This window comes from Zymoseptoria tritici, chromosome 16 (assembly GCF_000219625.1).
Source record: "Zymoseptoria tritici IPO323 chromosome 16, whole genome shotgun sequence".
Lineage (NCBI taxonomy): Eukaryota > Fungi > Ascomycota > Dothideomycetes > Mycosphaerellales > Mycosphaerellaceae > Zymoseptoria > Zymoseptoria tritici.
Genome location: NC_018203.1, coordinates 369,392 through 499,640, shown reverse-complemented (window position 1 = coordinate 499,640; position 130,249 = coordinate 369,392). Strand labels below are relative to the sequence as shown.

The 130,249-nt window shown below is 51.1% G+C and overlaps 25 protein-coding genes across 25 annotated transcripts; 16 read left to right on the top strand and 9 right to left on the bottom strand.

The window, feature by feature from the left end:
• Positions 1-7,301: 7,301 nt before the first annotated feature.
• MYCGRDRAFT_111761 (uncharacterized protein) lies at positions 7,302-8,110 on the top strand (the record flags this gene model as incomplete). The annotated part of the gene is made up of 2 exons (XM_003847213.1): positions 7,302-7,517; positions 7,767-8,110. 2 exons carry the CDS (start codon positions 7,302-7,304, stop codon positions 8,058-8,060), a joined length of 510 nt encoding a protein of 169 aa, XP_003847261.1.
• Positions 8,111-11,716: 3,606 nt separating this feature from the next.
• MYCGRDRAFT_97768 (uncharacterized protein) lies at positions 11,717-13,525 on the bottom strand (the record flags this gene model as incomplete). Its single annotated transcript, XM_003847202.1, has 1 exon — positions 11,717-13,525. The coding sequence occupies one exon, from the start codon at positions 13,523-13,525 to the stop codon at positions 11,717-11,719; it is 1,809 nt and encodes a 602-aa protein (XP_003847250.1).
• A 1,071-nt stretch (positions 13,526-14,596) lies between these two features.
• On the bottom strand, positions 14,597-15,107 carry MYCGRDRAFT_106637 (uncharacterized protein; the record flags this gene model as incomplete). The annotated part of the gene is made up of 1 exon (XM_003847201.1): positions 14,597-15,107. The coding sequence occupies one exon, from the start codon at positions 14,980-14,982 to the stop codon at positions 14,794-14,796; it is 189 nt and encodes a 62-aa protein (XP_003847249.1).
• A 1,301-nt stretch (positions 15,108-16,408) lies between these two features.
• MYCGRDRAFT_97767 (uncharacterized protein) lies at positions 16,409-17,907 on the top strand (the record flags this gene model as incomplete). The annotated part of the gene is made up of 3 exons (XM_003847214.1): positions 16,409-16,497; positions 16,883-17,322; positions 17,672-17,907. 3 exons carry the CDS (start codon positions 16,409-16,411, stop codon positions 17,905-17,907), a joined length of 765 nt encoding a protein of 254 aa, XP_003847262.1.
• A 3,549-nt stretch (positions 17,908-21,456) lies between these two features.
• Positions 21,457-22,940, bottom strand: MYCGRDRAFT_97766 (uncharacterized protein; the record flags this gene model as incomplete). Its single annotated transcript, XM_003847200.1, has 4 exons — positions 21,457-21,954; positions 22,082-22,087; positions 22,374-22,539; positions 22,894-22,940. The coding sequence occupies 4 exons, from the start codon at positions 22,938-22,940 to the stop codon at positions 21,457-21,459; spliced, it is 717 nt and encodes a 238-aa protein (XP_003847248.1).
• A 1,881-nt stretch (positions 22,941-24,821) lies between these two features.
• MYCGRDRAFT_97765 (uncharacterized protein) lies at positions 24,822-25,737 on the top strand (the record flags this gene model as incomplete). The annotated part of the gene is made up of 2 exons (XM_003847215.1): positions 24,822-25,064; positions 25,465-25,737. 2 exons carry the CDS (start codon positions 24,822-24,824, stop codon positions 25,735-25,737), a joined length of 516 nt encoding a protein of 171 aa, XP_003847263.1.
• A 1,649-nt stretch (positions 25,738-27,386) lies between these two features.
• MYCGRDRAFT_97764 (uncharacterized protein) lies at positions 27,387-31,065 on the top strand (the record flags this gene model as incomplete). Its single annotated transcript, XM_003847216.1, has 2 exons — positions 27,387-27,527; positions 27,577-31,065. The coding sequence occupies 2 exons, from the start codon at positions 27,387-27,389 to the stop codon at positions 31,063-31,065; spliced, it is 3,630 nt and encodes a 1,209-aa protein (XP_003847264.1).
• A 6,800-nt stretch (positions 31,066-37,865) lies between these two features.
• On the top strand, positions 37,866-38,578 carry MYCGRDRAFT_106635 (uncharacterized protein; the record flags this gene model as incomplete). The annotated part of the gene is made up of 1 exon (XM_003847217.1): positions 37,866-38,578. The coding sequence occupies one exon, from the start codon at positions 37,916-37,918 to the stop codon at positions 38,318-38,320; it is 405 nt and encodes a 134-aa protein (XP_003847265.1).
• A 12,366-nt stretch (positions 38,579-50,944) lies between these two features.
• On the top strand, positions 50,945-51,469 carry MYCGRDRAFT_97763 (uncharacterized protein; the record flags this gene model as incomplete). Its single annotated transcript, XM_003847218.1, has 2 exons — positions 50,945-50,979; positions 51,034-51,469. The coding sequence occupies 2 exons, from the start codon at positions 50,945-50,947 to the stop codon at positions 51,467-51,469; spliced, it is 471 nt and encodes a 156-aa protein (XP_003847266.1).
• Positions 51,470-54,137: 2,668 nt separating this feature from the next.
• MYCGRDRAFT_97762 (uncharacterized protein) lies at positions 54,138-54,755 on the bottom strand (the record flags this gene model as incomplete). The annotated part of the gene is made up of 2 exons (XM_003847199.1): positions 54,138-54,451; positions 54,527-54,755. The coding sequence occupies 2 exons, from the start codon at positions 54,753-54,755 to the stop codon at positions 54,138-54,140; spliced, it is 543 nt and encodes a 180-aa protein (XP_003847247.1).
• A 6,720-nt stretch (positions 54,756-61,475) lies between these two features.
• On the bottom strand, positions 61,476-62,132 carry MYCGRDRAFT_97761 (uncharacterized protein; the record flags this gene model as incomplete). The annotated part of the gene is made up of 2 exons (XM_003847198.1): positions 61,476-61,847; positions 62,112-62,132. The coding sequence occupies 2 exons, from the start codon at positions 62,130-62,132 to the stop codon at positions 61,476-61,478; spliced, it is 393 nt and encodes a 130-aa protein (XP_003847246.1).
• A 19,833-nt stretch (positions 62,133-81,965) lies between these two features.
• MYCGRDRAFT_51705 (uncharacterized protein) lies at positions 81,966-82,139 on the bottom strand (the record flags this gene model as incomplete). The annotated part of the gene is made up of 1 exon (XM_003847197.1): positions 81,966-82,139. A coding segment is annotated over one exon (174 nt), but the record flags the coding sequence as incomplete, so codon positions are not given.
• A 9,028-nt stretch (positions 82,140-91,167) lies between these two features.
• On the top strand, positions 91,168-93,381 carry MYCGRDRAFT_111760 (uncharacterized protein; the record flags this gene model as incomplete). The annotated part of the gene is made up of 7 exons (XM_003847219.1): positions 91,168-91,220; positions 91,268-91,418; positions 91,471-91,565; positions 91,725-91,808; positions 92,347-92,653; positions 92,708-92,904; positions 92,961-93,381. The coding sequence occupies 7 exons, from the start codon at positions 91,168-91,170 to the stop codon at positions 93,379-93,381; spliced, it is 1,308 nt and encodes a 435-aa protein (XP_003847267.1).
• Positions 93,382-94,801: 1,420 nt separating this feature from the next.
• On the top strand, positions 94,802-96,198 carry MYCGRDRAFT_97759 (uncharacterized protein; the record flags this gene model as incomplete). Its single annotated transcript, XM_003847220.1, has 2 exons — positions 94,802-95,031; positions 95,118-96,198. 2 exons carry the CDS (start codon positions 94,802-94,804, stop codon positions 96,196-96,198), a joined length of 1,311 nt encoding a protein of 436 aa, XP_003847268.1.
• Positions 96,199-96,227: 29 nt separating this feature from the next.
• MYCGRDRAFT_106633 (uncharacterized protein) lies at positions 96,228-97,500 on the top strand (the record flags this gene model as incomplete). Its single annotated transcript, XM_003847221.1, has 2 exons — positions 96,228-96,729; positions 96,809-97,500. 2 exons carry the CDS (start codon positions 96,709-96,711, stop codon positions 97,208-97,210), a joined length of 423 nt encoding a protein of 140 aa, XP_003847269.1.
• A 976-nt stretch (positions 97,501-98,476) lies between these two features.
• MYCGRDRAFT_106631 (uncharacterized protein) lies at positions 98,477-99,295 on the top strand (the record flags this gene model as incomplete). Its single annotated transcript, XM_003847222.1, has 1 exon — positions 98,477-99,295. A coding segment is annotated over one exon (342 nt), but the record flags the coding sequence as incomplete, so codon positions are not given.
• A 103-nt stretch (positions 99,296-99,398) lies between these two features.
• On the top strand, positions 99,399-101,911 carry MYCGRDRAFT_97757 (uncharacterized protein; the record flags this gene model as incomplete). Its single annotated transcript, XM_003847223.1, has 7 exons — positions 99,399-99,410; positions 99,597-99,684; positions 99,810-99,865; positions 100,055-100,228; positions 100,280-100,840; positions 100,931-101,207; positions 101,646-101,911. The coding sequence occupies 7 exons, from the start codon at positions 99,399-99,401 to the stop codon at positions 101,909-101,911; spliced, it is 1,434 nt and encodes a 477-aa protein (XP_003847271.1).
• A 612-nt stretch (positions 101,912-102,523) lies between these two features.
• Positions 102,524-103,320, top strand: MYCGRDRAFT_83159 (uncharacterized protein; the record flags this gene model as incomplete). The annotated part of the gene is made up of 1 exon (XM_003847224.1): positions 102,524-103,320. A coding segment is annotated over one exon (200 nt), but the record flags the coding sequence as incomplete, so codon positions are not given.
• Positions 103,321-104,913: 1,593 nt separating this feature from the next.
• On the top strand, positions 104,914-105,882 carry MYCGRDRAFT_97756 (uncharacterized protein; the record flags this gene model as incomplete). Its single annotated transcript, XM_003847225.1, has 2 exons — positions 104,914-104,940; positions 105,598-105,882. 2 exons carry the CDS (start codon positions 104,914-104,916, stop codon positions 105,880-105,882), a joined length of 312 nt encoding a protein of 103 aa, XP_003847273.1.
• A 1,869-nt stretch (positions 105,883-107,751) lies between these two features.
• On the bottom strand, positions 107,752-108,279 carry MYCGRDRAFT_97755 (uncharacterized protein; the record flags this gene model as incomplete). The annotated part of the gene is made up of 2 exons (XM_003847196.1): positions 107,752-107,820; positions 107,905-108,279. The coding sequence occupies 2 exons, from the start codon at positions 108,277-108,279 to the stop codon at positions 107,752-107,754; spliced, it is 444 nt and encodes a 147-aa protein (XP_003847244.1).
• A 4,040-nt stretch (positions 108,280-112,319) lies between these two features.
• MYCGRDRAFT_111757 (uncharacterized protein) lies at positions 112,320-113,768 on the bottom strand (the record flags this gene model as incomplete). Its single annotated transcript, XM_003847195.1, has 4 exons — positions 112,320-112,695; positions 112,859-112,909; positions 112,963-113,227; positions 113,326-113,768. The coding sequence occupies 4 exons, from the start codon at positions 113,411-113,413 to the stop codon at positions 112,320-112,322; spliced, it is 780 nt and encodes a 259-aa protein (XP_003847243.1).
• A 770-nt stretch (positions 113,769-114,538) lies between these two features.
• Positions 114,539-116,793, top strand: MYCGRDRAFT_97753 (uncharacterized protein; the record flags this gene model as incomplete). The annotated part of the gene is made up of 3 exons (XM_003847226.1): positions 114,539-114,726; positions 114,860-116,235; positions 116,561-116,793. 3 exons carry the CDS (start codon positions 114,539-114,541, stop codon positions 116,791-116,793), a joined length of 1,797 nt encoding a protein of 598 aa, XP_003847274.1.
• A 1,480-nt stretch (positions 116,794-118,273) lies between these two features.
• On the top strand, positions 118,274-118,888 carry MYCGRDRAFT_97752 (uncharacterized protein; the record flags this gene model as incomplete). The annotated part of the gene is made up of 1 exon (XM_003847227.1): positions 118,274-118,888. One exon carries the CDS (start codon positions 118,274-118,276, stop codon positions 118,886-118,888), a length of 615 nt encoding a protein of 204 aa, XP_003847275.1.
• A 5,405-nt stretch (positions 118,889-124,293) lies between these two features.
• Positions 124,294-125,356, bottom strand: MYCGRDRAFT_97751 (uncharacterized protein; the record flags this gene model as incomplete). Its single annotated transcript, XM_003847194.1, has 3 exons — positions 124,294-124,625; positions 124,748-125,032; positions 125,287-125,356. The coding sequence occupies 3 exons, from the start codon at positions 125,354-125,356 to the stop codon at positions 124,294-124,296; spliced, it is 687 nt and encodes a 228-aa protein (XP_003847242.1).
• A 2,548-nt stretch (positions 125,357-127,904) lies between these two features.
• MYCGRDRAFT_97750 (uncharacterized protein) lies at positions 127,905-128,207 on the top strand (the record flags this gene model as incomplete). Its single annotated transcript, XM_003847228.1, has 1 exon — positions 127,905-128,207. One exon carries the CDS (start codon positions 127,905-127,907, stop codon positions 128,205-128,207), a length of 303 nt encoding a protein of 100 aa, XP_003847276.1.
• Positions 128,208-130,249: the final 2,042 nt, after the last annotated feature.

Sequence of the window (130,249 nt, the reverse complement as noted above, 5' to 3'; positions counted from 1 at the left end):
AGCAGAGTCCGTGTTCAAGATCTGCGTGAGATGATACTCCGCCTTGCATCTTCTTGGTGTGTGCGAAGCATGGTTCGAAACATGTCGGCCTCGCTGACCTCGTCTGGGTGCGCGAGTTCTCCTTTCGCTGAGCCTCGCTGTTCACATGCCCCTGATCCGGGCCACGAATGTCGTTGTTATGCCTGGTAGGATTTCCTCGTCTACCTCGTCTTCCTCGTTCACCTCCTCTCCCTCCAGTCCACCTAGTCTTGCCTCTTGGGGATTGTCCTCGTCTTTCTCGCACTGGTATTCTGCTTCGTTCTCGACGCCAAGCCCGACTCCGAAGCTCTAGCGTTCGCCCTTCGTTCAGATCCTGCCACCGCTTCTTTTGCATCCGGTCTTGTCCATATCTCCCATCCACGGACGGTGTGCTGCTTGTACGCTCCAGTCGTCCTCGCCTTCTTCACATTTCTAAGCTTCAGCGCTGTTTTGCAGGACCCGGCAGCCTTCAAGGGCTCCCGCGCCTCGTCCATGAGCGTGCGGGGGCACACTTTCTTCCAACACAGCGCATGTATGTCGACCGGTGAATACCGACCGATACATCGACTTGGGGAGTATGTTAAGTGGGGTTTCGAGCCTGGCTTCATCGTTGCATAAGCTTCTCCAGCTTTCTAGCATTCGTACCGGTGAGCCTCGCGTGCAGCGCGCTATAGCCAGCAGACTGTAATGTGTCTTCTGTAACAGGCTCTTCGCACCACCAGACTTCACCTGCACCTGCATAGGAAATCTTTCATTAGCTTTGACGCCACCTTGTGGACGACCAGGACCAGCGTCCAGGACAACATCAACGTCGAGTGAGCATGACAGGCGTGTGCGCAGCGTCGATGAGGAGACCGGCGGCCTCGAGGGAGATGGAAGTGCTTCCACGACTTCTATGCATCTTAGACGGCAACCCGTGTCTGGGAGGCATCTCGTGCTCGAACCTTCCAGAAATCCAGGTGATGAGGTGGCAACACCGCTAGAATGAGTTGGCTCTCTCAAACTTGAATAAGTGGTGAGTGGTATTAAGGTTCGATGTTACCTGGGAAAACGTTTTGATATGTCTGTATATCACCACTCTGAATGGAGAGAGCCAAGTTCCGCTGTACTGTCCTCAACGCCGCGAGGCTCGGTATTGACGAAGCACGCCCAGATTCGTCGATCCTATGAAGGTTCAGCTGGCTTATTAGCAACAAGGATGGACTCCGACGAAGAAGCTGGAGACGGGCAGAGGATGAGGGCTCATTAGGCTCTGGTCATGGGATTCGACGATGGCGCTGGTGGCATGCGATGTGCAAGAAGAGGTGGCTGAGGGTGAGATTATGCTGCCGCGGTTTTCGTCGAACAACGGTGTGCCCCACCGACTAAAGCGCTTGACGGTCAAGAACGAGGGCGCCCCGGATCCACCGCCATACCTCTTCCCAGCGGCGACGCCACTAGAAATCACGATCTGGAGGAGCCAATCCACAAGGCGGTGTTGAACATCGAGATGTTCAAGCTGAGATATGGCAATCTTACGCCGGATCAGAGGAGGAATCCCGAGCTTACCTTACCACCAAAGCACCGCGCCATCAACCCTCAGCCGCCGCTTCCGCAGACCTCCGCAGTCTATCTGGCTGATCCTCAGACGACCGGCACGCCGCAGTCCACTCATCCTCAGACAACTCCGGCTCAGGCTAAGACCTCCACAGTCCCTCTAGCTCAGCCACCGGAGATTTCCACACCAGCACGTAAAGCCGCCGCGATGCGTGTCCTGCCGGCGGTTACTCCAGAGCCCCCAGCACACGCGAAGTTTGCGGGTATCCGCTTGCCGAATTTGCAACCTATCCTCAGCCCACCGATGCTGGCGCAGTACTCTCTACGAACCACGCCACTTGATAACTCTGCAGGCTGTCAAAACGGCGACGCGATGGAGAGACAAAACGACCCTCGAATGCCTCACTTCCAGGTGAAGCAAAGCCTCCCACACCGAAATTTGTACTGCACAGGCTCTGCTTGGCTTGGAGGCGTCCGACGCGACAACCATATTGCGCGAATCAGCTCCAGCGATCTCGGCTCCTACGATACCCATACTCGCCATTAAGCTAATGTGCCTAGAGAAGCGAGGTACAAGAGTTGGGTGCGTGCGGTAGCGGCATCTTGTAAGTGTAACGGAAGCCGAGACCTTGGATCTCGAAGGATTGTGCGGACTTGTTCTTTGCGATTTCGCAGTTCCGTCGGATGAATCTTCGTTTTACTTCTTCGACGGCCGTGGTTGGTTTCTCTTTGAGCGCTCTCGATTTCGTGCGCATGTCGTGTGGTCCGGCTCGCCAGCCATTTTGTGTAAGTCAACTCCAGCGATCTCGGCTTCAAGCTTCTGCATTGGGCTCAGAAGACGCCCGTGGCCGTGCTTAAGCTGATGTGCCCGGGAGGACCGGCTCCTGAGCTGATGTGTCCACGGGAGCGGAGCTGGAGGCGTCCGTAGTTATGGTAGCGGCATTGTGAAGCTTCTAAGTAAGGCAACCTGAAACTCGATCATTGTGCTAGCAGCAGTAGTGCGCTTGAGGTCGCCCATCTTTATAAGAAGGGACATGTCGTCGGAAGACTTGACTGGTTCGTCGGTCAGATTCCACGCGTACACGCCGTCGGATTCGTATTCGCGGAGTTTGAGGTAGCTCGGACTCCGTCGGAGAATAGTCCGAAGCGAAATCACCTCTTTGACGTGCTCATTAAGGATACCAAGGTAGAAGATGTGAACCTCGTAGGTCATACTGCCGTTTTGTTCCGACTGGATTCGTTGGAAGAAATCTTGACATGTGCGAGGAATGGAACCAGGCTCGCCCGGTGTGGCCATATACCGTCGTTCCTGTGCTCTTTATATTGGGTACATCGGTTCACCTCCTGCACTGACGCCAATTTGGCAGGATCCTGTGACGTTAGCGGGAAACCAGAATCGAAGGCAGTGACGGTGCCGCCGAGCTTGTTGAGTGTGGTCGTGAGATATGGACAGGATGCGAGGGAGCATCTGGGACTGCTGTGTCTAGTGCAGCGAGGCTGCATTATGCAGGCTTCAACTCGCTGTAGATGTCAGATACGTCCCACCGCACAGTGTAGAACGAAATTGACTCACAGCTTTCAAGGAGTAGGTATCTGAACGATGTTAGGAGTTTGCTTCTGCGTGACAACGATCCTGCTCGGTGACATCGGCGCGATAGGTATATTCTGTGGCGGCCATGTCATTGGAGGTTAAAGAGAGACCGCAGTTGATCGTGGAGTATGCATGCTCTCGACGGCCTCCTTAATCACCAATATGGCGTTGGGTCAAATAGTCACCCTGCAAAATGCGTGTTGGTAACCGCCAAGTGGCCTTAACAGGATCGGTCGAGCTTTAAGAGAGGCGAGGACTGGGAGCTTTTGGGCTGCTTATGTAAAACGGTGCCACGAGTGCCAGTCGCTGCTGTAGTTCGTCAAGGCAAGGACTGTACGGTCATCAGTGCAGGACAGGGAAGTATGAGGGAAATGGAGGCATGAGCCGAAGTTATAGTACGAGATCGGCAGGCGCAAAGCATCGGTCATCCTTCCAAATTCGTGTTCAGACACTGTTGCCTTGAATACACCGCGGAGGGATTGGCAGTCGAGCGTCTTGGCTCTGAAGGAGGTTTCACGGAATATGGAAGTAGTAGACCAAGTCGTGGGACAACCCGATGGGCATTGCTGACGTGTGAGGCGCAAGTTCTCCTGGCCGGCGCCGAACTGGGCAATTGAGCTTCCAGTGGATGGCCGCAGATACCGGAGTCGTAGCGCACGGGATAGCGGATTAAACGAAGGCATGCTTTTGATGTCGATGCCCAGGATTTTCGAGGCGGTCTTTGCCTTGCTGGCAGCAATGAAACTGGGCCTGACCTAGTACTGCAGGCGAGCGCGCAGGTTTGCGGGCGCTATTTACAGTAGACAGCATGAATCGGGAACTGCTCGGAACTGGCGAGGCGAACTTGGATCATGCGCTGCCGGATGCCAGCGAGCTACTGGTGGACGGGTTCATCCTTGTGGTCATATGCTCCTCGAATCTGGTCGTAAAGATTCGCTCCTTAATGTCCGTCTCTTAAAGCTGTGTGGCATGAAATTTGGTCCTATAGGAGCCCACCGCAGAGACCAGTAGCCTTGTACAATCCACGGTGCGTGAGGTAGCCCAATATCTCTCTCTCTCTCCTGCCGGGGTTCGTTGAAGAAGGCGTTGAAGCTAGTGAATATAGTCTCGCGCGCTCTCTTCTGTCCTTATCGTATGCTCTTCACTCGGACTCTGCGCTGATTTGTCCAACTTCTTGCAGCGTTGCTACCGTATTCGGCATCTTCATAATCTTGAATGATGCATATTCCTGCCGTGGTCGACGAACAGAGTGGTTGTTTCTCGAGGGTGATGTCACACATCCAGCTGGCCAGAATTCCGATGGTAAGGTCGAAGTTTATGCATAGCGATCCGTATACCTCAAGTTCTGAGGCTAACAATGCGGTAAGACTACGATTGCTTGTATGCAGAGGCGGAGGTCTGGGTGATTGCGAAGGTGCCGCTCGTGAAGACGTGGCTCTACAGCCCATCGCACCATCTCATTGTGGAAATGTCATTTGGAAAATGTCATTTCGAAAATGTCATTTCGAAAATGTCATTTCGAAAATGTCATTCCGCGCCAGTATTGTCTCTCGGCTCTACATACCCTTAGACTCGAGGACGGAGTGCTGATGTCACAGCCACGCAAAGGTCTAGCCGCCTCGCCATTTGCAAAAGCGTCTGAAGTGTCTGATGCAGGATGATACAGACAGTGTCGAACTCGAAGCTGTGGCCAGTGAGGTGTTGGCCATATAAACAGAAGTAGGGAGTAAAAGCATGCGATCCGTGTCAATTTGTGGTGGCTGGCGTTTTTCCACTCGTCGCACAAAGCGCCGACTGCGTGCTGGCCATTTCTGGCGATGCCAACCCCGACGAAGAGCAGCAATTTGATAGATATCGAAAGGCTGTGTCTCTGGGTGTGAGGGAAGCTCCATCGATAGTCTCTGCCGCCGTTTTCTGTACGTCCGAGTATTGGAGTGCAGTCGAAGACGAGCGGTCGGATGATACGCTCAACTTCATCGTCCCGGGCAGCCCCGGCTTCTCCGTCGTTCATATCTTCCAACTCCTCTCGGCACCGTGCTGATGGACTCATCGGAAGAAAGCCAGTTGTTCGCCTGATCCTATTCCGGGCGAGATCTGAGGGCTTCCGCCGGCGGGTGGTGGGATGCCCTGCGGATGATCTTCCCATTGCTGTGAACTTTGGGAGGATCGAAGACAAAGAAGGCATGGAGGAGCTTCCGCGCTGTCTTGTCCATCGAGCATATGGCCTCGTGGCCGAACTCGTGGAGCAAGCCGTGGACAGGACAGCGTCACGTCGGAGTCGGAGTTTGGGGAAAGCTCGGGGTAGTATTCATGGCGAGTATAAGGGTCGATACTTGGGTAGAGGAGAGCATAGCGGGCAATCAACTCCGGACGGTCATGGAGGCCGCCTGGGCGCAAGAGAAAGCTTTCTTCCGTTTCGCTGCGTTCCGGAATTCGTCCTCTTCGACATGAGACCAGAAAGTCGTTTTGTCGTGTTGTCGTTTGCAAATGACGTTTTGTTATTTTGTCGTTTTGTCGTTTGCAAATGACGTTTTGTCGTTTTGTCATTTTGTCATTTTGTCATTTTGTCGTTTTGTCATTTTGTCGTTTTGTCGTTTTGTCGTTTTGTCGTTTTGAAACGACATCTTTCGCAAGCGTACTGGTCGCGAAGCTCGAGAGGTCCAGGAAGACAGCCAGCATCTAAAGCGTCGAGCATTTATCAAAGTAGGCACCACCGTGCATTGTGGCTCTCCTAAGGCGGTCTGTTCGTCTGCTGCTGGTGCCTATGTCGTTGCTGAGCGCCCGGGATCTGTGAAGATCCTATGTCGATAGCGGCGCCCCTTGAACGGCATCGGTTGGAGGTCGTGGAACGCCTTGTGATCGCTGCGGGACCTGCATACCTCTCCTGTCGCCCTTGAGCCGTGAAATCTTGCTTGCTGCTCCAAGGCAGTCCCGGTTCCGACAGCCTGCTGCTCGATCGGTACGCGAGAGACACCCACCGCTATGTGACGGTCGTAGAAGTAATAGCCTTGTCGAGCTATCGATGGAATCCAGCTCACTCCGTCGGTAATAGCGCAGCATAAGTCTGCACATTCTCTAGTAGCACTGCGGCGGCCTCCGCATCTTCCCCCTCCAATAATTTTAATTCGGCATCGAATCAGTGACCATCTTCTCAATGATCCCAGCCTTGACCAGCTCCTGACTCGGTGAGCGCTAGGAGATCTAAACATTTGGCCGGCTCTGGTCTTGTTCTTAGCAACGGGATAGAACCTCAATCTGATCTTGGAGGAAGTTGCTCCTGCGACGAGACCAGCGGGTCGGTTGTACAGTCAGACATGCGGAACATTGCCGAAACCATTACTCGACGTGCAAGGGAGAAGTTGAGGCAGTGTAGTCGAGATTGGCATGGCGGACATTCCTGCAAATTGCCCGCCATATTGCGCTGAAGGTATTTTGTCAACCATAATGTCATTCAAACAGTCCTTCGTCTGTGCCAATTTTTGTCAGGAAAGACAATTCCATGCCCTCATCATCTCTGTCTCCATCAACGTCCGCGTCTTCATCAACCTCCTCGTCTCTATCACCCTCCGGGTCTCCATTCTCTCCGACCACAGTAGTGCCACTCAGACTGCCCAAGACGGCCCCTCTTTATGTATGACTTGTCCCACTGCTGCTCGCTTGCAAACTCCGTGCTGTTCCTTCTTCGTGATAAGCGATCATCGTCCAGGGTCGGCGGAAAGACCAAGTCGGAGGCGGGAGTGAAGGGAGATCCATGCCTGGAATCTTGGAATTCGTGCGGAGAAGTCATGTCTCGGTATGAAATGATGTAGTGTTTCGGAGTTCGCAATGCATAGTCCAAGGGGGAGGCGGAATACAAGCTTCGACCATTTATATCAGGCAAGATCGAGACGACACTTCGCGCATTCGACTTGATCCGTGTTTGAATCTAGAGATTTCAGATCACTCGCGCGACTCTGACCACTTCTTGAGACCCCAACTTCACTCCAACCTTTGCTACCTCTCCAACGGTCTCTGGCCTGGCCGAGTATCCTCTTTCCTGGTCATGGACACAACACGCCGCGAGCCTTTTGAAGTCGAAAGCTCTGCATTGCTCTCCTCGGATCGTCCGGATTCCCGTCCCAGCGAATGATGAGCCTGTTTATGTCCGTTGCTCGCCATGTCGGTGTTCTCCATGATGCTTGCTCTTTCCGTGTCCAGCTTCTTCTGGTCGTACGCTCAAGCGCGAGGAGCGGCTTTGAAGCCATGCGTCGGCTGGGCTGCAACGAGTGGAGCTGTCGGACGCGATCGACGGCGGACAAGCAGATGTTTCAGGAGAGAGAAGCGTTCGAGGGAGCTGGGTCCTTGCTTTCCAGGTATTGTACAGTCGTTGTGGGTGCGCAGACATGACGACGCACGAGGGAGATCTGAAGCTGTCTTGTAGACGGCGGAGAAGTGGGTGGAGGGTGCGAGTCGATGTGAAGTGGATGGTCGGTCCACGCATCAATCGAGCGGTAAGATCAGCTGCAATAGCGATGTGTCGTCGAATGTTGTATCTTGGCAGCGGGTGTCGAGTGTGAATATTTGTTGGTGGTTGTCAAGCAAATTGGAAGTTGTCGTCTTGAAGTGTCACCTCAGGGTCCAGGAAGAAAGATCATCCATCATTCCCGTCCCTCGACCGCACGTCGACGAAAACGACATTCCTCAAGTCTCTCTCCTCTCGATCGACATAGCCGCCAACATCGAAGACTCGCCGACCGCACCTCCCAACTCCTCCCTACACCCATACGCCCTCAACAACGCATCCACCATGTCGCACGGCGAAGACCGACATCCATACGGCGCTCAAATGTCACACCGCATTCCGCACGAGACGCAAACGCCCATCTACGCTCAGATTCCTGGCGATGCCAACAGCTTCGCTCGGCCACCATTCTGAAGCGGCGGACCAGGATTTTGCTGACCAGCATACGGCCTGCAGATGGATGGCGGATACGGTCAAGCAGAATTTTGCATCCGAGTCCGCCGACACCACCGTATTGCCTCCCAGCCGCCAATGAATCGAGCAGTCAGAGAAGAGAGACCGTTTTCACGCAATTACAATTATTCGTACAGCGCCGAGGCTGAGAGGATGCAATCAGCCACCCGCAAGGCCTGCCTGGAACGAGAGTTTGGAAGCGAGTTGGGCGTGGGCAGGGGGAAGCTGGAAGCAGACATTGAGAAGGAAAAGAAGAAGGGTTTTGATGCGGTTCCACAACAATTGCTATTGAGAAACGCTTCGTACAATATACCGGGCGCGACATGTGAGCCGCAGCAGGTTTCACTCAACCCAGATCCGCCGCAGCAAGAATGTGCTTGACAGAGAGGGACAGGGTTTCTGCGAGAGTAGAAAAAGCATGGACAGAGGGCAACAAGCCGCGGTGAATGCAATGGAAAATGAGATATGGAGAGGATTGTGATAGAAAGGTGAGAAGCATATCTTCACGTTCTCCGAAGCCGGGGGGCAGTGCCGCGGATGAGTTGGCAGCGGGTCGGAAAGTAAGCAGTGCAGATCTGTTGCCAGGGTTCTACAAGGTGATGTGGGCAGAGGTAGCATTAGCTTTGCGACTGTACCTAGCACAGTGACGAAGAATAACAACGTAAGCTTGAAGCTCCTGATCTTCAGTAATTGCGCGGAGGTGTTCATTGCAAGTACGCGGCACTGGGCGAACGCCGTATCACATCGTCAAAGACAATAGTAGGTGTCTCTTTCCGAGTGCTGGCTTTCGTCCTCATTGTCTCGGCCGAGCTCAGCTAACGCCTTTGCTGATGATCACAAAGAGCTCTCGTGTAGTCTTCACTGCCACTCGAGACGGCGACTCCTTTAGACAGCGTCAATGCTGTACAGGCTTGATCTCGTGCGTCTCCTGCACTGTGGCAACTCGGAATGACATTTTCAAACGACATTTTCAAAACGACGTTCCAAAACGACGTTTCAAACCTGAGTCATTGTACCGCTCCCAGCTCGTCCTCTGTTCCCCCTTCCCTCGCACCAGCGAAGATCCGCTTCCTTCCCTCCGCCCTTCCCTTCCTCGCGGGACTCTCCGTCCAAACTCCCAGCTTGGCTCTCAGTCTTCCGACACTGCACGCCGTTGCACGAGTAGGAGGTATCGATTCAAACACACTTGTTGGCCGGCGGATCGTAGGATTTCGATGTCGGTGCTGCGGTGATTGCGGGTGCGGATGAAGAGAGAGCTTCGTGTTTGGTCCAGGTTTGGAGTTGGAGGGCCGGACGGGAATGGTACTGTCGATCGAGTCGGCTGCGGAGTCTGTTTCGAGGAGGATGGTGGATGTGCCGCGTGTTGGTGTTACTTGGGAGATGTGTCGGGTGGGGCGTACGGCTTGGCCACATTCGCTGTCGTTGCTGTCGTTATTGTAGTCTCGGGAGGAAGCTTGTATTGTAGGTAGCCACGGCAGCGATCAAATGCTTTTTGGTGGAGCGACAACGGCTCCGTAGGTTGGATCTTGATAGCAGCTGAAAACCTCTTTACAGAATTCGTTTCGAGCCTCGCAGTAGTAAGGTAAACTGTCGGCGTGCAGAAGACTACGCCAGACGGTCATGAGCTGTGCAGTCGAGGTGCAAGTCGATATGCTCCAAAAAGAGCTGCTGGATGTCGGTAGTCGCTCGTAGACGAGTCCTTTTATTTGACCTTGTGCTTTGCAAGGTCGGTTCTTGAGGTTGTCTCGAGTGCGTTCGTGCACGACGTTAAGGCTCGGAACGGAAGCTTTCGGTAACCTCGCTAATGTGGAATACATGTATGCCTACAGTTGCTGCGCAGGTAGCCAGCAGCATCACTGACAGTGATCATGCCTCTGTGTGTTCGCGGTCGGACGAGGACGGAATTCCAGTGTGGTCGAGCGGTCGTAGAAGAGACTTTTTAAAACGACGTTTCAAAATGACATTTCAAAACGACATTTCAAACAACATTTTCACTTAGCACCTCCTTTCACGGGATTATCCACTCCACCGACTGCCACATCTCAACCGTGAACCAGTCCGTTACCTCCAGCCTTAATCTTAAGCATCGTGGCCAGCATCTCATTCTCGAACTAATCCTGCGCCTCCAACTCCTTGATCTTCGACATCATGGCCGACAGCGCAGGCAGGCCTCACCGGCACCCTCAGACAACGAGCCAGCACATCACTTACTCCCACGCCTTCCGTTCCGCACCGAAAATGCAGTTCACCGGAGTCCGTGCGTGTCCCTCTTATCAAGCTAATACCGGTCGGAACCTCTGCCCAGCCGTTCGTAGGCATGATTAGCGGTGCGGCTTCCGTACTGCGGTTAAGGAGGTCGATGAGTCGAGGAGTCCGCTGAAAGACGCCCGGACGATAAATTGGACAAGCTTGCTCCTGCACACGAGCTTGACTTTGTACATGTCCTGCTGCTTACAGATTTGCTATGCCATCCATTATCGAGCGTTCTCCCTCATCCTTCGCCCCTGACTTGTCGATCCGACGACGCTACTCCTGGTTCATAATGTTGAAAGTATATGAAGATATAACTTGAAGTCCTCCTGCGGCTGCTGGGCGAGCTACTCTTAGTATTGCTGTTGGGTCATGGGTTCGCACTTGATCGCGCCCGGCTCGGTTGAAGGACAGCTTTGCGAAGGATACTGCTGGTTCGTGGTGCTGAGTTCGGAGGGATAGGTCTGGGAAGTGATGTTATTAAAGAGCGAGTAATGGCTAGAGAGCTTGTGGTCAAGCCGATAAGTCTATGAATAAGTAGAATCGTGTCAGTGCGGCTCCCACAGAGATGAAGGGTGAAGTCGAACGTAAAGCGTTGCTCGCGAGCAGGCAGACCTGAAGGCTCCCGAGCATGAGTGCCGCAGTCGAATCAGAACAGGTGGATATCGAGGTGGTAGTTGTGGTGGTGTCGTTTTGATGGAATGTCGTTTTGAAACGACGTTTTCAAAATGTCGTTCCAAAACGACGTTTTCGGGATCGGTAATTACCGACTGTCGTGGAGGGTTGTGGTTAAGCTGATGAGGCTGCTAACCAGTAAAAACATGTCCGTACGGCACCTGTAGGCATGAAGGGTAAAGTCGAATGTGAAGTGTTGCTCATAAGGAGATATCTTCGTGGAGGCTTCCAAGCATAATCGCCAAAGATGAAGGAGTGGAGGTGGAGGCCGATGCATACAATACGAACGAGGAAAGTCCTGCAGTAATGTCGGTAATGTTGGTGGTGTCCAGGAAAAGCGAGGTTGCCAGAGCTGCAAGAGGATCTGCGCTGTAGAATGTTGTGCAGAGCGACAACGCAAAGCGAGACGCCTGACTCCATCGAGATTGGCAGGATTCCTCGGGAATGACGGAATGATGTCCTACAGCATGGCATTCATCGGCAGTGGAGGACTGAGAGGAAGAAATTGGCATGACGCCGCAACTGAGTATCATGAACATCCCATGTGACCACCATCGGTATGCCACGCTATTGAATAGTAGTTTCCGGACCGAACAGCAGTGATGTCCTGGCAGACTTGCTGGCAATCTTCCCATGCCTCATCTCTGCGATTGCCAGCCATACCGTTGTGACCGTCCCATTCCCTGCCTTCGCTATCCATCCAGCCATGCCTGGGCTTCAGCAATCTCCTTCATGAGCGACTGATTGTCCACTCTCATCGCCGTCAACATGCCCTCGAATCCTTGACACAATCTCTCGACGATCTCAACCCTAGTTGCCGCTTCACTGGCTAGGAGTTTGACGACCGGCTCCGCACGCATTCCAAGGGTTGATTGCAGCGAGATTGCAGCGTTGAATCCATCTCGGATATGCTGCACCGCCTTCGTGACTGCAAAGACACTGCCTTCTGTCTTTGCAAAGTCACTGCATGCCGCTGTTCCATTGTTGATGAAAGTTTCCGTCGCATTCTTGCAAGCATTGATCCCGAGACCGTCCATGTCCGGCTTTCGGAGTTTGTCGAGCTCATCTGGCTTGACGGCGTCACCGCGCAGAGGAAGGTCCCAGAGAATTCGGGATACAATAATGCGGGCGGTGGGACAGTCAACGGGTCTTTCATGTGGTACATCTGCCATGTTGAATATCGCTCGCAGAAGCAGAGATTGAGTCGCAGCCAGGTCCGGGTCGGGTATTGGTGGTGGAAATATGAAGGTGCTGAGTTTATGATTTCCCTTCCACTCTTTGCACCAATCTTGTACTGCCTGCTTGACATGGTTTGTGACCGTACCCTCCTGGGAGAGGCACTGGATTGACAAGAGCGATTCCCGCTCAGAGATCGTGCGGATCAAGGCCAAGCTCCATTGGTCTTTGTCGTCATTGGGTAGGCGGACTGGTAAGAGCACGTTCGAGACGCCTTGAGGGTGACGCTGTTCATTGATGAACATCAACCGACCATCCTGGACCGTGCCCGTGGGATGCGTGAACCAAGAAAGTGGCTTCAGCTTGCCGATGATGGCGTCAAGAATGGGCGGGGTGAAGTCTTGATTGTTAGCCAGAGCTTGTTGAGCGGCGCGCGCATCTTCATCTGTCAGTGGTATTTCCATGGCGTGAACGTGGAGGCGGATGGAGTCGGCGGTTTTGAATATCTCGTAAATCTCTGCAGCGGGGTCGCGATTGTTCTGGCGGTCGGTGATGAAGGTGTGGAATTGCTCCAGTGAGGTTTCGTCCGGGTCGGGGTCGTCCTGCGTGGCGGCCGACGATGTCGTCGCTCCTGCACGATGCTGATATTGCCAGAGGATATCGCCTTGCGCACTATCGAATCCGATGTTGTCGTCGTAGGAGCCGTAGTCGTCGTGTCGATACGAAGTTGCAGATGAAAGGTGGTGAAGTGAAGCGGGAGACGACAAGTCCCGTCTGGCTTCGCCGGACCCTCGACCGGTTTCGACGCTCGCGCTGTCACTCCGGTCGTCGCCTTCATCCAAGCTGTCCGATATACTGTCCAGATCATCTTCCTCCGCCGGCTCAGTTCCCTTGCTCTTCAATATCACGAGAGCACCGCTAGCATCTGCAGGTGTGTACAGCCTCTTTCGCGCCGATGATTTGTCACCTCTCCGCTCTTGCGCAGCCTCCTCGATGGCAGCCCGAACCTCCTCGAAATCCTTACCAATCTCCACAGCATTCTGTACCTTGAGCAGTTCCGTGAGAAACCTCTCGCTCTTGTACATGTCTTTGAAGTATCCATACAACATGGTGATGTCGAGTTGCCATTTTCCCAGTTCCAGATTCCGCCGCTTCGTTGATGTGACGTCCGTATTCGTTTGGTCGCCGTCCTCGAGTGCCTTGCGTACTCTGGCAACGTTCTTTTGGATCCATGTTTGGTCATCGTTGTCGAAGCGCCAGGAGAACTGATGGAGGAGCGCGGCAGCCTTGTCAGGTGCTGATTTTCGCTGGCGTTGTCTGACCATGACCGCTCGATCTCGTGGGCGAATGTGAGGCGGGAGATTCGAGGCGCGATCGACGTGGCAGGTGAGGAAAGACTCGATGGACGATAAAGGTGGACGGAAGATGGAGGTTCTGGCGAGATGATGTCTGGCATCAGCTTGCGCTCCTTCCAGTCACGCAGGCAAGCTTCTTACCTTCTCTGAACTCGTACCGAGTACTCAAACAAGTACGACAACAAGCCGCGACATTAGATAGAATGGCCATTGACCACCTCACTGACTATCGACCTCACGTACTTAATGCATCACTGCAACGTCTGCATCGCTCGTCCGTCTGCATCTGTTAGACTAGCACAAGAGTCCGCGCATGTTCATGCCGTCTCAACATCATATTGACGGTCCCGCGGACTGCTTGTCGCTCTCAATCGACTGTGATCCCTTCGAAGGTGGTCAGCATGTTGATGGCTTGAGCCGCAGCGCACTGCATTAGCCCGTTTTCAAACGTCATTTTGAAATGTCATTCCGAAATGACATTCCGAAATGTCATTCCAATACCATGATGTCATTCGACTTAGGCGGATCTTTGCGAGACCGTCTTGTCTTTCCGTTCTGGAGGTCCTTGGACTCGAGGACGGAGTGCTGATGTTGCAGCCACGCATTATTAGACGTTGATGGACATGCTTGGGGAAGCTGTCTGTATTGATGAGACTACTGCTCAGACAGTTGGATGCCTAGCTGTGTGTCTACTTACCGTGTGGTGCGCCTGTACGACCTTGCCTCAGAATCCTCGCCCTCAGTTCATGTTGTGCGGACTCCTCCGACCGCGACTTGCGTAATGAAACCAGGCCACCCGAGCAGGTCACCGCCGCAGACCCGTCACCACCGCAGACCTGTCACCACTGCAGACCGGACACCCTGTGCCTTGTGATGATCAGCATGCTCAACAGAGCGACCACTGTCTCCTTCACTTGCTTATTCCCCTCGATCGATGCGCCGGCGTGCCCAGTGTTTTCATTCCCTCGAGATGTCTTGAAGCTGAACTCCTTGGGCGGGATGTTGCTCGCACCGTTCGTCGGCATGGCTGGATGCCCCACCGCCAATGTGTTCCCCCGCGCCTTGTCTCTTCTTTGGTCCGCTCGTATGTGGTCTCATACCCTCCCCGGATTGTCCAGCTTCATCTTCGCCGCCATCTTTCAGTGTGTGCACCTGCTCGGAAAGCGCAGCAACGTCACGCTTGGTAGCGTTCGACTCGATGGCCTGATAGCGTGGGTCGATTCTAGCGAACTCTGCCTTCAGCCTCTACAGGCGGTCGAGAAGGTTCGGGTACTGCGGCGGAGGCGGGACGAGGATAATGGTCGGCGCAGTGAGTCGCTCGCTCGTGGAGCTGACCGGCTGATAATCGCGTGTCTGCGGTCGAGGGCGGTTGAGCTACATTTCTGCCTCAACGCTGCTTCTCTCAAAAGTAGGCGGGAGATGTGCATCAAGGAGGTCGCAGGGCACGGCTTTGGTGGTTAACGTCGGCATCAGCATTCGCAATCGTCGGAGGTTTCGCAGCTGACGTAGCGGCTTCCATGGTCTTCAGGTGGAGAGCGGTGGCGGTAGGAGGGCAGAGTTAGGAGAGGTGAAGGCGGAGGAGACTATCGGCCTTTTCTTTCCGATCGTCGGCTGCAAGTCTGACTCGGCAGACTTTCTCCTCGGCAAACCTTCTTCGCATCCGTGTGGTCTGACCTTGATGACCCTTCACCTTCTTCCAAGACAAGTTTTCCAGCAACATCCGCGGTCATGATCTAAGCACGAGATCGCAAGAGATTCCCGACAGAACGATCATCCTCCGGACTGCTACAGTGATCCTCCGCTACCGGTTCAGCCTTAATCAGCTCCTCAGCTGCACCGCCCTCGAAACGACCGCCGCGTGGTCGACCGACGGCCTGAAACCCACAGACGATCGCCAATGCCGCTTCCTCCTCTACGTCATGCACGCCCGTGACGGCCATGAATTCCGTGGCCACCACCAGGAAAGCCTTCGTCACGATGAGCGCGGCGTTGGTGGAGGATGACTGAAGCCATGCCATCCCACCGACTTCTCCCAACCCGCTTCTTTGGGCACATCATCTTAACCGCGAGCACGGCTTTCTTCTAAAACGCATTCGAAAGCTTGGAGCCGAGATCGCGAGAGGTCATTCACGCAACAAGGCCATCGTGACCTTCCAAGGACGACCTGGCTACGCTTGCTGAGCAAGTGCGCACGTTGAAAGACGGCGGGAAGAATGAAGCCGAGCAATTCCGACAAGAAGTCATGTCTCAGCTCGCGACTGTCAGCAAAGAGATGGAGGATGTCGCCAAGAAGATCACCACTATCGAAGACAAGGAACAGCGGAACAAGGAGAACTGGGAGCGCGCGAGTGACACTCAGAAATCTCTCCTTAAGCGCATTGAGGATGTCGAGCGCAACCTTCAGGAGTACGCGCGTGCGCTGGAAACGCCGGGCAAAGAGACGGACGCTGGAAGACTTGCTAGACGTGGTGGTGGGCAGCGGCTCTGTGAAGGGAGAAGCTGCAGCGTCCATCGCGATACACCGTTATTGCTTTGCGGTAGTTCCTAGTGCGAGAGGCTCGGATCCATCTCATGTATGCTGCATGCACGTAGCATAGCAGGATAGTCGAAAGGATGGAGATTGTGGATACACACGAATGCGACTTGATTCCCATTCCGGACTTCGCTCGTCATATGTGCTTACAATGAGGTGCACCTCCTTTTGCCGGCTCGATGCTTCTCGAATTCAAATTCTCTCGACGTCTTCGCATCCGAACCTCCGTAGGGAAAGCTGGTTTGCTCCCGTCAGCGAGTGGAGCACAAAAAGGATCGCTTCGTGTTGAGAGGAGCTTGGAAGGCGCTTAGAAGGAGAACATGGAAGACCGCTGGGCAGGTGCGCGTGCTGTGAGACGCCGTACAAGCTCGAGCGCGCGTGGAACTGAGTACGTTGCTGGACGCAAAGAGTAAGCTTGCACAAGCAGTGCCCGGGCGCTGGATGAAGTCGCCCAAGTCATCGCGCAGCTCTGGAGTCGAATCGGACCTAAGGCGAGCAGGTTCAAAGCCTGAACGAGGACAGTCGACTGACTTTTATTTTTATTACCTGTCGCCAACTCGCCATCTCTTGGTGGTGTCGCTTAATGCCTCCTACGAGGAGAGCTTTGGTCTGAACGAAAGCCGTGAAGACTGCAACATCGATCGATGGCCACAGCTTCTGAATTTGGAATGAGCGATATTTGTAAGTGTGCTCGTTCTCTCTCTTCCTTTAAGGCTTCTCCGATCTCTCCAATCCGGAACGTTCAGCGTCGTTGCGATTTCCATCACCACTGGCTTGATAAACTATCTTCACAGCCATCTCTCCGCCCGACGGACGTTCCCTCCGACTGGTCAATTTGGAGTTGATGGGCGCCTTCGCACCGGCTCAGTCCACTTCTGTACCATCATCACCTCCAAGGAAGCCGGCGTGACTGTCCGAAACGGCTACCAAAACTTTGCCAACCTTGGCGACAAGTGTCCGTGTTGGCGTCAGCAAGATTGGGTCGTGCGTGCACATCTGTCGCGACTTTCAGCATCTGGATCAAGCAGTGGCGCATGCTCTCGTGAATTTGGCGGAGCCTCCAAAATGTGGGTGGAACGCGACGCGGTGATTCCTGGTCACCAATACCATACCATGCCATGTCTCGGGCTCGATGCATACTCGGCGATGCATGCTCGGCGTGGGTTCTACGAGACAGACGCATGGGAGACTTCGTGCCTGACAGTGCTCAAAGGAGCAGGGCTACATCATCCAGGTATGTTCTGCAGCATCGAACGCCGCCTGAATGCATTACTAACACATCATAGGACGGGTCCAGCGAGGCATGGAACCAGATACAAGACAAGGACAACTCTCTCATTCACAAGGGCTACCGCGACGACACTGACGGCATCGCCGAGTGGAGCAAGTTCGTAGCGGCTGGACCAACTGACACACGCCTTGCCACGGTTTCTTGGCATTCAGCGTGAGCACTCAATCGAGAGACGAGTCCTGGGCCCGCGACATGAATCATTATCCATCGGAGGACTTGCCGTCTCATCAACGATGATCGCCGCACCAACGATCTCCGAACTGGAACCGCTATTTTGACAGCGCACACACAGAGAGATGGGCTTCGGACCATTTCCAGTTCCCGAGGCAATATCCGCAGACCAAGCCGGTACTCGAAGAGCAGAGCGAGGAAGTTGTATTAAGGAGATGTACGAGGCTGAAGGAAGCTACCTCCGGCACTTGGGACGCGCGAGCCAACAGAAAGCGGAGGAAGAAGAAAGCAACAATTCGCAAGCGCTGCGGCAGCCAGCCAGTTGAGGACACATCGAGAATGGCTGAGAAGATGTGACTTTAAGCGAGCCGTCAGACCGGGAGAATGAGACGGTCCTTTCTTCGATGCCACGGTCGAGGAGCTTGATCTGGTCAGAGTCCGCTTGCATAGGGACTCTAAGGCGTGGGAAAGGATCGCCGTCAGCGTCGAAGTATTGCACCCGGCCGACGGACGAGGTCGTCGATCACGTTTCCGTTTCTTCTGTCCTCTATTGACTCTGCGCTTTGCTCATCTTCTCTCTCTAAAGACTTTTCCCGATCTTTGAATAATTTCCTCTCCACTATACGCACATCTACTTCGCACACCGACCTCCATCAAGCATTATTACCACCTCCCTCCACGTTCCATGCACTTGCATCTGCCCTCACAAGCAGTCTGCATCCCTTCCCTTCAGACTGCATCCGCAAACATCAAACTAATCAACCCAGCACACCTCACCGCCTTGCAACATGTCCCACGCCGCCTGTCAGGCCGGCTGCGCCAACGGCGACAGTTAAGAGCTGAAGAAGGCCAGTGACAAGCAAGTTGCGCGTGCACGACTCCTTCGGTGTATCGCGGTTCGATGTATCGCGGTGTGGTCGAGACGTCGTTTTCAAACGACATTTTGAAAACGTCGTTTTAGAACGACATTCCATCAACGACACTACATCTATACTTATCTTCCTTCCCGACCACGTTATGAAAGCCGCAGCGTCGTACGTTGATACACCGGTCCCATGCCATGCAAGCGAAGAGACTCCGCGACAGTCTCGAAGGTCGGCATCCAGTCGCGGCCCGCGATGCTTTCGGAGGAGAAGTCAGACTTAAGGAGAAGTCTAGGACATCTCAGACTTATCAGCAGGACAAGCACAGGAACGGCAGCAGCGTACAGCGCCCATCATTGAAGCATTCTGGACTTGGAACATTGAATACCAGGGAAGAAACCACGTTCCTCGGTTACCCTCTGCTTGTCCTGAGAGGCAGGTCAGGACAGTTCAACAGGATGTCTTCACATGTAGTGGCAGAGGATACATGCTACCACGAAGAAGAGCAAGATAACATCATGATACTGCCATTGACGACGCTGACGATGATACGTTGGAAGCGGCCCAAGACTTCGAAAATCGCGGGCTGCCATCCCGAAGCACATATCAGGAATTCCCTCGCATGGTCTTTGCGGAGGCGTCCGGGAACCGACGTTCACAGCCAGCGAGTGGAGCAAGGTCAAGGAATTACAATCAGAAAGCTCACCACGCAGGAGGAAACCGATCTCGAGACAGACTCCAGCTTTGCCTCTCAGTGCGAAAGACTGCATACAATGGAACGACTATAGCAACGCAGGATGGCCACGCTCTGGTACATGGAAGGCCATTGTTCTCGATGCGGATCTTTACTCTCGTGGATGCTTGCAACGAGAAGCACTTCAATCTCAGCAACGCACTTGCAGCTGAAGCTGCTGGTTTCTAATGGCGATACCGCATATCATAAGCCATCCCAACGGTACGGCGCTCACTGTGAACGTTCTGTGGGGCAGGCATCGATCATGTGTAAACTTCACAGACTCTCTGATGTCCCTCACGATTGGATTTGCTCTGCCGGCTTCACACAATAGCACACGCATCACGAGCAAATCCGTCGGCGGATGAGGATTCCATTGACACCGCTCCCTCCCATGGACAGCCGAATCTACCTACGTCCTGGAAACGACTTCATTGCTGGCCGGAGGGATCAAATGCATTGCAAGAGAATCATCGACAGCACAGTCGACTGCATCATCTGCCGTGTGCATCGTGTTCTGTGTCCATACGTCGGTCCTTGCCCACCACACGCATTCATCTTCGTGACGGACTGGCATTTCACACCTCCCGCACCGACGGTACCTTCGTAGCTGACCTTCGACACAGGTCACACAGCTCGTTGTACCTTACTGCCCACCTCCGACTCATCCACCTCGGACTCCTCCACGCAAGGCTCGCCCGCCTCGCCGAAGTCCACCGACTTGCCGGCCATATCCACCTCGCCGGAGTACTGTGCCGTCTACCGCCGACTCTTGTCCTGCTTTGGGCTCTCCTACGGCTGCCTTCGCTTTCATTCCTGTTGACTCATCTCCTGCAGTTCGAACCTTGTCACCCGGTACGGTTTCCAACTCGAACACCTGACTCCGGCAGGTAGGTATAAGCCGGTGATGCCCACAAACCACCCGACAGAAAAGTAACAGCGAACATACTCACGCCTCGGTAGCCGCCACCACCGTTCATCGTCTTCTTCTACGACCGGGTGAGCATTCGCCCATTTTCGGAGGGTATCGAGAAGAAATAGATCGTCTTCCAACTACTCTCCGCCGTACGAGACTGCCATGCCTAAGCCGCATGCTACGGCGACGTCGAGTCGTGGAATAGTGTACCTGACAAATGTCGCACCGCAATTCAAACCGGTCTACCTACCTGAAAAGGGCGGACTTCTCCTTCTACTACGATGCTTTTACACGGATAGCACTGTGCCTGACGCGCCGCAACGTCTCCTTGCTGCGAGTGAGGAATCAAGGGAAGGGAATGTGGTGCAGTAGTTATATGGACATTCTCAGTCTTGGTTTGGTCAAGTTGTGGCGCTTGTTCGTCAGCTGCTGATTCGATGTTCCGTCGCCTTCTACAAGTCGCAGTGTACCACATGAAGAATCAGCTCATGACTAGTCGAAGACCGTCGTGACATTGTCCAACACCGGCACCACCAGCGAGCGTGAATATGAAACAAAGAAGACAAGAAGATGGAAGGAGATAAGGTTGTCCCTCCAGCAGGACTTGACCGCAGGAGCACGAACTCTGCAGCATAACCTCGATAGGTCCCCGTGAGCCAGGAGAGCTTGTAACCTGCTGTATTTCCTGGGCCGCCTCCACTATGAGGGAAAGCATCATCGTCGACCTGAACCTTCACGCTCGACTCACGCATCAACCCGAATGACTTCTTCACAACACCGCATATTCTTACTTCGCCATGGCCAATACGTCTGGATTACCCTGCCTCCTTCTCAGTGCGCTCCTTCCGTCCTTGCTTGCGCGGGTAATTTTAAGCACACTCGTAGGATTTCGTAGGCCGGCTTCGCGACGTTTGGCGGAGCAACGACATCTAGAAGTCAGTACATGGAGGAAGCGTTCGATTGATACGAAGAAGCACGACGACTGTCTAGAGGATCACGAGTATAAGCTAGACGACGTTGGAGTGCGGCTCATGTGAGATGAACTCAGCACAATCAATGTGTTGAAGCAATACTGGCATACTCGACCAAATTCCAGGTCATATATCGAAGATCCCAATGTGCACCACGTTTCATCCAGACCTTAAAGCGTCTTCGTCAAACAAGTACCTATCCTTCCATGTTGCCAAACACCCGTATGCTAACCTATTCTACTGGCTCATCCTCCACCTTATTTTGCCCTCACCATCGCTCTACTTAACTACAGCATCCTTAACCAACTACCCCCCTCTCCTCCAGCTCCTCTCTCACTATAACACTATCTTTAACTCCGCAGCCTGCAAACCAGCAAAAGCTCTAATGAACCCCTCAGAACAGCAACACACTCCGTGAGTCTCTTAATCCGTCTTGCGTCCATAACATGGCTTAATCGTGGACAGTCCCTCCGATCCGTCTTCTGCGCTTTTCGGTCCAGATCCACCAAATTCTCTCTCTTGAGATAGTGCTTGGTTAGAGTATGACGTTCCGCGTGGGGGGATGTGGATGAGGGTGGGATTCTGATGCTGATTAAGGAACGATCCCTCAAGGCCGGGAATTGCGTCCAGAGAGCTGTCATCGCGCGCTGCACATTCGTCATCGCATCCTCCAATTCGACCTGCGGACGTGCGTTGTGGGAGTAGTTGACCGCGTCGCCGGAAAAACCGAAGTTCTTTCAAAGTGCCGAGGAGGTGGGTAGAGGAGAACATCCAAGGCGACCGGATTTGAGGGAAGTAAGTGAAAGAGTTGTCCAGGATCAAGACTTCTTGGTAGACTCGGTTTCGCAGCTCCGGGCTGAGATCCATGAATGGGAAACCTGGGATCTCGTCTGCTGTCACCAAGGCTGCGAGGTAGTCATTCTGGGACGACGATGCCACGTCGCGAGCAATCTCGACCAATTCTAGGACGGAGATGAGTGAAATCCAGGGACAGAGGTCTTACAGCTAACGGCGTTAGTGCAGCGGTCGTAGGATTTACCGATCTTACGAGGAGCTATTTTGTAGATATGTAGGATTAGGAAAAGGTAGTATAGGTGCAAGTATTACTTAGTAGTAGTCGGTGTTTGCTGTAGTGTCGAATCCGGTGTTAGCAATAGAGAATAATCGCAATAAAGCCAGTGAACGATGGCAACGCAGCCGGGTTATGTCGTAAGAGGGTCTGATAGAGGTGAAAAGGGCAAAGTCAACGAGATCAGTGGTAGAGATGTATTCAACTCTGCATCTTCGGGTGCTTGCATGCTTTCCAGGACTCAATCAGATACCGTGCATTCACGACGTACCCTGATTTCACCTTCGACTTCAGTTTCGTCCTCTACGCCGCTGTACTTGCTTCCGATGAATACGTCAAACGAGCAGCTAAGCTTCAAGAGCTGGTACTGCCTCCGGTTGAGATCGCTGCTGGCTCGATGTTGGGGTTGGAAGTCATGGAACGTCGGGGTGCGGAGCCTTGAAGGCACACATCTTGTGATACGAAATGCACCCAAGCCGGTGCGCTAGAGCTTGTGTTGAGGAACGAGGCAGGACTTTCTGCTGGCGTCGATTCTTATGGGTGGAGTGAAACTTCGAGCAGCGATCGTCCGACGACCACGATTCCGCCTCTGCGCGACATGAATAATGTCATTTCTCCATGCGATGTGAACAATGTCATTCCTCCATGCGATGTCAAACATGTCATTCCTCCATGCGACATTAACAATGTCATTCTGCAACTTGTCCAAGGTAGTCTGCGCAAGATGCGGTCAGCCAGATGCTACGCCCAACATGTAACGCCCACACATGCACATCGCTTTGTCAACCTACCTTGCCAGCTCCTTCTCGCCCGACAGCGGAGCGATGGAGTCAGTCATTCACATTTCAATCCGGTCCTGCTTGCGTGGTGGAAGTTGGCGGCCGTTCAAACGTGCGCGGCATGTAGTGTAGGTTCTCCTTGTTGCTTTCAGTAGCTCTTGAGGGCTGTCGAAGTTCTCTTTATCGTCATCGTTGGCTCGTTGCCACTTCTTCAGATTGTAGCTCGTCGCCGTCACCGTCCTCCTTCCGTTTACTCTTCCTTGTCATTGCATTCTTGCCACTGCTCCAACTCCCATCACTCTCACACTCCCTTCGCAGTTCCTTGCAATGTATCACACCTACTCTCTCCGATCCGACGACGCTGCCGTAATGGCGGTCTTGCTGCCCGGCCTGGTCCGTCGCGGAGCACTGTCAATTACCTTCGTCAAACAATGTCCAATCCTTCTCCTTTCCATGATGATCCAAGATGGCATCTTGAGGGGTGATCGGTTTCTTCGCTTTGTGACTTCGTCTTCGGCAGGTGGAGGAGTGCTCCATGTTCTTCGAGGTGGTATGGAATTAGGCGTTTGACGTTCTCGTTTTCCAGTCTCTTGCAAGTGAAGTACTTCCTGGCTAGTGTTCGACATCATCGGGTCGAACATCCTCCTCGCCGGGAAGTCAAGCACCAGATAGTCTCCGAATTGGCGTCTAAATCTTTCTTTCATCGTCGATGCTGCCGGCTGAGGAGGAGAAGGGCTCGAGGTCGGAGGCGGCATACAAATCGATGTCGGCGTCTGCTTTTGAGCCTGCGTCAATGTGTGCACATCAGTAGCGACATGAGAATCCTCGTCTTACCTGCAACCAAGACCAAGCACATATTGTCGATACCATGTCTCAGGTCTGAGGTAGTACGAGTTGGACGGCGAGAGGAAGTCTTCACCAAGGTCGTCCAGCCATTGCGCGAGAGCACCATCCGAAGCAGCCCTCGTTGTGTCAAGGCGAGGCTGTCCATCCCTCCGAAGCCACCGCATGGAGTCTTGTCCAGATTTCATCGCGCACCGATAGCAAGATTATCTTAGCTATAAGGCGTTGCACCATCTGAGGACGCGCGTTGTCCGCCATGTGTCGAGACCAGGTAAAGTCGGATCGTCGTCCTGGGAAGAGGTCGGTCAAGGTGGTGTGGTTTGGTAGCCGCGAGGGAGGCATGAGCTGGCGAACCAAGAAGACACATGGCCCAGGCGAGAACTGATACGGTCGTAAAGAGGGAGCAAATCCGCGATGATGTCATGCACGGAACCAGCCCCGCCCGGCTGCGATCTTTCCGACAGCAAGAGCCGAGATGACATTCTGCTCTCGATGCATCTCTCGTCACTGTCCCGACTGCACCACTGATCTCGAACCGTTTAACCCGGCCACTCGTATTCAGCGACCCGGCCAATCCCGTCAAGCTTCCCAGACTTGTCAGCAACGGCGAGCCTGAGTCTTGAAATACTCTACCACTTCTACAACAAGCGCTCGTAATTCGTGTTGGGCCAAGAGACGGACAAGGTCGCAGTGTGAACTGGGCAACGAGCTGAAGGCGCAGAATGTGGAGCTGGCGGAGCAGATCGAGGAGCTGGCTAGAGAGCCGAGAAGCCACTGGACACTTGCTGCTACACCCAGTAGAGCAAAAAGATGGACGTCGCTCAGCCTGACAAGGTTTGCTGGCTAAGATGAAGGGTCAGGTGAAGGCGGGTCAGAGTGACTCGACTCGGCGGCGGAGGAGAGCTTGAAGAGGTCGGCAACAAGCTGAAGGCACAGAATGTAAAGCTGGCCGAGCAGACATCGAGCCGGGCAAGAAGCGGGCCGAAGAGCTTGCACATGTTGCTGCTGCTGTTGCCGACGATTTGTCGCTGCCCGAGCCTCCAGCGGAGCAGACTTCTACAATAGTGGAAGGGAACGATACGAAGAAGGTACCAGACATGGCGAAGATCGAGAGTGGACCCGCTCCAAATGCTTTAAGAGCAACAAGAATCCAAGCTCCTGTCAACTTCAACTTACACGCCTACTGTTCCGCGAGCTCGTCGAGTCTCCGTAGTCGAGACGCAGTCGACATGGAGCGACCACTCAGATCAATCGCCGGCGACGGCGGCAATGACAAGGTCGTGCTGCGGGTGGGACAATTCCAGCAGCGCGGCGTCGAAAACAAGCTTGTGTCGTCCATTGTACAACTCGGGTCGGACTTTTACAATCTATCGAACGCCCAGACAGCAAGCGCCGGTCGAGGCGACCACGGATACCGCAGCAGTTATTGAGGTGATCGCCAAAACAATTCATAAAGCTGCAATCCAGCCGAACATCCGATCTAGATTTTGCCGACACTTTTGATGGAATGTCGGTTTGAAACGACGTTTTTCAAATGCGGCACTCAGGACCATCTACCCTTCCGCGCGGCCGACGTTATCTTCGATCCATGCAAGTCCCTCAGCCCTTCGTCCGTCTTCGAAACGTTGTGGACTTGACTAAGGCCCACGACGACAGCGATGGAGAGCGCTCCGGCCCAGGTGCTACGATTCCGACCCAAACGCGGCGATTCGATCGAATGCGGAGACTTTCGACTCACAGTATCCATCCGTACATGTATGTCGATGCGAACCAAGCGAGCGAACATGTCAATCCACTTCGGCGACACGTCAGAAGGTGGAGAAGCAGGAGACGGGCACGAACAACCTCGCTGATGAGATCGCGGCGTTGAGCGTCAGGCAGACGAGAGAGAAGCCTGGCGAGGATAAGGAGGAGGAGGAGGAGGAGGAGGAGGAGGAGGAGGAGGAGGAGGACGGCACTGTCGATGGCATGATCGTCAAGCTACTGCCTCGCCTGGGGAAAAGAGAGATCTGACCAGGATGACGAGGCGGAGGATGACGGGAAAGAAGAGGAGGATGGCACTGTCGATGGCATGACCGTCAAGCTTGTGCCTCATCAGGTGTAGAGCGGCCTGACCAAGGTGACGAGCTAGGAAGGAGGAGGAAGAGGAGGAGGAGGAGGAGGAGGATGGCACTGTCGATGGCATGATCGCCAAGCTACTACCTCATGAGGTGGAGAGAGGGCTGACGAGGAGGAGGAGGAGGATGAGAAGGAAGAACAAGGGGAGGACGACACTGTCGATGGCGTGGCCGTCAAGCTACAACCTCATCAGGTGGAGAGTGGCCTGACCAGGATGACGAGGAGGAGGAGGAGGATGGCACTGTGGATGGCATGGCCGTCAAGCTACTACCTCGTCAGCTAAGCTGAGGGAAACTCAGTCCATTCTGCGAGACAGCAAGTCCTATTCAGTCTCCATGTTGCTAACCTCCAAGGAAGTATTCGATTATCGAGGTACCATTGATCGGCTCAACATGCAGCGACATCAGGGGTTTGGTATTGACAATGTGCACGCTGACTGGACATACTCTTACAGGATCTACAGGAACATTACGCACTCGTTCTGGATTCCAGACCTTCGATCACAAGACACAAGCCGCACCTGACCACAAGCCATACTTTTAGGCAGTGCACAGCCTGAGCTTCGACATTATCGACAGCTTCGAAATCGATGACTCCAGCTCCCCTCTTCCTTGGACCAACAAGTCCAAAGTATACTTCCGCAAAGCCGATCGCTCCGACGACTCGAAAGCCAACCCCCAATCTCTTTGCAATCTGCGGCAAGCTCGACAAGATCAACTCTTACCCCGCCAAAACCTGCGACCCGGAAGCAGATACTCCCATCCACGAGACCGCTGCTCCTCTCTTCGCTCTCTTCGAAACTGATCCGCAGATGCCGAAGTCTATACAGAACCCTGTAGATGATAAAGCGATTGAAGAAGTCCGGAAACTGAGAGTCACCGACGTCTATTACAAGGTCGATCGATCCAAGGCGGACTCCAGCGCCGACTTCTCCAAAGCAGACCGCTTCGCTCTTGACGCTTGCAGAACGTTATGGTCTTGTCTGCCAGGAGCTTGCAACAGCCTATGAGATTGTAGAAGTCTGTTGGTAAGCTCTGCTTGAGGCTGCTGAAATGGAGTGAAAGAGTCGTGGGAGAGAATGTAGGAGGAGGGTGTCACAGTGTCACAGAGGATGTAGGAAAAAGGCGTTGGGGACATTGCAATGGAGAGGGTTGGCATGCAGGGGAGTCCTTTGATCAGCGCAGTGGGTCGATGAGGATATGCACTCGCGCTGTGAATGAAAGCCGCCCATGCCATATGCAGGAGGAGAAGGCACTGGAGAGGTGTGGAAGCAGAAGCGTAAAGTAGCGCGGTCAGATAGCGATATGCAGAGAAGAATGAGCAAAGTTGTTGGAGTGCAGAGTGATCTTCCCTAACCACCAGTCCATATTTCGTTCCCACTTCCTCGTCCTCCCGTCCTTCTCCAGTTGTACGTACGTGTATGCTGCACGTGGTCAGGCGGCGCGGTCCCGCTGGCTGAACCATTTGCCGGCCCCCAGCCCTTGACGTCGTGCGACCACCAGAGACTCATTCGCCACCATGGCTCTCAGTTCGCATCCACCGACATGACTTACTTCCAAGACGGTATGTCGTGTCGAGCTCAGAACGACGTCGTCGCCATCCTCGGAGGTCTCCAAGTCGTATCTGTCGTCAATCGAGCAAAGACCATGCTGTCCGAGTCCAACCGGAGTCTACCCGAGACTTTGGTCTGTGCCGCCAGAAGGTTTCACGCTTACCTCCTACCCTAGCCTCCAGCCACTTCCCCGCCCTTTCTCACTTCAATTCTCCTCCCGGCCACTTTCAGGCTGGATTACGAATAGCACCTTCGCCGTCCATACCCACCATTGGTACCTCACGCCTTCCACCGCTGGTCTGCGACTGACACAATCTCTATTGCAAGCGTTCAATCCATCGACTATGGCGGACGACCGCTCGATGCTGCCGTCCAACCAGCTGGACCCTCAGCTATTTGTGCCACCTGCAGCGACCACTGGCTCCACGAACACATCGCTAGAATCACAGGCGCACGCATGGCAAAGGACAACGATTCTGAGACTTGCGGGACAATTTCATACCAAGGCCCGCGCTTGCAAAAACGAGACACAGCTCCTCAAGCTATATCGCGAATCCCGCGATGTGATTCTTGCCCTAGAGGGCACGCTTTCGGATGTTGCGGCGACATTCTGGGATATCTTTGGCAGCAAGGTGCCGCTCAACGACAAGGCCGACGAACAGTGGCAGCGATTTGAAACGTTGGCTAAGAGCAACGAGAAAAAGAGAGACAGCAAAGACGTTCCCGCTCAAAGAGTCATGCACGAAGCTGGTGTCATTGCGATCTGGGGTCCGGAGATCTTCAACCACTACGGCTGGCAAGGCTGGCCACTGGTAACGATCCGCAAATTACATCAGTTTGCGAGGATTGTCAAAGACTGGCACGAAGCAGTCCGAGTCTTTAATGCGATGCTGGTACACCGGGAGGAGTCGAGAGCAAACGGCAACAACCAAGCCCTCAAAATTGGGGAGCATCACTCGGCATCCAAAATCAAGGAACAGGAATCACCCATCGACCCATCGGACATCAAAGAGGCATTGCAATGGGCGAAGACAAACTCCGAATCGGCCGAGGCGAAGCAGCAAATCATTGCACGGGCGAGCAACGTCAACGGAACACCGATAGAAGATTGTGATCTGAAAGTGGACAAGTACGGCCTGTTGACGCCGGACCGAGGGAGAAAGCGACCTCCGCGCCGCGATTTGATTGTCAACAAGGCCGTGCCTGCGACTCCCACTCCACTGCCACTGGCATCGAGAGCGAATGCTGTGTTCAAAAAGCAAAACAATGCCGTGCCTGCGACTCCGAGTTCGCTGCCACTAGCATCGAGAGCGAATGCTGCGTCCAAAAAGCAACAGGTACGACGCGGTCATGCGAGAGGAAAGGCTTCCAAATTGGCGGAAGAGAAAGAGCGTGGTGCGGTGGATGAAGAGGTAGAAGAAGAGGAAGAGGTCGATTCGGATGATAAAGATGCAGATGGAGAACCGGATGACGATACGAATGTTTTTGGCAACGATCACACTGCGGCTTCTACGGGGACCGAAAAGCCCATGGACACCTCTACATCAGCGCCCGATCAGCATGGTGAGGATCTCGTGGGAGAAGCAGACGAGGACGAGCCGATGGAAGATTCGACAGCTGCGACGGAGCAGAACAACACCGTGGGAGTAGCAGATGAGAACGTGGCCATGGAGGATTCGACAGCTCCGCCTGAGCAGGAACCGGACGACCAGGCCAGGAACAATCCTGGCAGTCTCGGTATCGCCGGGCGTTCGAAAAGCGGCGGCAGCAATACTGGTGAAGACGATGGTTTGTCGATCACGGGGACCGAGGGGGACGCTGCAGAAATCCTTGTAACCCTGGGGAGAGCCGCCGCCGACGATCAGGTAATGAGGGATGCTGCTGACGGAGACAGCCATGAGATCGAGGGGCGGCGCAGCGGCGAGGAGCGAGACAGTGGGACACCCAAACCAGATGTCCAAGTGCAAGTGCAAGTTGACCGGGTCGGATCTACGAGCTCCGGGCATGACGCCGATCGGGATGGTGGCGACCCGAGGTCGAAAGGCGCGCAAAGCAGTGACGAGAGAATGGCCGATGCTGAAGAAATCAACGACAATGAACAACCTGGCCACGCTCCAAGCACAGCTGACTCTGGCAACGTGGGTCTTGCGGCTGCGCGCAGTTCAACAACCCACACAAACGCAGAACCGTCTCAAGAGATGTCTGGTTCTGATGGGACAACAGATGCACAGGGAGAAAGTGCCTTACCAAGTCGAGGTCAACATCCCGACATCCCAACACCATCGCCAGCAGACATCGATCACATCAACTCGCAACTGAGTAGCGAACAGCAGAGCTCTGCCGGTGCACATGCGCCACCAGGCGCTGACAGCGCTGCTCATGCCGGTATTGCGACAACCAATTCGCTTGAGGTACGGCGGACCCGGATGGCTGCTAGTCGTGCCGTTAATCAAGTCCTCAGCGTGGGCCACGGCGATGGTCAACGTGCAGGTAGCGACATAGCACAGAATTCCGGGGCAAGGCTCAATGGCCAAACAGACTTGGGCTCCAAGCTTCGTCTTCTGATGGAAGCGGACGACTCTCCCTCTGACGTGAGTCAGCTCGTCGACAAGTTGCGCCAGCTTGACGGCTTGGGGCATGTTCGTCCGGCCCAGATACACAATGCATCTGAAGACAAGCCGAAAGCACGCAAGGAGTCGGCAGATGTCTGGCAAACTGCCTGGCTACCCTCCGAGCAATTTTTTGTCCGGGACTTCCTCACGAAACCGATGATCATCAAGCAAAGCTTTCAAGACAGCGCTCTCTACAATCAAAAGAAACTGCTTACGTTGATCACTGAGAGACACCCGAAGCAGACTATCGACGTCCGTCGCAGCGCTACAGGCGTCCCGACCTCTATGACACTTCTCGACTACGCTCAAGCCATGAATTCCTCCAACACTCCACCCGCAGGCGTTGCTCTCAAAGTCGAAAGCATCATCCGAGCTGACGAACCTCTGCTTACTCGACTACCACGTTTCCGCCTGCTGCAAACCCTGGTCGGACGAGCCAAATGCTCTGCGGAAGGGACCTCCTTGCAAGGTCTCACCAACCTTCTTGACTCTCTGAATTTCACCTTGTACAGCCATGCCGGCGTCTTCACCTCCTCGCCCATCGACTCCCTCTTCGGCACCTGGGTCCGCTGCCTCTCCGGCTCCGCAATGTGGATTCTCTCCCCACCATTAAACAAAACCAGCTGGCAGCAATATCTCGCCGGCGAAGCCTCGTGGCCACGCAACGCAGAAGCACGCATCCTCCTCCTTGAGAAAGACGATGTCCTCGTCATTCCTGCCGGTATGCGCATCGCCCGCGCCGTGTTCGTGCCGGAAGCATGTGTCATGGAAGGAGGGAGTTTCTGGGACGAGTGCAGTATTCCCGAAGTGATTGATGGACTGATCTGGACGAAGGAGCATGGAGAGCACAGGAAGCATGCTGTGTTTGCGCAGCTACCGAGGCTGGTGGATGAACTTGAGGCGTGGGTTGAGGAGGGACATTCGGATTTTGGGAAGACTGGGAAGGGACTGGCGGAGTACCGGAAGAGGGTGAGGAATGGTATTAGTGCTTTGAGGAGGGTGTTGGTGGAGGAAGAAGAGAAGGAGAGGAGGGAACGGGAAGGAAGTTTGACGCTTTGATGTGGAGTGGAGAGCAATGGTGCGGATGGTCTGTTGTACGAAAAGTATGAGACGAAAGCGCGGCAACATGGTAATGAACGGGAAGGACAAGGAATACAACGGGTGTGAGATGGGTTGCAACAGCGCCCAGCCTCTAATGATACGCATCTCCTGGCCTGATCCTACCATGTAATGCTCCCTCGTTGTGTTTGTGGCTATCCTCGGCTCCAGTCGCGGCCTGGCGTAACATGCTTCCCGACTCGTGGGATATCGCAGCAATTCTGCATCGGACAACGAGACGCCACAACGCCTGGCACCTCAAGTCATCCACCTTTCATCTCTGCGAGTCCTTAATTACCTCAACTTCACTCGACTCTGTTTGACTGCATATTCGCTCACCTTGTCCGGGACGTTGAGGATTGCACAATTAGCACCAACTGGCCAGGCTGGCTTCTCCGCTTTCCCTCGCGTGGAACACGGCAATACGATCATGTCCCGGAACGAGAGAGTCCGGGCTTCATCTTTCATTCTGTCACCGACAGCCGAATTGCAGCTTCGCAAGGCGAAGGCTCGCTGGCTCATGGAAACGGAGCCCCATCCAGCCGCTTTTTACACTCATCCAGCACCCGTATTCATGCGCAGCATCGTAAGCATTTCGGAACTGGCGAGCTAGCGGCGAGGAATGCATTGGCTTTATCGACCATCGACATCCCGCCGAGCCCAGCAGGTCCGATGCGAGAGAGTGAGCAGATCGACGACCCGATGCAGCAGTGCGGCCGCCTGTGCGGTGGGCTGAACTGGACAGGCATCGTCAGCAGCTGGGTAAGATTATGCAAACGGAAGAGGTATGCCCGTCTCGGCTGAACGGCAACCCTGTGTTCAAAGCTATGTACAACGTTCGATCTGGACCTGCGATCTACGGCGACCATTAGTGGACAAGCGAGCGAGACCATCAACGAATGCGGCCAGAATCACCATGGCCTCGGACATATGCTCCTTCTCCTTTCATTGAGACCTACGTGGGATCTTGCGTATCTGAGGATGCGGCCGAGGGCCTTTTTCTCACCGGCTCCGAATTGGCTGCAATTTCTCAGGCGAACATACCAACGACCACTCGATCTCGCCGGACTGGTCTGCAGATACACTGTGGACACGTCTCTTTGCTCGGCTCTTCAGATATTTCGTTGCTACGTCACTTACACATTACCAGCCGCCATGGCCGTCGACATATGCTACGTAATGGCGAAGTCTCGCATGCAACGATACAAGCGGCGACTGCCAAGGGTGGATGGCATTACATCACTGCCGACAACATGTTCATGATCGTCAGGAGCACGTCTCGGTCCACGGCGCTGCACATTTGCCATGACTATCGTCCAAGGAACAACTTGTTCCGGTGAGAGCATGACTCACCGTGGTACCAGAGTAGAGTCCGCCTATAGAGCGAAAACCCGACAGAGGACCCCGGCGTGGATGCTTTCGCCGATGAGCTACGTGGGAGGACTTCTGGAGCTGTGTCCAATGTGCTAAACTTCCGCTGCATCACGAAAGCCGATCGACTGGTCTTCGCCGAGACTCCGGCTTCCGAGTGCTGGAGGGCCATTGTTGATCATTCAAGAGCGGGCCCGGCGCCCAACAAGGAAGACTTTCCAGATCTTCATCTTGGCAATCTGGATAGCTGCATGAGTCTCAACATCTTTGCCTTCCCTGGAGCATCTCCCTTTGGTCATGTCGACTCGCTTGCCGACACTCGGGCCGGTGCTGCCTCGGTGTTGAAGTCTAAACGATCGTGCACGAAAGCTAAATGTGCGAGGCAGACTGCACCGATATTACGGAAAAGGGAGATAAGTGGGACTCGAAGGTGTCGCTTCGCTACATGCCTGCCGAATTCCATTAACAATTCCTCGTCTTTCCGAACGGCCTGGCAATGTAATCTCAGCTGCAATGTCGGAAAGCCAGCTCGAGCTCGCGCCGAATATCACATGCAAGCCATGCGTCCAACAACCGCACCTCGCTGTTGACCAGCAACACTATGTCCACCTTCGCTACTAGGCGAATCTCGCCGCCGCGATGAAACCTGCCGATCTCAGCCTCGCCCTCTCCTTTCACCAGACTATGACCACGCCGGCGCAAAAGTATGGCTCAACAAATGGTACACTGGGGATGCAGGTCGTCTGGTCGACCTTCGGAAGGGAGACGTGTCGATGCCACCAAGACGCCGCATCATACATACAGTGAGTTAAACCGAGCCGTGGTTGATGGAAGGCAGGATGTTTTGGAATGAGTACGTCACTTCCGAGATACTCAAGTCCTTCCTATGGACTCTCTGGAACCCATTGGCTACAAATGAGAGATGACATGACGGCTACTGGCTATTTTGCAGACGTCCGGCAATTGGGTTGATCAGGACCCTCAGCGCTTTCCTGCTGCTGACTCAATCAAAGATTCGAGCGGAGAGCTCAAAAAGAACGGCTGCTCGCCAAAGTCGTGCGACGGGAAGATGCGAATGGCGTTGCACCACATGGTGTGCTGAGCGTGCCGAGCAATCTACGCCAGACTGCATGAGACTGGACTTCAAGATATGGTGTGGTGGTCGCAGCAAACGTCGTGGTAAATTGTGTGGTTCCTCTTACAAGGTGAAACCGAGCAAAGAATGCATGTTACGAAAATGAGAGCCGTGGCCGCAGGAGACCATTATGGACTTAGGCCGAGCTTATGATACGACAAGTCCGAACAAGACAAACACGACGCGATCCAGGACAAAGAAGACACCACTCAGTACCAGAGCGACTTAAGCTCTAAAGTGGAGGATTTAGAGGAAAACATGTTTGAGGGATTCAAGCAAGGTCTTCTAGCAGAGGGCGCGTAGACCACGCTTGAACCCCGGAAGCACAGCTTGGACACTAAGGCTGCGCTGAAGGAACACGGCGTGAGTACAGCGGCTGCGCTCCTGGACCAAAAGCCGAGTCTTACTACTGCGGTCGAGAATCTTCAACATAAGATGAGCCTCTGGATAATCGCTATGCCAGCGAGTATGATCACCTTCTTGGTTGGTTTAGCTGTGTTGTGGGTGAGGAGTGAGAAGGCGGAACTCGACGAGGAAAAGACAGCATTCAGAGACAAGAAGACCGCACTGGACAACGAGAGGAAGGCAGTTGGCGACGAAAGACGACACCCTGCAACAATAAGCAGGGCCTTAGCACTGCGAAGGTGTTGACAAATTCTTTGGCGACCGTTCCTATCAGGATGTCAACTCTCCACCAACAGTGTCATGCCCACAAAGGATGAGCGAGAGGCGGAAGGAAACGGGCCGATGAGCTTCTCGTGCCTGCAGAGAATGAGCAAGCGGCGGAAGGAAATGCGCTGATCGTGCGGACCATCTCCTTTCGGCTTGTCTGGATTCTGGACGCCATCATCCTCTTTTTGTGCATGGTCATCTTGGCCTGGATCCGCAGGATTGTTCTTGAGGAACCATAATTATCAGCTGATAGGCAACGCTTGTAGAAGCATGGGAACATGATCCTCGAATCCGATATCTCCTTGTTCGCAAACTCCTCTCGATAAGCCTCGTCTGCCAAACCCCCAGTTTCGAGCTTGGAAGCGGAGAAAACAAGCAGCTACACCGCGGCCTTGATCGAAGGAATCTTTCAGCAGGGAAAGGAATCCACCACTCGGGTTGGACACAAGGCCTGGTTTTGGAGTGACAGCAGGAATGCCCGAGTCTTGGGCCAATAGCGGAGTTCTGGTGTTGTAGCATCGAGGCTATCAGAGAAATGCCTCGACAGTGCAGCCATCATGGACCCTGAAGCCTGCTGATGGGCCAGCGAAGCGATCTCCGGCAACACTCTGAAAGCGTTCCAATCCCACCATTTGCCAGACCCTCAACCACCGACCATGACGCCGATCCCCTCTCCATTTTTCACACCAAAGCTAAAAGAATCGCATTCGGACACAGCATCGTTTCGCCGGACTCGAGCTAGCGGCGTGATCTCTCCAGAAGCTCCGGAAACGGTCGAGAAGGCGGAAGAGGACAAGTGCGGAGCAAGAAACGCTCGGGACACCACGAGAGTAAGAGTTTATCGGTTGAGAACGAACGGTGCATCGAGATTTTCTCATCACTCCGAGACGTGTTGCACAAGAGGATTCAGATGGATCGGAACGGAGCCAAGATGGAGGGTTGAGGAAGGATGCCAGAACTGTATCAGAAACGCCATCGACTCTTCACCATACCACTGCGCTGGATCTCTTCTGCGTACCAGCGTGTCTGTGACGAACGGGTCTACAGCTTCGTCTTGCACCTCATTCGCCTTTGCACAGACTGCACGCAGTCCTACTCGCGGACGTCAAAATTCACATCCAGCCCACGACGATGTTCCGAGCAGTGGTCAGAACCAGGTTGTTCCAGCAATCGTATATGCAGTGTTCAGGAATTATCTGTTGCGCCTCACAGAATTCGTGAAAGGTGAGCGGAGTAAGGACTACACACTTGGATCAAACGTGAGACATGAGCGGAGGGGAGGAGTGCGGATAGTTTCGGAGGCAAACTTGTCGTTGGACGTCGCATGCAGGCAGCCTGCTCGTCCTTCCCAGACCCGGGTAACTTCATGACCGCGTCCATGCCAGAGGATTAGGCCACAGAGTCACCTGATGGTATCATGCCCGGACGTTGCGCAGGATCTCCACGGATGATACCTGGTCCAACACAGGGCAGGCTGCTGCACTGGCTGCTTGCAGAGGAATTGCAATCACTGTACTCCCTAGGAGCAGTTCGTCCTGTAACCTTGAGCATGAGACTGCAACACCACAACATTCCGGTCAGGTCGTTCTCTGAGTCCGAGGAGAACGGAGATCTGTGGTCAATTCCATGTCAAGTGCGGCTTAGGGGCGCAGCATGATATTTTCATTAAGCTGCCCCCATCAGCAAGTCTCACTGACGCTCTTTCTACCTGGCGACGTGCAGCCCGGCTAAACCCGTTCGTTGAAGTCAGTTCTATCAATCCGGCAACGCGGGCCAGTATATCCACAGTTGAAGCAGTGTCCATCATGACGCTTTGCAGTTCCAGCCTCGAGATCCACCTCACGCCAAATACCGGATTCTTCCGACCAAGGCCTCCTCCACGAGGGTGATCCATGATCTGCTCCAAGGACTTCCTCGTCTCGCAGGACCGGGACAGCTGAAATGCGGTCCAAAGTTCTGCGTCGGCACTCCAAGATTGATCGTCGTTGCCACACACTCTGCCAGCGCCTGTGCCGCCTCGAGGGCCATAGCGTTGACGGTTCCGAGCGTATCTGGCGCACAACTGAGTTGCGTCATCAGGATGGTCAGCAGCTTCGCAAGTATCCAGCAGCTTTCACTTCTTGACGGATTGAGTGCCGAGAAGAAGCGAGATGCGTTCCGAGTGCGGTACTCAGCCGTGGACAGGTTTGCGATCGAGGTCACTCATCAGTGCGAAACGAATGATACTCTGATCTACAATTGCGCAACTCAATGAGCCGCGTTCAGCTTCTTCAGGACTGCAGGACTGCTCGGGCTGAATCTGCTCCTCGACGCGAGTACCCTGCTGCTCGGTCAGCAAGTCTCGAGAGACTTGAAGCGACCTGTTCTATCATTCGTCCTGGTCTTGGCCTTTCAACACTGAAGCCGTAGCACACAACCCAAGCGGACCAGCAGAGAATTTCCGAGCCGAACGTCGACAAACGAACCCCTTGGCGACGACTCGAACTCGAGCACCATCACAACAAAACAACAAATGCGGGATTTCCCAGGCAAAAAGATTGCTTTTCAATGCCCGACAAATCAGCAAAAACAAACTCTCGAGACAACACGAGTCCAGCAACCCTTTCCAAATCGTTATATTACTACAAGCCCGAGTTCTTACGAAGCGGCCAAATGGGCGGGTTTTCTTGATTGGATGAAGGGGAAATTTGTGGAATATAAACCTTACTTGGAGTTACTGCGTTTGTAGACCGGCATTGGGGATTTGGGCGTGGAGAGTGGTTGTGAGTATCGACACTGTCCCGATGAATGATGGAGTGCTCTGCTCGTCATCTCTTCAGGGAAAGCTCTTGTTGAGGTTTCTTTCTGCAACATTACGCGACATTGACCTCGCCGAAGCGACCAGATGAACGCTCATGAAACCTCTCCTTGTAACAATACTGGCGCCTCACTCTCCCTGCTACTAATCAAGCTGATGGCCTCGGGCCTCGGCGCTGCGCAAGACACCTGATTGCTGGGTCAAATGCCTGGTACTGTCGCAGAGCAAGTATTCCAGGTGGCGTCTGCTTGTACAACGCCCGGAGGCTTTGGCTAGACGATAACAACGGTCCCGATCGGCGAGCGTTGACTGGAAATTATGAATTCAGCACGGAGGAAGACCAGAGGTAGACATCGAAAGTCTTTGGTTAAGCAGCGAGCAACATTTCACGATCCATGTATCATCAAGATCTTGATCGCAAGATGGCAACAGCTTGAATCGAATTTGGGAGAGACTGTCAGAAGCATGGTTCGGCGTATACTGCTGGCCCTGGCAGCAATGCAGCAATAGCGATGTTCCACATGCAGTTGCCACGCTGGACTTCAATCTACCTCGCCATCGATACCGCCGCCGCCCTGAATCTCCCCTCCGCCGCCGACTGATCTCTTCAACTCTGCGCTCGCCGGTTGGACGGGCACACCGCGGCCGCAATTTCTGTCGGCCTGCATTCACCTGAGCGCCGTATTCGACGCTCGTCCATGCACGAAGTCTGCCGGGCCTTGCGCCAAATGGAATGAACAGCAGTAATGAGTTGGAGAGGTTGTCATCATCTCTCGGCCAGCCCACGTGGTTTGCCAGGGGAGGAACTTGCGCTGCACCGAGATCCAGCGCAGAGTATGCATCACAATCAGCCTTCGAACATGGACGACCTGCCGATGGCTCGACAGAAACGCAAGAGGACAAGTCCCGAAAGGCAGAGACTCTCAGAAGCTACGTACAACCGTGATCGACTCCCCGACAAAGCAGCTCGACTTAAGATGGTTAAGGCAATTGCTCTCGGCGATAAGGAAGTCCAGATCTGGTTCCAGAACAGACGGCAAAGCCCCCGCAGGAAATCGAGACCACTTCTCCCACAGGAGATTTCGCAGTCCCTGATGACCCGGGATTCGAACGAAACGCAGCAACAGCGAGTCTGGGCGCCAAAGGACTGGCCCAGTATAGGAGCAGCATCGACGTCGAAAGGTCGCATGACATCTGCCTGGAGTCCTTCAGGCTCTCAAGTGGTGTACTGCCATGAATGATGTTCTCCAGTGGCAGGCGGCCAGAGCTGGCGATCTCACAAGCCCTATCGCTGAACAATGAGAGGCAGTGCTGCCGAGTCCCAATGCAAATCTTCAGACCTGCTATCCCTCGCACATCCTTGCCCAGTCGGTATGCCGATCAAGCCGCATATCTGATTGTCGCCGAGGAGACCTTCTTCTTCATCCAAACCCATGGAGATCCCCGTCAAGAACAGATCACTCACATCTGGTAAAATGCCGACATTGCGGACTTCGCGGCCATGCAACATCAGAAGGTCCGAAGCCAGAGTCGGACCATCTGGAAGCATAGCGAACACGAAATGATCAGGCAGGTCAAGTGCGCATTCTGATATTCGCCCGCGGGAGGTCACCCACCTCGAGCCTGAGCGTGCTCTGCCACTGGTCTGTCTCTGGACGCCGTTACGGATGGAGTTGAAAGAGCCAAGCACAGCTTGATTGTACCCAGTCTTCGCGAGATGCGCGAGTGTCATGAGACGACATACCTTCCGCACAGTCTCGTTTCGTGGCTCACAACGACATACGCTAGCCGTTGCAGTGCGTCATGAATCCGCCACCGAGCTTGCGGATCAACATAGATCTTTCTTCAAGACGAGAGATGCAATCTCACGCCTCCGGGCTTCGATCTCTTCAAATAACAAGTTAGGCGCCGGCCAAGCCGGCTGGTAGAATGGCCAAGATCTCGTCCTTGGACGCTGCTACCCTCCGCTCCCGATATCGAGTCCAAGCGGTCGAGAAACTGGGTTAAGAGGAAGAGGTCGATGGCCAGAGAAGTCTTATGAGAAAGTCAAATAGACGACAGCCCAATTGCTCCGTCGTGCCGCATCGTTGGCTGTAAGCAATACGGCCCTCACGTGGGTGTCTTTCGTCAGCAGAGTATCCACCACAAGAAACAACTCTGCACATGCAGTACTTCGTACTCCTGGGAGGAGGGGCGTCTGCTTTTGCCGCCGCTAGCTTGACCACTGCAGCTGCCGTAATCACAGCTCGTACAACGAAAGGCTCTCCAGTGGATACTTGTTCAACATTGGCGTCTCAGCGCTGGATGACTCTGCTGCCAGCACTATGACGGTGCCTTCCCAATGTCAGATTTCAGATCGACGCTAAACTACGGCTCGGGCGATCAAGACGTATCTGGTCGTGCGGAATCGAATGCCACCGTTTTTCGTATGCTATTTATCCACCATCATGCGCTCAACGTTCACATTAGCAGCCGTTCGCCGAATGTGGCTTTATCAACGATCAACATTGCGATAAAGAGATCAACTGTACTAGCGGGTGAAACAGCATTGGACCCCCAGGAATCAAGTCGCCTGCGCTGACGGAAGGAAGAGCGTCCATATGACATACTGGAGCGAACAGTGAGCAGCAGAAATAGCCAGCTCTACGGAGATACCATCATGAATCTTTGCGGCCCTGCAACCGTCATCAGATATCATGTGCCGCACAGCGAAGCAATACCTATGGGGACGAAGCCAGCTGCTGAGCAACGCCACTGGGTCATGGCATCGCAATGCATGCCCGATACGCCCATCTGCCGAGTCACGAAGAGGCAACTTACCCACAATGGTCCACCCTGAGCGTGGAACCCACCTTGATGTATCTTTGGGTTTAGATCGCAGTCGACCTGGCTTCCAGTAACTGATGTACCTATCCCCAGAACGCATGTCGACTGACCAGCGTGGCTGTGGATGAGTCGTGGAGATAGGTTCTATAGTGCATCATGCTCTCAGCTTGGTCGTCTACAAGTGCCCATCGACGACTCGCGGACGACCTTCCGCTGGACGACCTCAATGGTCAAACGAGCCACCAGAGAAAACTCCTCTCCGATCTCCTCACGTCGGCTTGTATCGGCCTCGTTGCTTGAGCTCGATTTCCACTACTTTGGACACCAGCGTTCTTCGACCAGAAGCTCTGAGGCTTGACTACCGCAGTCGACTCTTCAGCTTGCCAGCGTCGCCGTTTGCGACACTCTCTCCAAGGTGTGGTTCGCTATTAGCGTCGTTGTCGAGGGAATGCTTCCAAGTCGCCGAGCAACATAGGAAGTCGTGCGGACGTCCCGACCGTTGTGCCTGGGTCAAGGACGCACAGGCGGACAGGTCCCACCACAACGCTCGAAGATGCTGTTGCCGAGGATCAACGGAGGAGTCTTTCAAGACTGCGGTGGAGGTTGATTTGATTCGGGAGCCAACTGAGCAGACCCAACAGGAGAAGTCGAACACGGCGCCGACTACTAGCAATCTTCTCTTGCCACCATCGCGGTCAAGGAGTACGACTATCTTAAGAAGATCCTCGGCAAATATCTCCAGGATCATGGACAAGAACGAATGTACGGAGGGTTGCCGATAACGGCAACAATTCTTCCAATCGGTCAGAACGACTCCGCGGAGCAGATGGCTCGAGCCAACATTCAGCAGAGGCAAGCTTCGTCCAGACCGCCGCACACGCCAGCGTGCCACCAAGTCCTTATGATCGAGGTCGCATAGCCGAGACTCGGAGTTGATCATTACCCACCATCGCTTCGGTCAGAGTCCTGACGCTCTGCTCGCTGTTGCCAGTCCTTCGAAGGTTGTCCCTCAGGGATCCGGCCACTGTGAAATTCGTCCTCATTCATTCACACTCACCCCTCAAGTCTTGAACTTATCTCCGGAACTTCGTTACTCCGGAACTCCTACTAAACTGCCTCCTCTCGGCAGTGATTTATATTGTCAAAGCTACCGACTGTGATCACGTCAGCCTCGTCAACGGTGCAGCCGCCGCTGTCACCGAGCACTTGATCTGCATTCCCGGCAGTCGAACTACATCGATCAAGCTTTCACCATTTCCAAAGAGCGACGTTCGGACAGACGTCGACTTCGGCCGAACTGGGATTGCCGGATGGACTTGATCTATGAAAAAGAGGAGGATGATCCTTTCTGGACGATTCCTGCAACTCCCCGTTTTGATCCTAGCCCTCTTCTGCCCCCTCTGCGTCTTTCATACTCTGTAAGGTGGTATTGCAAGGTGATATTGAAGTGCAATCGGGGGGAGGACGGATGAAGAACCTCTCAGTTTGGGATGATGTGTTTGTAACGTTGATGTCTGATTATGATGAAGGGGTTGATTACATCGAGCCAGTGAAGCAGTGGCTGAGCTCTGTCGGAGAAGATGTCGTTGGACATCGGGAAGATTAATGTTCATCAACTTCAGGAGTCTTCTTAGGATATTGGGATTTCGTGCCCGTCAGTTAGTATCAAAACAGCCGTCTGAGAACCACCTGGTACAAAGAAAGACTCGCCTCGCCTCAAGCAGGGGGCAATATACCCAGGCTTCAACCAAGATCTCCGAGCCCGCAGACATTTGTTCTCTCTCTCCCGGGTCGAGATGAACAGAATGGACAACGACCGCAGATGCTGCAAGGTCTCTCAATAGCAGCTGTCAATATCTGTCTCGACATCCCGACCCGCTGCCACGATGTCTAGAAGCAGACCCGACCGGACTTCAGGGATTGTACAGTCTTCTTCCGATCTGCGTCCTGGTCCTGAACGGACGTATCTGGTCTTCTTACGGATGTCCGACTACATGACAACGAAGTACAAGGCTACAGGTGGAGGTGGAAGAGGCGGCGCGACAAGATTGATGATCTGGCCATTTCAACGGTCAGGCAGAATCTCGATGATCCGGCAAGTGCGCTCGCCAATGTGGAGTTCCTGGTCAACGTCTCGAGCTATCCTTTAATGATGGTCTCTTTCCCGATGTATGTTTACTCAACAGTTCCGGTGCTCCAAAGTACGGCTGAAGATGAGGGCAACTTCGAGACGGACTATCCCTCAGATCGTTTGCCACGAGATCGGTAGGACTGAACAGACAAGTCCGATACTGACGCTCGTAGGAATACTGGACCCTATCTTGGCAACAGTTTGGTCTCAGCGGGACCTCTGCTACTCACGTCTAACAGCGAAGGGGACCGCAAGTTGCGGGTCCTCGTTGGAGGCGGCAGCGAAGACGCCAGGGAGTCGAGCATTGGCATACGTCTGGTTCGGGAACGAGGGCTGCATTACCCGGGACTGGTACTGCTGGAGATCTGCCTGATGCTGGAGTGTAGCCTTGTGCTGAGCTTTCTGCTGAGCCTGCACCTGAGCATGACGCTGAGCCTGGATACGTTCCATGGCAAGGCTGCTCGATGACTTACTTCCTGTTCGTGTACGACGATGGTGATGATGTCTTTATGTGTCTTCAATCCGGCCTGATGAGAAAGAGAAGAGTGCCACGCTCGTGTATGATGCGTGGCAATCGGCGTATCGACACCGCTAGATACCATCGTTCCGGTAAAAGAGCTGGTGGTGACCTGAGATCTCGGACGAGTCGATTGGTCGACTGGCTTCTCCTCCGCATAAAGTGTATCGCAGTTCTTGTAAACATCGTCAGCATTGTGTGGGATCTTTGACGGGGAGGATGACAGCCTCGTGCTCGGCTGTGCATGGATGTCCTGTCGTCGACTTATGATAAGGTCTTCTGCGCATCTGAAACATCTCAAGCCAAATCAGGCCGGAAATCATTTGAGTATGACAACCCATTGTGCAGTATGGACAGGAGTAGTGAGACTGAAAGCGGCGAGAATCTTCCACCGTGCGATGGATGCGCATACTGAAGTATGTCGACATGAATCTCTGTTTGCCTGACTTCAGTAACGATGCAGCTGTGCAGGAATGCCCACTCGAAGATCTTCCCCACCAGCATCATTTCGACGCAGCATCTCCATCGTCCGCCCGCTACACGAAACCACCAATGAGGAAGAACAACATCAGTAAACACCGAGTGCAATCATCCCATTCACTGCGACCCGTGACAGCTCCTCCTTCCCGCCGCTTGCGAGTGGTAAATGCGTGACACACGCATCGGACACTCCGAGGTGATGCGTCGGCACGTGGGGTACTGTGGTAAGTCGTCCTCCAGAGATGAGGGACGAAGAAGGTGCCTGTCTCGGCAGAGCTGTGTTTGTCCGATAGTGCAGTTACATCTCTGGGATAGCTGGGTTAGAGATCGGTGGAACAGGCTTGCGGCAGGAACAGCGCTCAAGAACCGCTGTGCACGACCGTGGCCTAAACTGTCGACTGTTCGGCTCCGGCCAGCTCGCTCGATGGAAGCTTCGGCATGGATTCGGCGCTGCCATTCGACGTCCTTGTTCAATTGTCAGACTCTGCACGAGTTTCTTGAAGTTGATGCTGGACCGATAAGATCGGCTTATTTGCGCCGAGACACTTTTTCGAGGTCGCAGAAACTTTCTGCTTCGGATCGCACTGATGGAGTGAAGTCACCAATCCTGCATCTGATCAGTATTGACACATGAGTCTGAAAGGCTAGCGTGTGCTGTGCCATGAGTCCAGGACCTGCTCTCGAAGTCTTCGTCTAAAAGCGACGTGCGAAGGATCAGTCTGTTCTAGACGGAGTCTTTCCGGAGCCGATCGTGCGAGGGAATCATGAAGTTCGGTTGGCAAGAGGTGATCATAGAAGTCTGTTGTATTCCGCGGTGAAGTCGAAGAGGACCCTGGCAGTGAGCAAGACTCGGACAAGCATCCCAGTTGCGGCGGCTCGGAAGGTGTAAATCAGGATGTCATCGTCCAGGTTCCGCGACAGCACTCTCGCATACGGAAGTCTCCGCACCAGATTGGCCACGATAAGGGCTTTCAAAGTGGTACCGGAGACGAACGACAAGGCGCTCTTGTCGATGACTAGATCATTCGGAAACCCCGGGCTGGTTGTGCCGTTGACATGAGGACTGTCCAGTAGGAGTCAGCTCGCAGGGGCCGTCCTCTGAAATGTCACCTCACTGGCGAGCATCGACAGTTGCGAAAGAGTTTTGGTTGCAAGTTGGGAACGGTGCAACTCGGCAAGGAGGCGTACGAAGGCGTACGCAAGTTCAATGATGTCTCCTGCAATCGGAGACTAACATACGTTCTTCAAAGTTGCGTGGCGAAGCTGGAGTCGCTGGACAGCTCAGGAGAGACACTTTTTGGATTCTCATACAAAGAAGCCTAGGCTAGACTAGACGGAAGAGAGTTAGCGATACGTATAAGGTGTAAGACCGGTTCATAGGAGCAGGAGACGTCCGTCAGCTTTAACGCGGGCCCGGATTAACGCAATGGTCTGTCTTCGCATAGCAAGCAGTGCGATCTGTCGAACAGTGTGGAGAATCCGTGTGGTGCATGTGATGTCTCGACAAAAGCTGACCAGTGGGAACGGGCCGTCGGCCCGCGACTCCGATCCCACACTGGACGTCTCTCTCTCTCTCTCTCTTTCTCTCTCTCTCTCTCTCTCTCTCTCGTTCCCCCTCGGATAAGTTCCTTCCACCCCGCAATAAACGACTTGGTTAGTCGTCTGCATCAATCTCTCCACGTAACCTTTGCCGGACACGTCGCCCGGCTACGAACGACCGACCGCATGAAATGCCGTGCACACCTCCCGCGTGCTTGTATACCTTGCTACCTAACCGACTGCACCTCCTTTTTCCTTTTACGAGACTATACCCGTACGATGTCTACTCGACTGGACCATGTCGCTGAGCATTCCGGGTGAGGTGGAGAGTTGGAAGAGTTGAAAGCTGGAGACATAAGGAGAAAAGACGGCATTTGGTACAACACATGCGATATGTGCTACTTTGAGGGCTGAACTCATGTGTACTCACTGTGCGGTTCAGGACAGGACATCTGAAATACGTGGACAACAAGCTCGGATGGATTTCCCTCGTTGCCGCAGTCTGGCTCAGCAAGAAAGACATCGGCAACATTCCTCGAGCAGTCTGCGATGAGGAGGCCCAATGTGACAGCCGCTCCATGCGTTCGATACCATAAGGTGAAGAAGATAAGGAAATGCGGAACCACTGTTAGACGGGAACGGCCTCATGAACAAGACGGCTTCGTGACGACCATTGCGTTGGAGCCCTCTACGCTGGGGACAGTGTCAAAGGTCCCGCAACTGCTCAACGGCACGTCTTTCCCATGGACAACTTCTCAGCTCGACCAGTCCAGACGCCACCTGCAAGCCGCCTCTCCCTCTCTTCTTTTCCCCTTGTCGGATTTCCTCTAAACGAAAAGGCACGTCAAACGACCAGACACGCAACAACGACGGCAAAGGAAGAGTCGGCAGGATTGTCGAGTGCAGCCTCATCTCTATGCGAGCAGGAACAGCAGGCCTCACCGTGATCCAAGCTTACTGGTTCTCCGCACGTCTGCGTCAACGCCGATGATGCCGAATCACCGGATCTCTCCAGCACCAAGTTGGCTCTCATCAAGATCATGCCAGCATCAGCAGCGACATGTCTCATCGCACCTCGGCTCCAGGAAATGGCGGCTTCGCACAACATTCGGTCCTGCAACGCTCCGCGTGCTCGGCACACCTCCCATGCAGAACAGCCTCACGGCTCGACTGGAGATTTGCCCTTCCGCGGCGGACAGCGATGCTGGCTATGCAACCCACCCGAGCCGCACATGGAGCGTGACTGTAGGGAGCAAGGGAGCGGCGAAGACCCATTAACTGAGGAGATGGAGCCGATGGCATACAACAGGTCGAAGCTAGTGCGGAGACTTCGCAGAGCATGCTGCTCGTCCGAATCTGACACTTCCACGGATGCGGTTCATGGTCGCGACGAGCGCACCAGCCCGGCAAGCCCGACAGCCATCGTCCCTGTACCGGGCAAAAGTCCGAGCAGGCACCGGAGCCGGCGCCTCGCAACGCTCGACGCTCCAACTCAGTGCACGGAACAAGCCCGCAAGGCTGGCGAGATCGCGGAGAGAGTAGTAGACGGACGGGAAGTACATAGCTATAGACAGAGATCTCTCCAAAATAGCCTTGTCCAACCACCACGTCTTGCCCGTGACCGTCAAAGACCTCCGCCCGTCGGAAAGTCCGACCCCCTTTCGCCGCCGCCGAGCCCCTCCTACCACTCTGCCCTATCTTCATCCCTCCTCCCTTCCGCTGCCCGCCCTGCCGACACCCCGCCTCCTACGCTTCGGCCTTCCTTCTCTCTACGCCGCCGCCGCCGCCTACTCTGTCCCGCTACTCCTACTCCTCCCGGCCGCCGACTTCCTAGCCTCCTACTTCTACTGCTCCTCTACCGTTTCCCGCTCCGCGCGCCGATTCCCTCTTCCCTCTACGCCTCTTTCCTTCTTTCTTTCCTCTTCTCTCTTTCCTCTTCCCTCTTCCCTCTTCCCTCTTCCCTTTTCCCTCTTCCCTCTCCTCTTATTCTACTAGCTTTTTTCTAAAGCTAGCTTTCCCCTTTAGCCGAAGGATCTTTTCCGAAACTCTGACTTACGTAGAAGGGAATTCCTACTACCTCTTTCTTTCTTCCTTCTTCTTCTTTAATAATAATAATAATAAAAGATAATACTAAGACGATAATAAGATAACGACTAAACTAGGTTAGATTAGAGTAGAGTAGAGAAGGATTAGAGAAGGATTATAGGGAGATTAGAGAAGAATTAGAGAGGAATTAAAAAGGAATTAGAGAGGGATTAGAGAGGGGTTAGAGAGGGATTAGAGAAGGATTAAAGAGCGATAGGATTAGAGAAAAGATAGGAATACGAATAGAGATAGAAGATGGGAATAGGAGATAGAAGTAGGAATAGAGATAGGAATAAGAGATTTAAGGAATTAGGAATAGGAATTAGGAATAGAGATAGAGGTAGGGATAGGGATTTAAAGTAGTAGTAATAAGAATTAGGAATAAGAAGATAGAGGTATTACTAGGGATAGGAATAGAGGTAGGAGTACGGGTTTGTTATAGACGCCGGCACCGGTTCCGGCGGCTTATAAACCGTTACTCGGTAAGGAAATTAGTATAGGGGAAGAGGGATCGGAAGGATAGAAGGAAATATAGACATAAGTAGGATTTCTAGTTAACGCCGGCGGCGGCGAGCTCGCGAGCTATTACTTAGCGAAGAGAGGTATAAGAAGGAGGTTCGTAGAGTAGGAATTCGGAGAAAAAGGGTAAAGTCGACGCCGGTAGCGGTAAGCTCGGGAGCTATTGCTCGGCGAATAGTATGCGAGAAGAGGAGCTAGTAGAGTCGAGGGACTACGGAGAAGAGGGGTATCGTCGACGCGGTCGGCGGCGTCGAGCTTGCGAGCTATTGCTCGCGAAGGAATATGCGAGGGTTTCTTAGCTAGGTAGGAGAAACACGAAGTCAGGGGTTATTGTCGGCGCCGGTGGCGGCGGGCTCGCGATCTGTTACTCGGCGAATAATTGTACGAGAAGAAGATTCAGAGCGGAGGGAAGTACTCGTAAGCTAGTGCTTACGAAGGAATGTGCAGAAAGGGGATGCTGCATAGCGGAGGGATGCGGAGTTGTTGGATGTTGCTAACGCCGTTAGTGGCGTCGACCTGGCGAGTGGTTGCTCGCAACGGAATGTGTAAGAAGCGGATTGGCAGGGCCGAGGGAAACGTAGAGCCAAGGCTTCGCCGACGCCGGTGGCGGACGTCTGACGAGGCGTTGGTATGGCGCAGGTCGTGCAGACGGCGATGGAAATGCAGAATCGTGACGCTGGGATTGGAGGTCTCGTCGGTGTAGGAGTCCCTTAAGTGCTGGTCGTGTGTTTGGGAAGATGATCAACCGAGGATGTGAAATGTACGGAGTTGGCATTAGTCATAATTGGCCAACTTCTGTCTAGACAAGACCGGAGACTTCCATCGTACATCCTCAAGACGACTGAGATCTGGATCGGTTCTTCTTCATGATTCACAAAGATCGGTGCAGACGTTTGCACAGACTTTAGCCGCCGAATATGCTCGGCTGTTCGTTGAAGCTTTCGGAACAAAGCGGTATCGAATGTGTCGCGGACCGAGAGCAGGACACGGACAATCTAGGATTGAAGCCGGCTCTGCCAACTAGGCAGCGGTGCAAGACTCAGGCCAATGTTGGAGTCATCGAAGGTGAACGTGCAGCTGGCTCTGCATCGCCATGTGAAAGTCTTCGTCCAAGTTGGCCAAGGTTACCAAGATACGCAGACGCTGGAGAAGAGTATGGTCGATGATATGGCAGTCTCAAGTGCCAATAGACAGAGGACTTTCCGCGTCACCGAAGCCATGAACCGCGATGAGGGAACGAACATCATCGATGATGAGGGTCGAAGAAGCGGCAGGAGACCAATGAAGCGGAATTGGGGCAATGGCATGGGCTTGACGACGAGGAGTCGAAAAAGTCGCAAGAGTCCGATGGGGAGGAGTTCGACCAGTGGCAAAAGGATGGTGGCGAGGAGTTGGAGCAGTGTCGTAAGGCTAATGGTGAGACGAGGAACAGCAACTGGAGGCTGTTGGCGAGGACTGTTGCACTGGCGGAAGACCGATAACAAGGAGCTGAAGCAGTAGCTAGAGGTTGGTCGCAAAGAAATCGAGCCGTAGCAGACGGCTGAACAATGACGATGGAGACAGCAAGCCGAATGAGGCCAAAGATAAGGGTGATTTCCGAGCTGGGAAGCCTGATTGTGGAAGGCTAGTGCGCGCAGGCGGAGACTTCGAGCAGCTTGGAGACGAGGAGATTGCAAGGGCAGACGGATTGGAGATCAACGTATAGAGGGTGGTTATAGAAAGGACTGCGAGATGGTGCGTTGAATTGACGGACGGATGATTTGACGGAGGGAAGGTTTCGAAGGGAGAGGAGGAGGCTCTGAGGTCCTAAAACGAACAGTCAACACCGCCAAGTTGCAAGGCTCCTTAACGAAGTCGCACGCCGCTGTTTTATGAAGATGGATCGATGCCAATCGTCACCAGATGTCGAGGCGGAGCCAGTGATCCCAGCTCGAGGAAGTTGACCCTCCAACAACAGCTTGATGTGGAGCCAAAACTCAAGCCCATCGTCAGCCCTAAGGGCGTAGCAAGAGTAGCAAACTTCTGTTCTTCGAAGCTGACGAGCAGCGGCGGTCTATCAGTCAGGTCGATGACTTCGCCAGCTCGTGTGGCACGGCTGCTGCCCTGACGGTACAAAGTCTTCACTGCTGCGTCGTCGCCCGGCTCAGGCTTGACCGGTGGAGGTGAGATCTACAGCTATCGACGTCCAAGCACGCTTGAAGGGGCGTCTCAGCGATTCTTCATCCATGCTGTACTTGCATTCCTTCCAATTATTTGCAATACGCCGCCGCGACTCAAGGCATGGTTTGCCGCAGCCGCGCAGTCGTTCGCACGGTCAAAGCCAGGAGTTGAAACTTGATCAACGTCAGCCAGGATCGTCGACTCCTCGCTGCACAGCGTATACTGACATCTGCCTCAGCGAGCCATCTCGATAGCCAAAGATCGTCGCGACTCAGACTGGCCAATGCTTTGCTCGGAACCCAGCGTACAATTAACAACGTCGCCCAATCGACTTCGCTCCCCAGCCAAAGGAGTCCAGTCCAGAGTTCTATTATACACAGCGTCAAAGCAGTTATGGAGGTGTGCAAAGCAACGACTCCTCGGATCGATGTTGTCGAACACGAGGTCGAATGACCGTTTGTTTCGCAGGCCGTGATGTTCGAAACCGATTGTCCAAATCTACCTAATGCGGTTTGGGCTGGAAGTCAAGTCTGGGTCTGCACTGTCCACTTTCGGACTGCTAGATTTCAAAAAGACGTTTCGAAAGAGGATCTTTCGAAGTTCGGGTGTCTTCTTTGGATGCACGGGTGCGTTGCTTCCGGGCCGTCACGTTGTCAATCCGATCGCCTTATCACTTTCCAAGAGGCTCGGACTAGCTGTCAAGGTATGGAGACGAGCTACTAACGTCTTCCCCGGCCGCTCTCGACTTTACCGCCCGCCGAATACCTTCAGGACCTGTACCCGTCGCTCCTCCTCGTATCACCTTGCGTTCGTAGCAGTCCTCAGTCCCATTCTTGCGGCTCTGGCACGCTCAACAAACCAAGAGCTCACAAGACCGAAAGCCAGGATTCGTAGTCACCTACAACACCTCGCACCGACCTCCCCCCCCTTCTCTCAACCACCTTCACCCCTTCCCCACTCTCCTTCAGCCCTCCGCCTAAACCCCCATCACTCATCAGCCCTCACAACATCAATCACCCACCGCCCCTCCCACTCCCTCCCCCCTCCCCTCCAAAACCCCCCCAACCTCCGGCACCAACCCAACCAAAACATTCCACTGCTCAACCGTGAGCGAGATCCCTAGCCTCCTCATCAGCACACCTTCACCACACTACAGTCACCACGCTACAGTCACCACGCTACAGTCACCACACTACGGTCACCACTCCCTCTGCATCAAAAAAAAGAGTAGCAGACTCGCCTTCATCCCAGGCAACACCTCCCCATCTTTCTCATACCACTCCCGAATGCTGATCAAAGCTTTGCCTTTGTAGTCGCTGATTTGTAAGCGGTGGCGGGGGGAGATTCGCCAGAAGGGGTTGTTGGAGGTGAAGTCGGGTTGGAGGGGAGGAGTGAGGGTTGAGGGTTTGCTGGGTGGCTTGGTAGGGGTGGTGGTGAGATGCTTGGTGGTGGCGGAAGAGTCGGCGGGTTGCTTGGTGGTGGTAAGAGGGTCTGGTTTGCTTGGACGGGTTGTTGTCGGCATTTGAGTGGGAGGAAGTGGGGTGGAAGACATCTTCAATGCTTGCAAGACCTCTCTCATCTTTCCCAAGTCCAGGTCCATAGCTGGCGATGTCGAAGGTGGTGAGGAAGTACGAGCTTCCTACGTACGATGCTCGGTCAAGATAATACGGCAGAGATGAGTGATGCAGCAGCTGCAGTCAAGATGGCGGTGGCACAAGTTCGGACATTCGCGAAGTCCTGCTGTACTACATTCTCGCTGCCTCGCACAGTCGCACATCTTCGCTGGCCGCCCCGGTCATGTCTGTGCCGAGCCATGCAGACGTCTTATCGTCTTCTCCACTCCTCACGACTCCACCACTCTATCGGGTTACAAACGGAGGAATCAAGGGCGTCACCCACACCGCCGCCGACACCGCCATCAACATCGCCATCGACACCGCCATCAACTCTTACCGCAACCATGATCCTAGCGAGCTGCAAAACCGGGCCGTGGGCATCGACGGAAGACAAGGAGCGGTCAGCCTCCGCCAAGACGGCTCCGTACATATCGATAGGCGAAGGATCCCGGAGGAGACTGGAGTAGCAAGATCAATCGGAAGCCGTCTAGCCTGCAATCGGCTTTGCATGTCGTGATAGTCTGTCGTTATGCTTGCGACGCTCCTGAGCGACTTGGAATCGGAAAGCGAACACCAGGAAGTCGTAGCGATTTGTGCTGCGGATTGAGGTATGCGGTGAGCAAGCCGATGTGGTACGACGTCTCAGCACGCATGGGTGTATTAGCGGCGGTGCGAGGTCGAAGTGGTTGTTTTTCGTGTTAGTTCAAGGCTTGGGGAGACGAATGTGAGGATCCAAGGGTCGCAGACACGGCAGGCCAAGGTACTCACCGTTGGCATTTCGACGACGTAGAGAGGAAGAGATGGTCATTGATACCACGACCAGGACCGGATTCCGTACTTGCACATTGAGGAAACCGCATATCGTTGTCGTTGTCGTGAAAATCCGAGAGCAGCTGGTTTTGTCAAAGTCCCGATATTTGCCGAGTAGGATGGTCTCCCAGTGCATCGTTGTCTGCCATCGTTGATTCCAATCAATTCCGCAATGCTCACATTCCTGTCTTCCGCTCATCTTCCAAGCTTGGGTTTGTTACTCACCAGGACCACGAGGGAAATCAAACACTTTCTACACGCGAGGGGACTCCGTACTCCCCAACATTCCAATACCAGCACACTGGTCAAGGATCGTTGTACGATCTACCATCTTGCGGAGATAGCCGAGATCCGTGAGATGATCAGCACCATATCATGTTCTCCAGTGATCTTCACCCTCCATCAGAGTTGTCCAGGACACTCACCTTTCTGCCAGTCTAAGTCCGAACATACATATCACACCATCCACCCTTAACATCAGCAACAACAACCACAACGGTCCGCAGAAAGGGCATAACAAGTTTCCTCTCATCGTACCGTCAGCGCGGCGACACCTTGGTTCCCATACGATCTTGCAAGTCTGCCCACTCGCATTGGTATCCGCCGATCGCACCTCCACCTCCCATCGATCCAGCAGCAGGAGAAAAAAGACCCTCTCTGCCTGATCCATTCGAAACCCACGCCCAAGGCTAGAGGAGTATAACCAGCAAAAGGAAGTCCAGACCTCGAACCATTGATTGCCCAGTCCCGATGGGAAAGTCTGGTCTAGGGAAGAGTGTCGAATGAACTGGTAGGGACGGGATGGGATTCGAGTGAATGTGGAGTCGCCTCGGTATAAGTCTCGGTGTGCCTCTCGGTGTGCCTCCTTCCATCAGATGCGGACGTAAAGCAGCGTGGAGAAGCCAGCGGGAAGAGAAAGAAGCTCAGCAGCAGAACCATTGACCTCCAGCCCAGGGCGATTCGAGTCATCGATCGCAAAACTTCGTCAGTGACATCCGTGCCGCTGAACCGACAGCTACGCATCTCTCCAGCACGTCTGAATCACCTCACTTCTCGCTCGTAGCTCTGCACGTACCTTCTTCAATCCTCCTCGCCTACCACCCTTCTCTTCCCCACCTGCGCCGGTGGCATCTCCAAATCCGCCCTTCAGCCGTCCAAAACCAGACCCTCGACATCAAGAATCGGCATCTCACCTCCCCAACCCCGTCCAAACCTTACCTTCCCAACCCCATCTACGCCGTCACTGCTCCCCACGATCCGGAGTCCAATCTCGCCTCACTTCGCCTTGCCACGATAATAAATTTAACTACTGATGAAAGTCAGGTCGTCTGTTCCCTCCCGACACCCTCCAGCGCATTCGATGAGGCAAAAGTGTCGGCGGAGTCAAATGGCTGGCTGGCTGCGAATCGACGTCTTGACGATGTGAGGTCTTGCGAAGATGGGAGCGGAGGGGGTTGATTTTAGGGTGCATTAGTCGAGAGGTGTGTGATTCGGGGAGACAGGGGGATGGGACGGGTGTTAGATGTGGTCTTAACTGGTGCGGTCTTTATGCCTTCTCTTTTTGTTGTGTTGTGGTGGTGTGGAAGCTACCTACGCCGGAGTCTGGTGTCGAGACACTTCTACATCAGCATCCACATCCACATCCACATCAACATCCACATCCGCACCAGACTCTCCAGCAAACTTCCCAGCCAGCTCCTCGCCCCGCTCCGTCTAGACACCTTCCTCCTCCGCGCCTTTCGCCGCCACCCAACCTCTTCAACTATAACCCACTTCTCCACCACTGACTCCAGCAATCCGCTTTGACACTCTCGACCAAGGCATCGTGCATGACTTGTCGTTCTGCATTGTGGACATCTGCTGGCTCGGCGCTTTTCTCGCTTTCATCTGGCTTTCCAGCTTGTCCGGCGGTCATCTGCTTTGCTCAGCTTCGTTAGCGTATGGGCGTACTTCTCGGGGGTGCGGATGATGTATTTGATGCGGTTGAGGTTTGGTGTGGCGGACCTGACGGTGGGTTGGGGTTCTTCTGGAGAGGGATAATACATGGTTGTACTGACAGTGGAAGCTGGAAGAAGCGGCGTGGTATGAAATGACTAGTTTTGTGTCGGAATTCAGTCCATTGCCAAAGCCTTGCTGCAATGTGGAGCTCCGTTTCCACAGCCTGCCATTCTCACTCTCTCCTCGACCCGTTCCTGGCCGGAGCCAGCATCTGGATGATTCGAAGGTCAGCACAAGTAATCCTCGTCGAGGAATTGCTGCTCATTCACCTTTCTGCACACGAAGTTCCAGCCTTCCCGCAAATCCTCTTGTTGTCCTTCACGCTTTCGCTTTTGCTGTACCCTCACGGCAACAATCACAGCTTTCCCTCGGGTGAGTCACTTCTCCACTATATTCCAGCCAATCTGAATGTCCTTCTCTTCCTCCTTCACAGTATTCGGTCTCTGCGTAGTGGGATCGGGAGTGTTGACCAAGGTCCACGAGTCGGAGAAGCGCTCCACCGGGATGTTGCGACATAAGGGGACGTGAGTAGCGGTCCAATTGGCGCCGATGGAGCTGTGAGAACGCAGTGGGGCGATGAGTCTGCAGGTGACGCTTGGTAGTTCAGTGAAGGCAGTCGAAACGTAGTGCGCAACGCACAAGAAACCGCCCTTGATGCCGGAGCTTATGACAGCAAGTCGAGTGCGGTACGCTGCCCACGGTGAGGTAAGTCAGTCACCGCTCATACTTCCAACCCCATCCTCCATGCTGAAAAAGCCAGACATACCCTTGCGCACATCACCATCCACCACACCGACGCCGATGATGCCGAGGAGTGCCAGCATAATGAGGAGTGTAAAGGCATTAAGCAGCGTAAGGACCTTGTTCGCGTCGGCAAGGGTCTGGACGAAGCTGCGAGATGCTTGGATAACTTCGACGACCACTTCAAGGGGTACCGTGGTGGTGCGGTGGCAGCGGAGGCCGAGTTTCGTGCAGAGGAGGGTAGAGACAGACATATTAGCGGGTGGTGATGAGTCGTTGCGGTGTTATGGACAGGTCAAGATGACGGATGAAGTGCTTGTTTGGCCGGCGGTGAATGTCGTAGAAGATGAGAGTCGAAGGTTGAGGTCCAATAGGAGGTGAAGTGTAGTGAGTCAAACGCGAAGCCCTCGACAGGTCAGATCGCGTGCCTGCCTGCCTTTTGCTCAGCGATGGGAAAGCTTATCGCTCGTGACGCGGAGAGTGAGCATCAATCTGAAAGCATCTCGCCGATCGATAAGACCGTGTTGAAACATCTGAGTCGAGTATGTCTTCGAGATGCTGTGCTGAAAGATGGGAAGTCAGGAGATTAAGTTGAGTATTACGCTTCGGGGTTCGAGGAGCAGCAGTGCGTGGAGGGTCTTGCGTACTTTGTGCGTGTCCTCTTTTTAGCAGGCTTCAGATCTGGCCTCGTTCTATGTTGCGTGGTCTTGCTCACAGATTGACGGTCAGAGGACGCGGATTGCTGATGTGATTGCTGTCTTTGCTCGCAGCTCGACGTCAATTGAATGCGAATTTCCGAAGAGATTGCTGCGGTCGGACGGAGTCGAAAAGAGCCGGCTCTGCATTGCGTATTCTTCTCGCAGGTCGACGTCCATCAAACGTGGAGCTTCGAAGAGATTGCTGCGGCAGTGTCCTCCTCTTGGCCGGCTTCGGCTGTGGCGAAGCTCTGCGTTGCGTATCCTTGTCTGCAGATTGACGTCCGTCGAAAGCGGGTCTCTGGAAAATTGGCTGCGGCAGGGCAGGACTGAAGCGTTCGAGAGGCAACGAGGTCTGCGTTGCGTGTCCTTGCTCGTAGCATGACGTCCATCGGATGTGGGATTCCGCAGAAATTGCTGCCGCAGTGCAGACCCGAACAAAGCCAAAGTCCTGCATTGCATGTCGCTCGCAGCTTGACGACCATTGAATGCGAGTTCCCAAACAAATTGCCGTGGCAGTCCGGAACCGAAGCATTCGAGAGGCCACGGAAGACCAAGGAAGTGCATTCCACACAGGGAGGTGGGTAATCCAGCCTTTCGTGCAGCATGTCTTTCGTGCTCTTTCATGTCCGGATCACACCGCTTGGTGCAAATTCGGCCTCTGCGCCCATGGCGTGTCGAGCAGATACTTGTACGCTTGCATCTGGTGCCCTGGAGATCTTGGATAGTCTGGAGTATCTTCTCATCGTGGACTCTTCGTCATCAGTGCGGTGAACAATCAATCCACGGATTGATGGATTGGTGAGAAAACATGGATTGGTTAATCTCACTATGCTATGGCCATAGTAAGCAGGGGTACCAATCTCACCAATCTAAGGGCACTAGTAAGATTAGTGTAGATTAAAGGTTTTAATAGATTAGTGGATATAGTAGTAGTGTTGTTAGTGGAGGTTTTTAAGAAGCGGTTTTGAGGGCTATATATCTACTACTCTAGCAGCACATTCGAGCACGCGCCGGCGTACATCTCTTACTTACGCAAACGACTCGCATAGGAGCTAGAAACGACGAATCTACTGTTAAACGGTTGGCTAATAAGAAGGCTAGAAACTCCTTTAGTTTTTATAACTTAGCTATGTTTATAGTAGTAAGGGCAGTAGAGGTGTTATTAGTACGGCTCTTAGTAAGGCTCTTAGTAAGGCTCTTAGTAAGGCCCTTAGTAAGGCTCTTAGTAAGGGTGGCGGAGGTGTTGTTGCCGCGGCGGTAGTTAGTTTATATACTAAAGGAGCTATTAACGTCGAAGGGCGTATATATTATTACCTCTACCCTTACTATAGTATTAGTCTTATTACCCTCGAAGAAGCGCTCTCGTAATGTTGTTGTCGCTACCTCTACGTATCCTATCGTCTACTTAATAACCTTCTCTTTAGTCTAGCTCTATAAGTAGCTAGCTACGTTTACGGTATACTCTAAGAGGTTATTACGGCGGTCGGTAATTATAAGTCCGGTCTAACTAAATTGTCGCTCTAGAGCGTTACTTATTAGCGGCGTAGTAAGGATGTCGAATGCTATACGTACTAATTAAGGCTATTTAAGGCGCTTACTCTACTACTAATCGAAGGGATTACGGACCTTATAGTTAGAGGTAAGTAAGTAATATAGAAGCTATTGCTCTTAAGGTGTTACGACCGCGCGTCGTTGTTCTTTAGCGGCTTCTTTAGTACTACTACCTCTAATGTTAGTAAACCCTACGGTGTCGTCTATAGCTATAGTAGTCTACTAGTGTCGTCTACCGCGCTTAGACGGTAAGGCTAGCGGTAATAGTTATAGAGCGCGCGCTTCTTTAGAGAAGATGTCCGGTAGTTATAAGTATTCGCTCTAGAGCGCGGCTATAGTAGTGTCTACGGCGGTAATCTACTTAGGCTTATCCTTCTAATATCGCTTAATCTAGCTATAGTTATAACGAGGATGTAGGATTACCGCCGTAATATATACCGGCGTAAGGTTAGTAAGGGTATAGTAGGTATCTAGCTTCTACTACGTAAGGTTAATATTAGCCTTAAAGTAAGGCTCTTACTTAAGCTCTATAGCCTCCGGATGCTCTATAATAACGACCTTTGCGTTGTCGATACTATATGTACGCTTTACCTCTTTAAGGTAAGTAAGGAGCTATTATATAGTCGGTATAACTTCCTATATATAGCTATGCTTACTAACGTCGCCTTGCAACCGAATAGTAGTACTCGCGAGCGGCTTAAGGATCTTAAAATACTTAGTAAGAGTCTACTAGTCGTCGTAGGTTAGTACATTATTAAGGAGTAATAGACGAGCCTTCTTCTTCGGTAGATTCGACTTATGTACGTACTTAGCGTTCTATATGTTCTATAAGCAATAGTTAGTAAGATATTAGCTCTTAGACATAGCTCTAAATACCTTATAGTTCGTCTACTTATTTATCTCTTTAAGTATAAACCGCTTAAGGGTATTACGAATCTCTAGCGCTCGCGCAATTATAGTAAAGAGACTGTTCTATCGTATGTCGTTGTTACGAATAAGGCGGTAGATCGTCTTACTAATAGCCTTACTAGCGGCGATGCCGGAGGCTATTAGTTTAGCTTAAAATAAGGCTAGTCTATCGATACGTTACGTACTCCGGAGGATGTAAGTAATAAGGTTATATAGCTTACTAACCGGTCTACGCTTACGCTATACTATTAGTCGCTCTCGATCTTCCTTAGACTTACTAGCGAGTAGTTACTCGAGTACCTCGTCGTCGGCGTAACCGACTATAATTGCCTTAGCTACGAGGTTAATAATATAGCTAATATAGCGTAGTTACCGCTTAAGGGGGTCGAAGTTATAGATGCTCGTAAGGGCGGCTATATACGTGTCGTTGTTAGATACATTGTCGCTATAGAAGTAGCCTACCTTCTCGACTAGTATACTAAAGAAGGAGATTATTAAAGAGACTATATCCGCGATTCTTACGCCGCTATAGGCCTTATAGTAAGTAGGTATTCTAAGTAGGAAGTTCTACGTCTTACTAGTGTTGTCGATAAAATAAGTAATAATGCCTACGAGCGATAGACTATTACGTAAGCTCTATAGATCGAATAAGAAGTAAATTAAGCCGAGTATAGTCTATAGAAGCTTAATAATAATAGGTACGAATCTATTATATGCCTTATAAATCTAGCGGCTTATAGTAGTATAATCCGGTAGTAAGTCTTTATATAGAGGCTAGAGGTATAGCAATAGCGCTATAAAGTAAGGGTTGTCGACCTTCCTAAAGGGGATATAGTAGAAGTATATCTATTATAATAGTAGGCTCTTAAAGGTAAACGCGTTCTAATTCGTAGATAGACGACTAAGGGTATTAGCGCTCGCGTTGTTAATACCGAGTTACTAAGTAATTAAGCGCTTCTTCTTTATAGTTATACTACCCTCGGCTATCGAGCCTAAGCGGTTAATAGTATACTTAGCTACTATATGCTTACTAGCACTACTCGTCTATAAGCCGCTCTTATATCGATATAGTACCGACGTACGAGAAGTATAATAGAGCTTATATATCTAGTATTCCTTACTATATATATCGTTAACGCGCTAGCTATACTTCTATACCTACGAGTCCTTTTATAATGCCGACTAAGAGATATAGTATCCTCGGAGGTTCTAGCGCGTAAGGTCGAGGTCCTCGTAGCTACGAATCGGCGTAGTAGGAGGCGGTTATACGGCGGTACTATCGAAGTCGTTAGTCTATTAAAGGGCGGAGGGGACGGTAAGCTATAAGCCGGCGACTAAGGTAGATAGGGCGCTCGCGGTATCGTCGAATAATACGACTAACTCTATCTACGATAACTAAGCCTACGACGACTACGGCGTTAATAGACGTAACATATTGTTATTAATATAGAACGCGAAGGAATAAAGCTAAAAATTAGAGTTTAACGGTGTAGCTTAGTATCTCCGACGCTAGTATTATTAATATATTATAACGTAAAGAATAGTACCTTCCTAATATCGTATATATATAAGGAAGATCGCGTTCGAAAGCGTAGGACTCGAAGTTTAATATAGCGTTTAGTAGGTATTTATATTATAAGGTTAAGTGTTGTTTTAGTAAATTTAGCTTTAAAGTAAATAAATCGAGAGAGATTAGTATAGCTAAAAGTCTAATTCCGGATCTCTAAACCTTCTTAACTTTCTAGGTTCGATATCTCTATAACTATATAACCTATAATACTTATTCTTTTTTTATAGGAAAGCGAAGTTCGAGATCTCTACGACGCGCCTACTATAGATGCGATATATAGGTTTCTTAGTAGAAATCTAGTATTAAGAAGTATATAAAGTTAGATTAGAGCTAAGATGCGGCTCTACGCTAGTATATGCGCGGGGCCCCCGCGTTACGGCTACTCCCCGACTAATAGAATCGATAGATTTGTAAGGCTCCGTAATTAGGGTTTAAGCTTAGGTTTATAACTCCTTCGAATTAACCCTAACCTATACCTTTATAACAACAACGTCGACAATATAGCTAATCCACCGCTCTAGTGCACTAATCTATTAATCTAAGGGCTATTTAGATTAATTAATCTATTAAAAAAATCGCCTGCGGCGCGCTAGAGCCTCCGGCGGTACCTGCAGCAAGCTCTTACTACAGAATCTACTAATCTACTAATCCTTACCAATCTATAAGGATTAATTAATCCGGTTTATTCTTACCAATCCACTATAGCTGGTGAGATTAATTAATCTCACAATCTATGTAGAAAGCGTGCACCAATCTCACCACCTCCGGTGGATTAGTGAGATTGATTGTTCACCGCACTGTTCGTCATCTTTTGCACCGCTCCGCAAGCTCGGGCTGACATGGCGGCTCTGGCGAAGGTCGATGTAGCGGCTCAGGATTGGGCGAAGCTGACCGTAGCGTCCAAGTGACGGCCATGGATGCACAAAGGTCAGCGGCGCTGCCAGCGGGAATGTTATTGAAGGCGCCCGGCCATCATCAAACCGCTCGGCCGCAGTAGTCTGGTGTCCTCCTACTGGGGTGTCCGCTTAACTGCTTTCCTCACCCTGCTCCTTATCTTCTGCCCGCTTTGCATGCTCGGGTTAAGCTGACGACGTTCAAGAGGGCTATCTTGGCGGCACAGAATTCGGCAAAGCTGACAGCGGTGTCCAGGGTGATGGCTGAGCGTCTGGATTCATCGAAAAGTCCGGTGCTACCGGCGGAATGGATGGCGTCGGGATCGGTAATTGGAAGGATCCCGACCGGCGTCGACGCAAGAGCGTGGCGATGGGTACCGGCGGAAGAGACAGGTCACCCTTGATGCAGAGGGAGGGAGGGAGGCCCGGAATACAGGACTCCTCAGAGGAACTTCACGGCGAAAAGGCGGGTCTGGCGAGACTGGCCGTTGACGATCGGGTGAGCAGCTGACAGAAGAGAGCGCGAGGAGGATGGGAGGTGGTGGCGTGTGAGTAAGACGGGCCCGTCGGTCGAAAGATTGCTGAAAGCGTCGGACGAGCCATTCCAGGCCACATCCCACGGTACCGGATCGATTGGCGGCAGTGCTCGAAGTACCATGGGTGGAGCAAGAAGACGGTAGTGAGTACTAGCGTGCTATCGTAAGATTTGGGCTGAGACTCAATGCTCTCGACAAGGGCGCCGCCAGCTCCAAGGCATCACACCACCCACTGCCATGCAGGGTAGACTCGCAGCTCCAAACTGATCAGTGTACGAATGATCCACTCCACCCGCTCCGCCCGTGGGCCGTGGCAAGGTCGTCGCCAGCGGTTACTGGATATCGATCAAGGTTTTGACCATTGGGCATCGGTCGTAACATCTGGTCTCCGCTGCTCCGATGGGCAAGGGCCCGATCGAGATGCTCATATCGATACCGCCGATATGCTCTTCGATTCATGTCGTCACTCGAGAGAGAGTCATCATCTCAAACACCATCATCAGGGGCAGGGAAGTGTGATGTATAGCCATTGATCTGACAAAGTGCTGTGCAACGGACTCTCCTCAATGATAACTGGCCACAGGTCTCTGTGATGCCCGGTATCGGCCAGTGGCGAGGTGTGACGCTGAACGTCTCATCCTCTTCAACCTCCTTCGCGATCCTCCCTTACGCAAGTTGGCACTCTGTTACGTGCACGACCTCGTCGTGTTGCAAAGAATTCTGTACGCGCTCCTCCGTGCCGCCGCTGTTCCGTGCAGGTGCAGTAGCAGTTGTCGTGGGGATGGAAGAGTCTGGGACTGATGGTCTTCAATCTCTTTCACGATCCTCCCTTGCGCACTTCGGCCTTCTGCTGCGTGCACGACCTCGTCATGCCGCAAAGAATCTTGTACACCCTCCTCCGTGCCGTACCTTCGCCGTCCTTCGCGGGTGCAGTAGCAGTTGTTGCGGTGATTGAAGAATTGGGAATTGGTGGCAATCTGGTCCTGTCACTGGAGCGACCGCGGTCGACGTCGATTGACTCTGGGCTGCGGACATATCCAAGCGAAAATGCAGCTATGGTAGGCCATGAGTCTTGCACACGCTCCTCGCCGTCGGCGTCTGGCACTGGTACACACGCTGGGAAAGGAAGTCTCGGGAAGTCGCGGAATGATGAATCAATGTTCAAGCCATGACTAGCGTTGAGGAGTTTCTGGATTGAAATATGTTGTTGCGCCGGGAGCCATACCGGTGTCGTCGAAACTACTGATGCCCGTAGCGTAAAATCAAGCCTTGTGTACGACCCAGCTTCGGCTCTTTGAATCTTCTCGAAGGTCAGCCAGATCCGTGATTGTCTGCTGCCGTTCGTTGCCCGGGTCGGTACTCTTTACTAAAGTAATTCTCTATGCCAGGCTGCCTATACAGCTATTGTGCTGCCACACAGAGTAGGCGTCGCATCCAATGAATGCGAGCTTACCTTTTGAATTCCTGTTGCCATAGATACAGCGGATCTTATCGTCCTCGTCTTCTTCTTCTTCGGCGTGCTTAGGTTCGATAACCTTTCTGGTTGACTTAGTCTTCGGTCGGGGAGATGTGAGCCTAGTAAGCCGTCCTTAGTGAATAGTGTCGTGGCTTTGTTCTAAGGCGGTCTGGCTCCTTATCGTGGCCAAGCCTATCGGGCAATTTGGCAGCATGTCGTCCAAGTCGTTCACGTCGTAGTGTTTCAGGTTGTCATTGGGATACTCCGCGGCGTCGCGGTCGACTTTGTCTAGTAGAATTCGAGCTGACTAGATTGGTCTTGCGGCGAGCTGTTCGCTAGTGAAGTCAGTGTGTTGTGCGGTGAAGTGGAGGTGGATGTGACACGAGCGTACTGCGGTGCCGCGCTGTTTGCCAGAGAGTGCCAGTGTCTTGCAAATGGCAACACGTCTCGTACCATATCAGCGATACTGTGTGTTGTGGCCGACCGTCCGCAGCTACTCTACTCTGACCCTTGCCTGCTTTGACCACTGCCTTCGTCTCGTCCAAAAGTTAAGACCGTGTTTACTTTCTCGGTCCTCTCCTGAGGCGTAGGACTCTCAACCTTCCGGCTGCCACAAGCCCTCGCTGTAGTTTCAGTCACAGCCATTTCCAGAATTCCTCCGTCAAGGGAGAGTGCGTGCAGACTGGTGTCAAGGAGTATTCCGTTGCAAGACGTAGATATTTCGGACTCAGCTGGCATTCCGGATTCAGCAGCTGAGTTGTTCACACGTCGCAATATTGTCTTCAAGGACGGTCGCCCCTCGAAGGACCTGCGCAGCATGCGCGTCAACAGTCCCGTCAGAAGCAAACCCTGTAGGCTCCATATGGGAGCACGAAAATATCAGAAGTTGGAGAAACATCTCGACGTTCCCACCAATGCAATCCGCCGCGGCAACAGAATCCTTCCCAGAGTTGTCACATTGACATTGAAGCTTTTCCATTCGGTTCAGAAGATAGCCGTGCTCGCGCTCGAGCTGATGTGCCCACGAGAGTAAGGTAGCAGACGTCGGTGGGTGAGGTGGCGGCACTTCAAAGTTTCGAAGGAGCATTCGGGTGGGGAGATTTGAGCTGATGAGGTGATAGGATGAGTGAGGAAGTGAGAGATCGATCGCGGCAATCCTTGGCGAATGCCCCAAAAAGCGGCAGCGGCACCGGAGTTGAGGATTTGCTACGCCCTTTACGGCGCTATCAGATGTGGTCCAGTCGGGTCCAGGTTTTACGGCGACACAGTTCGGATCCGTCGGTAAGCACTGTGGCGAGTCGAGGAGTATGACTGCATGAAGCTGTTCCGTCTGCGTGGTAGGAAGCGGAGTTTGGCGTGTATCGATCGTCACCACGATGAGGAGGACAAGTGATCGTAGGTTGTCCACCGTCCAGCGTCGTTGATCGATCTTGCGGCGTCGGTTGCGGTTGCGGTTGCGGTCGCCGTGCACAGTTGACGGCATGGCGTAGCTTTCGAGGGGCGATCGCAGCGTCTGTCACGGCGCTTTTCGAGCCTGTGAGATCTGCGGGATCGAAACAGAGCTTGAACAAACGCTTGGCCGCAACTGCCTGGCCACTTTGAGGCACGTTGCCATGGTGTCTCTCTCCCGGGCAAGCTCCACAATGCGCCTATTCATGCGGCGTGTCCCAAATTTCCTCACGAGCTCGACACCTTCAAGCCACATCTTTCTTCACGTTCCCAGCCCACTCTGATTTTTTCCCAGCACGACGATCTGCACCACAGCTTCATGTCCGATGTAATCGGCTCTCGCATGCTGATCCTCCCCAGGTTCGACAGGAAGTTGCGGGAGGAGGCGCCGCTCTTCTCGGGACTGCTGGCCGGAGATCAGAGCGCCGAGCTCGGCGCCGTCGCTTCAGCAGCAGAGACGGCTGTTGAGACATGCGAAGTCGAGGTATCAGCGGCATATGTGTGCGAAGCAATGACTGCGTTGTCAATGTGAGGCGGGTAGACATCGACTTCGCAACTGCGGCGAGGGAACTGACGTTCGGCTGGGACCTGATAAGACGAAGCTCCAGCGCCAGCGTCAGCTACAGGCAAAAGGCATATAGCTGTGATGGCTGATATTTCTTGCTTCGTAGCACATCGTGGAAGAGCCTCTGTACGTATGCGTTCTTGACATGCTGGTGATCGTGCTACTCCTCGACCTTGTGCCCACATGCGTCTTTCGCTTCCGGCAGTAGCCAGGGTACAGAAAGGCAAATTGATGGCGTTGGACACGTTGGTGAGAGGGAGGCCCTGCTCACCGACACTGTTTCATGATTGGAGGCGTCAGATATTGATTGTGGAATTGGACTGCACGCGTGACGGACAGCGGCTTGTGCAAATCATGCTGCCGCACTCGCAGTACCCATGAGTGAGTCAGACGGCCAGATTCGGGATGAAAATGACCTGTGGAGGCTCTAAAAGCTCGACCAAGTAGATAAAGGTGTTTGGAGACTGCTGCAGATGAAGCCCAAGTTGGCGATGTTTGTTCCGCGGGTCAAAGTGGGGATGACCGAGGTGACGGCGAAAGTGGACGTGTAAAGACAGTGGTCGATGCGCTGGTTGGTCTTGTGGCGGTGGTCTGGCATGGTGATGTCGCTGTTGCTGCCAGGAGCAAGTGTAGCGGAGTTCGGAATTGGAGATGGCTGGATCTGGAGCGGACCGGTCGGAACGAGAGATAGGCGGCTTCGGAAAGAAATGGAGAGCGTAGGCAGATTGAGGTGAATTGAGGACGTGAATCGAGTCCTCGTGAGATCGAGAGATCCTTCGGCATAAGGACACGTTACTGTTTCTCCTTAACTAATAGCATTCTCCGCACTGTTGTCTCGACCTTCTAAGCGATACTCCTATTAGTCTTAGTCTCGCCTACATTAGTAATGCTACCCTCCTTCTAGATTCTAGTAAAGACATACCTTTACGTACGGAGTATATTATCTTCCCTTCTTCTTAATTATTATTATTAGCGCGTACTACGAATCCTAAGTAGATTACGAGGCGTTATCTAGCTATATAGCCTATACTCTATTCCTTTGTTATACTAGGCTATAATTAAAGCTTCGCTCTATAAAGTCTATCTTTATACCTCCTATAACTCTAGTATCCGAGCTACGTCTAGATTAGAGGCGCTATTAGGGAACGACTAGTATAAGGGTAGTATAACTAGGTAGTAACTAATACGTATAAGTATTCTATATACGAATATCTATATTACCTACTAAGTATAACGAAGGAAGGCGAAAGGGAATAAAAGGGAATATATACGCTAAGCCTCGCTTAGGGTAGCCTCGGGTCTATATCGGGTCTATATTAGGCCTAGAATAGGCCCGATTTAGGCCCGGAGTAGTAATACCCTAGTCGTTCCCTAATAGTATCCCCCCCTCCCCTAGTAGCCTATCCTTAGGTCGTAAAAGAAAAAATAGTAAAAAAGAAACTTAATAATATCTCGAAACCGACTAATAGTAAAAGAATCGAACCGCGGTATTTTATATACGATCTCTAGTAGGTTAGTCCGTTTAAGCGCTACTCTAGCTAACTAGGCGCGACGAAATTAGTTTACGTATAGAAGCGCGTAATTAGTTAGAGTAAGTAGCTACGCGTTAGTATATAAATATAGTACTAAACGCCTTCCTAAAACGGAAATCGGTATATAAAAGGAAGTACTATAAGTTAGTCGAAGACGTACTATTCTCTAGGAGACTTAAACCGAGGGTACTATAAGAGGAAGCTAACGGAAGGAGAAACTATTAAGTAGACGTAACGACTACTAGGCTATTAGAACGGAGTTAGTAGTAATCTAGTTATATATATAGATAGAAAAAAGGGGGGGGTAGAGGTCCGGTTTCGTTATCGTTATAGTTTCCGGTCCTTATAAGAGGACTAAAGAGGGGTTCGATAGTCTAAATACTATCCCTAGCCTATATCCGGCGTAGCTTAGGCCTACTAGCTATTATATCTAAGACTCGGACCGAGGAGTCTAATCGTTAGGTCCTCCCTAGGTATCTACGCTATAGTATCGCCTCTTAACTACTATTATATAGTATAAACTACCCTAAATCCGGTCTCGTAGCTACCTACCTAATACCTAAGGCTCGTAATTATCCGTAAATTCTTTCTATAACTCCTTATACTTATAATATATTACCTTAATTATAGGCGTAGTCTATATATTTTTACGTATAAAACTACGCTATTCTACTTATTCCTTCCTTCCTTCTTTATTAACCTTCTTCGCTTTCTCGTTAATACTACTATCGATATTATTAAGCTAGCTCTAGCCTTCCCCCTTATATCTATCTAAGAAGACTTTCCGTAGAGAGTATTTAGTAATAGCTTCTTTCCGTTACCGCCCTTTCCCTAGTACTCCGCTACGCCTCGCCGAGTTTCTACTATTATAAGCTAGTAGGGTTTCGTATATAACTATCCTAGCGGTAGTAGTAGTAGTAGTAGTAGTAGTAGTAGTAGTAGTAGTAGTAGTAGCTGTCCTCCGAGTAGCTTTCCCGCTATTAGTAGCCCTAAGAGCTAGCGCCTCGATTAGCGTAATCGTAGCTATAATTAGCGTACTAGCTAGGAGGCCGGTAATAGTCTACTAATATCTCCTTAGGCTCCGGGGACTATACCTCGGTCGAATTCTAATAGCTCCCTTACCTAGCGTTTAGGTATATATCCGGTCTAATTCTAGCCTACGACTAAGCTAATATAGATAGGGCCTCCTATTACCGTTCCTCTAAAGGCGAAGATTCCTATAGGTCTCTATTCTCGTAAGGAGATAGCCGTAAGCGACCTTCCGCTTACTCGCGTTCCCTACCTTCCTCCTTACCTATAGCCTCGCCCTCTAGCTTATATATTACCCTATATTAACTATATCTATCGCCTCTAGCCTATCGGCTAATATAGCCTCGCGCTATAATAGCTCCCCGTTACTACCTACTACGATATAAGGGTATAAGGGGGGAACTTCTAAAGGTTCCGATCTCCCGCGGATAGTAGTAGTACGGACGTACGGGGTAGTATAGGGGGCAAAAAGGGCGGTAAACTATATAATTAGAGTAAAAGGTAGGGGGGCAAAAGAGGTAGTATTAAGTGCTCTATACTATTAGGCCTCGTGTTCGCGTCGAAGGTCCTTTTCGGAGGTGCTAGTAGTCGGTGTCTCTCTAATCCTCCGACATATATACGAAGCTAAAGCTAGATATAGACTATACGTAATAGTGCGATATTCCCTACTATAAGGGATAATCCGAGTAGTAAGTACTCGTAGTATATTACTAATAAGTAGACTAATTACTACTACCCCGTACCGGAGGAGGCTTTCCGCGCTATAAATATTCTCGATTACCTATAATATACTATAAAGGATTACCTTTAGCGGAACCCCGGTATTACTATCGACGATACTACTAACGACCCTATAGAGAGGACCGACGCCGCGAAGCGCCTCCTACGCCGGACTAACGTAGTTCGTAACTACGCCGCGAAGCTATACCCTTAGATTACGTCCCTAATTAAGGAGGTCTTTATCGCTAGTATAAATGCTCCTACTTACGCGCGTATTCTTATATTCTTTACTAGGGCTCCCCCCCCCGCGCGTAAGTATAAGGACTTAACTTCTAAGCCTATAGAGGAGTAGTAGATAGCCTACCGTCGGTCTCGTCGCGCTAATATAATAGGTAAGAAGACGCGGTTTATAGCTAGTATAGGGGTATCGTCGTAGTAGCTATTTAATATCGTTATAGACGGGCCCTTCGAGCGTCTTATTATCGCGGATATAAGCCCTCGTATACTCCGCCTCGTATACTATAGCTATTCGGCCTTTTAAGGGGCTATTAGTATAGAATAGGTATAAGGCGGGGCTCTTTTAGAGGGCATTAGGGTATAATAGATAACGTCGGTATAGTATTAAAGACTATAGCGGGGCCTAGCTTATTAGACTCCTTAGTCCGGTTCTTTATTTTTAGCTATAGAGCCTTTTAATTTTTAGCGTAGAGGGTAAGGTAAAAGCGTACGACCTTATCTACGAGTTCTTTTCTTTTTTAGTCGCGTAGGGTACCTACCTATAGTAGTATTCGGGCCTATTTTAGGCCTACCTTCGGCCTATAGCCGGGCTTACTTAATTTTAAACTCTTTAATAAGTTTACTCGCTCCTTCTATATTTTCCGCCGATATCTACTTATTATATTCTAGGAAGTACTCTAACTATTATACTAGGTATTCCCTCGTTTCCTACGTATCGCCCCTTATAGCTAGGATCCCTTCTACCTCCTAGTCGTCTTCCTTATTATCGTTAGGCTCGAGGGACTATACTAGGGGTAGTTAGTATCCTTCTCGGGCCGGATATAGCTCTAGTAGGAATACGTAGAAGATAGGGTAGAACTACTTTATTAATAGCGGAAGGTCGAGGTAGTAGGCTTACGTCCTAATCCGTTCTATAATACGGAGAGCCTAAGGAACTTATTATCTAGTTTCCGATAGGGTTGCCTAGTCTTAATATTCTTCCTTAATAGTAGTACCCTATTACTAATATTATAGAACTTCTCTACTATTATCTTATTATAGTACTTCTTCTAAAGGGTCGCTATATACTCTAGGTATTCTTTTACCTTAGTAAACTCTATCGCTCTATTCGCGAGGTATTCGCGCGTAGCGTTAGCTAGTAACCTTACTTTAGACGTTAGTCCCTTTATAGGGAAATCCTTTTATAATACGCTATTAATAGTACCTATATTAGACCTATAAGCGAGCTTTATTAGGCTAAATCTAGACCTAGAATAGACCTTAGTATTATAGGTATAAGCCGCTATAGGGAGAAGGATAGCCTAGTCGTCTTAGTCCTAGTTATAGTAGATACGGAGGTAAGCCTTAAGCTACTAGTTTATACGCTTAGTCTAGCTATCCGTCTATAGGTAGAAAGCCGTACTAAGCCGTTTCTTAATAGAGAGGTAGTAGAATAGAGCGCTCTAGTACGTACTTATAAAGATTAATCCTCGATCTAATACGATATTGTCCGGGGAGCCTATCTTATATATAATTCGGTTATAGATTAGGTCTCCTAGGGCGCTAGCGTCGATCGTATTATTTATAGGGAAGTACCGGATATACTTAGTAAACTAGTCGACGATAACTAATATAGCGTTATATACCTTACTATTAAATCCCTTAGACGGTAGTAAGCCGATAATAAAGTCTATCGATAGTAACGACTATAGTCTATTAGGAATAGAGAAGGGTTATAGCCGTCTATATAGCTTATAGTATTTTATCTTAGTCCGCTAGTATATATTATAGGTTCCGACGTAGTTACTAATATCGTTCGTAGGTCGGCGACGAGGAACACCTGTACGTGGTGCCGGCTACGAACCTGCGACGATACCGTCGTTGCAGAGCCAAGTTTCCTCTAGAGGATTGGAGAGGCTGTCGATCCCTCTTCCCTTACAACAACAACACGACCTGGAGGTACGCCTCCTATTGAAACACAAGCTACAGAACAACAGCACGATTCGAACGCCCTCTACGCTACAAACGCTACAAACAAGAAGAAGAAGAAGAAGCAATCCACTCTGCCCTATACGCGCACCTCCTCGAAATCCGAACCGAAACACTTTAAAGAGCTGGAACAGTTAGTGGAATCCATAACTCTACGATTAACCTACGTAGCTGTATGCGTTTGGAAGCGGCATACAGTTCCACAAAGGCATATTAAGGATAAGAGAAGGCAGCGAGTTGGACAGCTGCTTTTGCACTGCTTTTGCACTGCGTTTCGAATTTGCAGCATGCGTGCGTGCGAAGCGGAAGGATCCGCTGAAAATTCTGCAAAAAGCTTGGCACGAAAATTCTGCAGCCCTAGGCTGCAGCACTCGTTTAATTTCCTTTGTTCTGCATTTGTTTAAAGTCCTTTAGCATTGCCTTAGGCACGGGGTTTTCCCCTAAGGTTAAAGAATATAAAAGATTTTGATTGTAAATAGATCTGCTGCCTTGCCTTTAGGGCAAGGCCGTCCTACATAGTTATAGACTCCAAAAGGACGTAAATGGAACAAACAAACAAACAAACAAACAAACAACAAACAATACCGTATTAGGAATATAGACTTTTCTATCGTACCGTAGGATTCTACTAGAGTCGAACGCCTACTAGTCGTCCTCTCCTACTAGGTCCGGGTCTAATTCGGGTATACCTAGGGCCTACTTTAGGGCTAAGGCGGCTATACCTAAATTTCGCGCGGTTATTCGACTTCTTCGTTCCTAAATAAAGGGATCCGCTTACTAGATATCCCTAATTAGATTAACGAATAAGGCCGGTAGCTCTACTAAATTTACTATCTTCCCCTCTACTATAGCGGTAATAAGGTAGTATAGAATATATATAACGCTTCTAATCGAGGTATCGTCCTTAATACTATAAACTACGTATATACTCTATTCGTATATCGAGAATTATATTTCTTCTAACGCGTTAGGCGTATAGCCCTCTAGACTACCTTCTATAGGCTCCTATACTAATATAACTATAGGGCTATTACTAGCCTTATATAGGTCTAAAGTAGAGCCGTCCGGGAATAGCGTTCTTAGCGACTATTAAAGGATAGGGAGGGCCCCTTATAGCTCGTCTTCCTTTACGCCTTCCTTAAAGCCTATAAAGTAGTTAGGGTAGTATAATAAGCTATCCGTAGGATTTAATTTCTCTAGCTTATATTTAATAATAAAGTTATACGCGGCGAGGGTCTCGGCGATACGAGCCTAGCGCCTATTAAGTATCTTTATTATTATAAAGTAGCGTAGGTTATAGTAGTCGGTTATTACCTATATTAGATAGGTAGCGCCCTCTAAGTAATACCGCTATATCTTAAAATACTCTAATATTACTATTAATTCCTTATCTAGTATATAGTACCGGATCTCCGGTCCTACCTAGCTCTTAGAATAACAAGCTACCGGGTACTAGTAGCGGTTACTATCGGTGTTCTCTTTTAGCTAGAGGAGGATACCGGAGTAGGTAGTATCTAATATATCTATAATAACTATAATCGGGAGGGATAGATCGAAGTACTAAAGTAGAGGTACGTCTATAAAGGCCTATTTTAGGTCTAAAAATACTCTATTAGAGGTCTTATTCTACTTAAAGGGTCTACGGACTACCTACTTCTTCCCTCGTTTCCCCTTATCTATAACCTAGCTACTAGATAGTATATTATTTAGCGGCCTCGTAATCTTCGAGTACCTATATATAAACCTCCTATAGAAGTTTACGAACCCTAAGAATACCTATATATCCCTATAGGACTTCGGTATAGACTATTTATAGATAGCCTCGATCCTTCTTTAGTCTAGAACTATACCCCCTAGTATAATAACAAACCCTAAGAGCTCGACGTAATCTATATAGAACTCGTACTTCGCGGGTTTTATATATAGCTTCTACTTCTCTAGTCGCTTAAGGACTTATTTAACGTAGCGGCGGTATTCCTCCTTATTCTTCGAGTAGATAAGTATATTATCTAGGTATACTATATAGATAGTATCGATAAGCCCTATAAGGGCCTTATTAATATACGCTTAGAACGTCGCTAGCGTATTAGCTAGCCTAAATAGTATAACTAGGTACTCGAATAAGCCGTACCTTATTTTAAACGCCGTCTTCTACTCGTCTCCCTTCTTAATCCTTATCCTATAGTAGGCGTCCCTTAGGTCTAATTTAGAGAAGATTCGGGCCTAACTTAGGCGATCTAGTATCTCGCTAATAAGGGGGAGAGGGTATCGGTTCTTAATAGTAACTCGGTTTAATCCCCTATAGTTAATATATAGCCTTATCTCGCTATCCTTTTTAGGAACGAATAGAATAGGCGCCCCGTATAGGCTCTTACTAGGCCTAATCTAGCCCTTCTTTAAGGCCTTATCGATATACTCGCGTAGGATAACTAGCTCCTTCTATAAGAGGTTATATATCGGTATTTAGGGGGGATCTTCCCCTCCTTAATATCGATTATATAGTTATACTAGCTATTATAGGCTATATTACCGGCGAGCTCCTTACTAAATACGTTATAGTCGCGGTATTTAGGGGGAACGTAGTCGAGGTCCGCTTATTCTACTACGGCGATAGTAAGTATAGTCCGATAGACCTATTTCGGTAGTTCGCTTAGCTCTAGTTTATCCTTATATATATCGCGGTAGCGTTCGTAGTACGATAGCGCTATAATCTAGTATTCGTATTACTTATTTAGGTCTACCTCTATTAGGTCGCGGTCCCTATCGATATAAATCGCTATAGGTTCTATAATAGCGCTATCTAGGGCGTTAATATCTACTATTTTAGGGATAATATTAGCGTCTTCCTTATCCCCCTATACTACTAATCCGACTAGGAACTATCCTTTCTATTTAAATACGGCCTCTCCGCTAAAGATAGCGTATAGTACTATACTAGTAGGATAGTCTCTTTAGGGCTAGCTCTTATCCTCTTCTTCTACGTCGTCGCTATCGTCGTCGGCTATAGCCTATACGAATCTCCCTAACTAGAAATAGATAAGAGGATTAGATATAAGAATCTAGTCCTATTTAAGTACTATATCGTATCCGGTAAAGGTAGCTACCTAGAAGGTCTAGTTTATACCTCTTTTAGCCCCTTTCGAGTCCTTTACTAGTACTATTAGGTTATAGCCCTTATAGACTATTATCTAATAGTCGTTTAAGAACTTAACCTTTAGTACCGGGGCCCTATTACTTAGGAGCTAAAGTAATTAGACCTTATATTAGGAGATAAGGTTAATCTAAGCGCTATAGTCGACTAACGCTATTAGCGTCTAGAGCCTACCGTCGCTATCGCGGATCTAGATATTAATAGCTAGTCTTCTCTCCTTCCCTCTTATTTTTAGCCCTAGCTTAAGGGAGCTAAGTTATATAACGATAACTTTAACTAGGGCTACTCTTTTACCTTCCCGATATACCCCGCTAGTATACGATTAACGCCGGAAGTAGGTATATTATTTATATAGTAGGCGAAGTTTCCGCGGCTACCCCTCTAGCCTAGTCGACCTCTACCCCGACCCTTCGGGGTCTAGGACGGATTTATAGCTATAGTAGGGCCGGTAGGGGGCTATTCCGGGTCCTTCCTTAGTTTAGTATTACGAGCCCTAGAGCGTTCTTTTAGAAAATAGATATTCTCGTAGATTAATACGATATCTATAAGTTCTACTATATTATACGTACTAGCGAGCTTCTCGTTCTTATTAATCTCTTTCTAAAGGTCCTCTAATAGCTTAGAGTAGTAGAAACTCTTCCGGTTCTACCTATAAGGGACTAGCGCCCTTTCTATAATACGTAGCGTAACCCCGTACTTTGTCTTAGTAGCCTATATCCTTTTCTACGCTTACCGCGAGGTTTTAGGCTACTTCCTTATTAAACTTACTATATCTAATATAGACTCTAAACTCTCGTATATATATTATTTACCCGTAATATTAAGTTCGATCTACTCGATATAACTCCTTCTATAAGCGATATAACGGACAACGGCGTAAATCCTTCGGGATCCGGTAATATTAATCCGGAGGAGCCGAGTATACCCGATCTACAAACGTTCCTCTAGTAACTATATATACGTTAATATATAATGTAGGTAGAGCTAGAACATTAGCGGAACGCTATTAATCGAGTAGAAGCCGAGTGGAATATACCGTAGTCGGTAGCCGAAACTAGAGGAGCCCTAGTAGATCTAGCGGCCCCTTCTATAAACGACCTAATTCGAGTACTAACTTAGACGATCTCCGGTCGACCGGCCGCGGGCGACGACTTAAAACCCTCGGGCCCTAAGGGTTAGAAGCCGGTAGCCTAGGACGGGAAGTCGAGTACTTTCCGAGACTATCTACTACGGCTAAGAAGCTCCTTTCGAGTACGTACCGGCCTTAAACTAACGCTCCCCGACCTATACTACTAGGACGCTATCTACGATACCCTCCCTTATAAGGAGAGATCTCGTATATATTATTTCTAGGAGTTAGGAGGAGCGAACAAAGTACGGGACCCCGAGGCTTTCTTTACGCGACTCGAAGAGGTCTTCAGCGATAGTAGAGAGGCCTTAAACGTACTAGAAGAGCTTATAAACCTCCGGCATAAACTTAGTTAGCTATAGTATAACTACTAGCTAAGATTTAACAATCTCCTACTTAGTACCGGCGGAGCGAGCTAGAAAGACGAGGTCTAGATTAGATACCTAAAATATACCTTTTCGAACCCTATAAAGATATATACTACCTCTATCGTAAATATTAAGGACTATAACGATTATACGGAGGAGGTCGAGCGGGTAATAACTAATCTAGAGGCTACTAACTAGTTTAAGGCTACCTATAAAAAGTAGAAAGAGAAGAACAAGGACACTATTTCTTCTATACTAGTAACCGCGCGCCCTTAGGGTAGGAGCACCTCGAGAGTACGGGTAGACGCCGATAGAGATACTATTATAACCCTAGCCTAGACGAGCGGGAATCGCTTAAGAAGCTAAGGAAGTCGGAATAGTTACGCTAGAGGGAAGTAGAGAGTAAAGTAGGTCGACGACGTAGAAAGAGAGCGACGCCGATAGAAGAGACTCTACTTCCGCTATAGAGTAGACGGACACCGTATACGCGAATGTCCCTACGCCGTAGTAACGCTACCCGCTAGAATAAACGCGGTCCGCGCGGGACCGGTTCTAGAGGATAATAAAGAGGAGTCGGATTCCGTAGAGACGGGAAAAGACTAACTCCTTCCCGAAGTACTAGGGTAGGAGACGGTATAGCCGTAGCAATAATAGTAGGCTAGGAGGCGTTTAAGAGTAAGATAAACGGTACCCTAATCTATAGCGACGTAGTCCTAGAAGAAACCTTTAGGACCTTCGCCCTAATCGACAAAGGATATTAATACTACGCTACTATTAACGGAGACCTAGCTAAAGGCCTCGGGCTTAGCTTAGTTAGTAATAAGAAGAAAGGCGTTAAGGGCGCTACTACGTCTAGGCGTAACTCGCGGATTAAGGGAGTCGTCGCGTTCCGGATAGGAGTAAGCGGATATACCTAGTTAGTATATACTTACGTCGTACCTAACTTAGCCTTCCCTCTAATCCTTAGGAACCCCTAGAAGGCGCATAATAAGATCCGGACTATACTAGAGGAATACCGGTTCTACTATAGTGCCGCTAATAAATAGGTAGAAGAAGGGAGGAACTATAAGGAGATTAAGGACTCCGGTAGCTTTATAGCGGCTACTATAGCTTTAGTCGAGAACGTTAAGAAGACCCTTTAGGATACTAAGAGGTTTATAACCCTCGCTATAGCGACGGTTTAGGATATCTAGAAATCCTTAGAAGTAAAGGAGCCCCTAATAGATAAGTAGCTTAAGAGACGGCCGAACAGACTGCACCTTCACGCGGTGGCCGTCGTAAGTACCTTCCTTAGAAGGGAAACCAAGACAGTCTGGAAGAACAAACCTCCTCGAAAATCTCTCGAAATCCGCCCGAAATCCTTCTCGAAATCCGCCTCGAAATACAAGCTACAACAGAACAACAGCACGATTCGAACGAATAGCCCTCTACGCTACAAACGAGAAGAAGAAGAAGAAGAAGAAGAAGCAGTCCACTCTGCCCTATACGCGCACCTCCTCGAAATCCGAATCGAAATCGCATGTCCCTTCTCTAGAGACTTCGTCGCCCTCGAAAGGAAGCATACATGCACTTTAAAGAGCTGGAACTCGGTGGAATCCACAACTCTACGATCAACCTACGTTGTCGTAGATAGAACTGCTACTACGATACCACAAAGGCATATTGAGGACAAGAGAAGATAGCGAGTCTGGACAGCTGCTTTAGGCGCCTTTGCCCTCTCTTTCGAATTTGCAGCGTGTGTGCGAAGCGGAAGGATCCGCTGAAAATTCTACAAAAAGCTTAGCGCGAAAATTCTGCAGCCCCGGCTGTAGACAACGACACTCGTTTGATTTCCTTTGTCTTGCGCTGTTTTGAAGTCCTTCGGCAGATTCTGCTTGCAGGTCCTGCCTTAGGCACGGGGTTTCCCCTAAGGTCAAAGAATACCGAAAAATCTGATTGTAACTAGATCTACTGCTTTGCCTTTATGGCAAAGCCGTCCTACATAGTCTTGGACTCCGAAAGGACGTAAATGGAACAAACAAACAAACAAACAAACAAACAAGTAGCTTAAGAGTAGGCTCCCCCCGGAGCTTTACGACTTACTACTACTATTTAGGACGCGGGAGGCTGATAAGCTCGCTCCTTATAGAGGGGATCTAGACTATAAGATCGCTCTCTAGCCGAATACTAATAGTTTACTACCCCGATTACCTTAGGGCCCCTTATATAGTATGTCTAAGGACGAACTCCTAGTCCTAAGAAAAGTTATCGATACCCTACTAAAAAAGGGATATATCTAGCTAAGTTCCTCGGAGGCTATAGTACCGGTGCTTTTCGCTCGTAAACCGGGAGGGGGACTACGTTTCTACTATAACTATCGAGCGCTAAACGCTCTAACGAAGTATAATAGGTACCTACTCCCGTTAGTTCCGGAGACCTTAAGGAACCTTACGGGCTTACGATAGCTTACGAAGGTCGACGTTATAGCCGCCTTCTATTATATTCGTATAGTAGCTAGCGAAGAGTATAAGACAGCCTTCCGTACTAGATTTAGTCTATTCGAGTAGTTAGTATACCCGTTCGGTCTATCCGGGGTACTAGCTACTTTCTAGCGGTTTATTAACAATTTGTTACGGGAATATTTAGACGACTTTATATTAGTATATAGTAATAATATAATTATCTACTCCAATAGTACGCTCGAGGATTACTACTAGAAGGTTTGTATAGTCCTCCGGGCCCTTTAGGATAGGGGCCTATACCTAGACCTAGGAAAGTGCGCTTTCGTATAGAAGACCGTTAAGTACCTAGAGTTTATCGTTTATACCGACGGAAAAGGCGTAGGACCCGACCCTAAGAAGATTTAAGTAGTAGAAGACTAGAAGGTACTACGAACGTAGAAGGAGGTTCGAAGGTTCCTAGGTTTTACTAACTACTATAGGATATTTATCCCTAACTACTCTAAGATCGCCGCTCCCTTAACCGCGCTTACTAGGAAAGGAACGCCGTTCTCCTAAGGAGAGCTTAAGGAGAAAGTATTCGAGAAGTTAAAGGGGAAGTATTATAGGGCTCTAGTACTTATATACTAGGACCCGGGGCTTCCTACGTTCCTAGAGACGGATTATAGCGGGTTCGCGATTAGAGGCGCGCTCCTATAGGAAGCGAACGGGGTCCTAAAGCTAGTAGGCTTCTTTTTATAGAAGCTTAATAAGGCCGAGATTAACTACGATATTTACGATAAGGAGATATTAGTAGTAGTATCCTACCTAAAATTCTAGGTACCCGAGCTAAAGACCTATAGTCCCTTTACTATTTAGACGGACTATAAGAACCTAGAGTACTTTATAACGAAGAGGTAGCTAAGTAAGAGGCAGATTCGATAGTTTAAGACCGTTACTTTGTTCTAGTTTAAACTCGTATACCGACCGGGGACCGAAGCGATTATACCGGACGTACTTTCTTGTAGGGAGTAGGATACTCTAGGCGAGGACGATAAGATGTTACGGTTTAGGAGGTTCCTAGAACCTAATCTAGCCCTAGATTAGCCGGCGGCCGGAGGGGAAAGGGAGGTAGTAGCTAATAACCTATCGGCTACGTCTATCTAACTCTACTACCTATAAGCTATACTAATATAGCTAGTAGCTTTAGAGCCGAATTCCGATAGTAAGGACGCGGCTATAGCGGGACCCTTTTAGGACAGCGAGTTAAATAAACTATAGGGTCCGACTTTAAAAAAGGATACCTAGTATTAGACAGTAATCTACGCCGTTAAGGACGGATCCCGGGCTATTCTACCGGATCTAAAGGTTAAAATCTAGATTAGAGATTATAGTATTGACGAGAAGGGCCGCTTAAGGCATCGCGGTAGGTTATAGGTTCCTAGAGTAGTAGTTACGTCGGAGGCCGAATATAAGTCGGCGGACACTAAGATTCTATAAAACGATAAACTCCGTACTAAGATTATTTAGTCCGTATATAACTCCCTAGTCTACGGCTACCCCGGGCGGGACTCTACGGCCTTTATACTAGGGAGAAACTTCTACTAGCCCCTATAGTTATATTATATTAGGAGGTTTTTAAGAAACTACGATTACTACGGAAGGAATAAGGTATAGAGAGAGCATAAATACGGACTCCTACGCCCTCTACCGGTTCCTAATCGCTTCTTCTAGGAGATCTCTATAGATTTTATAACCGACCTCCCTAAGTCTAAGGGGAACCGTTACCTATAGGTTATTAAAGACTATTTAAGTAAGTCCGTCGTTTTAGAGGCGATGCCTAGTATAAAAGCAGAGGAGTACGCCGAGAGATTCCTAGACTACTAGGTAAGATATTATAGGCTACCGAGCGCGATTACGAGTAATAGGGGGACGAACTAGACGAGTATATTCTAGAAAACACTCTACCGGTTAGTCGGAGTATAGTAGCGACTAAGCTTAGCTTACTACCCTTAAACCGACGGAGGCCTAGAGAGACTAAACTAGGATGTCTAAGCCTATCTAAGGAACTACATTAATTGGCCGGCGATGAGGAACACCTGTACGTGGTGCCGGCTACGAACCTACAACGACATCGTTGTTGTAGAGCTAAGTTTCCTCCGAAGGATTGGAGAGGCCGTCGATCCCTCTTCCCTTACAAACACGACCTGGAGGCACGCCTCCTATTGAAACACAAGCTACAGAACGACAGCACGATTCGAACGAATAGCCCTCTACGCTACAAACAGAAGAAGAAAGAAGCAGTCCACTCTGCCCTATACGCGCACCTCCTCGAAATCCGAACCGAAGCACTTTAAAGAGCTGGAACAGTCGGTGGAATCCACAACTCTGCGATCAACCTGCGTAGCTATATGCGTTTGGAAGCGGCATATAGTTCTACAAAGGCGTATTAAGGACAAGAGAAGGCAGCGAGTTGGACAGCTGCTTTTTGCGCCTTTGCGCTACATCGCCTTGCGCTGCATCTCTTTCGAATTCGCAGCGTGTGTGCGAAGCGGAAGGATCCGCTGAAAATTCTGCAAAAAGCTTAGCACGAAAATTCTGCAGCCCTGGCTGTAGACAACAGACAACGACACTCGTTCGATTTCCTTTGTCTTGCATTTGTTTAAAGTCCTTTGGCATTGCCTTAGGCACGGGGTTTCCCCTAAGGTCAAAGAATACTAAAAGAATTTGATTATAAATAGATCTACTGCCTTGCTTGCAAGGCCGTCCTACATAGTTATAGACTCCAAAAGGACGTAAATGGAACAAACAAACAAACAAACAAACAAACAAAACAGAACTACATTAATTACGAGTAGTCCGACTAGAAACGCTAGCTCTCTACGGCCTAATTAGCGCTAAACGCCTATTACTATTCGGGGTTAGGAATAAGCCCCTTCTTCGTAGTTTACGGATACGAAGCCCTGTCTCCCGTGCCCTTAGAGCCGGATAGCGAGGAGCCCTCTACGCTAGCCGTAGCCTAGAGAGCCTCGAAGTTCGTAGAGAAAATAAAGGGAATTATAGACCTATACTAGGTAAGTATAGCGGACGCTACCTAAAAGTAGGAGGAGGCCGCTAATAGGAAGCGTACCGCGGCGCTAATATACCGGAAGGGCGATAAGGTATAGCTAGATTTAAGGAATTATCGTACTAATCGCCCTAAGGAAAGCCTAGATTATAAGAATACGAAGTATACGGTTAATAAGGTCTTATCGCCGGTTTCTATCCGTTTAGCTAGGATCCCCGGTAACATTTATCCGGTCTTCTATTTAGATCTACTAAGACTAGCGAGCGACGACCTTCTCCTAGGCTAGGTCTCCGACGATTACTAGCCGGATCTAGTATTAATTAAGTCGTACGAGGAATAGGATATAGAAGAACTACTATATATAAGGATAGTACTAAAGAATAGAGGAGGGGGAAGGGAGGTCCTAGTTAAATAGACTAGCTACTACGATCTAACGTAGGAGCCCTTAGACAACCTAGTAGATACTATCGCTATAGATAACTTCGAGCAAAAATTTAGAAATACTAAAGTTAATAATAGGCTAAAAGAGAAGTATATTAAGAAGAGGAAAAAGAGAGCGGTTACCGAGAAGAAGTAACTAGATATACGAGGAGAACGAGAGGTTACGTAAGAATTTTTATTTTATAAATTACTTTTTAGAGTAGTAATCGTACTACTATATTCTATACCGGGAACCGACTAAGAACGAGCGGAAGTAGCTATCTACGAGGAGTAACGCCTACCTAATACGAGAGTAGTAGGAATGCTACTAGGACTAATAAGCGGTTAGCGGGTTATACTAAACGGAGACCGGCGAAGTATTTACGTTTGTCCTTACTACGCGACAACCTCCTCTATAGAACGAGTAATCTCCGAGGCTACCGGACTGTTTTAAGTAGTTAGTAGGGCTTTTCGATCGGAGATAATAAGAGAACCTATATAGAGAGTAAACCTACTACCTATAGTAGCTTTAGGGCTTTCTAAGCCTTAAGAGTAGTACCTAAACTATTATAAGCATTATTACTATAGTCTAATTAGCTAACGGTTTTCGAGCGGAGGCCGGCGATACTTACGCTACCTACTAAGTACCTACGCGGGTCTAGAGGGCGTAGGCGACATAGGCGAATTAAGGACTAGGTAGTTAGCGGCGACCTTCGCGCGGAGCCCGGCTATAACTTATAGTTTAGCGTAATTCTTACGCTTAGCGTAATAGCTTATATACGCGCGAGATCGGCCTATCTAGGTTTATTAGCGGGGTCCGGCGGAAAATAGGTAGGATATATTTTATACTACCGGTAGGACATAGTCGATTCCGCCTTTAGCGTATAGCTCGTAATAGATAACAGTACGCGGCTAGTTCTAAGCGGGAGCCGCTAGAGGAGGAGCGGGGGCAGGCGCCGGCGGGTTATTAGCGGCTAGCGGGAAGGTAAGGGCGGGACCTAGGTTATTATTCTAAGGATTATTATTATTACCGAAAAGGGACATTATCTACGACTCTGTTAGAAAAGCACCGGGGTCCTAGATAAAGGCGAAGGACTCGAACCCTTAACCTTTAGGTTAAAAACTTACCTTAGCGATTTAGTAATATTAGTAGTAGAAACGAGGGGGGGGGTAGGGTATTTATACGTAGCCCTAGGCTCTAAGGGCGTATTTTCCGTATATTGTTACTTTCTCGATAATACTAGAAAGGTAAAGAGATAGAGTAAAGTATAGCGGGCTTATTATATCGGGATCCGATAGTTTTTGCCCGGACATACGACAATACTAGGAAAAGAGCGGACAATAGGAGTAAATTTTAGCTAATTAGACGATTGTAGTAGGTCTAAAGGAGGAGGGTAAATAGTCCGCTACTTTTATGTCGGTTACTAACGACTTTTCCGCGTACTAAGAGGAGGGGGGTATTATAAGGGACTAGCGCCCTTTCTATAATACGTAGCGTAACCCCGTACTTTGTCTTAGTAGCCTACATCCTTTTCTACGCTTACCGCGAGGTTTTAGGCTACTTCCTTATCGAACTTGCTATATCTAATATAGACTCTAAACTCTCGTATATATATTATTTACCCGTAATAGGTCTCTATTATCTTATTAGAGTTCTTAGATTAACCGTCTATTTTAGGGTAGTATAAGGACGATAGTTTCCTCGATATACCTATTATCTTATATAGCCGCGTCTAAAAGGCTAATACGAACTAAGGCCTACGATCTAATACGAGGCTAATTAGAAAGCTATAGCGGGACTATACGTAGCGAAGAAATATACGAGCGTAGTAGTCTACTTCTATTAATAGGACGGGGATTAGATAGCGTTCCTTAGTTATTCGGTCCGTAATAGTTATAATATTATAGTATGTCGCTAAATCTATATAGCTCTTACTCGGAGGTAGGTTAACTACGAAGTCTATAGTAATATTAGTCTATAGTTTAGCTAGTGCCTCTAAGGAGCGTAGGAGGGATTAGTAAGCGAGATTGCTCGGTTTATTATTATAGTAGCTATAATTATATAGGTACCGACTAATCGACCTAGCTATACGAGGCTAGAAGAAGTAGCGGCTAATTAGGTCGAACGTTTTAGCTTAACTAGGGTGTCTAGCTATAGGTAACTCGTAATATAAGCGTAGTATAGAGGCGCGTAGGCTAGACTAGTCGTCGTCCTCGCTAGGTACGTAGAGACTCTAAGATCCGTATCGGTTACGGACGTATAGTATACTGTTCTTAGAGCGTACGTCGTCCGCGTAGTACTTAATCTTACCTAGTAGCGGTATAGTTAATCCCTATACTAGTTATAAAATAGTAGTATAGGCTTCTACGCCGGCTTAGCTCCGGTAAGTAGCTTAAATAGCCTAAACTAAAGCTATTAAGGATTCTAGTACGTAGACGAGGAGGCTAGATATATTTAGCTAGTATCCTATAAGGTACTTCGGTTAAAGGATAGTCTAGTATTAGTACTTTAACCTTAGGCTATCTAGTAACGAAGGAAGGTCTTAAGGGAGGCGTATAAGAGCATCTACCTTACTATTACTCTTACTAGAAACAAAGGAGATAGTAAAGTTAAACTAAGATAAGAACTTAGCCTACCGAGCTTATCGGCGGTTAAGTATCTTAGTTAATATAAAGTGCTCGAGGTTCTTATAATTAGAGAGGACCTTAACTAGTTAGCTATTATCGTCTAATACTAATTCCGGTCTCTACTCCTTAAAGACCTTAACGATAGCTATTAGCTCCTTATCGTAGATATTATAGTTATATTTAGCTAGTAATATCTTCTTTAAGAGGTAGGCGACTAGTCGTATAACTCTATTATTCCTATACTAAGAAAGTACGGCTATAGTAACGAAGTCGGATATATTAGTCTCTAGGATAGTTTCGAGTCCTAGCGTAAAATAGGCGAGGACTAGTACTTTCGTAAAACGGAGCTTTATCTCGTTAGGCTTATTAGTATTATAGTAACTAAACGAAGGAGAGGTAGCGAGACTTAGATAGAGGTACCTTAGTCTAAGGGTCGCGGTCCGGATCTAGGGATATTATATATATAAGGCCTATTAATAGTATAGCTAGCTTCGAGAACTTCTCGATAAATCGATAGTAGAAGTTCGTAAAGCCGAGGAATAACTAAACATCCTTTACGTAGGTAGGGGTTTCCTATACTTATACGGTAGCTACCTTCTCGGAGTCTATATAGATACTATCTTTTCCGATAATAAGGCTAAGATACTTAGTCTCTTAAACGAAGAACTCGGATTTCTTAATATTAATTAGGAGTCCTATAGCGTAAAGTCGGTTAATAATAGGACGAACGTATTTCTCGTAGTCCTCTAGAGTATTACTAAAAAGGAGTACGTTATTAAGGTAGGCTAAGTAGAAGTCGTTAAGGTATTTACGTAGGGAGTAGTTAATTACTACTTAGAAGGTACTTAGTACATTATAAAGGCTAAATAGTATAGCTAAACATTCGAACTAACCGTAGCGCGTAGTAAAGGCGGTTTTATATTTATCCCCCTTAGTAATACGTATTTAGTTAAATATAGCGATAATGTCGAGTTTAGTAAAGTACTTCTTTAAGCTAAGCCGAGTAAGAGTATCCTAGACGAGTAGAATAGGGTACCGATTCTTAACGGTAACCGCGTTTAGTACGCGGTAATCGATATATATACGTAGTCCCCCTCTAGGCTTACGAACGATAATAACCGGCGCTATAGCTTTAGAAGTAGCCTAACGGATTATCTTCTTTATAAGTATATTATCGACCTATTTCTTTAGAGCGTCTTCTTCTTATCCTAAGAGGCGGTACGGATAGCGGAAGGGAAGTAACGCTCCTAGCTTAAGTTCGATATAGTAATTTACGCCGTCCTTATAAGGGGATAGTATATCGGCTTCTTTACGACTAAAGGCGTACGTAAGGTCTTATAAGTATTCCGGAAGTTTCTTAATAGTATCGACTATCGTAGATTTAGAACTAGCTATAAACTTCTCGTAATCCTCGATAGTAGTTACGTAAGCTAATAGCTAATTCGGAGGTACTAGCTAGTAGGTAAAGACCTTAGCGTTAGGTTAGTAAGATATAAGTTCGATAGCGCGTATAGAGATTTTAAGGAGCTCTACTAGTAAACTACCGGTAATCTACTCGATACCTACGACCGGTACCTATAGTTCTACCTTTAGATAGAGTAGTAGTACTACCTTCGGTAGTATCGGGTATCGAGGGTAGAAGTCTAGTAGTTTAATATAGGCGTAGTTAATTAACTATACGCTAATAATATCGCCCTTAAGGTAGCGGGGGGTATAGCATTTAGCGGCGAAAGCTACGCGGCCGGTTTTCTAGTAGATATAAGGCTTATATCGGTAGAACTAATCGAGTCCTAGTACGATATCGTATTAAAGGTTAGCTACGAATATAAGGAAGGCTTCGCGGTAACCGGAGATATTAAGTTCTACTATTACGTAGTAGGTAATTCGCTTTACTATAGTAGAGCCGTCTACTATACCGAGTAAGCGCGTAGTAGCTAGTAGAAATGTTAGGTATTTATTCGCTCGAGCTATAGCGTAGCTAATAAACAAAGCGTTAGCTCCGGGATCTAGGTACGCTTTACTAGCTAGTTTATCGAGTTTAACTAGAATAACTACGTAAGGCTCGACGATTAGATTAAGTACTTCTTCCTTATTAGGCTCCGGCCGGAGCGAAGCGTAAATTAATAAAGCTAAGAGCTTAAGTTATTTAATACTAATAGTATCTAGTCCGCCTACTTTCTAGCTAAAGTAGCGGACGTTCTATTTCCCGCTTTATCGTCGGAGTCGGAGCTCGATTTAGTCTCGATTTAGGCTAAGTTAGTAGTTAAGCGAGGACCCTAAGTACTATTACTATTAAACCCCTTTATAGGGTAAGCGTTGTCCTAAGGGAGGTAGCCGAGTTCTTAGTAGCGGAAGTAGTAGCCTTCCTTACGGAACTTAGTACGCTCCGTATTAGTAAGTCGAGGAAGATTCTTATATTTATTAGTAAGAACCTTTAGACGAGATAAGGAGGTAGCTAAGACTAACGCGCTAGAAGCGTTAGAGCGACCGGAGCGTAAAGCTATTTTAGATAATCTACCTCGCTTAGATCTATAGTCCTTATTATCGTTTAGATACGAGCTATAGACCTTAGTAAGTAGGTAGATATTATCGAGTTACTCGAGGTTAATCTCTAGATTCTCGTATCGCTTTACTAGCTCCTCTAGTATCTTAATCGGTATACTGTCCGTAAGCTTTACGTAGTAGCGCTTATTAAGCTTATTCTTAAGTTCGAATAGCTTAGTGTCCGGTAACTAGGTTAGGTAAGCGCGTAAGAGAGTATATTAGTAGAAGAACTCCGTAAATAGCTCTTTCTCGCCTTATTTAAGAACAGTTATAGCATTTTAAGCCTTACTAGTATAGTTATTCTCCGCGTATTACTTATCTATCTATAAGAATATATCGTCGAGGGACCTAAAGTATAAGGTAGGTAGAGTCTCTAAGTAGTCGAGTACGGAGGGTACTCGTAGTTCGAGTATATCCTAGACTAAGCCTATAGTATATAATTATACGAAGGCGAGTAAGTCTACGACTAATCTAAAGCGAGTAGTAGTAAGCTTTACTTCTACTACGCGGAGCTAGCGAGGATAGCTAGGTCTATCGGAATCGTTTATAAAGGCTTTAGGTATTAGTACGCCCTTATTAGTATAGTATAAGTCTAATAATATCGGATTAATATAGGCGATTATCGTCGCTATAGAATCCTACGTAGTAGGGGTTTTGTTTGTTTGTTTGTTTGTTCCATTTACGTCCTTTCGGAGTCCAAGACTATGTAGGACGGCCTTGCCCTAAGGGCAAGGCAGTAGATCTATTTACAATCAAATTCTTCGGTATTCTTTGACCTTAGGGGAAACCCCGTGCCTAAGGCAATGCCAAAGGACTTTAAACAAATGCAAGACAAAGGAAATCAAACGAGTGTTGCTGCGGCCCAAGGCTGCAGAATTTTCGCGCCAAGCTTTTTGCAGAATTTTCAGCGGATCCTTCCGCTTCGCACGCACGCACGCTGCGAATTCGAAAGAGATGCAGCGCAAGAAGCAGCTGTCCAACTCGCTACCTTCTCTTGTCCTCAATATGCCTTTGTGGAACTATATGCCGCCTTCTAGCGTATATAGCTACGCAGGTTGATCGCAGAGTTGTAGATTCCACCGAGTTCTAGCTCTTTAAAGTGCATGTATGCTTCCTTCGAGGGCGACGAAGTCTCTAGAGAAGGGATATGCGATTTCGATTCGGATTTCGAGGAGGTGCGCGTATAGGGCAGAGTGGACTGCTTCTTTCTTCTTCTCGTTCTCGTTCGTAGCGTAGAGGGCTATTCGTTCGAATCGTGCTGTTGTTCTGTTGTAGCTCGTGTTTCGAGGCGGATTTCGAGAAGGATTTCGGGCGGATTCGAGAGGTTTTCGAGGAGGTTTCTTCCAGATTTCTTCCAGACTGTCTTAGTTTCCCTTCCAAGGAAGGTACTTACGACGGCCACCGCGTGAAGGTGCAGTCTGTTCGGCCGTCACGTAGTAGGGGTACTATTATAGGCTAAGTAGCGATTTAAGCGATAGTCGTTACGACGGTAGTCGTCTCGGCGATCCTCGCGACGGTTATCGTCGAAGTCTAAACCGTCTAAGCTATCTAAAGGGAATCCGGCTCTAGAACAGTAACTATATCGTCGTAGAGGTAGTAGTAGTACTATAAGTCCGGTCGTAGGTAGGCTAGCTCTACGCTCGATAGAATAAGAGCGTAAGGACTACCGACCGCGGTAGGTTAATCTAGAAAAGGTAATAACGTTCTTCTTAAGCTACTTCTCGAGTAAACTAATCGTTACTAGGAGGTCTTATTTACGCTACGTAGCGCCTTTAGCTATAGCGATAGTCGCTTAACTCTCCTTAATAGCTATAGTATATCTAGTAACTCGATTTTAGAGCTTAGAGATTTCCTTCTCGCGTAGCTTAATAGCCTTATACTAAGAATTAGATTAATTACGGTACTTCTTAGCTTCTTCGTAGTAATTATAGGCTTCGCGGGCGTTAAGCTAGTCGTTCTTATTAATAACGTCTTATATATCCTTTATAGTCTTAAGGGCGATATAGAGCTAATCCTTTTAAATACTAAAACTATCCTTAAGGATCTCGTCGTTCTATAGAGCTTTAGCGAACCTACTATAGATATAACCTACTAAGCGGTAGGAAAGCTTAGGATTCTTAGCGGTAAAACTAGTAAATCGTATAAGGTCTATATTATTAAGGGCGGTTAGACTAACGGTAACGGTAGTACTATCTAGCTCGACTCGGACCTTTAAATCCCTAGGATTATTAGGGTTTAGGAATACCTAGCTCTAAAGAAAGAATATACTAAGGTTAAACGAATCGATAGGTATATCGACCGGTCCCTTTATCTTACGACGAGCGAGCTAGGCTAGTCTCTACTTTAAGGTAAACTCCTACTAAGTCTACGTATCCTCTTCTTCTTCCTTATTATTATTATTATCGATAAATTCTTCCTTATCCTATAAGCGGAAGTCCTCTAGGAGTATAGAGTAGCGGACCTTAGCGGTAGCGGGCTTAGTAGGGCTCTAAGGGTTATTAGTCTTTAAGCTAGAAGCCCTATTACTAGAGTCTTTAGCGTCCGACTCGGAGAAGTTAAAGTAGGCTATCTTAGATAGGGCTTAAGGAGTTTAAGAAGGTAATGTCGGTAATAGAGGCTCGGAAGCGGCTATTAATAGAGAGTAGTCGTATCGGTAGACGTAGAAGAGAGGGTTTATTAAGTATCTTCTAGTATAGAAGTAGCGGAGTAGAGGTTAGTTAGTTTATAAGGCGATTTATAAGAAGATAGAGGAAATATTATACTAAGAGTAGGTATTAGTTAGATACTAGTAGGGCATAAACAAGTTAGCGAGGTTAATAGCTTTAAACGAGAAGTCGATAGAAGTCGGAGGACTAGTATACGAGTAGTCTCTATATATAAGGTACTCGTACGGGTAGAGACTCGGTACTCGTAAATTCCGACGTAACTAATTTATATAGATATACGCGTAGCGGTTAAGAATAAGTATCTATCCGTTACTCTTATCCTTACTTTATCTAAGACTCTAGTTCTTATCTAAAGCCTACTCCTTACCTTATACGTCTATTATTACTTTATCCCTCGCGTCTTCCTTAATTCTATTCTCGTCTAAGATAGGAGCGCGTATACTAGTAAAGTACTAAGGTTATATAGGAATTTAATCGTATACTCTTAGCGGTAAGGAGAATATTCGACTCGCGCGACTAGCGTAGGATAAGAGTCCTATAGGGTTTTCCGGGTCTAGAGTATATCCGTATACTTATTATCGATTCTAGCGTACCTACATATACGTTTTATCTAGAGTACCTAAGTACTATATCTAGCGTATCTATATATATAGTCGAGTCTAGAGCGTATCGGTACGCTAATTCTAGAGCGTATTAGTACGCTATATTCGGTAATATTCTAGTTAGGGAATAGGTCGTCCTAAAGGTACTAAGATTAACTCGGAAGTACTACTTAGTTCCTAAGACGCTTATAGCTAATAAGGCGTCTAGTAATATTATAGCGATATTACTTCCGTAGCTACGCGGTCGATCTACGTAGCCGGCCTATACTATATCGTTAGTTTATACTTAGGGGTATATAAATATATTACGGCTTAATAAGAGAGAGACGTAATTCTAATAATTCGGTAAATAGATAAGTTTATATATAATACTATAGAAGAGAGTCTAAGAAGGACTCGAAGATATATAGAAATAGTTACGGCCTTAGGTAGCTACCTCGGAGGTAGCTACGGAGACCGGCTATAATATATATACTAGTATCTTTCCTTTCGGAATAATAAGTATTCTAAATATCTAAGGTCTTCTTATTATATTCTAGGGGCTATAAATAAGGAGCTAAAATAAGACCTAGAAATATCTATACGAAGCGAAATAGAATAGTAGCCTAGAGTACTCTATTACGCTCTACCTACTACCCTACCTCCTCTATCTAAGGAAGCCCTTATTCCCTAATACTACTTATATCTAGTAGTATTTAGTACTAATATAACTTTAAAAGTAGATTTAAAAGAGAAGGTTATCTAATTAGAGAGGCGTTAGATGCTTATATACCTCCTCTTAGTATAGTAAATAGTACGTTTAAAATATATTCTAAGTATTCCGAAGAACTAAGGCCTCCTCGAAGGTCTAAAGAGAATAGATAAGGTTTCTAGCGGACTCTCTACGTCTAAGTATATATACGAGGTAAAAGCAATTAATTAATATATAAGGTTTATCTTTTGCTTTTAGAGTTTATTAGCGTTTTAGCCGATTGGAAAGAGCAGTTAAATTCGCTGTTTAGCTCCGATCGAAAGGTCGCGGGTTTAAATCCTTCTCTTTTTGCCGATCTTTTTTCTTCTGCTATAGAAGCACGAAAAGGGAGCTTACCTTGCCCAAGGTAAGAATGTGCGATAGTCGACGATGCGACGATCCGATGGTGCAGATTGCGACGATGCGACGGTGCGACGGTGCAGACTGCGACGATGCGACGGTACGACGGTGCGACGATGCGACGACCAATCAAAAGTAAGCCATGATGGACCCCTCTTTTTATTGGGAAAACCAATCAAAACAGACCTTTATCACATCCCTGTCGTCGCAGAAAGACGGCTGCAGTCTTTGATAAAACTAGCACTCGTACCTCGTGCAACAAGGACTTCTTTCACACGCCCTCATACCTCGTGCAACAAGGACTTCTTTCACACGCCCTCATACAGCGAGCGTCTTATCGCTCTGATCTTCTTAGCCGGCTTACAACAAGGGAGCTTAACTAGCTTTCCGGGTAGCTTGAATTGCATCTTGCACGTAAAAAGACACGGACCCGGTAGCAAGGACACTGGACTTTGGTAAACCTTCACGGAAGTCTTCATCGGCAAGTTTCCTCATTTACCCCATGTCCAAATGAACGGTGGCCATCCTAGCGATTTGAACGGACTTCTGGCCTATACCTAGCAAGTGATTTATCCTTGGTTCTGATTCCTAGAATCATCGTCCAATCCCACATCCTCGTTCTCGACAAATCTCCAGCATCTTCCTTGAGCTGTGAAGAAGGTTTCGGACTTTCGCAACTCTGAGCTTTTGGAAAGCCCTAAGCCGACTTTTCCACTGCCAACAAAAGGACGGGCTCGAAACGAAGACAGTGTTGTTGGCGTCCTCGTCAATCCTTACCAACACCATGTCGTAATATAGTCAGTATGGATCGTGTATCCAACACGGCGACCCGTCGTCTCAGCGGACTACACCACTACTCCTGCGCACCGGCGATATGCTTATCGGCAACACCTTCGTAGGCTCCAACCCTTCAGAGCGGCAATGTATCGCCGATCGCCTCGTCGTGCATGCACGTGGTCGAATCGTCAGCCAGTAAGAGGAGTTGAGCGCAGGATCACGGTTTTAGATTTGCAAGTTACGAAAGCCCTGTTCATCGGTAATGGCAGTCGCCCGGTTACAACACCCCTTCCCAGTTGCCGTCCAACTCCGTACAGCGGGTGAACGCATCGGAATGAACACCTCCCCAGTTCCCAGGGGCTTTGAGCAGGGTATCGGCACGAGACCTCCACGGATCGAGAGTCGATTATTGGTGCGACTGACCCCAAGACTGACTGGGGGCGTTCCCTCCGATGCCTTCACCCTGTACGGAGTTGGGCGGCAATACTACATTTGGCCCAGCGCCTGTGCAACGTGTCATTTGGTCCAGCACGTCATTTGTTCCAGCACTCAACGTGTTCTGAAGGGCTACAAGAACCCGCCGCATCACTCATTTCTGCCGCACCTCTCTTCATCATCACACGAAACCTGAAGTTCCATTGAGAGGTCCTACTTCTTCTACTTCAACATCCACCTCGCGTCTACTTCAGCCACAATGGTGCGGTCTACCATGGCCACTGCGCTTACATTGCTCTCGAGCCTCTCGATGTAAGTCAGAGCAGTCACCGAACGGACACCATCCTAACTGTTACTAGTGCTTGGGCGTTTACAAACTGCTGGTGCGATTTCAGCGACCGCCGTCATGATATCCAGGCACGGGCCGGAGCGACCAAGAATGCTTGCGGCCGAGCCGTAGCTGCCGATCCAGTCCGTTGGCAGACAAACTATCTGCCAGGCGACACATACGTAGGTACTACACCGTAGCCTATTATTCAGTCACTGATCCATGTACTCTCAGTGCTACTACACCTACGACGAACTCCCCGCCGGACCCGGCTACGATGCATTCCACGATTCGTGTGTCGCGGGTACAGAGTACAAACACAACGTCTGGTGCGACGTCTTTGATAACTAGGATATTTTGGATTGTTGTCTCGACGTCAAACCCGGCGGAGGTGGGAGGCCCATGTGGTTGGGAAACGGGAGGAGAGGGTCATGGGCTGTCTTGGAAGTGGGCTTTCTTTTGTTAACGTACCTGCTACATGTGTCAAGTAATGTCGGACTGGATTGTGTCTGTTCCACTCGCATAACGCTCGGTACACTGGTATCTCCGGACAGCTACCTACATGTCCTTCTGTTCGTCTTCTTTGATTGCTTGAGGCTCAGGCAAGTTTCGAGAGGCTGCGGGAGATGTGTCGACGATAGGAGGAATTCCATGCGTCGGGCGATAAATAAGGCCAGACGAGAAGATCAGATCTGTTGTGCGAGCTCTGTGCTGGGCGCTGTGCCGGCTGCGCGTTCGTTGCGGGCATCGACTGCGCCGGGCAAATCTGTTCGGTCGTGGAGGAGGTAGCAACGCAACGACGATCAACCTTCAAGGCTTTTGCCATCGGAAAGCGAGACTTCACCATCCAGGCCCACCGAACCTCCGATCACCCGCCTCATCGACGCAAAGACATCATGCAGCCTTTCGACCTCGAGCACCCTCCAGAGCTAATTCTCACACCACTTCACGAGCCGACCTGAATTCATCCCTCACCAAGCTGCCACTCAGAGTGCGACAGCATTCACTTGAGCATCGCTCGCACGAATGAAGAGCTCGGAGAGCAATATTCATGAAGCACACTGGTGTGCACTGGTATGTTGGCGAGGTGCTGACAAGTGCGGGGAACAGGTCGAACAGCTCCGCTCTCCGCTCTGATCCTCCGTGCCTTCCGCTCTCCGACACTTTCGCCGACGCACTCTCCGATACTTCCGCCGGCATCCTCTCCGACACCCTCGCCGACAATCTCCACCGAGTGCTCGCGCACAATCATACCAGCGACACCGTGAGGCTCATCATGCCACGCAAGATGGTCAAGAAGCAGGCGGAATTGGTCAAGAGGGTACAACACCCAGTGAGCAAGGACACCCTCGGACGTGCCATACCACCCAAGAGGGTCAACAAGAAGATGAAATTGGTCAAGAGTCCGCAGGACCAAGTGAGCAAGGAAAAGTCCCACAGTCTTGGACAACCTTCTCGCTGACCTCGTCAGATCTCTTCGGATTCGTCTTCCGGTCGCACAACGACAGACTCACGTCTGCTTGCTCTGCCGCCGGAATTGAGGAATCAGATATTCCGCCATGTGGTCAAGTACGACTACAAACACATCATCGTCACGCCGCAGGGCTATGATCGTCCACCACTGCTGGAGACATGCAAGATGATTCGCAAAGATGCTCTCAAACTCTTGTGAGCGCACATCTCAAGCTCGTCACTGCTGGACGTCGACTGACGTGGCTTGCTAGCTACTACACCAATGAGTTTTACGGCTACATCTTCGAGTACGACTACACCCCAATCGCCAAATTCTTCGCTCTCCGCGAAGCCAACAACATCAGGACGTATGTCTACTTCACGCTCGAACTCCAAGGTGTACCCAACTGGAACAATCTGGTCGACTGGGTAAAGCGCGAACACGGAGCGAAGTTCAGCCCGATAAAAGGCATACCGGAGCGTGAAGGGAACGAAGTGCGGATCATTCTTCGAGGATTTTTCGCGATGGCAATAGCTATGCGAGGACAAGAGTGGGAGGAAGTGGAGGCGAGACTGCATGCTGCAAGACCGGCCCTGATCGCTCTGGACAGGAACTGGGCTCTGAAGAGGTGTCGAGACAAAGAATGGAAGGGCAAGGCGAAGCTCCCCACAGGCAGTGGGCACTGGCTTTGATGGCAATGAGAGCTTGCTTCGATGGCACTGGAGGATGGCCAAGGGGCCATTGAGAGCCTGTGCGATAGGTTCATGCTTCAAGCGGGTGTGCTGCGTGGGAGTACATCCGCCTTCTGCTCTCGCTGTTGTGCGTTTCACTGGCGGCGTCACGATCGACACACCCTTCGACTCGTGTATCCTCGCATTCGACTCTTCACGTGTAGTCTGGTCGGGTTGAACGACATCAATACGGATCATGAATGAGACGAATCACAGACGTCTCCGGAAGGATTCGAGCCTGCCCTCACCCGCATGATGCTCCCTCTTCTTCCTCGTCCTCCTCCGCCCAGACCGACTTTAATCCTCCTCCCCAACGCGCTTGTCACATTATCCGACCAGACCGCCACAATTCACGCCTCAAATCAGAAGACAAGAATCGACCAACATACATCCACTGGTTCAAAACCAAACCGCCGCACACCCCAATCGCAATATATTCCTCCATCATCAGGAGACAGAGAACTTCATCGCGAATCGCCTTGGCTGCATGATAGACGTCATCGCGACCTCCATCGCTTTCTGCGAATCGCATTGCGCCCGCCGCTGACGGTTGATCCAAAGGCTTTCTTGGCTGCAACAAGCTCCGACCTGTGAGCGAAGGCGAGGAGAGCACCGGCCTCCCTGCGACTTGTCTTGGACGGAGCTCCAAGGCGCATCCTCATTAAAAGCTGATTTATCCGCGGGCAATTCTTATTTTGCACGGGGCGACTTTGATGATCTCCACCTCAGACCTGAACAGCCATGGGATAACGACTCATCCGGTCATGAGATCGTGGTCGGTGATGATGGCAAGATCAGGGAGATCATCAAGAAGAAGAGGGAGACTTTTCTCAAGAACAATTTGCCATAGCACGTCTGCTGTCACCGACATGATACATCCTACGTGGAAGATGGCGAAATGTACGACTTGCGATCGAGTCTGGTGTTGCGGGTTTCTGTTTTGAGGCTGGGATAAGATGCTCGTTGATATCGTGGAAGTTTGTGTATGGGAGTGCTCGCTCGCTTGCGCTTGAGCTGATGTGCTTGAGCTGATGTGCCCAGTGGAGCGGACGAGGAGGTGTGGCTGGTTGTGATGGTGGTGTGAAGGGTGGTGTTAAGGGAGGTGGGCAAGAAGCGGTAAGGTGAGGTGAGATGCGAGAGGAAGGGAGATGTCGGAAGACGAGAAATGGAATCTTTTTTGGGGAATGAAGCGCGCATCCACACCAAGGATCATCTGAGAAACTACGGCAACGCTTGAGTATCGTAAGTCAACCATCGCCAGCAGCATCCCAATCCTCGTTAACAGCAAGCTTAACGGGATCATTACAGCGAAGCTCCCACAACGGGTCCAACGGAGTTACCACTAGCACGATCACGCCACTGCGCAGCCTACACTCCGCTAATGAGACCTTCGCCGAAATTCTCGAGGAGGACCTCCACCAACGACAGCGCTCTGGGTCGAAAGAAGTGTGGCCACGAATTCAAAGCATACGGCTCCTCCACTCCATTCCAACTCGAAGCCGCCCGGAGTGCTGATTCCAGAAAAATGAGTCGTCCTCGGTACACGCACTTTCTGTACCGAGGTCTCCTTTTGCGACCTGGCAGATCGCTTTGCATCGCACTGGTTATTTGGTGTGTTGGAGGAGAGAAGCGGCGACGAAGTGGATCATGAAGTGTGGCCTGCGGTCATGGTGTCGGCTGTGCACTTGACGAACCAGCATTCACCTTCGTCGCGGACACGGATTGGCTCTCACAAACCACGACCATGAGAATACTGGTGTCGAGTTCTCCCGGCAGCTTTGCTACACAGACGATAACACCACGGCCAGCTGCGAGCATGAGACTAGTGGAGATTGTGCTGTTGGAGGACGAGACTCAAGCCAACGACCGGATCGGCCATGGGCTCCAAGGACAACTTCGCAGGGAACCGGGAACACCGGCAGCACCGATGCTGATACGGACGTCGTGATCAAGGGCAAAGAGAACCGACGACGTCGCACGCCTTCGGGGCTACGGACAGGGCATTTTTGGCTACGATGGGCAGGAAGGACCGGGATCTGGCTATGGCGAGGGATGGACACAGACAAGATTAAATGGGAGAGCGCCGCGCAACAGGCTCGAGCAAGAACGCATCGAAAACAAGAACGAGACGAGCAGCGACGGATTCAGCAAGAGCGCAGAGAAGCGACACCCAAGAGACACCCAAGACACACCCAAGCGTCCAACGCCGAAGTCTCTTTCTTCAAGAGTGCACAGCCCTACGACAGTCTTCCAGGAAGGACCACATCTGTCACTGGGGTCGCTGCCATCGAACAGTATCTCATCGAGCAGCCGCGTCCACTCAGTTTCACGGGCATTACCGCAGCGCCGCTGGATGGCCTACTGCCGCGATGTTTCACCTCTCCAGAACATGAGAGACTACGCTCCTTCTGCACGGACAGCGTTCATCCTTCTGATGCCCCTGACGACCCTCAAATAAAAACGCCGCTGAACCGCATGCCCGCAGAATTTGGGTCTTCGCTACCTGACAGCATAGCTGACCTCCACGAGATTGATACCCAAAGAGGATTTACCTGTTCGTTCTCAGAACTTGGAACCTCAAGTACCGACAGTGAGACCGCATTTGGGAGAAGGAGAGTCCACGAGCTTCCCGTGCCAATTCTACCCACTACAACCACAGTGAATGACTTCACACGGGCCATTAAAGCTCAGCGCACGAAGACAACCCCGAAGACGGGAATGGTAGACCCATCGACACACCCACGACACTACCGCGGACTTCAAGTCTCCGAGCGTTAACAGCATGAAGGTGTCATGGCGCAACACCTCGAAGGGCGTCCAGAAGGCCGGCGGCAAGCTCGACGGTGGCGACGACGCTCCGACCACCCCGACCACATTCAAGTCTCCGACAAGAAGCGAGAGGCCGAGGTGGAGCACCATGCCAATAACAGCGAAGACAAGCTCCCGACAAGATTCATGTCGAAGAAGGAGCGGGTGCGTTTTGCAGGTGGAGTTTTCTCCAATTCTTTCCGATACTCCGAGGAGATCGCTACGACAGATGCGAGCAGAGAGATGACTGCTCACCAAGCGAGCTGGCTTTGCGTGATGGCAGAACCGCACAAATGAGGTCGACGGCGGTGGATGACATTTTCAAATATCGTCAACAACTGGTGAAAAAGAGTCTGCGTCTGCCGAGAGAGGTGAATCCGAGGCGAGAGCCGATCTAGGACTTGCGTGCAAGGGTGTTGATCGTGGTTATGGAAGTGAGTTGGGTCACGCACATGTTGGGTTCGAGGAAGGGTGGAGGAAATGATGGTCTGCCGATATAAGGTGAGCTCATCGAGCAGAAGACTTCCGGAGTATGCTGGGTTCCAAGAAGCTGACGATCTCTTCGCGCATATTGATCTAGCTCGTCCATGGTTCCCTCCCTGACGCTTCTGCGCCGACTTGGATGAAAATGGACATCATGGTTGGCCTGACAGAAATCCCACGGCTTGAAGCCACAAAAGAAGCGCTTCCGATGCGTCTCCATTACAGCGGAGGCTCAATCTTCGAACCCAACGATCACATCATCATCATGCGAAGGGCATCATCACGACAAGATGCAAGATTGAGCTATCGCGAGCGCCGATGTCTCGCTGCATGCGATAGCCTTGGTCCGGCAGTTTCGGACTTTCAGCTACATCTTGAACGCCATGCCCGACTGGCTCCCTCCGCTGACTGTGCGGATGGTATACTTGACAGTGGAGGTACGAACGAGTATTGTCAAGCACGACTCGAAGCTCCGGCCACAAAGTTTGAAATAGATTAGACCGAGTGGTCATAGGCTTGGCCTGGGAAGCCTTGGAGGCTCGGCGCATCGAAGATGTGAAAAGGTATGTTCCTACTCTCAACACGCTTGACATTTTGCTACTGAATCCTCGTCGGCAGGATCTGCTCTCAGCATCTCTTCTCGCACCTGGCCATCACCACCTCTCCCGTCATCTCCTGCGCCAGCCGCAGCACTACGCTTCCGGTGCACTTGTTCATTCGATACACCCACACCCCATAGTACGAACATTCTCCACTCTTCTTTCTCCTTCTCGAGCTTCATGGGATGCCACTCTCGCTCAGAAGATGTCTTCCAAGCAGTTTGGTCGTAAGTACTCCATTTACCTCCAAAAGGGCTGCCAACATGGTCGGACTCTGCAGAAGACGACTTGCTGATCGAAGAATTCGATCACCGCGGAACGGGTCGCAGCTCAGCGATTCGGCGATAGTTGATCATGAACATTGCCAATCAGTCAGCTCAGCCATCCGAAAGGTTTGGATCGGCAGTTGTTATTCGGAAACATCTTCAGCTCACCGGGACTTCTTGCGCATGGACGGATGAGAGCCCGCCATCGAACCGAATCTCGATTATCGTCCTTTCCGACTAAAGGCTATGAATGCTACGGTATGGCTTCGCCCTCGTCTTGGAAGTGCTCGGATCGAGATGGGCGCAAGGAAAATCGTCGAAAGAGGCGAAGTTTGGGTCGATGCAGTCGGGATCGTTGATTAGACACTGCTTGTGCATGTCGTCGGCTATGTGAGAGGAAAGGACGGTGGTCGCAAAGCTCGCTTTGAATCAGGGAATTGAGCAAGTGGATTCGAGGACGGTGATGAGAGAATGGATGATGAAGAGTGGTCTCCAATTTGGCTCCTTGTCTGGTCGGAGGATCATTCGAGGTCTACTCCACTTACGGGCACCGTCCAAGGCGACTCATAACGCAGACATTGTTTATCACTCAAAGCTTCGACGCTACCCGGCCACGATCATGACCGACTCCTATGTCAACACGCCGCTTCAGGCCACCATGGATTAGGACCGCGTGCCAAATGTGCCACCGTCTCTCAATCCAGCAAGCTCGCCCGCCACATCCAGGACCCTAGCACCCAATTCTACGTGGGCCAACGAGAACAGCAATAAACTCTCGACTCGCTGAAGCGTGACAATATCCTCGATGGCGGGATCTCTTTCGTGGACAGCTTTCAGCTCAGGCTCAGACCCACTATCGGTATCCATCTCCACCTGGAGATGCAACGAATTCGCCCATTCAATGCTCCCAGAAAATAATATCATGGGCCCAACCGGCGCAAAGGAACTCGCAGCCTTCGTTCACAAGTCCCACACAGCTCCAAGACCTGGTACCTCGCCGGCAGTTGCATCGATGCACCTAGCTTCTCCCTCCGTGTCGACGGCATGGGCAACAACAAAACTGCGCTCTGCTCTCGTCCTTCGCCGATTTCAAAGTTGCCCGCGCTCAGCTCGAACAGGCTGCCGCTCTTGGCCAACTGGACAAAGTACGGCGGTTCAAAAGGTGACAATGCCAGGGACAAGCTTCAAGCCGCACGGGAACAACTGCGAGAGCTTTGGAAATTCTCAATCTTTGTAAAGTCAGCAAGAAGGTGGGCATCGAGTGGCATGCCCGCTGCAGCTTGTTCTCGATCAAAGAGCCCCTGAAGCTAGCGAGAAGAACCGTGCCGAGGATCTGGCGCAGCTTGACGCCGTCGTCGACTCTCACATGGACTTGTGATGTGCGTCGATGGCGTTGTCGGTGAACACTTCATCCACGTTGGCACCTGCGACAATGCTGGTTCGCAGAACTCGCAATCTTGCGAAGCTGCAATGCCACACAATACCTTGGCAGAGCTCAACCTTCCACAAATTCCATGGCTTCCAGCGAAGAACAGACGACTGCATGGAGCACAGATACACCGACAGAGCATCGATATCACATTCTCGCATTCTCGCCCAACACAACCAAGGATGCTGAACCACCTGCATGCTACATCATCACCCTCCGCCTCTCACCTTTCCGAACGGCCGGCAGATACCAAGTCTGACTGCATCAAGGCTCCAAAAAAACACCATCAGCCTGGTCTGCTGGACCCTTATGTGAGGACATGCAGGGTTGAGACAACAGTTGCTACCAGGCGCGGAAGCACTATACACTCGCTTCGTGGTCTCAAACATCTACATGCCCGAATGCGTAAGCTCAAGCATGCGGCATAACTTCGGACTTCAGAAGAAGTTGTCGCCGATGGACACGGCGAACGCCACGAGGATGAATCAGCTCGGAGTGTGAAGCGGTCTCGCGTTCCGGGAGCCGTATGGCAGAGCTGTAATATCTTTGGACACGACGCATGAGCAGTGATGAGAATGGAACGCAGCCAAGGCAGATTCTTGCTTCGTTGGGTTTGAGAAGGCGATGAAGCCGTTTGCGATCAGCATTGGCTTCGTCCGAGGAAAGGTGATGCTGGCTGGTAAGTCTCCCAGATTTAGTATGTGCATCGGGTTCTTGTTCTGCACATCTGGTATACCATCCCGACTCTTGTGACAGGACAAGTGATAGCGGCGTGACGTGGTGGAGTCGGCAATATCATGCTAGGTTCTAGCCCTCTGACGCTCCCGTCCTCCCTCGCAGAGACGAATCCGTCCGCAACGGTACTAGCGCAGGTCCGATCGTGTTTCGATTTCATTCCACTTTACTTCACTTTCGGACTTCGATCTTCTGTCTTTCACATCTAGACTCCTTATCCTCACACGCTCCATTCACCGCGCACTTCTTATTATCGCCATATTGCGAAACTCTTCTGTAGCGTCCGGCGTTATATCATGGCTCCTCTAAAGTAGGCGGCCAGCGATTACAACTCCCTCATCGGCATCATCGACTCTATCTTGTCGCTAACGCAAGAGAGCAGCAGCTCGACTCTCGCACTATCCCGCGATATCACGACTAACGCAAGCAAGCGGTCATACAGCGATACATCTGGGATTTCCGTCGCCCTAGTTTCCGACAAGTGCAAGGTATGTCTGCACATCCCGCCAGTCGCTCACCTGACTGACAACATCGTCTAGCGGCAAAAGCTGAGCGATGCGACCTCTCCGGACTATCTATTCGAAGTTAGTAGTGACGCCGAAGCGCCACCGCGGGATTCGGCGTCTCTTAAAGAGAAGTACAAGTCCGGCAACTTCGAGGAGGCCAACAACGACATGGAGCTGAGCGACTTTGAAGAACACAGCCTGAATACGAAGGACCATGATGAGGCCGATTCCGAAGAGGCCGACAACGACGTGAACAGCAATTCCGAGATACGCATCCCGGCAACAAGCGATCCACACGAGGACGATTCCCAAGAGTCCGACAACAACGCGGAGAGCAATTCCGAAGTGCGCATCCCGTCGACAAGCGACCCAGCCGAGGGCGACTCCGAAGATGCCGACAACGACGCAGAGCTGACCGACTCCGAGATGAGCATCGCAACAAGCGACCCGGACGAAAGCGAATCTGAATTGGGCATGGACGACCCGGAAGAAGGCGACAAGTACGACAGGGCCGACCCAATGACCACCGGCATGACCGACTATGGTCCGGAGAGATACGACGTCATTGAGTGGTTCGACGAGGAGGGCAATTTCGTGAGGGTGGAAGTCGACCGCATCATGCAAGTGTTTGGTCAGATGGAACAGACGGAGACGGCTCTCATGAATGCGCTCGCTCCTATGTAGCAAATGCGAGCAGAAATGGTACGCGAGGACCACGACGAGAGCGGAGACGAGGAGGAGCGTGATGATGATGCGGTTGCGGTTACCTCGGTGCCTCCTAACGAAGCAGTGCAAGGCAAAGACGAGGAGCAATCTGGCGACGATGAGATTGCGGTTACTGCGATGCCCCTCACCAAAGGAGTGCAGGACAAAGACGAGGAGCCGGCTGATGATGATGAGGAGATTGCGGTCAGCGCAAAGCCTTTCACCAAAGCGATGCAGGACGAGCACGAACCGATGGGTAGGCGCCATGCCATGGACGGTGTGAGCTATCATGATCGAGCTTGCGCTTCGCAGTGATCTTAGGATGTATGAGCGTTGACCCACGATCCTCTCAAGATCGATGGTAGGTAGAGTGGAGAATGTTCGAGCTTACAGCATGTCCGGGCAAAGGCAAGGGTTTCCGCTGAAGATGGGAAGCAGTCATACCATAAGAGCATGGAATTGAAGGACGAGCATGGATGAGGTGGGACATGCTTGGCAGAGCATACTCACTGCTCAGGAACTGCAAGAGAGCGAAGCAGAAGAACAAGATGCAACACGGAAGAAGTAATGATTACTTCACAAAGGTTCCCGACTTTGCGTGACTTTCGTGTGATTTTCGTGACACTCCCGAGGTCCAGGTCGGAGCATGCTGCGGAGTCGGAGAAACCTTTCGCCGGGCTGACACGTCATTCAGCGCGACGACCTTCATTTGTGAACTTCACTTTCCTTCTCTCATGCAACGATCAACATGCCCACAGCACGATGTCCGGAAGCGCCAGTCCGCACCAGCTGGCCACTTGTGTGTACAAGTCTTCAACAATCTGGCAAACTCTCGCGGCGACCCTCGCACCCTCAAAGAATCCTAACGAGGTCCAGCACAAAGCCCGGACTTATACGCATTCGAAAGCATTTGAAATGTTGTTCACGAGTCAACGAATGAGGCGTGGGAGGCATAAGTAAGTTACAATGAAAGATGGCAGACGAGCCAGAAGAAGTGCGCTGACCTTTCGAAGGCCTTTCTCGAAGTCGGTGAACGCTCGAGACTCCGCAACATAGCAGATCCATCACCGCCATCGCACCCGCCAAGTTCCTCCGACTGCGCCATCGACGACCGAATCGACGACCGCGACGTTCTCAGCCACCATGCTCAGCATCTTCAGCTCGCAGCCGTCACGAATTCCTTTACCGATTCTCTCCACCTGACTCCCTCGGCCCGACGTCCTTTACATCTTCAAGATGCCGCCGTTACATCGCCAACATCGCTGCTATGGGCACATCAACTACAGCGCGAGCACGACTACCTCCTCAACCGAATGCAAAAGCTCGAAGATGGAACAATACTAAGCACGAGATCGCTGATGCGCACACTGAAAGAAAGATGACGGCGACAATGAAGCCGAGGAAGGCCGGCAAGAAATCACGACGCGGCTCGCAACTGTCAGTACCGAGATGGAGGCGATCGTCAAACCGGCCATGGGAAGAGGGTCTTTGGACTCAGTCGTGCACTTCCAGTTCTCCTTGATCTGCTGCTCCTTGTCTCCGATAGTGGTGACCTTCAACTGTCAGTACAGAGATAGAGGCCATCGTCATGGTCAGGCAGGTCACCACTATCGAAGATCAGGAGAAGTGGAACAAGGAGAACTGGAAGTGCACGAAGGAGTCTTCTCAAGGTCCTCTTCTCAAGCGCATTGAGTTTCGATGAAGCTGAACATGTCCGGCAAGAAGTCATTTCTCGCCTCGCAACTGTTAGCTCTGAGATGGAAGCTATTGTCAAGCAGGTCATGACTGCCGAAGATCAAGAGCGGCAAATTACAAATCCGGTAAGGACCTGTCCCGGCTCGCAACCGCCAGCACCGAGATGGAGGCCATCATCAAGCAGTACACCACTGTCGGAGATCAGGAACACCAGAACAAGGAGAACCACTCTTTGAGTCCGGCAAGTCATGTCTCGGCTCGCAACTGTCAGCACTCAGCACAGAGATTGATGCCCACGCCACGCAGGCTCTACTTTCCGAGATCACGAGCAGAACAACGGAAACTGGGGGCGCGCACGAATGAGTCCCAAGGTCTTCTTCTCAAGCGCATCGAGTCAGGTCGCCGCCATCGAGGATGAGGAGCAGTAGAACAAGGAGGACCGGGAGCGCACGAAGGATTCCCAGGGTCCTCTTCCCAAGCGTATCGAGTATGCCGAGCGCAACCTTGAGGAGTTCGTTTCCGCCGGCGAAGCTGCAAGCAGATAGAAGAAACCAAGAGAACTGAGAGCGCACGAGTAAGACCCAAGGTCCTTTTCTTAAGCGCATCGGGTTTGTCAAGCGCAACCTTGAGGAGTACGCGCGTGCTCTGGAGAAGCTGCAAGCAGATAGATGCTGCTCAGACAGACAAGGCATGGACGACACTGACTAAGACGCTCGGTACCTCTTCCGTCAGAACAAAGGAATGGAGCGCCTCTGTGAGGGAACTGGACGAAGGTTGGAGACGAGCAAGAATGGCGAAACATCATCTCTAGCTTACCCCAAATACTCAGCCTTCCTCTCCTGAGAGTGTTCCTCCTTGTAATCATGCTCCGCTCCTCCCGTTCAAACGAGCCGAAGGAAATACTGACTTCGTGCCTCACGGGTAGTTGCCACGATTCTCAGACCGGAGGAATACGGTATGAGAGACGAAGTCCTGTGACCTTATTCTGCTAAATTGAAAGCCCAGCACAGCACAGGAACATGTCGACGGTGGCTGCCGGAAAGTCTAGAGCGAGCGTCACAAATGCAGCAGGCTTGGTTTCGGAGTCACCCGGAAGGGATCATTGATGCCATCATGAACTCGCCTCAGCAGCAGAGTCTTCGAACACGACAATCTCAGATGCAGCAACAGCACACGCTGCAACAGAAGCATCAAATGCAATTGCAGCAGCATGCTTTGCCCGATCAGATTGCGAACAACAGCTCGCAAACCCAACCTCGTGCACCACCTGCGCCTCATGCCTAAAAGGTTCGGTCAACGCCCATGTCGCAGACGCCCAAGCAGGGTCAGCGACCGCCAGATCATGGCCAGCAATGGATGTCTCTGTACCGGAAACTGGCTTGCAACGGAGCAAGCTTTGAATGTCCGATCAAGACATCATGATGCCGACTTGCTGCACTGGAAGACAATCACCGCTGCCACTGCCACGCCTGTCAATACCAATCCATGTTGAAAGCGGAGTTCGATGGTTGGTGACCCTCTCATCTCTAATCATCCATCCTCTTCGCTGTGTCAAATGAGCTCAGTGGCTGTCTCACGATCCAGGTCTACATCCGTTTGAAGCTCCAAACTGGCGTTCTTGCCGACGGGAAGTAGATCCATGTTCATTTGAGGCTCCACCCGGGCGTTCCCACCGACGGAGAGTGCAAACCAAGCAGGTTCATATTCGCTTCAGCCTCCGCCTGGATCTGCTTGCCGACAGGAATGCAAACCGAGCAGATCAATATTCGGTCAAAGCTTCACCTGTTCACCGGAGCATGCATGGCAACTGGAAGCGCTCTCACGGAACTCCACTCACCGGGATCTTTCCAACATCACGGCGTACGATGCATAATCGAATTCCACTCACCAGGATCTATCCTACATCACGGCGTACGGTGCACCATGACGGAACTCCAGTCACCAGGATCATGCCAACATCACAGCGTACCCTGCACGTTCACCTTGGTCCAGATTGAAGGTTTCCATGTCCTACGCCCTTGAGAATCCCATCTCGAGAACGCCCCATGCTTTTCGCTGGCCTTTGGTTCGAAGTCAGGCAATAGCAATGTCGCTTTTGACGGTTGATACTCCGCCTAGCGCTGTGACGGGAGGGCGAGAGAGCAGTGCTCTTCATGGTGTGGTTACCGGTAAAATCAGGCCGTCACCACCACCAACAACTAAACCGCCGGCTTACACCAACTCCACCGCTAAGGGGCTAAAAAGTGACTTTTTTAGTAGCGACGACAATGTCGTTCCGTAGCCCTCCTAGGGTCGTAAGTCGATCCCGTCGGCTTAATTTCTAGTACTATAGAGCGAGTTCTCCTAGTCCGCGCTTCTCGACCTCGCTGTCGCCGTTTTTACTATTTCTGTTAGTTACCGGTAAAGAATCTATCTCGCACCAAAACTAACTAAGAGACCGGCGAGGCCTTACTATACTAACTAGTAACCGTATGAACCACTACCAGCAACCAAGCTAACCACACCATGAAGAGCACTGCGAGAGAGCAATATTAACGTCGTGTTTGCCGTCACAACAATCGCGGATCAGATCAGCACCGTACTTTGCAGGACCTCTACCCGACGGCTGCCTGCATATACGACATTGCTGGTGTTTCGTGTGCACAAACGGCGGATGCGATAGCGAGCGAGATGTCTGAGCTGACTGGACGTTCGTACCTTGTTGGATCTTCCTACTTCTCTGTGCTCCTCTTCATCGTCGACCACTTCCTTCCTGCTATCGACCTCCACCATCGCTCCAAGATCTGAGAACTCAAGAGCAGACATGATGTAGGCTAAACTACCAAATATGCTACGTGCATAGCTGACCACTGTGTAGCCTCATTAAGATGGACGACCTCATCACTACAGACAACATGGACGTTGCTAATACCACCAAGGTCCTTTCGGCCGTCGCTGCAGCCGCTTAACAGGCTGCCAATACCACCTACACTCTCGCCACCGCGGTCCTCCCTCTCGACGAGAACACCACCGAGACCCTCCAAAACGCCCACCAAGCCCTGCACAACGCTCTGGTCAATCTCGAAGCTTACGTCGCCACTCATCCCGAATGTGCCCGTGCCGTGCAGGAGAACTTCACCGCTGTGTTCCAGGGCGCTTGTGGACCCTCCATGGTGATGGAAGAGCACATGGTTACGGCCATGGTCACGGCTTTGGGGATCTTTGTGGTCTTCATGCTCACCTGCATGTTGCGTTGAGCCTTGACTGCGAGTACGTCGTCAGGTCTCCTCTTTCTCTCTGAACTGTACTGACACGCCTCGCAGCTGTCTGAGCACACTGGTCTAGCAGGCTTTCAGTTTTGCTCATGTTCGAGGAAAAAGTCTGGTGGAGACGGCGTCAATGCGAGCTGCGAATGTTAGATGGAAGGTAGCAGAACCTGGATCAAGCAAATGGTCAATGGGAGTGAGCACCGGACAACGTTGGTCAAGAAAAGCTTCGAAGTCTCAGATATTCAAGCTTCCAAATTTTGACAGGTCTTCAAACATCTTTTCAAGTCTTCAAACCTCGCTCTACAGAGTTGCTCGTCCAAAAAAGTCTTCATCCTCGGAAAGAAGACCTCCATAAAAGTCGTCAAAGGCCGCATCTTGCCCACTCTCTCCAAAATACATATGTGATACGTCGTCGACTCGTTGCGACACAACACGACTCCGCAAGTTCCCGTCGGCAGAGATGCAAGAGGTCAGGCACTCCAGTACAATGTAACTGAGGAATCTCGAGCACAAATACTGCCACCGCCATCGTGAGCTCCTTCGCAATCTTGTGCCCTTCTCTGCCTCTTTCGCCTCTGTCCTGGCCACTTCGGGGACATTGATTTTACTCATCCGGAATTTTGACCGGCCTGCGAACTCACCGACTTGACCGACGAGAAGACCCTCGGCGGTATTCGCTTGCTCCGCATCCGCGCCAAAGATCCCTCCAAAATCGAATCGTGGTCGCCAAAGTCACAAGCAAGTCCAACGAGTCCGTTAGCTTCCATCGCTACTCCGCTCTTCTTCGCGAAAAATGGCGGAATTGCGAGGCATCGTCGCCCAAATACCGGATACTGCAGCATTTGGCTTACTAGTCCGACATTTTGGTGCATACCTTGCTGTAGAGTCGAGCATTCGCCCATTCCTAGAAGGTGCCGAGAAAGAACGGTCCGCTTCCAACTACTCTGCGCCGTGCGAGACTGCCATGCTTAAGGCTCGTTCCATGGCGAATGCCTTCGACCGATAAGCAGATATCATTTATAGCTACGGCGAGCACCTCCTGATTCCCGACCGCGAATCAACGGCCACGATAAGGTCAGATGTAAACACCGCGAGCTATGCCGTGGGGACAAGCCAAGATCGTGAAGGCCATAGAAGCTAGTAGTGCGGGTTTAAAGAGTTTCGGCAAGCAGACGGGCGGCATAGAGCGGAGGATGTTGGTATAGATGGACTGGGAGAGGAGATGATGATTGACGACGAGGCTGGCGATCCTATCAATGAGGAGCTTTGAGGCGAGTCCGGAGAAGGCGAGACGGTTCGGAGACCGATCGCCGGTAGGAGCAATGCGAGCCATTCGACGGAGCGCCGTACGATAGACGGCCGTACAATGCAAGGCCGGGAGATGGAGAGCCGTGAGATGAAAAGCCGTACGATGGAGAGCCGCGGAATGAACATCTGGTCGTGCTCGCCATCTGATGAGGCACTACCCTCTCCATCATCGTGGTCAAGGCCAGCACACCCTCGTTCATTCGCTCCTGCCGCGGTATGTTCAATGACCTTTCAACGCTCTACTTTGAACGCTACCCCATGCTTGAATATTCATTTTCTCTGGCTTCCTACACTTGGTACAAACATCCGTCCGATCCCGGTTTGCGCACTTGGTTGCAGACTTTTGCCAGAAGGCATGAAAGTAGTGGTCATCCGCTTTTCCAGGTCTTCACAAATGCTGGCAAAGTTTCCATCGGTGAGGCCAGATTCGGCTCTTTATTGACGATATGATCGTTCTTCTCTGTACAAGCCCTTTCGACAGCCTTGATCCAGGTAACGCTGGCTTGAGTCTCGATTCCAGTGTTAGCAATCTTCGCCGTTTACATTCTCCTACCCTTTGCGCTCTCCACCAGGCTTCTTACCAACGTCACTCTGGCTGGTCTTGCCTTTGCCAGCCGACTACGGAGTGATCATGCCAGAGCTTTTTGACAAGCTAGACTGCAAGGAGCATCAGAGGCCTGAGGTCCTCAGCCGTGGCCTTACCGAAGATGCCATGTTCATCTTGCTCGCTGTCGCACGATCCTTGCTGCCTTCTCGCTCATCATCGCCAACCGCACTATTCTTGGTTCTTCTCGGCAATTGGGCTTCCCATCGCCTTCTGTAACGTCCCACTCTGGCGTACTTTTTCACCGGCTCAACGGTGTTGGACAGGAGGTGCGCTGGCTGGCTGGCTGGGCTCTTTGCCGCGAACGGCACTACGGATCTCGGCAATCCGATGACTGGAGAAATCAGGAGCTCCGTGAGGTACGCGGTCATCTTGTCAACGAGAGCCTGATGAACCGCGAGGCTTTGCCGTGCATCATCCGAACCGAGTTCTTTGCGTCTCTCGGTTAAGCCCAGAAATGAGTACAAGATCATGTCGCCTGCCAATTCTGATGATGCACTCTTCAAGCAGAGCTGTACTTCAAGCCATTGTCGAGTAGAAGAGAAGAGAGGCAATCTGGACGTCCAGAGACGTTGTCCGTGTCGTCGTTGTCAAGCCCGATCGCGGCAGCCAAGGTCCGCAGGACAGCTTTCTTCACAGTCTTTGCATCACACGGTCTCCGCCCTTAGCGTTGCGATCTTCCAGCACTAGTGGAGAGCGTCGCCTTCATCGACCAAGACTATGGCCATATCATCGCAGGGTAAACTGTGGTGATACGATCAGAAGGAGGATGAGACATCTCCCATGGAATGACCGCAAGGATGACCGCTTTCGTGCTAGGAGAGATAGACGAAGGAAAGTTCAGGAGCAGTGAAATTCTATCAACAAGAGTGGAAGGAAACGTGCGTGCGGGGAAGAAGCAGGTGTTTCATTTGTGCCAGTAGGATATGAAAAGAAGCTTGTGCACATGGAGCAGACAAAGAGGTAGGCCGGCCTCCGTTCCAGACAAGCCGTTTGGCATTGCGCGCCTGCGGGGCCCATGTCTGTCCGAGTAGACCGCATCGGAAAGGGACTGCTCCGGGGACGTTGAGCCGACTTACAGGACGTGGTTACGTGAGCAATCGCCGGGCGAGAAGCCAGATGCCCGCATCACAGCCATGAGCCATGGCTCGCAACCGGCTCTTGACTATTCAGACTTACTTCACCCAAGCCTTCGACCATCGATCTTTGACCTCGTGCAGATTGGAAGCTGAAATCCTGCTGAAGACTTGCCGGTACGGCAGAGCAAGCCAACGCATGCCCGGAAAGGACGCGGATTCTGAAAGCACGAGTACCCAGATTTCAGCTTCTAGACGTGAAAGGTGACCACTGTATACTCTTGTTCAACTTGCTTGAAGGATGTCTTGAACTCGGCGGCGAGGTCCCGAGAGAAGCAACCGTATAGAGGGAAATAGTCTATGCAGGGTAGTTCGAATATCGCGGAGCGCGACTGTGTGCGCCCGGTGGTGCGTTGTGGTGACCGAGTAGAAGTCAGAGTGGAGATCGGATGAAACGGTGAATGCCTCGACTTGCAGGAAAACACAATGCCGAAGGGCAGGTGCTTGCAACTCCTTATCCCAAAGCTGGCGGACAATTGGAAGAATGGAAGGACACGATGCCCAATGCGATGGCCATGGGATCTGTTATTGGGTGTCGTTGGGGAAGTGAAAGTGATCGAGTTACCATACATTTCTCATGGACTTTGTTGGGAAGCCGCATGAGAATCGCTCGGGCATTGGAGGGCTTCTGAGCACGCGGAGCAACAAACGAGGATGGAGCAGGTCGTTCCGTCGAGTGAAACGGCTCCTACAAAGCGCGGAAGGATACTCCATCGCGAGTAGAGATCCTGCATTCTGTTGTTACTCCGGTTCACACCAACGAGCTGCTGCTCGGCTGAGCTTCCCTTCGAGTGTCGTCTGGAGGCTGCTTCAACAGGCTGCTAACACGTCCAGATCTAGTAAAGAGATTGGACCGGGCTGATAAGATTCAACTTGCGGCGGGCAGTATGAGGACTCCTGTGCTCTGGTCGGTTAATCTGATGCACGCTTGCTGGCCGGATCGTTAAGGGAGAGGTTCGCTGGCGGTTCCAAAACTGCATGCCTATTTGCAGAAGGAGTCGCTTGCGCGCGGAGGCCAGATCCTGCTCCTCTCCCGAGCCGCAAATGTGGAGCTTCATTCCACAATGACCGACCATACCTACAACTGCTTCTTGCCATGACACACCTCTCCCTGAGCACGGTGACGGTGGTAGCTCTCTGCGGAATAAGCGGCTGCTGTTGGATAGAAAGTCTTGAGCGAGACTGTTGCCCCGCTGCTTTTCACTTGTGGTCGGGTCCAGACTAACGGACTCTGTGGCTCTGGCTTGGACGTTCTGAGACTGAGTTCGCATCTCATCCGGCTATACGCATACTTATACCTTACCTATCTGCGAGGGTAGGCTTACAGACCGAAAAGACTTCGGACTTAACGCAGACGGTCTCCGTCGATGTCTTCGGCCAACTGTTAGTCAGAGAGGAGTTAACGTTGTAGGCTTCAATGGCAATCTCGATTCTAATGCTCGTTCCTAAACATTGTAAGGAGGAATCTCAGGGAGATAAGGAGATTTGGGACAGCGCACTTGCTCGGCAAGCGCAGCCAGGTCGTCCTTGCTAGCGTTCGTCTCGATGGCCTTGTTGCGCGAGTTAAGTCTAGCGCTTTCGGCTTTAAGCCTTTGCATCCGTTCGAGCAGGTAGCCGTGCTCCCGCTTCAGCTGGTGCGCCTAAAGGAGCGATGTAGGCGACGACAGGGGATGGAGTAGCGCCATCCTAAAGATGCAAAGAAGGGCCAGGTTAAGTAGTTAGTTGAAGAGAACCAGGTGAGTGAGTCGGGGAAGAGGTTGGTGTGCGGAGGTTAAGTGAGGTGAAAGAGGAAAGAAATGACCCCTAGGCATTCCCGTTATATGGGGCGTGGATGCAAAATGGCATGGGTCGCGCTCCTCTCCTTACGCCGCGTGCTCGCCACATCCTTCCAACAAGGTAAGATTACTACCACTACCAACAGCACCGCCTCTCCGCCCTCGCCGCCGGTCTCGACGACAGCAAAGCGGCACTAAGTGCCTCGAAGGCAGGGCAGCTAACCCAGAGGCGTCTACCAGGTCGAGAGGCAAGTCTACAAGAGCTTGGTCTTTGCTGCTCGTTGGGTACCGACTTTACCAAGGCTGGTCGTGATCTTCGGTGCGATCCCCCTTCCACTGCCCGCGTCCCCTGCCTGCGCGACTTGCCACCGGCACAAAGCTTTGCCTCGTGGGAGCGAAAGCTCTCAACTACTGTGCCGGGGCCGCGAAGAAGCACTTCAAGCGGGGGAGCAAGCGACCGACCGACTCATCTCGGCTACTGAGAGCGAAACACAGAGCCTGGAGTGGATGCATTGTGCTGCTCCGGACAGCGCCCTCTTGTCGCCCCTGGGGGAGTGTGTCTCTTCTGTAAGGATCTAAGCATCGTGAAAGACTGTAGAGAGTACAGGATCACCCTCTGCCCATCTATGTTGATACAGCTTTGCTCGGTAGTCACCCTCGTGGAGGCTACGTATCGCCGATGAGGTGGGCGAGGATCGCTCGGCGGTTGATCTCATCGAGGTCATCTCGTCGTCCACAGCGTTCGTGGAAGATGTTCCGTTAGAGACGGTGGAGTCCACAGATTAGGCCATTGCCGCGATATCAGGTCCAGAGGGAGTGATCGAATCCTCGCTTGCGCTCAGATTCCGTTGCGGCGCACTTTGAGATTTCCTGTTTGCCTCGATCTCGCTAAGGTCATGTCGAAGTGTTGTGATGTGGCGTTATATCCATTGCTGACATTGTCCTCACTGGCTCCGACCTCGATCTTTGAGAGAGATTCTTCAAATTCGGTACTTAGTGATCGGATGCGATTGATCCCTTAGGAGCTGGAAGCAACGAAAGACCTGCTTGACCTTGCCATTATCAAGGCAGTGGAAAGCACCGACCTGCGAATGTGCTGCATCCCACGTTGCAGCGCGCCGATTTTGAGGTATTCCTGCAATATCGCAAAGTCAACCCAGTGCGAACGCATCGAGAAAACAGGCGCACATCCCATACATGAAACTGCATCTGCTCCATTTCGTGGTCTGAGCTCGATCGAAGATGCGGACATCGAGCCGGGCATCAAAAGGACCAACCGGGTCGCCGTGTGCGAACCCAACTGTTGCAGACCGAGATGGGAGAACGAGATGGAGACTCCTCTTCCGCCGCGCTGACGCTGCAGACCGCGGGACCGTCCATTTATCGGTATGCTGTCCTCTCCAAACATGTGGAAAATGGCTTTCGTAATAGCGATGCGAATGCTGCGCCCATCGGTGCAGCGACTCACCCTGTGAAAGTTCCGGACGAATTGTATCGAGCGGTGACGACCTCGGGGACTGGTCCCGCAAGATCTTTTGCATCGTTGCATGGACTGCGATGGGTGTTCCTCGATCGATGGATTTTATTTGTCTCAGACCGGGCCTATGGCATGTGGCGTCCGTCTGTACGGGCCTCAGTCGCCTTCAAGCGGTTCGAACGTGTCAAGACTGGCTCGTACAAGTCAGGATGGAGGTCCACGAACTCGGAACCCGCTATCGATGATTCAAGAAAGATGGCAGCGTGCACTTCGAACATGGGGTCTCGGCAGCTTACAGTTCTCAGCGCTCTGTAAGCAGGCTGCTGTGCGAAATCGTGCGCAGGAAGATGATGTGCGGGCAGTACCAGGATTGGAGCAGGAGGACCGACAAGATAGTCATACGATTCTGCTTGCTGTTTGGTCTGTGCGATCATGTGGACTCTGCAGGCGTGTCCGGTGGCAGTCTTGCGTCTGTGTTTCACGACGTGTCTCCGCCTCAAGCTGCAATTTCGGGGTATAATGCCAGTCCTCCTTTATGATTGCGGGATGAACGTGATAGCATCTCTTGTATCCGCCTCCAGCTGTTCATCAACTTCATCTCTTTCACCACACGACCTTCCTTCTCCACACCAAATGCTCTCGACGGCCAAAGTTTCCTGCTTACTTGAGTTGAGCCTCTTCGAGCTCCTCGAGCTCGTGGAGGGCTTCTCCATACCTGCACTGGGTCAGCAGTCGAGCACTGTGCTGAAAGGAGGACAATTGACTGACGCGAACTCTTCGAAGAGAGTCGGAAAGTTGATATCAATCTCATCGTCGCGTATGACCTCGACGAGCTTCCAGAGACGCCGATTCTCGTCTTCCAGACGCTGGTTGTCGTTCTTCAAACGATGGTTGTCGTGCTCCAGACGCGGGTTCTCCTCTTTCAGCTTCGCAATTCCTTTCTCTCTCTGAAGCAGTGCCTTCGTGACGGAACAGAGTACACCGAGTCTCCGCGGCCACTCCTTCTCCTTCACCTTCTGCTCTTTGCAAAAGCCTTCCAGCACCTCCAGCGTTTCAAACAATTGAGCTATCTTCTCTTTCTGGGAGCTTAGCCATGCAGTCGGGCATTGGGGTCCACGGGCATGAGCTCACCTTTGGTCGTGTAATTCTCGGGCGTCTGCTGCGCGGCGTTCTGCTGTTCACTGGCGTGGACCTGATGATTGCAGTGATCCTGGTGCATGGTCGCGATCGTGAAGGTGTGGGTGCGCTGAAGTCGAAGGGCTCGTCGTTTGTCGGGTGTATAGAGGTCAGGCAAAGGTCGAGAGAAAAAGAAGATGACCGGAGGACCTCTTCCCTCGATGACACATCGTCTGATCACCTGACGCGGGCGCGGGTGTGGGCGGCCTCGTCTGGAGCGCGAAGGTGAGATGGGAGGGAAGGAGCGGAATCGCTGTGTTGTCGGTGTGGACGCTCATGTGAGGGCCGTGGGTGCTGAGGCCAGGAGGCGAGATGCGCAGGCAGGCGCGCGCTCGAAGAAGCGGCCCGTGATACCCGGAAAAAGTATGGTGCCGGACATCGTGATGCAATCGACCGGTGGCAGCGAATGAGGGTGGTGGTGGTGGTGTGAGTGGATTGATCGGTCGCATTCCGAGTCCACGAGGAGGAGAGTGAGATTGGAAGCAGTGTCCGGCGGGGTCAAAATCCCGACGTTCTCCCGGCCATCGAAGTAACTCGACTTGCTCAACTTGCTCGACCTCTTAAATACCTTCCTTCATTACTGACCCTTACTTTCTGCTCACCTTTGTTCCGCATCTCGTCGCCTCGATGTTACGTCGTCTCGATCATGTATCTCTTGGTCACGCGCTCCAAACACGACGGCCCAGCTTCGATTGCACTTTGACGCACGAGCTGACACCTCTGCCCTTCCGATGCCTTTACCAACCTTCTGACCTCCGCGAGGCTCACTACGCTTACCCGATGGCCACACGAGATGCGGGAGTCAACAGTGCTTCTACCGTGGATTTCAAGATGAGGAGGGGTAGAGGAAGAAGGTGCTGGAGAAGGCGCCGCTGGGATGAAGACACGTACGCAGTCAAGAAGGCACAAAATGTGGAAAGGGATACATGCATGTACATCCATGGGAAGAAGGCAGAAATGCCATCGTTGCTAGTGGAGATATCATGAACCATCGTACTCTTGCAATCTGACGTCGAAGCAGGTTTGGCGGTCCAGAATGACTTGAAGTGCAAGCAGAGAGCTGCGATCCTGCCCACCCGGGTGGTGTCGCCTCGAAATCGGTCGGTATGGGCCACGAACACCGCATGAATCGTTGGTCGAATGACAGAGTTAAAGACTTCATATAGACATGGACGATGAGGCGCTGGAGAAAAAGCTGATATATGCCGACTCCCATCGCAGACTAACATACACTTTTCCCAATCTCAATGCCGCCACATTGGAGTCATGGCATGTAGATACTGCATCGATATTGACCACAGCGAGCCTTTCGGCAACCTCAATCGCGAGCGGCGTCAAGCATACCTTATCTACCTGGTACGGGAGATGCACAAAGTCTGAAGGGATGCGGAGCCGGATTCCAACGGCAGGGTTGCCGCTGAAGTCGGTACAGACCACGAATGCTAACTTTCCAATGCCAAGGATCGATGCTTCGCTGACATCGTCTCAGTGCACAAGGTCCTCTCGCCAACATCGTCCCAAGAGGCAAATCCGTGTCCGGGATCACAGCTCCAATCCTTACCCTCTGCCATCACACCTCTCTGATACCGCGGTTCTCTCCTTCGATGGCAGCACCATCGGTAGCTATGCTCGAGAAGTCTCCGAGCGGTCAACGTCCAGATCCTGCAATCAACAGGTCGAAAGAAACAGGCGCCGACTCAATTGCTCGCCTTTCTCGAAAGAATCGCAAGTCACCAAATAAAGACGGGATTCTATTCAGAGGGTACGGTGCCGTTCCACCTGCTCGACATTCTCAAGACAACTGCGAGTCACAAAGAAAAGCCGAGCATAGTATCGATCGACCTGCTCACACCCCTCGCCACACACCGATACAACAGAGCGCCGATCTACCTCCTCGCTCCGCTCCGGTCAGTCGCAAGCCAGAGCGGAACTCTGACGCTCCATTTAAAGGGCAACGTGCCGCCCAACCTGGTCATCTCTCTCGGAACGATCGCCATTCATGGCGAGATTACGGGAAATCCCGCCATCCTGGAGAAGCACGGAGCGAGATCCACGACCTGGAGCGACAGCTGGATGCTATGAAGCTTCAGTTTATTTACCTCGCAAATCTGGTGCACGACATGGACAGCATTATTCTGACAAGCTTTTTCAATGATCACCACGGTATCGGTATGAGCCGTGAAGAGTATCTCGACGCTGACATCGAGCTACTGGAGTCATCTGCCCTTGTTAAGAACAAGTCGCCGATGAACATTGCTAGCTGGAACGTGTCGCCTCGCTCGGTGGAGAACAACGTTGCATTGCATTTGGCTGCTCTCGACCTCAACATTCAGAGACGAACTGAGCGAACCGGCGGTCCAGCAGACTTTCAAAGAGTCGCTCAAGCAATCAACAGCAGGCTTGCACCGGACAAGCGCACTCTTTACAAGCGTGCCCTTCGGGAGAATCTCGGGTATGTCGCAATGGAGAGCCGTGCAGGACTCCCCAATGGCGATAGTGTATTGCCGCAAGGACCTGAGCGTGTCAAGAAGAGCTCGCCAACAAGCAAAGCCAGCCGTAAGGACACAACTCGCAGCCTGGAGACCGATACTGTCCAGCCTGGTCCGGCGGAATTATCTCCGGTGAATGATGATAGCCCGCCTATTCCAATGGACCGTACAATCGCAAAGCAGAAACCTGCTGTAGACCTCAGCATCGCCAGTCCAGGAGAATTCGGCACTCCTTTCCAAAAACTCGCGCATGCAATCAGCAGAAAGCTTGCATTCGACAAGAGCGCTCTACGACCCGTGGGAACGCCTCAAGGCGGGAGGACTGAGGGGACCGACAGAGAGAGTAAAGGCAGCACTGTTCGAATACCACTCCGCAGTAAGGAAAATCAAGGAAAATGTCGAGAATGAATGAGGTTCGACAAGCCGTTCCTGACAGGTTCTCCTGCTTGTTGTGTGGTTTCTTGGCCTTACATCTCGGTCCATCGACGTTTCCCACCACCGCTGCCCATCTTCTCTTTAACGGCAGCAGCAACAAGGAGCAGTTTGTGGGTTTGTTTAACACCAGCCTTCTACCACAAGTGCGTAAGATCAGGGCAGCAAATGCAGGAGTGAAGTGCACAAGCAGAGGCATCGAGGATATCACGAAACGCCGGAAGGGAACAGGTGCACGCGATGAATTCGACGATGAGATTATACTGCAGCTTTCACCGAACCACCAGGTCTCGAATCGAAGAGCCGCAAGGAAACGAGGCCACTCCTCGCAACATTCGTCACAGCACAGCGCCGCCTCAGTCGGTTCCACGCACAGTGGAAAGCAAGCATGCGAAGTCGACGGTCTACGAAGGCAGCAACAGACTCGTCGGGCATGTGCCAGAACAGCAGCGACGGCAACGGTATCAGTGACCGCTCGCCTCTGAAAATCTTGACATACTGATGTATCGAATGTGTTTCCTCGGCTTTCCATGCCGTGTCATTTCGCACCCAAGGCACCCGCTTCGCTGAAAGAGACTCCAGCTGCGATGAGCGCCAAAGGGCGTCGGCCGTGGCCTTGATTGCCAGGCTTTCAGGTTTGATCAACGACCTCCATGCAAGTTCACCTCGTCAGACTCATTGACACTTCCGTCTGGGATGGCTATTGAACCTCTTGCCGAATGCCCTTTACAATCTCGCACTCAATTTCAGGCACCATGGCCATGACTTCTTCGCCATGATGCTATCACCCAAAGTGATCTACCTCTGAGCAAGCTGGAACGATTTGACTCAGAGAATTCCGGTTGGCACCCACTGCCGCCGCACCACCGAGGACTCACCAGGCGTATTTAGCTCGGCATCGCATGTTCATGCATCTCCTCCCAGGGACAGGCCCGGCATCCCTCCGGGCGGTAGCACTGGATCCACTGCGCCACGCATCGCTCATGTTGTTGCAGAGAGCCTTTTCGCCACCACGAAACTTTACTCGGACCTGAACGAGTCAAGAGTAGCTCGGCCGCAGTGAGCTTGTTGGATTGGATCCTTGTTGGGTTGGATTGGCAATGGATCGTTTTGGCGGTGTTGGATTACTATGTCTTTGTTATTGGATGGATTGGAATCGATCTTAAGATCCAATCCAACGCCAGAATAAATCCAATAGCGCCAGTAGTAAGGACATGAGTGCCGCAATCTCGCTATAAAGCGTAGATTTGACGTTCGAAGAGGCGAGATTCGGAGAAGCCGTTGCTTATTGGATTCTTGTTGGATTACCGGATTAGGACTTGGATATCCAATGGAATCTCTTAGATCCTTGTTGGATGGATTGGAAACGACCCCGTATCCAACGCCATCCAAGCCAACAAGCTCACTGCTCGGCCGTACTCGGCTGAACCTCCCCCAACTTGTCCTGGTGGAAGCTCCTTCGCTGCGGCCTGTGTTATTGACTCTCGCAGACCGGCCTGCTAGAGGACACTGCTGTCGATCTGGACAATCTCGCCTGCTGGAAGACACCGCTATCGAGCTGGACAATTTCGACATCACCTTCGGAAACCGAATGTCATCGAACTCAAGGATGTCGGTCTCAACATCAAGAGGACCCCGAGACCAGAACAGCTGCCTCCATGTATTCGCCTCGAACCTGCTCGCGTGCTGTCGTCACGCCTGACAATTCGTGCGGAACACTCTTCTCTGATGCTACTTGGTTGTGAATTCGGTGCCCTGCTCTCAGAACGTCATTCGGTCACCCACACCGAACATCGCAAGCTCGACATCGACAGCTTCAGAAAGGAGCACGTTGGCTTCTCGTGGAGCTGAGCTTGAGTTCACAGCTATTCGAGTTTGGATTGCTATCAGCATCGAAGATCTAGGCTGTCTCCAACGTCCAGCAACAACGGGCACACGCTCTAAGCCGACCGGCCTGAAAGACTTCATGCTGCCTTCTCAGGATGGTGAGAAGCTGTGGTATGCTGTTCGTGGCTGTTGTCTTTCTGCCTCCACGGCAAATTATCGCTTTCGAGTGTCGGAAGCCGAGGTCTCTGCTCATGCGACTGTTTCTCGAGTTGTTCGTACGAAGGATTCTCCCGGTAAGGAAGCTACTGACGCATCCGAATTTGCGGATTTCGATCATGCGAGTCCTTCGGAGATGCAAAAGGCCTGTCTCCGGATCAGATCGCTGTCAGCTCGATATTGGAGTTCAGGAAGTCTCCCGCAATAAAGACCGCAACCTCAGAATAGGATGTCAAGCAGTCGAGACCACCGCCCGTTGTCTCGAGATCGACGCTTCCAATGCGATATCGGAGACTGCGAAGCCAGCAGCTGCAGCTCCTGCCAAGAAGCGAGAGAAGCAGGATTCCGATGTCATTCCCTACTCGCGGTCACCGAAGAGAGTGAAGCATGATGCCTTGTCTGGTTTGCCATCAACCATGGCGTTCGATGCAACGACGGAAGCGGTTCTCAGCGAATGCAAGGATTCGTTCGAAGACACCGATGTCACAGAAATTGATGACAGAGACGACGAGCGTGCGTTCGGAGATCCTGAGGACTACTTCGCCGAGCTGTGAACGATGCTTTGGCTTCCTCTTTTACTCGCACTTTCAGGTCGCAGCTTATCCATCTTGACCATGAGGGAATACTCACCTTTCGCTCCGTTCCTGGCCCAATCTCCATCTCAACCGCCATCAAGGCTCGAATGTTTCCTACAATTGGACAGGTACGAGACGACGAACAGACTTCAGATTCAGGAGAAATGGACAGGGCGTCGAGCCATGAGAGTCAACCTCCCAAATTGCTTGCAGCGACCAAATCGCTGCCCTCCGAATCTCTCGCCGGGGCTCACGAAGTTACCGTGGACCTTGAAATTGCCATCACTGACGATCCCCGATGCGAAAAACTCACACGCCCGCTAGGTCAGACCAGATCCAGCATGCAGACGCTGGCACTGATCACCGACATTCGAATATGCTGTGAGCTGCATCTCAGGATCATCAGAATCGGTGCTGACTTCACTGGAAGAAGATGAAAGAGCACCGAAAGCACCGAGGCTCTGGCTGAGAAGCTCGAGGCCGGGGGATGTGTAGAGGTGCCGACGAGGCAATCGGCGTTATGTTGTGTGTTGTGTGGAAGGGTCAGCCAAGTACGACGAGGACTGGTGGAGGCGATGGAAAGAGCCAGTGGATCTTTGACGGGGCATCGGAAGCGGCACTGATTGAAAGTACACGGACACATAGAAGAACCGAGCACGGAGCCGGACCTGGATGCGAGCTCGGAGTATGGCGCTGGAATGAAGTCGAGTACGCAGTCCAACGTGGAGTCAAGCATCGACAAGGCGATGTGAATATGGAATGGACCGCCGTCCACGCTTCACCGCAGCCAAAGTATTCCGGTATCCGACGTCGTAGCTACAAGCAGTGAACCCCGAAAGACTCCGCAAGCACAAGACAGCGACCAGTGTCAGCGGCGGGACGGAGCTTCCTCTTTAGAGATGCCAGTCTTGAAGTCAAAGCACTAAGACAAAGAAGATGAGACCGTTTGAACACAGTTCACGACCGACTGCTACCATATACTCCCTCGGCGCAGCATTATACCATGCCGAAGTTGTACACATGCCAAACCTTCTACTCATCGCATGCTATTGTTGCGATACGCAGCACATGAACGGCTGGCTTCTTGGTGAAGCAAAGCCTCCCACGCCGGGATTTGTACTGCATGGGTTTTGCTTGGCTGGCCGTCCTGCAACCGGAGATGCCTACCAGTATCCTCCAATTGATTGGACACCAGCCTGCCAGGACCATAGACCTGGCATTGGCTTTCAGCAAGATCACGCTCAAGATGCCCGCAGCCATTGACTTATCGGTGTCGGTTACGAATGGTCCAGTGCCCAGATGTCTCAACCGATTCCCAGTACTTCAGTCATCGCGAACGTCATTTCTACGCCAGCGCAAGGCAACGGCGGCTCCGAGAAGTGCGTGTAGATCTCGCTGGAGCACGACCACATCGAAATCGTACAAGAAGTACAGACGCCGCAAGAGAAGACCTCGCCGGCCTCGAAGGCGAAGGACGATGGCAATATTGATATCGAGAGCCTTCCGTTCTTTCGTGTGGCGGCTTGAGATTTTTCAGACATTGGAACACTGCCACGGCGAAGATACGAAGATGTCTGTTCGCGGTTGCAAACCTGGGTAACACGCAGGCTGATTCTTCACTGGCAGCTTTCACGATGTAGTTCCGCGGATTGACGATGTGGAGCAGGACAGCTTCTGAACGAGCCAGGCTAGGATCGGATTCGTCGCGAGCGCATACAGTGTTTCAGTGTGGGAGCTCAACTCGCCGTCTCCTCGATCGACCTGCCGGAGGATCGACCTCTTCACAAAGAATTATGGACGACCCCAATCACCAGCCCATTGTCTCACTGCAGTCGAGTAAGACTTCTACAGAGAATTCTCATCATACCGCTCGCCGCCGGCATCACCAGGAACGAGGATCCCACCAACGCGGCCCCTGAAGCAACTCCTCTGCTGGCAGCCGCCGAGCCTGGACCTCCCACGTCTTACAATGGCGAGAATAATGACAAAGCTACCACGGAGCAGGATTCTCGGATCATCCGACGAGGAGGAGCCTCCAATGCCGACCGTGCAAATCCTGCTCCTTTGCTACGCCTCACTAGCCAAGCCGGTGGCATACTTCGGCATCTTTTCATCCGCCTCCGATGCCGATTGTTCAAATCCTGCTTCCCTGCTACGCCTCTCTCGCCGAGCCGGTGCTATACTCCAGCATCTTCCTATGCGTCAATGAGATGATCGAAAGCACTGTATCAGGTCAAATGTCCTCCGTGGGCTTTTAACAGTTCTCCGCTCATACGACCGTACCTGCATGATCATCCGCCCTCGCGAAGGCCGGAGGTACCGAGGAGCGTGGGAAGGGGGATTTTTGCAGCATGGCGACGTTGTTACGCTGGAAAACAAAGCATCTCAACCTATGAGGCGCAAGAGAGGGACTCGCGGGGCAAGCCGCAAGGAAGCTTGGAGACGATGCATGTTCTCGTGCGTCAGCCAACGCTCATATGACCGCCCGCAAACCAGAGAATCGAGCGACCGCATGTTCAGAAGTCCGAGCAGCATTCGCTGACGACATCCAAGCATAAGGTGTTAAGCTTCGGCCAGCGAATTGTCACAGATAAGTGTAGCTGTCATAGTTTCTCTGGAGCAGAAGTATGCTCTCCAGCAACTACCTGTCAGTCATATCCCGATGAGATACGCTCGCGTGGACTGCTCTCTCGGGCTGGGATTATCGTGCCTTCGCCAAAGCCTCTTCATCTTTTACCCGAGCCACTGTCGACCTGAAACTTTGTCCCTTGCACGCCACGGTTTCAATTGGTCAAGCATGGCCACCATATCTCGACGAGGACCAAAGGAGTGGAGAACTACTCTCAGGGAGCCGTTCCAACACAACCATGCTGAGCATGCAGAACTGAGCAGAGAGGTCAATCCTCACCAATGCGGTGGCCCACTCAAAGCCACCCGAAATGATCATTGGCGGTACTTCACCAGTCATCACCCATCGTATTTACTTACTGACACCTTCCAGGATACATCCGTCTGTTGAGACTGCACATCACGCTGGTGGGCCCCGCCATTCATGACTTGGCGTCGCCACGATTTCGATAATTCGTGCAGCCTATCGATGTCGGGTATCTGATCGGCTGACATGGAGGTTCGAAACGTCGGCGTGGGTGGGTTTGGACGAGAGGCCTATTTGGGCAGCTCGGGACGGCTCATATCGTCTAGAGTAAGCGGCTTCTCCATGTATAAATCGATGTTGCCGTCCAAGTCGTCTTAGCCGAACAAAGTCCGCCTCCTTTAAGCAGATGCTCCTTCTCCCAGAACGATCAGCTGGTCTTGCGAGCCTGGTTTCTCGTCATCGGGGGATTCTCTCATCTCCTTGACCAGCCTGCTGGCTGTTCTCTTTACACCGCTGCGGATCGATCCGGACGGATCTTCTCGCGATCAGCACTCACCTGAGCCATCTTTGTACAGAAAACCGGCGTAGCCGAAGAGGAAACGAAGATTGGACCGGAGATGTCTTTGATCGGAGCGCCATCTAGAGGCGCTCAATCTGCTACCGCCCTTTGCTACAGCTTTTCCGAAGCCCGTTCCACAGTAAGAAGCGGCTGTTCATCATGGGAGGCGTGCTAGCTCAGTGTCATGTTCAGTTTCACCATGCCTCAAACACAACGATCTACTACCTTGCAGCAAGCTAAGCAGCTGGAATCACATCTCTTATGATCACGGTCGCTCCGCCTCTAAGCTCGCTCCTGAATTTCGTTACACAAGATTATTATTGCTGCGTTCTTCACCGCTGTTGCCGCTGCCGTGTCGTAAGGTAGTAATGTCGGAGACACAGCAATCTAAGCACTGACATTCAATTCCGCGGCCTCGGACATTGACCGAATCACTTCCGCCATGATCGCAGCGACACTTCCATGAGGGCAGCATTTTCGTCTATGCTTTGGTGCATGGCTGTTCTTCGTTACGCTGCCAACATCGCAATCTTCCCGAACTCCAAGATCGATGCCATTCGAAACAATCCACTCGGAGACTGCGACTTACTCACCGAATCTTTGGTCCACCGAGGAAGCTCTGGAAACCAATGACACCCAGTGCTTCTGTCCGCCGCAGGGCAAACAAGCTTGATTCTTTACACTATCCACTATTCGGCCTCATGCTTCTCGGTCTCGGCTCGAGCTGGATGGGCCATGGTCTCCATCGATCTCAGCTCAGAATCCATACAAGCCTGGTCAGTGTCGCAATATCAAGACATCCATGTCATGATCTCCATGAGACTTGGACATCAGATGAAGGCGATTTTTTACATCGCACAGGTCCACGAATCTGGCTTGCCTTTGCATTGCAGGCTCGTCCGGCCCTCCTTACCGGCTCCAACATCACGCCCCATCACTTGGAATAGATCAAGCAGGACTGAACCAAGGACCACATGCAAATGTCAGAGCGTTCCCGGCAGGAAAAGTTGAATCCGACATACCATTTTCGCGAACCCAGCCTGGAGACGAGTCTGGAAGCATCAGGTCTACCGACGGTCTCCGCTCCACGAAGACCGCGAACCGGACTGCTCTCGTCGGAGCAAGGATGGCTGCCGGAGCATTCCAGACTCGATTCAGCAACGAAAGCTGCTTTCTCCACCGTTACAACCTCTTTCCGTGGCGTAGGCTCATCTGGTCCGGTGAAGACGGTTTCGGGCGATCCTCAATCCGGTCGCGGTCATGGGCAAGGTCGCCACATCTTGAGCAAAGGGGCTAGCATGGCCGTACTTCAGCTGTAGAGGCGCCTGTGCAAAGTGTATCTCTTCCGTGCTGGTCTAACTGTCGTTGCTTGGTGGCTGATCCTCCTGCGCGAGCCGTTAATTGTACTGCAGAACTTGCTGGTGAGGTGCAACGGCGGTAGGTAAGGGTGTTCCTGGTGCAAAGACACGATGTTATTGTAGGATTCGCCAACGAAGAAAGCCAAACGATCATCACGCTCGGTGCTCTTCCGCAGAGCAGATCAACCTTTCCACTGTGTCACAATCTCCGTCATGATAAGGACATTGGTCCACTTCCGACTCTCTGCAGAATCGCCATCTTCCTTTCCCGGTGACCATCTCGGCCTCGCCGACGTTAACACCGATAGGGTACTACCGTATCGAGTATTCAGTCATCGCCAGAATTTGACGCCACGAGCTTCTTCAAGCTCAAGAGAGATGCCTACATCGGTCAATGGGGCCCAGGCGTCCGGCAATGTTCATTGCATTTGTCGCAGAAGCGATTGGATGAGGTGTGGTGATGCCTGGAAAACGCATACGGCGATTCAATGTGGAATGGGCATCACAGTGTCGACTGGGTAGTGACTCAATACTTTGGAATAGCTTTGGAAATACTTGATGTATCTGACGTATGCAAAACCGCCTCCGATCTCTACGTGTGTATGATGAGAAGGCCGACTGACACAGGTGCGGCGGGCCGATCTTCTGCTGAAGCATCGTATCCGGTATCTTTGCGTAGTAGTGCGTCGACTCGGCGCCCGTCTTGTGACGGGCTGAACACACTATCGGGTGAGGAGACTGCAGGTCGATTGAGCAAGGACTTGCGACTGATGAGGTAGTCCTCGCGAAATGGTATGTGAGAGGTGTGTTCGTAGAACTGCTCACGCCAAGAAAGAATACCCGGAGGTTCGACCTCGAACAGTCCTGCTCTTTTGGGGCTCCTGTCATACGAAACTTCGCCGGGTTCCTGGCGAGTTCGCGGTCCTGTCGGGTGAAGCATAGTTTTACTTCGTGGCTCTATTGGATGAAGCGTCGCTGTGCTCCGTCAAGGTCAGTTGCTGGTCTCTCTATTGGCGCTCTAGATTTCGTTCGCATGTCGCATGCACCGTTGCCTTGGCCACTAACAGCATTTTCGAAGTCTCCGGCGTCGCGGACCTCGAGCTCTCCATCGCAATTCGCCTTCTTCGTTGCAGACCTTATTCTCATCGTCGCCGAATCTGTCAGACTAGGCTCACTCCTCTTCGGTGTCCTGCTGAGCTTCATCGCCTGAGACGTCTCAGAAGCCTTAGGCACTGGAAGTAACCTCGAATTCTGTGCTGTTGTGGACTTGCCTTCTTCGTCGCTCCTCTTGAAGATGCATCGCTCTTCTTGGACTTGTGCTTCTTCTTCATCTTGCGAAGGTCTAGTCATAGGTATTGACGTTGGTATCGTTGCTGTTTTCCGTAGAAAGCCGTGGCATTGTCGATGGTTGGGTGGTGATGTGTTCCAGGAGCCCTAGGTTCAGACTGTAGTCGTTCTCCCAAAACAGCGAGATACCACCGCACGAATGATGTATTGGAGACTCAGCTCTTTTGCATGGATTCGTAGCATCGTCGAGTTATGCTATCTGGGCATCCGCGGCGTGCAACCTCCATTTCTTACACACCATCGCAGCCTTGTATTGATTGCCTCGCGGCGACCTTTCTTCCCAGGCCGGAGAAATGGTTTGCTTCCATTTCGTGCTGTAGTCCTGTTTGCATGAGCCTATTCCGGGCGAGATTTGAGGGCCTTCGCCTAAAAATGGCAGGATATCGGTAAGGATGTTCGCAATGTTGTGAACCAGTCAAGTCCCAACGAATGAGCATCTCTCGGCAATCTTCTGGACTGCGGCATGGCTTCACATGCGAAAGAGGATGCTCGGCGGATGAGCGATCTTGGCGAGCAGCTGGACGTGAAAATTCACCACGGCGAAGTGTTGCTGCCTTGATTTCCTTGGTAGCCTCCCGTCTTCTCGACTTTGAGGTACCTTGAATAGCAATTCATGTCTCGCAAGAATTTCGTGCTCGAGCGTTTCCAGAGGCGCAGGTGAAGAGGTTGCAACGCCACTAGAACGAGGTGGCTCCCACAAGCTCGAGTAAAGGGACGTGTAGTATTGACCATCAATAGTATCTGATGACACGTTCTGCTGTGGCGGCACCACCCTTCGCCGCCAATGTGTCGACCGCGCAGATTTGAAAGATGCAACCGACGCCGACGATCGCAAAAAATACACCTCAATGAAAGGGGACACATTGAATCGTTCAGACTCTGCTCCTCGGAAGCGCAAATTTCTTTATCTATCTTGCGATCATTGATCATGCTTTGTGCTGTTTGGTAGTTTCCGATGATACGTCTCGAAGGTGAGGAGCTTCGCGAGGGAAGACAAGTTCCCGAACCGGACTTCTGTCAACGAGCTGGAGGAGAACAACCAGTAACGGTGGAACAATCGAAGTCGGGAGAGTTGAGGCAGTCCGGTCGATGGAGGACGACATTGTATCGGAGGCAAGGAGCTAGTAACTTTTCGTACCATAGCCATGGCTTCTCAGTCACGCGGCCCAGAAGGATGTCACCATTGTATGGCTTCGTCCGTCGTGGCCGACCACCAGAACATGGAGAAACGGAGCCAGTCTCGTTAAATCCCTTGCTGCGCACTTGGAAAGGTATCGAAGACCCACAGCCAAGTTTATCCATTAGCAGCAGGACTCAAGACCCTGACAATGACCCATCGGTCTGGTAAATGATGCGGCATGAGGTTTTCGGCTTGTCTTGTGAATCGCATCGTGGATGGTCGCGCCGAGGGCGATTGCGAGACGAGCGGATGGCGATACCTGATGGAAACTAGGCCCGCCGATAGAGGACACTGGACGCTTCAAGACAAGCCACTTTTGAGCACGATCGGTATGATACTGGTCATGTTGTCGATGGGAAGTGAATCCAGAGCTATGTGAGGTCGAAGTTTGAATTTGGCTTGGGATCTCCCGAAACCGAACCCGAGAAGCAGTTCGAGATGGCATACAAAGACGTGGAAGAAGCATTGTTTGACACGATCCTCGCATGCCGCCTTCGAATGAGTAGATATCATCTCCCTGGTTATCGTTTCTCCATGCTTTCTTGCCATGCTCATTTTCGGCTCCTTCTCTCAACCATCAGAAAAAGCTTGAGCCGACTAGTCCACAGGCAATGCCAACTACCCATCGCCCCGACCTCGCCTGTTCTTGAAGTTTGAAATGAGCATGCCAGAACGATGAGACGCATTCACAGCTCTCAATTCAATGGGAAGATGTCGCCAAACCTCATCTGCTATGCCCTAACCTACTCCCACGACCTCAACACAACGCCTCAAAGCATCCACAATCTCTACATCACACGACCGTTCAAACGACGGCGCTTGGTCGAGGGAGTCGAAGGCGGACTGGCCGAGCGCGAAGCCGTGGCGCTCTTGCGTTGGCCTTTGCCAGCACTGTTTCGTGCGCTTCTCCGTGCTGTCGACTGGCCTCGTCTTCTCGAGGCATGGCGGTGGGCTGCAGCAGTCATCTTTCTTCTGTTAGCTTAGCAACAAGAAAGAGTCTGACGACCGACCTCTTCTTCTTCTTGCTTGATGGGCGTGTGAGAATTTGGGCCAACGATGGGGTCTGGACCGTCAGGTGAACCTGAGCGTCGAGAATCTCCAAGATTGTCGAGCGAGGGTGTAGATGGATCGATCGTATCGTCATCCGGCGTGGAAGAAGCTCTCGTATCCTCCTTTAACTTGTTAGCGGCAAGGAGGACCAACTTGAGGTAATGGCTCTTACAGGTCCGGTACGCTCTCCTTTAACCAAGGTCGGCGACGAAGCACGGGCATGGTTTGTGGCGAGGTACGAACGGCTGAGAATGGTGTTGGATTCGTCCAAGAGAGGCGCCGAGAGGGGCGGTTTGAGATCCAGCATTTGGCGAAGTTGTTCTCGGCGCTGAGTATAGGAAGTCTGTATGATCTTGACAGTCCGAGGACAGACAGGCGTGGCACTTTTCGCCGCAAGCAGATTGTCGCGGTGCCACTCGCACTCTCTTATGGTGTACATGATGTTCTCCATCGGTACGGCTAGTGACTCTCGCATGTTGTCTGGGAGACGCCGCAGCAGAACGATGGATAGAAAGGTAAGCCGTCGTGGGCCAAAGACAGCGAGTTGAAGAAAGAGAAGGCGTGCCGAACAAGCCTTGCCTTGGTTCGCAAACCTCTTCTTATTACTGAGTCCCTTGGTCTTCCTGATGAACCTGGACGAGATTCGCAATCAGCTCATTGGCTCGCAACGCGGCATGATGCAGCATGCAGCTTTCCGTCTATTCATCTCGACAACCGTCACCACAAACACCAATTTCAACACCACCGCCAACATCACCGCCAACATCACCGCCAACATCAACGTCAACATCACCGTCAAATCCACCACCGCCATCGTCAGAGATGATCCTGGCTGCATCAAACACTTCAGCGGGTCGATTCTGACGAGTTCCTTGTCTGAACTGCCGAGCCGTGTTCCAGTGCATTGTGGTTCGCAGCTGGTAAATTGAGTTCACCATAGCCAGTACAATAGGTTCATTGGCTCGTTGACAGCCAATCAAGCTTCCTGCTGGTGGGTCTGGGCGGGAGACGGCATGACGGCGGCTGAAAGTAGACGTGCAACGACCTCCCTCAGGATCTGTATTCAGAGATGCACACGTTAGTGTTCCGACAACGTCGCCTTCGCAAAGCCAAAATGTATCATTTTCGCCCAGTCACTCGATCCAGCCTCATCTCGCGGCGTCTTGATTTCGTGCGCATGTCGCACGGCCGTGGTTCACTCTACCTTGCTGATGTCGATCTGCTCGTGCTTCTGCACTCGGAACTTGGACCGTCGTACTTTTAGCCGAGTACACCGTAGAAATCTTTAAGCGTAGAAGTATATCGCGGCGGTGACTTGGATGGTCGAAGGTGTCAATGTAATACTTTCTCCGTCTCATCGCACTGCACAGCGCCAATTTTGACCTATGCGGAAAGACTTCTGTAGGCGAATGGTCGTGTGTCGCTCTCGGTGGCCCGGGTAAGTATGTGGTGAGGCTTGTTGAAGATCACGGCTTGAGTCGTTAGTGCCAGGAACAATTTCGACGCCGAGGAGTGAATTCGGCGGACAGCCATTGCGGCGGATTCAGACGGATAGGGAGCGACAGAGAGCAGTGAATGTCATCGTAACACATGAGAAAGCGGCTTCTCTCCAAGCACATAATATTGCGACTTCTTTCCAAGCATTGTCGATTTCAATGGTGCGAGCGGGTATGATCTCGCTATCTTCGTAGTCTCCGACGATCTTGAGGTCCGTGCAGCAGCGATATAAGGCTTTGGGAGCGACAATCAGGAGCCAGGACGAGGTTGTAGAGAGATGCAAAATTCGGGATTATGCAAGCGACGCTGGAAATGCACACTTGTATATCTTATTCCCAAAGGACAGCACATCTGTGGTCTCATGATGGGCTCCGTGGCAAGTCGCGAGGATCCTTAGAAAACAATCGTCTCCATACATCACTTCTCGCACTGCTGGTTGGGTCGTTGCTAAGCGCCCAGATTCTGCGGAGGCCCCATCCTCGACGGCGGAACACCTTAAGCGGTATTCGTTGGAGGTCGTGGATCGGCTTGTAGTCGCTGCGGCGCTGCATGCCTTGCATGGATGTTCGAGCCTGGATACCGATTGCCATGTTAGGATCTGCACTCGGTGGCATTGGGCACCAGTGTCCTGCCGCGTGCCGGTTGTGGACATTAAGCTGTTGTACTGTTGTCTGGTGCGATGATTGTTAAGATCCGTCTCTTCGCCGGGCTTGGATTGTTCAATTCGAATGTCCGCAGCGAAGCGGGCTTGTGGACGCCCTGGCAATGCATACACTTCGCTTTCAGCGCAACCACATCCATCACACAAAATTGACTTTGCACTGGAGGACTGCGAGCCGGTTGACGTGAATGTGCTGTGAAATCCCCGATCGAGTGATATTGTAATGGGCTTTTGCGCGTTCCGGGATTCTCTTTGAGTCGGCCAGCCGGGAAGTAGTACCTGCACAATCGTCAGGTCTCTGCATGACTGAGTTTCCGAGCTGCACGAGCAAAAGGCCAGCATAGTCAGCGCCATCAACGAACTCAAAGAAAAGCCACCGCAGACCATGTGGGAGTGAGAGAGAAGCCGAAGAGGGGAGTCGTTGGCGTAGAGATGGAGTGCAGAGGCCATTGAAATGAGACGTTGAGAAGATCGCGGGCATAGGCAACAGAAGTTGACAATAACGATGATGCAGCGCAGTTCTCCACACGACTCGAATGATGCGTCCATGAAAATCGTCGGCAACGTACCATTGATATGTGCCAGTTGCACGTACGAAGTTCCCTAATGTCATTTACTTCTGGAGAAATGAAGAATCGCTGACGGTCCAGCGTGTGACGCATGCGGCGTGGTGGAAAGTCGTTCAGCAGGAGAGCCGTGGATCGGCGTTGGAGGACTTCCGACGGGCGTTTCGGGCGGCCGCGTCACTGGCGGGTCTGGTAATAGTGTCGGTGGTGGGAGCTCTTTTGACCCCAGTATTGATGTTAGCAGGAG